We start from the raw sequence: 104,857 nt of genomic DNA on the forward strand, positions 1-104,857 counted from the left end.
GAGGTTTCTAAAAGCCAAAGGTGGAGTTCACTCATTTATTCAACAAATATTGTGTGTCTGCTAAATACCAGTGTTCTAGGTGTTGGCGATATAACAGTGAACCAAACAAAACTCCTTCCACTCCTGAAATTTACATCCTTAGTGGGCTGTGAAATAGCAGGACCCCGTGGGGATCCTCCCTGATACAAATCCTTTCTGTGTGCCCCGTTTCTTGTTTGTTACAAAGTCAACTGGCTTTGGATGTCCCAACCACCTCCGGGAGGGGGCTGGAGCCTGTGTAGTCATTCACACTGAACATTGTACTTTGATTCCAGATGAAGTGCCAGTAGCACAGCATTCCTGCAAGATATGAGAAGTCAGATTCACGTGGAGATGACTCCAGTGCCTACTCTGCTGAAGCCACGTCAAGAGTCTCAAATTGGTTCTCCAATCTGTTTTCCTGGATTCCCCAGAAACTAAGATCTATTTCTCAGGGATATTTCAGTTCCTTCTCTCCCTGTTGTTATGGTTCTAGGAGCCTATTTACTTTTTCGACTTATACTTTGTTATATTCCTCTTCTCTGTAATAGGGCCACTAAGACCCTTGTAAAAACCTCCTAAGAATTGTTATGATCATGTTCGTTCCTTCTATTGGAAGAATCCCCAGGTGATGCCCCAGTTCAGCAGGAAGCAGCCAGAGAAGATCAGCACCCATTTACCTTTTTTCAAAGAAATGGAAGGGATGAACTGACAGTTGGGATTTGAAAGAGTAGAGAACTAACAAGATGGCTAGCTACTGAGTGGTTCAGGCCTGTACTTGTAGCTAAACTGATCTTAGGAGTAACATGCTCTCCTCCCTGTGCACCCTTTTCTTAGGATAACTTATCCTTTTAGCCTAGGAAGGTCATGGACTGAACCTCAAGAAAATGGGCAGACCCTCCTAAGTTCCTCCATAACAACAATAAGTTCTTATCAAGATGAAAGGAATGTAGCCCCTGCTTATACTCTGACTGTTATCACCCTCCTATTCCCATTTTTCTATAAAACCCCAGGACCCTCTCCCCAAGATGGGCTCACAGTCTTTACAGCATTAGCCTGCTGTGACTCCCTTTGCTTGGTAAAGCGATAAAGCTGTTCTTTTCTATCCTCGCAAAACTCTGCCTGCTACTCTCAATTTGGCTATCGGAGTACAGAGGCTGGTTTTTCGGCAACAGCTGGGGTGGGTGGAGGGGTTGATAGACAATAAGCATATAAGTAACAGTAAAAGCAAAGGTGGTGATAAGTGCTATGAAGAAAAAGCAGGAAAAGAGGGATGCAGTGTGTTGGAATGAGGAGCATTATTTTATATAAGATCATCAAGGAAGCCCTCTCAGATTGTTACCCAAAAACTGAGTCACCTCTTAGTGGGTGTCAAACCAAGAGACACAGCCAAGCCAACAGGTGGGAGAAGGAAGGATTTACCACTTGCAGCAAGTAGGGAGAACACCAGGGATCTTTCCCAAAGTAGTGTCTCCTTGAAGAGCAAAACTGGGGAAGTTTCAGGCTAATGGGTACATGCATATTTATGAAGGAGCTTGAGCAGAGGAGAACTCAGCATAGAACTGAGGCAGAGATCCGCAGAGTCCAAGCTTCAGTTGATTGAAGTCAGAAGGGTCAGAAAAAGTCACCATCACCATTTTTTAGGTTCCAACCAGTCTGGAATCTTAGCCTGTAGCTACCACTCTCCACCTGGGAGGGGGCCTTGGTTCTTGCAGAACTCAAAGATACGTATCAGATTGTTAGGTACATCCCTTGAGGAGGAATTAGGACTTTGTTTTATTGCTAAACTATTGTTTCTTGACTGTTTTTCCTTGGTTCCTTCCTTCTTTTGTTCCCTTAAGATCATTATTACTGAGACCTGTTCAAAGATAAGCACTGTGAGCAGGCTTAGCTCACAAAATGGCTTAAGCCTATAATGTCTTCTCTTATGTCAAGAAAGCCATGCCTGGTTCTTTCTCCAGGGACCTCCACCCGATCTGCTTACAAGATTAGCTGACATTTGAGCACAGACCCCCCACCCCCCAAAAAAGTAAAAGAAGCCACATGGGTCTGAGGAATCTGTACCTTGCACAGTGAACAGCAAGTTCAAAGTCCTGAGGTCTGACAATGCCTAGCGTGTTTGAGAAATAGTGAGTGGGGAAGGAGTGAAAAAAATTAAGAAGGAGGGTGGTACAGATCATGCCATCATACACAGTCTTTCGGTTAAGAATTTGACTTTTACTCAGAGCGAAATAATAAGCCATTGAGAGGCTCTGAGCAGAGAAGTAATATGATCCCTTGAGCTACTGTGTAGAGAATAAATTGAGTGAGGACAAAAATGGAAGCGGAGAGTCCATTTAGGAGGCCATTTCATGAAACCAGGTGAGAGATGGTGGCTTAGATTATGGTGGTAGGAAGGAGGGAGGAGTGAATAATGGAACATGAATAATAATGTGTTCCCCTTTGCACAAAGATGGTGGTAACAGATGGACTGTCTGGGTGGAGACTGAAATGGGAGCCCCAAAACAGGCTCTTGTCCTGTTTTGTCAAATGTGAGAGACTGAATTTGGTGGATAATGATTCTCCTCCCTGGATTGGTGGACACTGGTGTGACATCCCATCCAACCTGAATGACAAAGGGGCTCTCAAGTCCTTTCCCTATTTTGCCTTGATTCAAGATGTCTTTTTTCATTTTTTTGAGGGGGAGGTAATTAGTTTTACTTATTTATTTTATTTTTAGAGGAGGGCTGGGGATTGAACCCAGGACCTTGTGTATGTTAAGCATGTGCTCTAATCTACCACTTGACCTATATTGTCCCTCCTGATCCAAGATCTCTTAATTGATGCCCTGGACATAGTGCTCTGGTCCCCCACTAGGAACTAATACTTGATATCAGTCTCTTATGATTGTGGTGTAAATCACCCACCTTTTTGGGGGAAATGAGAACCAGGGAAAAGGTGACCCCCATTAGTTTCTACCCCACTGCATCCCAAGAGGAGCAGCCAGCCTGTTTTATCTTTTGCATTTAGCTCATTCTATTCTATGTCTCCCACCCAGGTGACCAAACTTATGTTACTCCCCTGTTTAAAAGCCTACAATGGGCCATTCCCAACAGTATGGTTTGAATTTTAAGGCCCTTCATTACCTATCACTCTACTCTTCTAGGCCCTTCTTCTGACACTTGTCTCTGATATACCTCAGAGTGGTAACCAAGACAAGAAGACTGGAACTATGCAGGAAGGCACTGAAATGTAGCACAAAAAAATTAAGGCATTGACTTTAAAAGGTTGCATGGCACTCCTTCAGCAGCGTAGTTAACAAACTTCCCACCTACACTGTCTTAATGCACATTGTCGATAACTCGCATCTGTTCTGTTCACCACATTGTGAATTAAAGCTGATTTGAGGAGGAAGTTAGCGTGTCCTTCCCCGAAGCCAAAAATCCTTCATTGTAGCTCTGGAAATAGCCAGTTCTTCAGCCACCCTGAAACTCTCCTTGTTCTCCAGGCAAGACATCCTCTTTTTTTACATGGCTCTTTGATGACCCCGCCAGCAGGAATAACTTTCATTTCACTGTCTACTTGTATAACCTTTTATGGGACAACTCATTGTTACTTCCTCTGCAAGGTTTTTCCTGGGCCCCACCCTGTATTCACCTGGCACAGTGCACTATACAGTGAAGTCTTATCTCTGTACGGGGGTTGCATTTTAACTCCCATGCACTGGACAAAAATTATGATCAGAATTACCTGTGCAGGGGGAGGGTATAGCCTAAGTGGTAGAGTGCATGGCTTAGCATACCCAAGGTCCTGGGTTCAATCCCCAGTACCTCCTCCAAAAATAAGTAAATAAGTAAACCTAATTACCTCCGCCCCCCCAAATAATTTTAAAAAAGAATATTTTAAAAAAAGAATTACCTGTGTAAATAAATTTACACTGTATAGCACAGGGAACTATACTTAATATCTTATAGTAACCTATAATGAAAAAGAACTATGAAAACAAATATATGTAAGTATATGTTTGAGTGAACTATTATGCTGTACACCAAAAAATGACACAACATGGTAAACTGACTATACTTCAATTAAAAAAATTTCTTTTAATTTTTTAAAATAAATAAAACTAACAAAAAATTTACCTGTGGAAATCCCTTAGGAAGATGCCACTTGAGAGACTGCTATATTGTCTCCTGTTGAACAGCACAGCCAGTTTTCCTCCCCATGGCCATAAATCGCTGTTTATTTGCACACCAAATAAAATATTTCATTTAGGTGTCAGTTACAAAGTGTTTCACTGACTGTAATCATATTTATGGTGGCAAAAATGCGCACACAGTATAAGGATTGTGCCATCTGAGACCCACTGAGAGGACCATCTACTACCATCTCCCCAGCAGGCCATCTTTCTCATGGCGGGGGGCAACCATTGAGTGGAATGGCAGGTAGGTGCCTCCTCCCTTCTTCCTTCCCTGCTAACCTAGGATTCAGACAAGGAGAATTCACATAAGTTCAGATGATATGACCCTTGCTGTGTATTACAATTTTTAATAATTCCTTGTTCTGAAATTACCTGTCCAACCTGTGCTCCTGAAGCACTCAGGACAGATTCCCAAGGATTATCATAATGTTTTCTTAGCAAAACAAAAACAAAAGAAACCCACAATACTTTCTTAGCACAGTAAGAATTCGTAAAAGTCCAGTAATATTAACAATGTCCTTTATGGCCAGCCTCACCCTTTCCCACTAAATAATTTAATGCAGGGAGAATTTAGACCACCTTTAGGTCAGAGACCAGCCCACAGACTAGTCTACCTCCCCAGGACAGTCCACAGCACCTCCCTTAATAGCACTTTATTGCTGCTTTTATTGTGTCTAATGCAACCTCTGCAGCACAGAGTTCAAGATCACGTCTGCAACCACTCACCCTTCTTTTCCCACTCCCACGGGTTCCTTTTCTACGTGGCTGCTTCTGGTCTCCAGCCTGCCAAGTGGGCATCACAGTCTCAGACATTTTTAACTACCACCATCCCCTACATGACCCCACCACAGACACAAGTGGAAGCTGGGCCCTGTTGAATAGAGAGCCAGTCCTGGCCAAGTAATTTCAATATAGTTTTCTACCTTTATTGATATACCACTGGACACATGAGGCGGGGAAAAGTGCTTTTCTGGAAAAGATTGGATCCATCACAGTTCAGATGTAGATGTAAACCCTGATGTAGGCAAGGGGCTCTGGCAGTACGAGCAGCTGCAGTAGGGCTCAGAGGAGCAGTCCCTCTTCGTGGCAGGTTTTTGGGAAATGATCATTTCCTCCAGGTCCTTCACTTTGTTTTCCACCGTCTGAAGTTTTTTCAGAATTTTCTCTTGCAGACCCAAGGATAGGAAGGTATTTTTGTCTTGAACTGGGAAACCAGTCCCTTCTGGGTTGACCAGCAAAGCCTGAAAAAATTCTGAGCCCTGCTTGTAAAGTCTGTAGAGTGTGACTGCAAACAACACTATTTTCTAAAATAAAACAACAGAAGTTGAACGTTACTTGTTTATTCATGTGATGTGACGCAGCTTACTGTAGATGCAAAACCAAACCCTAACAGTAACAATAATCCCTCATTCCTATGCCAAGCCTTGTGCTTAACAAAGCATCTTCACACCTATTTTGTCTTTTGATCTTCACCACAAAATGGAGTGGTAGGCAGGTCAGGATTATTTGCATTTAATTAATAAACTATAATAATAGACATCATTTGCTGAAAGTTTGCCACGTGCAAAGCACTGTGCTAGGAATTTCCTTGCTTATGCATGACCTATTTATGTAGGAACAAACAGAACTGGATAACCATTTAGATACCTTCCAGTTTGGACTCTGTCATTGTCCAAGGTCATATACTTGAAAATGGCAGAGCCAGGACTGGAATCCAGGAATTCTGACTTCCATGTATATTCTCTCAGGACACAGCAGTCTGAAAAACTAGGCATGGAAAAAAATGTTTTTAATGTGCTATGAGAGATTCCTGCCAGGATCAGGATAAGAAAAAACTTAAAAGCAATCATCTTTTTCCTTATAATAAGTACTACTATTATGTATTGAGTTTGTACATGCAGTATCTCCTATGCTCGTCACAAAAACCCCGAGGGAGGCACTATTAGCAAACCCATTTTACAGATAAGGAAACTGGGGCTGAGAAGCTAAGTGATGGTGCTCCGGTCACACAGCAAGTGGTGAAACCAGGAAGCCCCAGTAGTGTGACTCCAGAGCCTATTAACCACTCTGTTATACTACCTCTTTTTCTTGGCTGAGATGTCCGGAGGGCTGCGAATTCATCTTTCTGACTGCGTTACATAAACATTAACCAAACAAGAGCAGAGTCCAGAATTATAGCTAAGAGTTTGGTGTTTTGCCTTATACTCTTAGCTAATTGAAATGCATATATGTGAATATGTTGACACACAGATCCGTTAGGGATTTAGTTCAGCTGGACTATATTAAGTGAGATGTTTGGAGAAGAATTTAATTTGGAATCCTAAAAATTAGGTTCCAATCTGTTTTGCTGGCTTTGACAAGCTATGTCAACTTGAGTCGGTGGTAACTGAGCTCCCTCACCTACAAAATGGAGATGATAATCCCTGCCCTGCCTACCATACAGGGTTTTGAAAGGTTAAGCGAATGCAGGTGACTGATTTCTCAACAGTAGTGACATATGAAAATAAGTGAATGCTACAGAATGATCCAGTATTAACTCCCCGCAGCATTTACCAAGTAAGCCAGGCATTCTTTAAGAAAGCCCTCTTCAAATCCTACCTCCTTATATTTAGGCTGAACCTCAGTGTGCCTCAGTTTCCTTGATTATCATATGAAAATAACCTCTACCCATTTCACGGACTTGTTGGGGCTCTCAAAGCATTTTAACCATATGTAAATATAGTGTTATTATTGGTGATTAAACAGAAGTATGTAAAACCCTAAATATTTCTCATAATCCCAGGCAATTATATTCCTATCCCCCCAAACTCCTGTATATTCATGGAGCCCTATTTTGTTAAAGCAAGGAAATAATGAAAACATTACGATGACTAAATAAATATATGTGTCTCCTCATTAGTTACAGAGCAATGGCACAGTAAGAACAGGAAGGCAAAACCCAAGATCCCACTTATATGTGTGGTGCCTGTTCTATAAAAAGTACCCCCCACGGTGTCTGGCACATAGTCAGACACTCAAAGATGAATACATGATCAAATAAATTTAGGGATAAGGCTGCCTTCTCAGGTTATGAACTTCTTTGATCTATTTTATTATAAGACAAGCCAAAGAAAGATCCTTGAGAGAAAGAGCATTTTCATACCAAAATCCTAACTGGTGGAACTTTTTAAGGATAACCTAATTTCAACCAACTTCAGAGACAAGGGTTCACTCTTGCTCATCTGCATGATCTTAAAACTGGGTGGCAGCAATATAGGAGAGAATTAACCAAATTTCAGTTTATAAACTATTTAAATTTTTCCATAACAAAGGAGTATAACCTGAATTGACTGAACACTTCTTTTCCATAAGGCATATATTCCTATTCCCAACAAAATCAAAAAGGAAATCCCTAGGACAACTTGCACAGCCGGAGCAAGATTATCCAGTAGCCCCAGATTTGTTTGCTGAGGCGCACTAGTCTCTCCCAGAAGAATTGCTTGTAGATAATTCCATATCGAGCTCAGAGAGAGAGAATCTATGATGATGTTCCAGATAGAAGATGAAGATAAAGATGACATTTTTAATAAAATAGCAGCTCTGGGAACTACATATGCAGAGGTGTCAGGAAGCCAGATATGAGTTAGGGAGGGTGGTCTGGGAGTGTAGGTGTTCTGGAGCCATTGTGAGCTGTGCTTTGTGACGTCACTGTGCCAAAGGCCAGCTTGCTTCCCACTTACTCACTGACTCTTCTCACTCAAAACCTGCCAGGCCCTGGCCTGGGTTTTCAGTTCCGTCATACTGCTCTCTCTGACCTTTGGCAAGTCCTAGCTTTAGCACAGCCCTGGCCAACAGAACTTTCTGCAATAATGGAAATGTTCTGTATCTGTTCTGTCCAACATGGTAGCCACTTGTCACTTGCAATGTGGCTGAGGAACTGAATTTTACATTTTATTTCATTTTAATTAAACTTAAGTAGCCACATGTGGTGGCTACTGGCTACCCTCTTGGACAGTGTTATAGAACGTTTCCAACAATTCATGGAATGGACAGCAATTACTTTCACACTTCAACGGAGAAAACTGAGGTTAAGTGGAGATATGAGAAGATAGGATTTAAAGAGGGCTTTCCTAAAGAGCGAATAGTTTACTTGGTAAACGTGGAGGGAGGTTATCACTGGATCATTTTGTAGCATTCTCTTTTTCATAACGTCACTATTGTTTAGAAGTTGTGATCTTTGGGAAAGCTTTTGACATATTTGAGCCTCATTTTGCTCATCTGTTTACAGATAGGGATTCCACCTCCTTCACAAGATTTATATGAGGAACAAATGGTATAATTTCCTAAGTGCTTTGTAAACAGTAGCTTGCTGTGCCATTGCCTATGTGACATGTTATCAAACCCATTATTTGCTGACTGGTACCTGCTGACTAGTCAGCAAAGAGATATGAAAATATAAAATGTATGGTCTATTCCCCAAAAAGGTAGTTCACACACAAGAGTATAATATAAATTGTGAGATCAGTTACACAGACAGTAAGAATCCAAAAGAAGGTTTGCACTGAGAGGAGGGGAGGGGCATAGTAAGGAAGGAGATAAAGGGTCAATTATGACAAATAATTTTTAGAAAAATATTATCTAATGCTGTTTTGATTTGTTCATCTGATTGACTGAAAGAAAGAACATGGATAGGGTAGCCTGGTGGAGAAGGAATAACTGTTTTGTTCTTGCAGGAAGGGAAGGTATGGCAGGTGGCTTGAGGTGTCCAGGACACATCCAGAAAATGGAGTCAAGAATGCTGTTGGGGATTTAGTACCATGTCAGGGCGAAATGACCTGCTGATTTAGGAGTGACTACTATTGATGTTAAGTCCATAACTGCTAGTGACTGATCACAACCAGAATCTTTTCTAGAAAGGATGAAAGTTACTCAGGTAAGACTTGGGATTTTACTATAACAAGTTAAACATAGGTCAGAAACCATTAAAGCATGATAGCCGGAAACCTTTTGGAGAAAAATCTGGTTGTGACAACTAAATCATTACCCAAGACTTCCTGCACTAGATTAAATTCGCCTGTTACACGGAGCCTGCTACTTTACTTTCAAAGCACTTCACACAGTTAAGGTTATTTGTGCAATTTTTGGTTTAATATGTCTTTCCTAACTATTGTAAACTCAAGGAAGACAGGGATCATATCCATTTTACTGATGACTGTATCCCTGGTGCTTGGCACGTAGTGGGAACTAGAATATTTTTAAGTAAATAAAATTTCCCTAGAAGGTTTCCAAATACCTTTAAAACCTAAACTGTTCAATCAAGTTCCTACTACCATATTTATGTACTTGTTTCTATAGAAGCTTTACAGAATAGCTGTTAAGAGGATAGGCCTTTGAGAGTCTAATGGATCTGGGTTCAAATTTTGGCGGGACTATTCACTAACTCTGTTACCTTGGGCAAGTTACTTCACTGGTTAAGTGAGAGTCATACCTACCTTGTAGAGCTACTGTAATGAGAATTCAATAATTTATGTACAAGTATAGAAATAAGGACAACTATTATTTATAGTGACGTTTATGACCAAATGCAAAGTATTGTAAATCTCAATAGGATAAGGTCCCTCAAAGAGAATCTAGTCCGAAAGACCCATTTATTGTTTGACTCTACTCTTGGACACCTGAATACCTCCAACAATGAAGAATTTATCACTATAGAAGTTACAGCTCACCTTTAGATAAGTGTCATCCATCCATCCATCCATTCCTTCCTCCCTCCATCCCTTCCTCCCTCCCTCCCTCCTTTTCCACATTATGCCCTATTAGGACTTTTTGATTTACACACACTGCAACTTCTGATTTAAGCAACGCCTGCTTTCAAACCTTTAATAGGTTCTTCATTGTCTTGCAAACAAAATCCAAAATCTGGAACAGGGTAACAAGGCACGACCATACCTGGCTCCTGCTTACCGATCCAATCTTCTCTCCATCCCTTTTCCATTTATTCTCTCAACCCTAGCTTTCCTAGACTTGGCAGGTCACTAACACACCAAGCTGCTGCACCACAATGCCTGAGCGCATAATTGGATTATCCTAACTCCTGTTGTTTCTTCAGGTTTTAAACACTGCTTCCTTAAGGAAGCTTTTCCTGTCCTCTTTTTTGATTCCTTCACAGTAAGGGCTTCTTTTGTAGCACTTTTACGTAACTATTTGTAGTGTTTTGCTTAACATCTATCTTCCTGACAAGACTCTAATCTCCATGATGTAGGAAATTTACCATGTCATGTTCAGCACTCCTCCCCTCTTTGGCAGAAGGTTATGTGTTTAGTAAATATTTGGCTATAGCTTTCCTGTGCCTCTTGTCTTCTCTGTTCCAGGCTAAACCTGCCAAATACAGGTTGGCAGGTTTTTAAATTTCCTGACCATCCTGGTTACCTTCCTCAAAGTGGTTCAGGCCTTCAAATACAGTCGGTCACAGAATATATTTCTGCAAGTGTACATCAAGCAGGCCACAGCAGGGTGGGCCACTCCTTCCAGACTCGGCTTTACCTAACAGGAGGCTGTGCCCCTGCATTAGCAGTATAAAGCCACGAGGCATCAGTCTACCATGGGGGTGAAGAGGGGATTGAGCAACTTTTCTGACTTTTGTTAAGTTTCTTTCAGAAAGCAAGACTGATTTTTTCATAGGTCACATGTTATTCACACGAACAATATGAACCAGTTTCCCACCTCTTTCTCAAATGAGGAAATGTCAACACTGAACGTATGACTGGATTTGGATCTGCATGACCTGGCTTTTACCTACGCTTCAAACTTTATTTCCCACTGTTCACTTTCATGAAAAATACACTCAACTTAATTATAAAACTGTGGTATTTTTGGTACTTTAAATACCACCTGCAACTTTCCATCTTCCTTCCTTCACGTTAAGTTCCCCGCCCTGATATTTTTCCAGTCAGAAGAGACTGGAAACTGGGCCCCATCGCTACCTAGCATTTATCACCTAAGCACGACACTTCTTCCCTCTCTTAAGTTCTTATCTGTCAAATAACAAAACTAACAGTACTGACTTCCTGGTGTTATGAAAATTCAACAAGACAATTTTATGTAAAGTGCTTAAACAAAAGTGTAATTATCCTGAATTCTTGTAGCACTTCTCACTTTGTATTCCAAGAACTTTTCTGTGTCTATGAATCATCTGGAGATCTTACTAAAATGCAGATTTTGGTCCAGAAGGTGGGGAGTGGGGCCTGACATTCTACAACTCTAACAAGCACCTAGGTGATGTCCATGCTGCTGGCCCATGGCGACACCTTAAAATGTTAAAGCCACCTCAGCCATCATATTAAAGCTCCATGATGGCAGATGCCTGAACAATTTGTTGTTATTCTCACCTCCCAGAGCATCTGGGATTATCTTTAAATATGCATGTACTTAAGTATTTGGTTAATGACTGTCTTCCATTAACCATGTCCTTGGCAGTGCAGCTCAGAAGTAGGCAACCTGGGACTGAGAGGATAGGTTGGGGATGAGATCCCCAGGAAGGCTAATCAGAACCTTTCTTCTCCATCATTCCCACCTTCTCTTTCACACATGTGCTCATGAACATGGGGAAACAGGAAGCAAGAGAATTCTGGGTAAAAGGCAAGAATGAAAGTGTCTGGCATTCTTGATTTCTACCTATCACTTTAGGTAAGGCACAAACTCAATGCTTCCAGGTCTGTGTCAGGGTTTGGGGACAAGTCCCAAAGAGACATCAAGTAAAAATCATACTAGAAGCTTTGAAAATAACACCTTGACCTTCTCAAATATCATATAATCACACATGCTGTTTTTAAAATAAAAGCTTGTCTTCAATAGAAAAATGATCATAGGATCATCAAAGCAAACTTTCAATCGGGTTCTGAAAATTAGGGTTTGGTTCCACTGCAAATGAACTCACTTGATCCAGGGGGTAGTTGAATGGATAAAGCTGAGTGTTAAACAAATTAGCAGCTTTCTCTCGGTCTGGTCTAAAAATTGCTACTACGAGGAATTTAAAAAATGAAATCACTGGTTGTTTCTCATGCTTAGATCACAGAAAGGAGTATTTCAAAATGATCACCCACACCTCACTTCGTAAGTGAGGAAACTTAAGCCCACAGAAGTCAGCTCAAAATCCCACGGAGTCAGTAGTCACCTCAGCCTCCACGATGGTCCACTGTTTCTGCCACTTTTTCTTTCAACAGATTCTTATTTGAGAATCCTGTTACCTACTGGGATCTGAGCCCAGTAATGATTTGGGCTTGGTGGGTGCTTTAGACTCTTAAGGTGAGGAGGTGGCAGAATGAAATTCCTGAAGAGCTGTCAAAACAAGGTTTAAAGATCAGAGAAAAGGTCTTAAAATCCTAACCAAAGGCGTAAGAAAGGGATGCTAGGAGTGTTTGAGTCATTTCATTGCTAACTAACAGAAGTGGTTGAAAACTTCACAAGCAACCAAGAACAAAGCCACTGTATTTAAAAAAACACACTGCTTTCCCTGTCATTAGACATGGATGTCCCACAGTTCCCTGAAACTTAACACATCCAAGGACCAACTCACCTTGGCTTTCCACCCTCTTCCCCAAAACCCATTTCTTCCTTTTGAATTCTCATCTGAACTGGTTGCATCACTACTGAACCTTAAGTTTTCCTCATTTTTTTCACTCTCCAATGCCCAATAATCCTCTTAAATTTCTCAATTTCACCTATCTTCCCTCTGCTGCAGTTGTCAGTACAGACTCTCACCAAGTTTGCGTCAGTTACTTCAACAACCTTATTATCTACTGCTTCCATTCTCAGCCCCTCAAATTACACTCATTTCAAGTGATCTGTAGATTATTAATATGAATATTTTGTTTCAAATCCTCCAAAGGCTCTCAACTGCCTACAGGCTCAATCCAAAGTCCTCAGCGTCCCCAGTGCTCCCCGTTTACTGCCAGCCTATCAAATTATTTGTAGTTCCCCTGAATTTGCTATGCCCTTCACATCATGGTTGACATACCCTCTCTCTTCTACCTGGACAACTCCTGGACGTCCTCCTCTGGGAGCTACCTTTATTCTCAGAGCTAATTACTCTATCTCAGAGTTTTCTTTCCACAAAAACTTCAGTCATTCAAAAAGAAGCTTTGATCTGAATGGTTTGCTTAATAAGAAGCAAAAAACAAAACAAAACAAAAAAAAAAAACAAAAACAAAAACTACTGGGGTAAAACATAAGTGCACATTCCAGAAAATACAAGTGCAATTCCAGTTTATGTGTGGCATGAAAACTCATTATGAGTAAACAAGAAATGGGTGAAAAATTGTAATTTATTGAAACTCAACTCAAAAAATATAAGATGCTGTAGTGTACAATATATTACACAAAGCACCCTCAGGTGCACATTCAAGTCAAGTAAGAACTCCATATCCCTTTCCCTAGCCCTCCCACCCTGGGATCTTAGTATTGGTTCCATATACAATCATGCACACGTAATCTGAAAAAGGAAGCCCCAATATATTTTGATGTATTAATTAGCACCAAACAAGAGTACAGTTCCATTTTTTTAATAAACAAAAAAACCCAATCAATAAACCAACTGGAGAGCTAATGGACTCAGCCAATACTGCTGACATAGATATTATACATTCATGTAAATACACAGCCTATTCTACCCTAAACAACAGTGTGGCTGGTTCTCAGCCTTTGTTCGAGTTGGCAATTGTCCCCATGTTGCAGTGTTGGAGCCAGTCTGTTGTTTCTAAAACAAAATTGCTATTTAGGAACTTCCTACACAAAGCTCATCTGTCTTTTTTGTTGGAAACAAGTCTAAAATTGGTGTGGAAAACTTAGATCTTTCAAGGACAACCACTGGCCGAAGATAATGAAGCTGTTTTAAGGCAAGTTCTCCACAGTCTGTTAATGCTTTGTCCAATACGACCCTCAGGTTTTCCAAGGAAGGAACTGTTGCTGTCTCAGCTACTATTAAAGGTGGGATTGCTGTCAGGTTCTCATGAATTGCAGAGTCACTGGAAGAATGAGGTATGTCAACTTCAGGGTCATTGTCATTTACCGTAGTATTTGCCATAACACTCCCTGTTAAGTCATTACTGGGTTGTGAAGAATTACTTAATGTTAAGTGCTCTGAAGGTTCCCAATCATCAAAGTCATCATCTTTCTCTTCACTTTCCTGAATAAATTTCAGAAATGAAGATTCGAATCCCATAGGTTTGTAAGTCTTCAAATCAAATGACCGGGGCTGTGGATGCTTCCTAAAATTTTCTTTTGGGACATGGGTTGAAATTTTTACAGTGTTTTCTTGCCCTGAACTTTGCTGCCCAGTTTCTGGGTCTTTGATCCTTGGTAAAGGCAGCTGGAAACTTGTGAAGTAAGTCCCACTTTCAGTCCCACTGGGATTAGGTATGGAATTTTCTATTTTACAAGGAGGCGGCTGAACTATATTACATTGTTCCAAAGTGGTTTCTGAACTATGGTTGCACTTCAAAGTTCCTCTGTAGAGCAGAGTATTTGCATCAAAAACTGGGTTGCTTTCTGTACATCCTTTCTGACCTCCATCCCTTTCACCCGGATGAAGGGAATCAGCGGTCTGGACAGGTATGTTACTGTCACCTGGGGAATGGCTGTGCTTTGTGAGCTCTGATTCACAGCTTCTATCTTCTTCTTTCTTTATACAGGGCTCTGCTTCAGAAGGGGGCTCCTCCTTAATTTTGGTACCGTACTTAACACAAACGACAAGATTTTCCATCTGTTGTTCTAAGTAGGCACTACTCATCTGATGGGTACGTTTGTAATGCCTCACTATGCTGCTCTCCAACTTCACCACAGATAAGCATCCTTGGACCATGCAGGGGTATTGTGTGTGCTCAGAATGCTCCACACACATATGGAGAGCTTCAGCTCTTGTTTTAAAACTAATTGGAGCTTTCTTTTCTTTAATTAAGCCACACTTCTTAGCCTTAGCATTAAACGATCTCCTGGTAGTCTGATGTTCATGCCCCTGAGCGTGAGCTGTTTGACACACCTTTTCACTCCTTAGTAGCCTTTCATTTGCCACTTTCTGGCTTCTAAACAGATCATCGTAATAGTCCTTATGTCGGTAATATACATGTTGAGAATAATTACTTCGATGGGTGAAAATCTGGCCACAGCCATTAAGATCACAATGAATTTCATAATCTGAATGTATTTCTCCTTCAATATTATGCTGTTCCATCAAGTGGTGCTTCAACTTGCTGAACGTATAAAAAACAGCAGGGCACTGAGGCTGGTTACAGGAAAACCTGGCCACTGATTCAGCTTCAGAAAGCACTTTGGGCTCTTCAATGTGGTCTAAGTTGTGAGAGTCACTACAGTGCTTGGCAAGAGCTTTGGAACACAGGAAGCGTTTGTTACATTCCTTGTATTTGCAAGCAAATATCTTTTTACATTTGACAAGTTCCCTTTTGGTTCTTGCTTTGTCTTTCTCTAAACATAACTGCTCTTTGTTGTACTGATGTACAGTTCTGTAATGGCGAATCAGGCCTTTTAGATTGGTGAAGGAGGAGTTGCAAGTTTTATGGATACAATGGAATGGTTTGTGGTATTTATTCAAAATATAGCAAAGATTTCCTTTAGCAACAGTTCTCCTGCTACCCCTCCCCTCTCTTCCTTCTCCTTCTTCTCTATGGCTACCTACTGGTGATGAAATATCAGATGTTTTACTCTCCGTTTCTTCACAAGATGACTCCAGATCTGTTTCTGAACTGCATTCATCTTTTTTAGAATGACAGTGTGGCTTCTCAGAGTTACTGTTGGGATCACCTCCAAGTTCTGCAGAACAGTCACCTTTCAACCTGTCTACTGAGCATGGGCCTTCGTGATCACATTTTTCATTATCTAACAGTTTTTGAGTTACTCTATCACTGCCAATCTGATGTTTATTTTTATAATGAATCCTAAGGTGTGTTTTTCTTGTAAATGACCTCTGGCAGATATGACACTGGAATGGGGAATATCGATGTTGAAACATGGTTAACTGAAGGACTTTTTCTTTTGAATAGTTATGTTTTTTAAGGTAATGCATTAACAAAGCCTCTCTGGTCACAAATTCATATTTGCATCCTTGAAGCTCACAGAAAAAAGGCTTAGCTGCCAACTGCGCAAGGTACTGACTTGGCATATTTTCATCTTGATTCTGAAAATTAAGGTCTGAGATAGGTGACACCCCTTGAAGAGACTTAGCACCACTGGATGGGTACCCCTGCAATGACCCTGAGAAAGATCCATGTGTTATTGAGTTTTTCAAGCTTAAATGTTTCAAGCGTAACAGAAGTTCCAACATGGTATCCTCTGTACATGGCCTTTTAGAAGCACAAATGGAGGCTTCGGAGGAATAACCTTGATGCTCTCGTTTACATTTAGTATGAATATTGTGATCTAGACCTTCATCTGGGGAGTCACTGTTTGTATCTGAGCTGGGTTTTGGTTCTGCATCAAACTTTTCAGTTGTTTGATTATGTTCATTACCCAAACAGGGAAACAGATCTTTTGTCTTTATCTTTTTGGGTTTGAAATAGTATGGATGAACCTTCCTTAGATGCTTCTGCATCCCTTTTGCGTTTTTGTACGTGGAACCACAGCCATCGAAACCACACGTAAACTTAGTCCCATCAAAACACACTGCCACGTTGGAACATTTTTCTTTTAAACTGGAGGGCACAAAGACTTTCTCATGAGATAATAATATATCTTGCATGGTTTCAGAGTGATCCAGTGTGTCAATTAACTCTTCATTCATGGAAGCTGAAGAGCTATGACTTAACTGATCACTAGAATTACTGTCGCTGTTTTCTTTCAGATTTTCTGCAGTTTCTATTTGAGAACTAGCTGATCCTGAACAGAAAAGAAGATCCTCTGGTAAATGTGATTTATCAGTTTGGTCAAGTAGGTGGGGCTGATCAGCACAATCTTGCTTTTCACCTGCTGCAGGCTCCTCAAGTTTCACTGATTTCTTCACGTCCCCATTTGAACTTGCAACATTATGCATGGAGAGGTGATTCTGGTATTCAATTTTGGAATAGTAGAACTTCTTACAGCCAACAAAGTTGCATGTGTAAGATGCATCCCTAAAGTGTTGTGCTTCATGGTGGTAAAGCTGTCCCAAGTCACTGAAAACAATATTGCAGCCATTTAATTCACATTTGTAACGCAGATCATCATGTTTCTGTTTGTGGTTAAGCAGTTCATTCACTGATCCAAACCTAGCATAGCAATCTATAGAGACACACATATAAGGCTGAGGACCACAATGTACTTGTTCATGCTCTCGCAGGTGAAAAGCGGACATGAAATGTCGTCGACAATAAGTACACTTCTCTCTTCTATTTTTCATATCCAAGTAGTGCTTGGCATTTTCATCATTATTTTGGTGTTCAGCTTTAAGATGCACACTTAAGTATTTAAACTGCTTAAACACACGGGAACAGTCTGTGCCAGGACATGGGTACAAATCTCGGTCTTGCAGGTGGCAGTCTTCTAATTTGCTGAATGTGACATATTCATGAGACTCTCCTTTGGCTTGTTCATTCAATGACTGACTCTGCTCCAGGGTTGCAGAGGGGCTCTTGGGACAAATTCCCTTTTGAGAACCTTTCAACAGCAATTTCTTTCTAGAGCGGTCCCTTCTGCTTGGTGGCATTTTCACATGTTCCATCACATGAGGAACGAATATTTCTTTTCTCTTGAACTTTTTAATACAAACTGGACAAGTGTAAATTCCATCTTCCATATGCATCTTAGAATGGTGAAGAATCCTGGCCTCTATACATTCCCGCTTACATAACAAACAGAAAAATTTATACTGAAGCCACCTCTGGTATCTTTCAGAAGAACCAATGGGTTTTTTGTCTCTTTTCTCCTTATGCTGATCTGTCAGATCTCTTCTTCTATATTGTTTATCTTCTTTACCTTCCTCATAGTCACTGAGAAATGACTCCAAAACATCTGTGTCGTTGATAGACATTTCATAGCCACTTAGATCATCATCAGAATCTGAGGCTTCTTGTCCCAGAAGTTGGTGGCAGTGTCGTTTTAAAGTTTTCCAGTCCCAAAATTCAGGATCAAAAGGCCAGTGGGCTTTTAAAGCTAATAAAAGCTCACATCGGAGAGAATTTGGAACTGGTGCATTTTCTTCATCAAATTTTTGATCTGGTTGTGAATACAGTTCTTCCAACATATTAAATCCATCCAAACTGGGTTCAATTAAGAATTCTGTGAGTTGACAGGCTCGTCTAACTTCTAAATCTTCAGGTAAAAGACAAGCAATTGTTTTACAAACTGATGCCTTCATTTCTTCATCCTCACTTGATCTGAGTTGAAGAGCTCTGACACACAGTAAAATCGACACCCCGAGTCCAGCATCTTGTGCCTGTAAGAAAAATAGGGAAGAAATGTTTTTTCCCCATTATGGAAACATTACATAACTATCACCGTTAAGGTATGCATGCACATGCACGCACACACACACACACAATCTTAAAACATTTAAAGTTCTTAAATTTTATCTTGTATTTTCCTTCCTGCAAGTTACATTTAGAAGATTCTTCTTGTCCCAACATGCAAACGACTGGATTAGATGCCACAACCGTGAACAACAATGTACATCTACAGAGCATCCAATTTTACAGGCACTGCATATTAAAGCAGTCTCTAACCCTCAAGGAATTTACCTATGTGCCAAATGTATAAATAATAAAGGCACAAGAATTCAAAGGAACTCAGGATAAATAAGCTCACTAAAGGATTCAAAAAAGAATTGTCTCAAGCTGGGTAGGAAGGACAGGGCTTAAATAAATAGGTGCAAAAGGACGCCCATGTATAAAAACGAGTCTAATGTTGAATTCAATTTGAAAACCTAATGTGTCATGAACAATTGGGTGTTTTCAAAAGCTCAAGGAAAAAATAAATTATTCTTTCATCCCTCCTAAAAGAATTAATACTTTATATAGTTACAGGTGTACTGAGCTTCCCATGTTCAAACAGAAAAAAAATTTCTCTATAGCAGCAGGTTCTCAGAAACTAGTCAAAAATCAGGAAAAAGATCTAATCATGTGATAAAAGACGAGGGCGTACAAGATGATTCTTCCATGTGAAAGGCTGAGAGGGTGTGTTAAAATAATACGAACAAAGAAAAGCAGGATCATATGGCAGAGTGGCTTAAAATGCAGTACTTAAGAGCACAGAATTTTGAGTAAGACTTTGACTGCCTTGGAATCCCAGCCTTACAACAGTGTCAAGTTCTTATCTCCTCTATTCTCGTCTGTAAAATGATAATAGTAGTGGCAGTACTAGATTTTCCTCCTAATGTTCTAAAAATGAAATAAGGTGACATAAAATGATTACTACAATGTAGTAATCAGTATTCAAACACAATACCATGTAAAATACCTGAGGATAAATTCCACTGTTTAAACCAGTAATCAGTTTGCTAAACAATTATTCTGTTAGGCACCATTATAAATGCTGAGAACACAAAGAAATAACTGCTATCAATTTACAGAACCCTTACTACATCCTAGGCACTATTCTAAATAAACTTTGCATACATTATCTTCATGTTACAGATGAAGACACCAAGGCTCAGAAAGTTAGCTGCCCAATGTCTCCAGCTAGGGAGCAGAGCAGCAAGTATTTAAACTTAAAGTAATCTTTTTCCAGCACCTGAGTCTTAATCACTTTACAGTCTATACTGACTTCAAAGTTTAACTGACTTGGCTATATCCCACGTACCCTTGATACAATATGCCAAGCCACTTCTTCAGTTCCCTGATTTAAAACCTATCAAATTATTCATATCTGTCAGTTTCTTCAAAATTCAGCTCCACATTCCATATCCTAATTCTAATTTATTCACCACTCCTTTAACACGTAACTTCTTGGTATCTGTTTAGAATGTATAATGGTATTTCTAGTGGTTTGGTTTTTTTTTTTTTTTGAAAGTGTTCTTGGTGATTTAACAAATTTTATCATTTCAACCAGATTAGGCTGTTTAAGAAAGAATGAACATTCTCTGCTGTTTATCTCACAGAGTCTTCCAAAAAGGGTTACATAATACATTGTCAAGAACCTATGAATTATTTTAAAACTTACCAGACTTTCTCCAAGTCCTCTGCACTCTGACTTACAAATGATAACCTTGTATCACATTATGCAATCTGTCAAGATACCCATGATCTATATCCTAACACATTTAATTTTCAGCTTCTTTATTACTAAAGAGAAGGGCTTAAACTAGACAAAGAAATGTTTTGCAAAATAGTACTACTGTATGTTCCACCAAAAAGGGCCCTATGGCCAAATAAACTGGATTCAAGATTATTCCTCTTTTCATACCTTCCACTCCACATATACCTACATCTACATTCATTTTGTCACACCATTTTTAAAGTCTTGAGAGAGACCCTGGATTCTCTAGTCATCTCTTCCACTATGACATTCTCAAGTCACAGTATCAAAGTTTAACAAAATGTCAAAATGTACTATTACAAGGCCCTTTCCATTATATACTACTGCCTTCTGTGAGAGACCCAAAGCCCACAAAAGCTTTCCAGCATCTTTAATCTTTTTGATCCCAAGGGCTATGTGACTGGTTGCTGGTTGTGCCAGGATCCTTTCACCTCTTCTTTTACAAAAATAGAACACCTGGTTTCATCTGGTTACAATGTCACCAGAATAATACATCTCCTAGCCTGCTCTGCAGCTAGGTGTGGTGCTGTGTGTGTGTGCATGTGTTTTGAAGGAGTGGAGGAAAAGGTGTGTCATAGTGTGGCTTGCCCCTCACCTCTCTTCTTGCTATCTGGAATGGAGAGTATATCACATTATAGCTGGGATTGGAATAGTTAGGTCTTGGAACATGAGATGGAAGCTATGTGTTAACAGCAAACAAAAGGAACCTAGGTTTCTGATATGTGGAGCCACTAAAGCAACCCTGGCCTGTCTACCTGGATTATCTACCTGTACAAGAGAGGGAGAGATATCTATCTTCTTTATACCACTACCACTGTGGGATCATCTACCATTCACAGCAGAACTAGATCCTAACTGATGTAGGTTAGATCACCTCTCTTTTAAAAAGCTAGAGGTGATATAAGTCTCTCAATTTGAAAGGAATTTCATACGTACTCCCTGTCCACCTATAGCAGTCCTTATCTTTTCTACACTTCAGGACAAATATCATAAATAAGGATTATAGTGGAAAATATCCTAGACTGGGGTTAAGAAGAAATGGGTTCTCGTTATACAGGTGAACAACAAATTTCTTGGTCTGTATCAGAAACCCACCTTCCCTGATCCTCTAGCAGTTCTCCCATTTTCTGTGGTTCCTCGTGGTAAGCAGAATTCTAAGATGAACCACATTTTTGTATAATCTCCTCACCTTGAATATAAGTGGAATCTGTAAATATGATATCATTCCCATGATTATATCATGCTATATGGCAAAAGGGACTTTGAAGATGTAATTAAGCCCCCAAATCTGTTATCTTAAGACAAGTGGATTACCTAGACCTGACCTAATCACTCGAGCCCTTTAAATCTAGTTCTAGAAGTCAGAGATGAAGGAAGTCAGGTTCAAAGAATTCCTTGTGTCTCTGAGGGCTTGAAAATGAAGGCATGGGCGTGAGGGTGGCTTCTAGGAGCTGAAAATACACTGTGGCTGACAGCCAGCAAGAAAATGAGGACTTTAGTCCTACAACTGAAAGGAACTGAATTCTGTCAACAATAACGAGCTCAGAAGTGTTTTCCCCAGAGCCTCCAGATAAGAACTCAGCCTGGCTGACATGTCAATTTCAGTCCCGTGATAGTGAGCAGTGAACCGTGTCACACTGTGCTGAACTTCTGCCCTACAAAACTGTGAGCTAATAAATGATGTTGACTGAAATGCTAAGTTTGTGGTAATTTGTTACACAACAACAGAATACTAATACTTTCCCCTTAAAGATTAAGAAAACCCAAAACCCCAAAATCAAAACTTTATAAAAGAGACGGGAAGTACCAAAGATATAACTGTGCCTTGACATTAGTATAAACAATCTGTGGATGTTATGAAAGAAGTAACCCATAAAGTATAGCCATAAACCAACACAGACATGGGAGTATCACGATCTCAGTCACGGGCAGATAAACCAGAGCATACATTGTAAGACTCACCCCAAGTCTCTAGGCTGGCAGTCTTAGCATACTTTTACAGCGCTGAACTTAAGAAACAAGTTCATGGCACTTCATTTTCTTTTAGGAAACATTTACTCCTTAAAATGATCTAACTTGTTTCTGAATTGCATGGAAGTTTATAATTTATATACAGTCTATTCTGGAACTGCTCTATTACTCCAAAACCTAGAGAATCTATCACTCCATCCCCAAGGAGCTGAAAAATAAAATTATACTTTCTCCATTTAAATTATTATGTTAATTTGCAAATAAACATGCCTGTATAAAACATAGAACACTGTTCCAGGAAAAGAAGATACAGGGTGGTTGAGGTGAAAATCAAGAAACATCACCTCTCCTTCCTCCTGTGGCCTGCCACGTCAAATGACTATTTTCCATGAAGAAAAATTGTGGATTCCTAGGAAGTAAATCTGCAGAAACAGATATGTTCAGTTCCATAATCTTATTAAACCCCATTATTTTTCATTTTCCCTTATCTGAAAGGAATTGCCTGAGAAGTTATCTCTCAACTCATTTCTTCCCTCAAGGACAATCAGCATAAAAAGCATAAATTACTCACTTCAGTTTGTATAACTCTAATCAGGCAAAATAAATGCTGCTGTGTTTTAGCTATGACACCAAACTGGCGACAGCGCTCCAAAAAAGTGTCTACAGAAGGGTCGATTCTTCTTTGCAGTTTACTCCAAAAGAGAGTCAATTCCCTATAAAAAGAAAGAGTACGGTAAAACGTTTAAAGCAACTGGGATTTGCTACTTACTTTCCCACCCCATTTTTTTTGGTTTGTGAAAACACGTTGATAGTAGAGTAAACAAAAACTAGAAGGAAAAACTGTCTATATCCCCTGCTGCTTCCTCCTAAGCTGGTAAAATTGTTAAGAAGGCTCTTTGAATATTACCCCGCTTCTTTTTTCTTTCTGTCTGGAGAAAAATAAAAACAACAAAAGCTTACTTCCTTTACGCTGACATTTTTGAAGACTTATTTAGATCCCATCTTATTCCAAAAGGTTTTACCCTTTACACTGGTAATGAACTGACAGAATTAAACCCTAGCCTAGTGGGCAGGGATCGTCAGACATCACTACACTGCCAACAGAGTGTATACAACTAACAAATGTTCTAACGGTATACTTCTCTACATTAATCCCATGGGCCCTTTCCGTCTCTAAAATGGCTAAAATACAAGAATCCCACAAGTCTTCATTATGGAAACTAAGAAAAGCTTGAAAATAATAAGCTAAATAGAAGTGTTGAATGGGTTAAGAGAAAACTCTCAAGGAAAAGCCCTAGCAACTAAAAAAGTGCCCAGGATAGAAATGCTAATGTGAATATGAAACGTGAATGTCAAGGAAAGTTAGTTAGCAAAATGGAAGAGAATGTTACCACTAAAAAATGTGGCTCTTCTCTATACAACCTCAGTGAATACTGTGTACTTGTTAAATGACTTCCATAAAAAAAAAATTACATTATTTTCTCAAGCCAGTTTTAAAACACTAATATCCTATTTTTGCTATTAACACAGACTATTCTACGAAGCTGGGTACAAATTCAAATCTTAAGAAATGAATATACCTCTTTTTATAATAGATTTGAAAATAAATATATTTAATAGAACTTATTTTCTTATACTTTTAAGGAGGTAACTGGGATTCTCATCTGGTAAAATTCTTATATTAATATAAAACTTGCTTCTAAGATTGAAATGAATATATGTCTCAAAAGACATGATTAAACTTGTAATATTTAATGATGGCAAATTTGAGCTGTAACAAATAAAACTAACTTAAAATGCTGTTAAATATTTGTCTTTGGTTACTAGTGTTGCTTTCCTAACCAGAAGAAGTAAAAATTGAGATAGACCAGCTTTGAAAATAGCTACCAGACAGGCAAGTAATTGGGATGACTGCTCATTTTTAAATTCAGAAAACTGCTGCATTTCACATGCAAGCATCTTACTAATAAAACTTTAGAGAATAATGCAGAATTCTGAATAACAAAGGAAATGGCGAATTACATACGGTCAGAGATAAAAGGGAGGAGTATCTATCAAAATACACATATGTGAAATCTATGCTATTTGAAAAGAACAAAATTATCCAAGCTAGCAAAATCTGATTACGAAGATAAAAGGGTAAAGGATATCCACTATCTAAAACTCATTAACTAGCTGGAAGTGTAAAGTTAGGCAATCTGATAAAGTGATGAAAGGCAGGTTGAGAATTAAGGAGTCTCAAATAATTTAAAAAAAATCACAATGTCTAGGGCTTCACTTATTCCAAATTAAATATTTCAAGCTCTAGTTATGTTAACTCCAAGTAACCATGATCAAACAGGGGCATTTTATCATGTACTGTGTAATCTGTACACATATTTGCAGTTAAAATTCAACAATTTAAAACTACTATTACCTACCCCAACATAAAAACACGCCTGAAACCACGACAACCAGTAGATTACTTGTGAGAATGCCAAGATGTCACTTTAATCATCCATTCAAATCTGCACAACAGAACAATGAAACCACCAACAGCAACTTACAGCCTGCTGGACCATATAAGCACTAGGACAATACTACCGCAATCACTGCAATGATTTTTTTTTTAAATGGACAACCATTAAAGAATATACTGAAAATGATTCCACTGTATGGAGGCTTCCAATGTTCAGATGATTTATTGTACCCTCAAATTAGCCCAATGTCTACCTCAAGACAACAAATTGTATACAAACTCAGAAAAACTGGAAAGGAAATATCTCTATTAATAGCAGGAAACATATTTTGGTGGAGATCTAGCTCACAAGCAAGAAATTTAAACTATACTGTGTTTCTGCAAAGCAAGAGGCCCACAATGTCACACTGTGATCTAGAATTCAGGCATTTTAGAAATGGGACAAAGAGCACTTTTGGGATTTAAGGAATGACCATCCCTTAAAGAAAGTCCATGCAAATATAATTGATTTTCATGACCTCTTTTTCTCTCCCTACAAAATTCAGTTAAACACTGGATCTGGTTTTTGCCAGGTGCTGGGGACTCAACTGTAAATTAGACAACCTGGCAACACTGGTATATCTCACAGTCTAGTTGAGAGAAAACAGACACGAAAATATATCTAAAGAAACACAAATACACAACATACAAGATTTAAACTCAGAGAGATTACAGAAAGCAAAGGTCAACCCATCAAATTACTCATTGAAAGCTTAGTGTGAAGGTTTAAAGTTCAACTGTATAATTTTATTTTTAACATAGCAGCAGTAATTACACATTTGTATGTACACTGTCCCATTCAAAATGGTTATCTTTCTCACTTGCATGGCTACTCTAATTATGTTACCATTGCTAGGCATCTTGAGGGATCTCATTCCTCCAGCACCTCTTTGACTTTTACAAACAGCCCAAAATCTTTAGGGGTCAAGTTTAATGAATAAGCTAAGTGATATGCCTTTTGAGATCAATAATATGATGACTGCTATAAAATAGTAAGATATAGTTTACTGTAATTTGAAAATGTCTCTGAAGGAAATTTCTCTTTTAGGTGATAAGTATGTAGTTTACCTTTCAGATATCTTCAATAGTGACTAAATTCAAGAACGACACTTAATAAATTCCAATATATGTATTTAAAAGTAACTGACAGCTTTTGTTATCATATTGCAACTTTACTGTCATATTTTTATAACTCTCGTATCAAAAATACCACTTAATAAGTTTTTTTCCTTTTCTAGACAAAAAATCCATGTAGCCCACTATACTCAACACAGGAAATCTCCAGTACAACAAAAGAATCTATTGTATTAGAACAGAATTCCTGAGATTCATTTTCCTTAGTAAAGTTCACTGTTTTATGCTATGGCTATTCTATCTCCAATATCTCACTACAAAAAAAAAAAAAAGCCTTTGGGAAATAATAGAAGAGCAAAAAAAAAAAAGAAAAGTTTTCAAATTCTAAAATTTTATACTCTATTTCTCTTTGAATTGCAAGTGTGAAGTGATTAAAGATTTTCTTTCCTTTCCTTTACTCATTATAGCTCCTCAGGAGGCCAACAAGAGGGAAATCCCTGTTAATCCCTTCCTGCTGCAGGGGAACAGCATTAATCCTAGAGCCACTAAAAAAGGGAAGCTGCACCAAGCATATTAAAAGAATTGTGTGACTATAGTTTTAAAAAACACTTTGTAATCTGTAACATCTCATATATGATTTTAGGTATTCTTTGCACTAAAAACCTAGCTATAACTAGCAGATATTTTTTCATTATAGGCAAAGAAAACCGTAAAAAGAAAAAGTGGAATTGTTCCACAAGTATACACATCTGCTTTATTGAAGCTAAAATCTTTACTCTCTAATGCATGAAAAACAAATTCTTTTACTTGATTTAGTGATCAAAAACCTCACTGCTCTGCTAAAACTCTTTTTACTCATATTACCCTTTTTTCCCCCCTAACAAAATGCCCACAATGATTATTACAAAACATATTTAAGTTCCTATCCTACTATCTCCTTTCTCACAGGAGATGTAACTCTAGCACAGAGGACTTGGTGGTAGAAGGCTGCAATTCTGAATTCTGGCCCTATGCCAAGAAAACAACTGTATAGAAGAAAACAGCAATGAATAAGGAGTCAAAAACCCTGGGCTTTACTCTCAGCTCTATCACTCTAGCTTGAGACCTCAGGCAATCAAAAGACTGCTTCAATCTCTCTCATCCTCCACTGCCTCATCTGTATGTACAATGATTATTACAAGGACTGGGTGAGATAACTTATGGAACAAAATAATATTTCTATAAAAATAGTAAATGAAAAGAAATACAGTAACATAAAAATGCAAACTTCACAAATACACACAGATGCTCCAGAGGGAGATCAATAAGGGCTGAAGCATATGAAAGGCTTCACTAGGTTTTCCTATAAGCAAAATGCTCATTTCCAACTTCAAGCCATCCTCAGGTTCTGAAATACTCAAAGGTCCTCTAATCAAGATTATGCAAATCCAACCCATTCTTTGAATTAAAGCTCAAATACTACATCCTCTCTGATATCTTTCTTAGCATTATCCATACCACTAATCTGATACTGACAGTGTCATGCATTTTAGAGGTTTCCTGTGTACCAGGTTTGCGCCTCTGGCCTAAATAGCTTCAATACAGGTAGAATGAAAGAACCATACATTACACTTACTATTTCCTTTTTAGCAACTAAGTACTCTGTGGGCAAACAGGATATAAACTGAATTAAAATCAAATAATGCAATTCTGCTAAACAGTATCAAAGTTGCAAAAAAGATTACTATTCAAGTGGATTTCCTTCTCTACTGGAAGTTTAACCTAGAAACCTAGATAATTAGTGAGTTCCAAACAAGAGGAGGAAAGTGACTATCAGAAGATATAAAAAATGTAAAGGAAAACAAACTAACACCAATTTGGTTCATACTGCCATAATTTTATCTTCAAAGAATACATATATATTAAAGCTAACAGACAACACTCCATGGAATAATCAAGAGGAGCTCAAGCTTTTTGTTCTTTATTTTTGGACTCTTCTAGAAAAGATCAAACCAATAATATTTGAAATTACATAGTTTAGCTTGTAAACAAGATTTAATTCTCATGTCATCCTTTAATTTGCTTAGACTTAAAGTTTTAAACAAACCAGTGTTTTATGTAAATCCTAAATGCTATATAAAATGTACTAACAAATAAAGGGAATAAAAACTAAATATACTTACCAAGAACAATATACACTTGCAGTTTGGAGCTGCTGGGTAAGGTAAGTCGTACAAAGAACAAATGCTGTGTTATCCTGACCCTCGGATTCCAGATTACATATGATGTCTAGTACTTCTTTGCAGTCGACCTTTGCAATCTATCAAAAATAAGATGACTAAGTCAAAAAGTAAATGGTGGCTTTTCTGTAAACTTTGTTATATAACATGAAGCTTCTTTATAACGTTTACTATCCTTGATAGCTGATGAAGCAATAATTAGAGGGATTTAAACTTTCTTCTATTAACTAATATGGCTGAGTCTTCTGGAATGACTATTTCATATAACAAAATATTAAACCCAACACAGATAAAAACATTTTTCTACAGTTAAAAAAAAATTACTCATGAACACTATTACTCTATAAACAAATCAAATGTCACATAACTTCAGGCTATATTCACCTGAGATACTCTCATCTTTTTTCTTTCTTTTTCAATTTTATTCAAGCCACTCTAGTTACAGATAGAAAAATACAAAGCTTACCCTTACTCCCAGTAGGGCTAAAGGCCAGTTGAGAAACTGTTATAAACATAAATGCTATATTAATATATTTTCTCATATAATTAAGGAAAAAACCTTCTGAATAACTGACTTTTTCAAACAACTAAAACACTTTCAGAAATGCATCTTTTCCATCCATACTATTTATAGGAATCAGAGGAAAAAAATCTCTGGGCAAATTAGTAGAAATTTCTGTGGCTCTTTTTGTATACTAGCAAAATAAGACTTCTAAAGACCATTTCTCACTCTCTGTTATCACTTTCCTGTCTTAATAAACAGAATATGAAGAACATAATCTGTTTCATGGGTGTGTCATCATTATAAATGTCAATTACACTAGACACCAAATATACAAAATAATAAGTTAGGTGTGTATTAGGGCAAAGTTTAGCTTATTTCTTCTAGAGTGCTATGCAGTTCCAATAGGTAGTTCTAAGTCTCTAATTTCAGTCATACCCTCAGGTAGGCACAACAAGGCTTCTTTCACAGCTTAGTTCAAGTACCATTTGTTCATGGAATCCTTCCCTAACTTCTAAGACCATGTTAGAATCCCCAGCAAAAACTCTCCTCTCAAATTCCTCCTTTACAGCATTTATCAAAATTGTAATTCAATCAGTCGAACAACTTATGAGCATGTCTTCTCTGCTAGAATATAAAATCCATGAAGTCAGGGGCTACACACATCTTGTTCATAACTCAGCACTTATCACAGTGTCTGGAACACAGAAGACAGTAAATACATGCTGATGAATGGAATCAATGAATCAAGTTTAATCAGGGTAAAAAGTTTATGTTTACAAACGGACTCTTATTTAATTCTGTGTTTTCTAATCTTTACAAAGACAAAGTAATGACATAATAGGCAGTGTAGTGCAGTGGTTAAAAGCAATTTTTCTAGAACCAGACTGTGTATATTCTCTTCAGCTCTACAGCTAGTAGCTGTGTGACCCTGGATAAGCTACATAACTTCTTAGTAATACAGTACCTCCGTCTCCTCATCTGCAAAGCTGGAATAACAGAAGCTCCCTCAGATACTGTAAGACTTTATAATGTTTTTGTACAGCATGATGACTGTAGTTAGTAATACTGAACTGTGTATTTAAAAGTTGCTGAGAGCACATCGTGAAAGTTCTCATCACAAGAAAAAAGATTTCTGGAACTATGTATGGTAACAGATGTTATCTAGACTTACTGTGATGATCATCTGACAATATATACAAATAGCGAATCATGTTGCACACCCGAAACTATTATAACGTTGTATATCAATTATACCTCAACTTTTTAAAATGTGATATGTGTGCCTATTGAAGTTACAGTTAAGTCTTCAAAAAATACATTTTAAAAGGGACTGGCAACAACTTTAAAAGTGCTGTTAAAAATTGTTTTCATTACTGTAAATCAACTATACTTCAATAAAAATAAATAAAATGTTGGACAACAAATATTTTCATGAATTACATAAATTTTCAAAAGAGGAAAAAAGAAAAGAAACTGAACCTTGAGAACACCAGGAAGTATTTCAAAAGATCACTCCCAGATGCAAAATCACTCTTAATGCAAATTTATATCTAACGAGTGTTAGGAGGGAAAGTTAAGTTGTTAAAACCTAAACATAATTAAAGTTAAATTCAGGCTTCAGAAAAAAAATTAAAAAGACCTCATTATACATCATGAAGATGGAGTTTTACTGATGCCCTGAACAACCATGTCCTCATTCAGAGCTAAATGAATCTGAAGGGTCATCCAGAGAGGAAATACCCAACACATAACCACTTAACATTGCACTGACTGAAGGATCAAAGGGAGAATTCCACAGCAAGTAAAAACAGCTGTTCAGAGCAAACACCACCTACCATCCATACCATGTTAAAGCTCTTGCTGAAAACCAAGAATTCTAAAATCTGATTTTGGCAGGAATACAACATCTCCAAACTGAGAAATAGCACAAGAAGCTCTCTCAAGTCAGACATATAAATTAGAGCGGAAATAAACATACAACGTGCATTTCTAGAACATTTTTTATCCTTTTCAAATAACATTATCTCATTTTACCAACATGATAAAATCTGTAAGATTGGTAAGGCAGGCAATATTACTTCTACTTCACAAATGAAAAATGAGCCTAAGAAGAGATTATTTCTTGTCTCAAGTCAACTGTGGTAAACAAAATAAAAAACTAATCTCATGTCATTTTATTCCTACAGGGAAGCCCTTACATTTTAAGACGTACATTTCAGATATACAGGCATTCATCTTTTGAAACCACTGTTAAAAAAGAGACAAAAGTGAAGTAAATTAGAAATATACATTTTAAGAAAAAATTTAATAAAATGATAGGGGAGGAAGAAATGATATGAACAATATGGATTAGTAATCTATAAGGCATATATAATTTTATTATTTCCATTTCCACTCTACAGACGAACACTCACAGTTAGCGAATAACAGGCCTAAATAGTCTCGCCTCCTCTCACCTGCCTAGCCAATCCTTCCAGCCTTCAATACCAACTCTTTTTCTACTATCAAGTATTCATTTATAGACTACTCTGACATCCAATGATCTCTTGCCCTGCTCTGAATTCACAGCATGTTGTCAACATTTTTAACTGGGCAATTTTTTTATTCTACTTTGAGTCAACTACTGAACTAGTGGCTAATATTGATCTTTATCTTTTATTATTTTACCTTTTTGTGTGCTTTTACTTTGGCTCTCCAACTAGACTATAAACTCCCTGAGGACAAGAGCAGTCTTATAAATGATATCCAAAATCCTCTGTGCACAAAATCCCATAGGAAGGAGAACAGCCATGTTAAAATGCATGTGTCTGTCAGTCAAAGCAGTGTTATTTATTAAGTTGCCTCTGTGTACTGTGTTAAATATTGGGGATACAAACCAACCTAATTTTTGTCCTCATGGAACTCATGGTTTAGTCAGGGATAATAAATGAGGAAGCAGGTTTATAATGTATGTCAAATGCTACACTGGGGGAGTATAGAGTATTTTTCAAATACCTCAGGTCAGAAAAATCTAACCCAAACTTGATGGGTTGAAAACAACTAATATGAGAAATAAAGGATGGCCAGGAATAAGCCATGGGAAAGAGTAGAGAGAAATAAGAAAACTGTTCCAGACAGGAAGAAAAGCAAATGCAAGGGCCTAGAAGGGAAGAGTGAGCACAGGACTGAAGGCACAGAAACACTGGAATATAGCCAAGGGCAGCACAGCACTACTGCCGGAACATCAAGTCTAGAGAGTTCCTAGGAGTAGAAGCTTCTGTTATTCCAGTGCATCAGTGCCTTCTGAGTCTACCACAGGGAATTCTGGTAACCAGGCCCCTGCACAGGACTAATCTACCAACTTCTCAAACTTACCTTCAACTTTCTCCAATATTATACATTTTCTAGTAAACCTGAAATACTAACATTCTTCTAGTTCGTGTTTAATACTGCTGTTTACCTGACATTTGGAATACAATTGTATGCTTGATAATGAAGTTTCTGACTGTGAGGTCCATACCATCTAAGCATGGCACCTTACACACATTTTTAATATCTATTAACTTGATTGTTTTACTTACATAAATATGTTTCTACTGAGAAAGTAGGATGATTTTATGGTGGGGTTTTTTGTATAACCTTCTGATTAGGAACTCATTTGACTCACACTTATCTAGACTATTAACACAGGAATATCCTTCTAGACTTATTCAGCACTTTCATTTAACTAAGTAATAAAAAAAAAAAAACCCTGATTGTTTTTACAAATAAAGAAACTGATGCCAGAGACTCTTCAGTCTGTTATCTGTTCTTCCTTATAGACTCATCCCTTAAAAGCTGATACCATACTTTATCTCTTACTTTTATTCCCCGTCACCGCCTGCTTCAGATCATTGTATGACAAATAAGCACTCAGTTAACATTTTTTTAGTTGAAGAGAATCTTAGTATTTTGCCCCAAATACTTGTGTTTTCTTGAATATAGAGGGAAAAGAGATACAATAAATAAAAGTAAATAAACAGAAAAATTCAGGCAAATTAAAATGACATACTTCTAATATCTCATTAATAATACAATATAGTTATACTACTGGATTCAATATATGACTACTGCAATTATGTACCTATTTAAAAGAAAAGTACAATTGTGTTGATTATATATTTGTTCTTTTACCCTAATGTTCTGCTGTGACTCAAGAGTTTTTATCAGCCCATGAGACAGACAAGAGAGGGCAAGTGGACTGTCGTGAAAGAGAGCAATAAGGAGATGAGAAGAAAAAAAAGCAATGGAAAATAATAATGATGATAATATTTCTAACTCTTATACAGCATTACTATATGCCAGGCACCGTTCTACAAATTTACATTAACTAAATTATTTCATCTTCACAACAGCCCTACAATGTAGGTGAATTACTGTTATCCCCATTTGCAGATTATAAAACTCGAAGCACAGAGAAATTAAGCAAGTTGCCAATGGTTATATAAGTAGTAAACATCCCAGGATCTAGTCCAGACAATCTGGCTCCAGGGTCCATACTCTTAGCCATTATGCTATGTTGAGATGCTTTAACAGTAGAAATGACAACACACTATGACTGCCTAGAAAGGAAACTGTATACCCATCTTTGTTCTCTTTGAAGACAAGGAATATGGTGATCGTTTTATTTCTAAAGGTAGTCAATGAACATTTACTAAATTGGAATTAATGGACTGTGAGCAGAACCAGCCAAGAACTTAGAAGCACCTGAAACATTATTCAGGATCATTCATTCCACACCATGCCCTCACCTTAAGCCTCTTCCAAGTCCTAACCAGTCACTTCAGATCTTTCCTTATCAAGATCTACTTCATAACAAAAGTCTGACAAATTTAATGACACAAAAATATAAATCATGCATAAGTACTATCAATGGCGTTAGAATTTAGCAGTATCAAAATTTTTAGGATATAGGCATAAAGTGGCTAATACTGGAAAACACAATTATCAAAAAATGAAAACATACCACCTTGCCCTATGAATTTTGTATATAATGGTTACATACTTTCCTCACAGCCCTGGTGATGAGTAAGGAATAAAAACAAAGACCTGGACTTGATAAGAGTAATGTCTGAAAATTTTCCTGTGACAAAGCATTTAGAAATCCTGGATAAAACAAGAAACATGTTTTATAAATACATAGCTAAACACTCAAGAAAGCAAAAAATATCAAAGGAAAAAGTGTTTAGGTGTGACTGGGCAACTGCCTTAACTTGCTGGATTGCTGATAATTTCACTAAGAGGCTTGGGTTTTACAAGTCGTAGTTAGGAGATGATAAAAGAATGAACTTGAAGATAGGAAGCTGGCACTGAGCCCTTCTGCATAAAGTTGGAACCCCTGAAGAGCTAAAAATCTCAGAGAAAAGCTAGGCTTAATAAATAAATAAATAAATAAATAAATAAATAAATAGAAAAATTAAAAGATAGAGCCAGGAAAACATGTTTGTTTCACCTTGGGCTTTTGTGGGATTAAAAAAACATTTTGAGAATTTGTAACCTGTCCTCCTTCAAACCTGGAGTCTGATATAACACCACTCTGTTGTCTAAAAATCCCAAACTGAGAAAAACAAAATAAAAAGAAGATACTGGCTGGTAACAACTTTGAATCACCTGGCAGAAGCAAACATAAAAATGATTTATAGATATATATGCTAACTACAGACTATGAGAATTCTCAGACATGAAGAATTCCCTACCCCTGACCAAAACTCAATCCCAAACTATAAAAAGCACAAATAAACAAGCCACTCCAGGAAATATCAGAGGCACAATAAACAGCAGACCAGACTCCTGAGAACTTGAGATAACAGAATGCATAGCACAAAGACTGACCCCTAACCATGGACTTTGGTTGTTTAAAAAAAAAATAAGGGCAATATGAGTTTGACAATAACATTAAAATAGAGAGAGACAGAAAGACATGGAGGAATCTTAAATGCATATTGCTAAGTGAAAGAAGCCAATCTGAAAAAACTATGCCCCATATGATTTCAACTACATGATGTTCTGGAAAAGGTAAAACTATGAAGGCAGTAAAAAAGATCAGTGGTTGCCAGGGGCATGGCAGGGGAGAAGGAGGGATGAATGAATAGGCAGAATATGGGAAATTTTTAGGGAAGGGACACCATTCTGCATGATGCTGTGATGGTAGATACATGTCATTATAGGTTTGTCAAAACCTACAGAATGTACACCACCAAGAGCACAGCCTAATGTAAACTACGGATTTTAATAAATAATAATGTACTGGCTCACCTACTGTAACAAATGTAACACACCAATGTCAAGATGTCAATAGATGAAGCTGAGAGTAAGGGGATACATACCAGAACTCTGTACTTTCCAATTTTACTGCTCAAAAAATTTCTAATGATTAAAAAAAATCCTTTCACCATTTAAAAAACTGGATTATTTGTTTTATTATTGATCTTTATTTCTCCATATATTCTGGATTCAAGCCCTTTATATACATATACATACACACTTTGCAAATATTTTCTCCCATTCTGCAGATGAACTCTTTACTCTTTGCCCTTGACTCACAAAGTTGGATGAAGTCCTATTTATTTTTTCTTCTGTTGCCTGTGTTTTTAGTGTCAGATATAAGAAACAATCCATGCCTAATCCAAGGTCTTAAAGGATTTATTCCTGTATCTTCTTCTAAGATGTTATAGTTTTAGCTATTACATTTAAGTCTATGATTCATTTGGAGTTAATTTTTGTATTTGGTATTAAGGATTCAACTCCATTCTTTTGCAAGTAGATATCCACTTGTTAAAGAACCATCCACTGAAAAGACTATTCTTTCCTCCATTGAATTATCTTGGCATCCATGTAGATAATCAATTGGCCATAAGTGTGAGGGCTTATTTCTGGACTCTCAATTCTAGTACACTGATCTTTTTGCCTACCTTTTACCAGTACTATATACTGCCTTGATTACTGAAAACTTTTTAGTAAACTAGCTCTGAAATAAAGAAGTGTGAGTCCTCCAATTTTGTTCTTTTACAAGATTGTTTTGGCCATCCAGGGTCCGCTGAATTCCCACATGTATTTTAAGATCAGCTTGTCAATTTCTGCAAATGAGGAAGGTGGAGTTTTGATTAGAAATAGCACTGAACCTGAAGATCAATTTGGAGAGTACTGCCATCTTAACAATATTAAGTCTTCCGATTCATGAATATGGGATGCTGTTCTATTTTAGAGCTTATTTCAACAAAAATTTTAAAGTCTTCCGTGTACAACTCTTGTGCTTCTTTTTAAAATTTTTTTCCTAAATATTTTATTCTTTTTGATCCTATTGTACATGGAATTGTTTCCTTAATTTTATTTTCGTGTCGTTTATTGTTAGATGTACACAAATAAAAATGATTTTTGTATATTGGATTGTTTACATACAAGATCATGATATATGCAAACAGAAATACTTACACATCTTTCTTTCCAATGCAGACGCCTTTTCTTTTTATTTTCTTGCCTAACTGCTCTAAAACTTCTAGGACAATATCGAATACAAGTGGCAAGAACAGATATTCTTGTGCTGTCCCTGATCTTAGGGGAAAACCACTCAATCTTTCATAATTAAATACAATGTCAACTCTGGGTTTTCACAGATGCTCTGTATCAGGCTGAGGAAGTCTGCCATTCCTAGTTTGCTGAGTGTTTTTAACATGAAAGTGTGTAGGATCTTGTTAAATGCTTTTTCTGTCTCTCTTGTGATAAACATGTAACTTTCGTCCTTTATTCTATTAATATGGCATACATTGATTGATTTAAACCAGACTTGCATTCCTGTGATAAATCCTACACAGTAAAGGTGCAGACAGTCATCTCTAGGTATCAGAGGGGGACTGGTTCCAGGACCTCCTGTGGATACCAAAAATCCATGGATGCTCAAGTTCCGTGTATAAAATGGCATAGTATTTACATATAACCTATGCACAACCTTCTGTATATTTCAAATCATCTCTAGATTATTTATAATACTTAATACAATGTAAATGCTATGTAAATAGTTGTCTGTGGTGGCAAATTCAAGTTTTGCTTTCTGGAAATTTTTTCTATTTCCAATTTACAATTGGTTGAAAAAAATCTGTGGATGCAGAATTCAGGGACACAGAGGGCCAACTGTACTTATATGCTGCTAGATTTGCTGTGCTAGTTTTTCTTGAGGATGTTTGCACGTATATTCTTCAGGGATATTGGTCTGTAGCTTGCTTTCTTGTGATGTTTTAGTCTATTCTGGTTATTAGGATAATGGGCACACTACATGAGTCTGGAAGCAGTCCTTCCTCTTCCATCTTTTAGAAGACTTTGTGAAGGATTGGTATAAATTCTTCTGTATATGTTTTGTACAATTCACTAGTGAAGCCATGTGGGTATGGGCTTTTTTTTGTGGGACGTTTTTAAGCTACCAATTCAATCTCTTTAATAGTCATAGGTATATTCAGATTTTCTATTTCTTTGTGAGTGAGATTTAGTCATTTGTTTCATTCTAAGATTGTCCATTTATGTAAATCTAACTTTTTGGCATATAGTTGTTCATAGTATGTTCTTAAAATCCTTTTTATTTCTGTAACGTCAATACTGATGTCCTCTTTCATTCCTGATTTTAGTAATTTGAGTATTTTTTTGTTCAGTCTAACTAAAAGTTTAATTTTGTTGATCTTTTCAAAAAAATAACTTTTAAAAATTACTTTTCACTATTAATTTTGTATTCTCTATTTATTTACACTCTAATCATTATCATCTCCTTCCTTGCTTGGGGTTTAGCTTGCTCTTCTTTTTCTAGTATTTTAGGGTAGATGATTAAGTTATTAATTTGAGATCCTTCTTCTATTTTAATGTCGGCTCATACATTTTAAGATTGACATTTCATAACTATAAATTTCCCCCTAAGTGTTGCTTTAGCTGCATCCCATAAATTTCATTATGTCATGTTTTTATCATTCATCTCAATGCGTTTTCTAACTTCTTCTGTGTTTTTCCTTTAATCTATTGCTTATTTGAAGTGTTGTTTAATTTCACATATTTATTTTATATATATACACATGTATAGTCAGTTTCCAATGTTGCATAATTTCACACATTTCTGAATTTCCCAAATTTCCTTCTATTACTGATTTCTAGAAATTAGAAATTCCATTGTGGCCAAAGAACATACTTTGTATGGTTTCAGTCCTTTTCAATTTATCAAAGCTTGTTTTGTGGCCCAACAGCTGTCTGTCCTGGAGAATGTTCCATGTACATTTGAGAAGAATGTTTATTCTGCTGCTCTTGGATAGAGTATTCTCCATATGTCTGCTAGGTTTTTATAATGTTGCTCAAGGCTTCCATTTCCTTATTGTCTAGTTGGTTTATCCACTATTGAAAGTGGGGTATTAAAATCTCCAACTATTATATCTGAATGGTCTACTTCTACTTTTAACTCTGTCAGCTCATGTTATTTGGGGGCTCTGTTGTTCCTCAGACTGAATAATCTCAATTGACTTCTTTCTTTCAGGTTTGCTGATTTTTTCTTCTGCTAATTCAAATCTGATGTTGAGTCTCTCTAGTAAATTAATTTTAATTATTGTACTTTTCCACTCCAGAATCTATTCAGTTCTTTTTTCTATTTCTTTACCACTATTGTCTACTTGAGACGTTTTTCTCATACTTTATTTGGTTGCTTTAGTTCTTTGAATATACAAATCTTCATTATTTGAAGATTCTGTACTTAGAACTACCCTGCTCTCTGTATTTTTAACCCCAAAATTCAACACTCACAGTGCTTTTGCAGTCACTCATGAACATGCACATAATGGCAAGGTGTCACTGTCTTTCTGTTTCAATTCTCATACTGTAACAAGCATCTTCTTCATGTTCTATTTAGTACCACTTTTTTTGCATTTTTGCATCTTTCATTGGTGATTTCACTGTTTAAAATAACCCAAGTGTAATGCTGAAGTACTGTCTAACGTTCCTAAGTGCAAGAGGCTGTGATGTGCCTTATGGAGAAAATACATGTGTTAAATAAGCTTCACTGAGGCATGAGTTACAATGCTGCTGGCTATGAGTTCAATGTTACTGAATCAACAATATAAATTAAATAAGTATCTTTAAACAGAAGCATACATAAAACTAGGTTATGTATTGAACAGTTGACAAAAATGATTGACCAGAGGCTTGCAGAAACCTAACCTTGTATTTCCCCTAGGAGCAACAGTTTAAGTATTAGCTAATCCAGCATTTGGGGTGACTGTATAGAATATAACTATCGCAAATGACAAGAATTGAGTGTATTTAATGGAACAGGATAGAAAGCCTAGAAATAAACCCATGCACTTATGGTCAATTAATCTACAACAAAGGAGGCAAGAACACATGACAGAGAAAAGACAGTTTCTTCAATAAGTGGTGCTGGGAAAACTTGATAGCTACATGTAAAAGAATGAAATCAGAACATTCTCTAACACCATATATAAAAATAAATTCAAAATGTATTAAAGACCTAAATGTAAAACCAGATACTATTAAACTCCTAAAGGAAAACAGGCAGAACACTCTTTGACATAAACTGCAGAAATTTTTTTTTGGATCTATTTCCTAGAGTAATGGAAATAAAAACAAAATAAACAAATGGGACCTAATTAAACTTTAAAGCTTTTGCACAGCAAAGGAAACCATAAACAAAACGAAAAGAATGGGAGAAAATATTTGCAAACAATGCGACTGACAGGGGATTAATTTCCAAAATATACAAGCAGCTTACACAGCTCTGTATCAAAAAACAAACAACCCAATCGAAAAATGGGCAGAAATCTAAATAGACATTTCTCCAAAGAAGACATGCAGATGACCAGCAGGCATACAAAAAGATGCTCAACATTACTAATTATTACAGAAATGCAAGTCAAATCTATAATGAGGTACCTCACATGGTCAGAATGGTCATCATCAAAAACTCAACAAATAATAAATGCTAGAGAAGATACGGAGAAAAAGGAACTCTCCTACACTGTTGGTGGGAATGTAAATTGGTCCAGCCACTATGGAGAAGAGTATGAAGGTTCCTTAAAAAACTAAAAACAGAGATACCGTATGATCCAGCAATCCCATCCCTGGGCATATGTCTGGAGAAAACTGTAATCTGAAAAGACACATGCACCCCAATGTTCACAGCAGCACTTAGACCTGGAAGCAACCTAAGTGTGTATCAACAGATGAGTAAAGAAAATGAGGTAGGTAGGTAGATACATACACACACACACACACACACACATCCATAAAAAGGAAATTAAATAATGTCACTTGCAGCAACATGGATGGACCTAAGTGAAGTCAGTCAGACAGAGAAACACAAATATATATAATAGAATTTAAATGTGGAATCTAAAAAAAAGACACAAAAATTTATTTATAAAACAGAAAGAGACTCATAGACATAGAAAACAAATTTATGGTTACCAGGGGGAAAGGAGGGTTTAAATTGGGAGTCTGGGATTGGCTGATACAAACTACTATGTACAGAATAAATAAACAACAAGGTCCTACTGTATAGCACAGGGAACTATATTCAATTGCTTGTAGTACTTGTAATGAAAAAGAACATGAAAAGAATATATATATATAATATATATATAGATAATATATATATAACTGAATCACTATGCTGTACATCAGAAACTAATACATTTTAAATAAAAAATACAGGAATTTTTTAAAAAAGAATTGAGTTATAATAGCTGATTTAAAGTCTCTTTCTTAAACTGATTATACCTCAATAAAAATAATGTAAAAAAATAATAAAGTCTTTTTCTAGTAAGTCAAACATCTGGCCATCCTAAGTTTCTGTTGGCTGCCTTTTTCCCTGTGTATGGACCACCATGTTTCTTTATATGGTAAGTGGATATTTTAAATAATATATAGCGGCAACTTTGGAAACCAGAATTTTCCACCTCTTTAGGGTTTTATTATTTGTTACTATTTGTTTGTTTAGTGACTTTTCTGGAATAATTCTGTAAAAACTGTATTCTCTGTCATATGTAGCCACTATAGTCTGCTTGGTTAACTTTATTCAAGATGCAGAATACGTTGCTTAAACACCTTAAATAAGTTAAGTCTCTCTGCTTCTGCCAAGCAGCTGTGTGTGTGTTGGGGCATGCTTTCCATATTTCAGCAGGCAGTTTACAACTCTGCCTTGCCCTCCATTTCCTACTTGTGTAGAGCCTCAAGGTAAACAAGAGGTGAGGGATTAGGACCTTCTCAGGTCATTCTTCAGCAGACATACAGCACTATATATGTGTGTTACTTTTCAGAGTACTAGGAATATATCAGAGATTTTCAAAGTCCTTTATGGACACCCCATTTCCCAGTTTTTCTTTTTCTTTTTTTTTAACTTGTTTTGTCAGCTTTCTGTTAGCTCAACTGGTCATGTTATCTCAGACAACTATCATGTTAAACAATTACCACTGATTGTTTTTGACAAATGCTCTGGGACAAAGCTTTTGGCAGAGTGAACTCTGAGTCAAATAAAGACAAATCCGGAGAACAGAGCTTTTCACAAAGTTGCCAAATAGTGACAGTTCTGTAAGGATGGGCTTTTGCACAGTTCCAAAATCATACTGCTTCCTCGAGTGGCTGCTAGCCTACTGGTTTTCAAAGTTACTGTGAAGCTGGGGAGAGGGAAGTGAGAAGTAGAGCAAGTTAAAATGCTACTAAGCTCACTGTTCTTAGGTTCAGCTGTTTTTCTTGAATAAAACCTTCTTGGATTGTGGTAAACCTTTAATTTCCAGAGTTCTGAAAAAGTTAAGTCTCTTCCATTCTCTGGTTTCAAATACTGATGACTTGGAACTCAACTCCAGCACAGACCTTTCTTCAAGTCTCACATTGTGTAAATACTGTCTGCTGTTGCTGTCCCTTGTGTCTCGTTCATCTTTTTACCTCTTGTGCCTAGTAGAGTCTCCAATGAATATATATTAAGTCACTGGAGGGCATGCCTGTATTATTTCTTACAATAACATATAAATCTAAAATTATCTGAAAATAAAGTATCTAATACTATTGAAAAAAGAAATTGTACAGTACCATGGCTACTGTAGAAAATGAACTGTGGTGACAAGAACACATGTGATTGTAAGGCTTTCATAATAATCAGCAAATTAAACATCAATGATATGAGAGGTAGCAAACTGGCATAAAAGAACGTAGGCAGAGATGTCATATTTGTCTTACGTTATTTTCATGTTTAGGCTACCAAGGTAAACTAGTTTTCTGGCCAGTGCCATTACTGGAATATTTTATCATTTACCTTTGTCTAGAATAGTGGTTTTCAATCTAGTAAATTTTCCTGATTAGTTCTGGGGTATAATGCAAATAATTTGTTTCTAATAATAGATTTTAAAAACAAGCTGGTAAGTGTTTTTTCTAAAAGCAATCAAAGTGGATTTAAGGTTATTCATATATAAGACTCGTCTCATTTGCATCCCTGAGTAGGAGAAAGGGGCGAGTTACAGTTAACAAGCCTACATTTCAAGTAATCCTGGGTCTACCTTTGGGAGAATCATTCCTGTTAGGTTCATAGATATCACCTGGTAAAAAAAAGCTTTGCTTCTAAAAATCAGGCTTCTTTTAAAACGCAGCAATATCACAATAGTATGCAATAGTATGATAGTGAGTAGTTACTTGTATGTTTCTTAAAGAAATAAATGGTCACTGATACTTCTAATTAAATCCTATGACTGAGAGTATCTGAGAGATGCCTGAAATATCCTACTGAATTCTTGAAAATGATGTGTCTGACTAACTCTCCATAAGGACTCCTCCAGTGTAATCATACATCAACCAAAATACCCACACATAACCCATGAAAGTGAGAATACAAGTGAGATCCAAATACATACTAAGTTCTGGGAAAATGTCTCTTCAATGTAAAAGAACTACTTAAAGAACTCTGCTTTAGAAGATAAAATATTTAAATAGGCAAATCCTCAACTTCTTCATACAGCCTTTCTACCTTTAGTGTATTTTCTGAGTGTACATCTCATTCTCCATATGACCATAAGGATAAATTTTAAATTTAATTATATACTTTATTTTTGTATTGTGCAGGATCCAGCCAGATCTTCTTATTTAAGCTATATATGGAATTTCTGTGCTCTTGTTTACTGTTTTTTCTACTCCCAAATTGAATCCCCAATAGGTCCTGTTTAAATGTATTTGCTCTGTTTATCATTTATATACCTAGTGACTATGTCAATTCCCAACAGCGTCAGACTGGTGAGTAAATCAGATCCTGTTTGTCTTTTCGTTTCCCCATCAAGAGAAGAAACAAGCCTCTGTGACGGTGTCTGTTAACCACATTAGAGACACTAGTTCATTCAGGGATCAAGACTGAAATGAACCTCTACCTTAACTGTGCCAAGAACTCTGCAGACAGATTTCTTGGCTCTTCATAACAATAGAAATGCTTCATGTTTAAAAAACATCATTGTCCACTACATAATACGTGGTAAACTTGACCTCTGCCAAGATTTTCTCTTTCAATAACGAAAAAAATATAGGTACACTTGGGACAACAGACCATGGCTAAACTGTAACGTTCATTAAAGTCCTTTCATATGTAAAATTAATAGCACTGTCATCTCATTCAATTCTAAATGGAGTTATTTACAACCTAGAAACCCTGGATTCCATGGAGTTCTGAATTCTGGCTTTCAAGCTGACCCTGTCAATTAATCTTAATTGTATGTGTCTGGCTAAATCTTCCCCAGCAGAGGTTTCCTATTACACACACCCATTATTGTGATACCCACAGGTGCCAACATACAAGTACTTTTATTCCCAGCTGTCGCTCAAGTTAATTTGACTCTTCTCCTGAACTCAGCTGGAGTAGATGGCAAATGTGTGTATCTGCTGGGGTAGAACATATGTTGATTTTAAAATCCAATTAATGAACATCTAGTGATTCTTTGGTATTCCAAAGCAAATCTTAAAGATCTCTTTAATTCTGTTCTTATTTGCAAAAGAAAGCATCACTGAATAAGAGACTAATTATGATGGTAAGACTGTTGCTTTTAAAACAACTTTATAATGTATACCAAACGTTTTGTGTTGATATATTTAACAAATTAATTCCAATCAGTATAAAAGTGTTTTAAATCACACCTAGATAAAACTATGAATAGAATGATATATTGCCAAGATATTTCCTATTAGAATATGACTCATCAGTGTTTACCAACTAGAAATAAATTGTAAAGTGGAAAGAGGGCTGGCTAGGGAGCCAGGAGATGTGTTCCAGCCTGGGATTGACTTAATAATTAGTTTAATGAAGGTAGGGCCCTGGAAATATTACCATGTTGGCCTCAGTCTCATCACTGGTAAAACATAGAAGGTTCAACTAAATGATATTTAATGGTTATAATACACTGGAAAATCTGAATCTTGTATAGCAAAGGTTGGCAAACATTTGCATCAAATCTAAGTTCTAATGCACTGGAGTTTCCAAGGCTGTCCTTTTTCCTACCCAACAGGTCTTATCTCTCACAAGACCTTACCACCCACTCTCTGCCCCAGGCAAGGTGTTCTCTAGTGGTTCCATACGAAGTACACATTCATTTGTGCCTTTACTGCCACAGTCTGTTATTTCAAAACCATTCTTTCTATCTATCCAAACTTCACCATTATTTCAAGGTCCAACTCAAGGATCAATTTTTATAAAGTCTAATGTACCAGTCTACAAAGATATTTTCTCTTTCTACACTTCTACTGAATTTAGAGGCACTATCATATAGCTTAGTACTTATCTTCCTATTACTGTGTCTGGTAACCAAATTAAGCCATATACGCTCTGATGTATTTGCCAATGCCTGATACAATGCTAAAAATAAAATAGGTTTTAAATAAACAGACTGAGAGATTAAAGGAAAAGTTGTTACATGTTATAGGATGATGAGGAATCAAATCCAAGGTCTAGCATTTTGCTTCTGAATTCTTTTGGTACATATCAAGTGCTGAGAATAACCATTACTACATCTTAGTCTGATTAAGTTTCCCAAACACATAATATTGTGGCTGTTATTAGAGGTAAACAGTCTCCCATCTCTTCGCTCTTCCCAGCACTGCAAATAAATAAATTAGCATATAGGCTTATATTTTAGCCCCTTATGCCTGCCTACTATGTGGCTACATATTCTTTAAGAATGTAGCACTACAACAGTGAACAAACCTATGTCCTTTTCCTTACAAGGTTTTCAATCTAGTGGGAGGAAACAGAGAATAAGCAAATATGATGGCCAGAAGTAGTGACATGAACTATAAAGAAAAAACAGGTAGGTAAGGGAACAGACAGTGATGGAGGCCATTTCAGATGGATCTGTGAATGTTTACAACAATGACAGGCAATAAGAAAAATAGGACAGAGTCGGGGGATAGGGTAGGGAATATGCTTGGCTTGTTCAAAAGACCACCGAAGGAATGCACGTAGGTAGAAAAGCGAGCATACACACAGAGTCCTAAAGTATGACATTCAATCACCAGAGAGATGAGGAGGAAGAACAAGCAGAAATAAGAAAGAGCAACCAGCCAAATAGACAGAAAACTAAGTGTGTGTACCCTAGAAGCCAAGTGGAAAAATCTGTTAAAAGTTTAAAAGACAAAGAATTCAGATGGATAAAGATGAGAATTGAGAAATCATCATTGGATTTATTTTTTCTTCCAGTTTTACTGAGATAATATTGAAATACAGCACTGTATAAGTTTACGATGTAAAGCATAAAGATCTCGCTTATGTACATCATGAAGTGATTATCACAGTTAAGTTTAGTAAATATCCCTCCTCTCATTTAGATCCAAATTTAAGTATTTTTTCTTGTGATGAGAACTCTTAGGTCTTACTCTCTCAACAAGTTTCATATATGACATATAGCAGTGTTGATTATCATACTGTACATTAAACCTCTAGTACTTATTTATCTTATAGCTGGAAGTTTATACTTTCTGACTGCCTTCATCCAATCCCCCACCCCCACCCCCCAACCTCTGGTAACCACAAATCTGATCTCTTTTTCTATGAGTTTATTTTTGAAGTATAATTGGGCTAAAACACTATGTTAGTTCCTGTTACACAACATAGTGATTCACTATTTCTATATATTTCAAGCTGATCATCACAATAAGTCTAATTATGATACATCCTATACAAAGATTTTTTTCTCCCTCAGAGAAAAAGAAAAAAGCTCATCAGCGGACTGAGAGATGGGCGAGAAGGTACTGAACAGTAGGTTTAAAGAGAAAGGAAAAAGTATGAAATAGTAATCTAAGAGAGTGGGAGAGGGACTGGACTAAAGAAATACAGTGTAACTGAATTAAAGTAAAAACATTTGGCAGGTTCTTCTCCAAACAAGTATGGCCCCACTGGTGCAGGTAAAGATATAGAGTAGGTGCAGATGTAGGGATAATGAGGATACAGGTTAGTCAAATAACTACAAGTAAGGAAGAGACCAGCAGAGGGATTGAGGGTCTATGCAAGGGAGTGATAATAATGACTGACTTTGAAAAAGCAGAGTAAGGAGGGACCTGAGTACTTGGGGAGGATGAAGGAAAGGAGAGTGAAAAGCTAGTAAGATCGATAGATTGTTGGTTCTGGTAGAGTCTGTATATTAAAGGGAGTGAAGTGGAAAGATGGAGAGTTTCATTTGGAGAGTAAGAATATTTATAGTTGAAATTGTCTTAAAATTTTAAGAATTACTCCAGCATAGAACCATATCCTGGGAATTCCTAAATCTAAAATACAGAGGTAAAATGAGGATCTGTAAGTAAGAGCTGAATGGCAGGTAAAAGAATTAAAGGTAGATGATGGAACACAGGCTAGGAATTACTCATTTTTCTCTGTATAATTTATCAAAAGCTATTAGAGAAAACTAATTCTAACTTTTCTAAGGAAAACAATGATTGGGTTTATTTTAAAAAGGATGCAATCTGACTAATAAAATAGTTAAAGGTCTTAATCACTTTATTATATTTTCCATAGGATCCTATTTGTCCGTTTAATTGCTGATCAAAATGTATTCCTGAGTTCTAAAGCGCTACATGTCTCTGCTTAGAATTAAATGCATAAAGTAACAAGCTAAAGTTAAGTGCCACTCTCCTTAGTTTATCCCTTGACACCACTATTAACAATTTCTGCATTTTCCAAACAGAGAGAAATCATTACTTTAAGAAAAAATGGCTTTCACATTTAAAGATTTCTAAGCAAACCGTCACCCAAATACATAAACATCCATCTGCATATTCTTTAATTATCTACTTCTCAAATCCACCCACAAGCCATAACCTTATATTCAATCTGTTCAACAGTTCAATATACAATTAAAATGGTACTTTCCAGTAGCCTGGGAAAGAAAAAAAGAGTCTTGGTTTTCATCCTACCATCCAACAATTATTAAAATCTATTAAATTCATAGTGTCAGTGACAACAGCAGTTATGTGCTTTACTCACCTCCTTAATAGCATCTTCATTAGGAAGAATGGAACATAAGCATGTGATATAGGCTTGCTGAAAAGATGACACATTTGAAATTTCTTTAGATTCTGCACATAGTTTTGATAAAGCAGTAGCCTGGGGAATGCAGTTAGATTTCAACAAATGTTTTATTCGCATTTGTAGAAAGAAAGGTCCTTCTTGTGCAATCAACTTATTGACTAGAAAAAAGGAAAAATAAAATACTTTGATAACATAACATGTAAAAGCAGTAAAGATGAAAGTTTGGTATCTTTTGTTGTTGTTTGTTTTTAGTGGATAAAAAGTCAGTTGATTTAACTGGGAAATTCATTCTGATCTCAATACTCATCTAACAGAGCAAAGAACCAAAATAAGTTAATTTTGCTAATCATTCCCACATTACTTAGTAGTTTTATTTTGAACACTAAACCTTCAATAAAGATATAAACATTTCATCAAAATTCATTATTTGATCTTCTCTTCCCTCATTTTCTGATAAGGACAGTAAGGAATACTAAAATGAACTATTAGCATAAGTACAGGGAAAAAGGCAAGTATCCTGTGTAGTATAACAACTACCACGTGACCACTTATGAGACACCAAGCTCTAAGCTGAATGTTTTTATATACCTCTCATTTATTCTTCACACCACCACCAAGGCAAGTATTATTATCCCCAGTAAGGTTAGGAAAATTAATACTCAGAGAAATTAGGTAACTTGCCAAGGATTCCAAAGCCAGTGGTGGTCTTTCCTCTAAACCAGGCATTTCTCAAAGTGTGTTCCACCGACCAAAAGACCTGAGAGATAGCCCTAGAAAAAAAAAGGATTCCTTGGTCAAATCTCTGAACAGTCCTGCAATAAAGAAAACTGTTCACTTTTATTTAACCCTATGTTTCCCAAACTGATTTGACCAGAGAACCCTTTTACACACATCATTAGTACAATGTAAAATCCATGTTCCTGGTTCAGTACACACTTTGGAAAATGCTGCTCTGAGCAGTACTGAATATCAAGCACCTGAGCACTGATGGGTACAGTGTTCTGGACAAGCCCTCAATTTATGACTAGTAAATACTCAACAAGCTTGTGGCATCATTACACAGTAACCACATATAAAGAACAGAGGTGGGAACATACATGTCAAGACAAACGGCAAGTGAACAACTACTTTAGGTGGTTCACCTAAATGTCGTTTCTCAAACTTGAAAGTGCCTTCCAGATCACTTGGGGAATCTTATTAAAATGCAGATTCTAATTCTGTAGGTCTGGGCTGGGACCTGAGACTGTGCTTTGCTAACAAGCCTCTCAGGTGACAGCCATGTTGTTAGGTCTACAGGCCACAAGTGGAATAGAACTCATTATTACTAATAATAAACCATGAGGAGAGGAGCAGAGGCAACCACTGGCCCAATCTTAACTACATATCAGAATCAACTGAAAGAAATTTTTAAATTCTCTTTAAAAAAATAAGTAACACCATATATGCACGTAACACAAAATTCAAAAGACACACAAAAAGGTATACAGGTAAAAGTTGTCTCCCTTTTACCCTGACTCCAGGCTCCTAGTCTCTCTCCCCAAGAAACAATAACCATTTCCAATTTCTTGTTTATCCTTCCAGAACATTCTGAGTACAGAAGACATATTTCTTTTCCCACTTAATATATCACACAGGTCATTCTATCACATCACTATACATTTAGAGCTACTTCAATACTTTTAACAACTGATTTTTATTCCACTGTATGGATGTACTATAATTAACTTAACCAATTCCCTCCCAATACACTTGCAAGTTGTTTCTATTCTCTGGCAATAATCAATAACACTACAATTTATGGCCTTGTACAGAGGCCATTTCACACATGCATGACTGTATCTATAGAAAAAATTCCTAGACGTGAAACTGCTACCAAACTCATCTCCAGAGATTGTATCAATTTATACTCCCAGCACTTACAGGTGAAAGGTGCCTGTTTACTGTGACACTTCAAAAAGGTCAGCATTCCAGAGCTCCAACTCTGCAGATTTTGACTTAGCAGGTGGAGCCTGGACTTTGGAGTGTGTGTGTGCGCATGTGCACGTGTTGGTTTTAAATTCCATAGATACTCTTAACACACAGTCAAGGTCAAAAAGAAAACAGATCACTTGCACTTAGGCTTTTCCATTTTAGTCCCACAAGCACTAAATTCCACCAAATGAACTCACAATCATATTTCCCACTCAAATAGCTACTCCTCATTCTCCACTTCTAATTCAGTAATGGTATTCTCTTAATCAGAAAGAAATGAAATTCTGGCATTATCCTTCCTTGCCAACTCCTTTTTTCCAAGGAAATCAACTTAGTTACTGTGCCCTAGCAATTCTTTTTAAAATTCTCTCCAATTTAATTTCTCTATATTATTTCCTGCCACATGTGTCACCCTACATCCTAGTCAGCCTAACATCAGATTCTGCTGTTTATCTGCTCTACCAGGTTGTATGCATTTCCACAAATCCTGCACTTGAAAAAAAGGCATGTAATCTACACAATCCATTCCCTTCTAAATTCTTCTAAAAGAAGTACTTCTTTTACACACTTAGTTTCTCTTTAAGTACAGTAATAAAGGATTTGAGTGTACAAAGGTTAAGATCTTAGATTCTGGAATCACCAAATCTGAGGTTGAATTATGACTCACATATGCTAGCTGTGAGACCCTGGGACAAATTGACCTTTCTGAGCTTTCAAGTTTCTTCATCTGTGAAAAGTTTAGTAACAGCTACCTCACAGAGATGAAAGAATCATAAATGCAATACTAGTAGTGCAGGTAAGACACTGAGCACAGGGCCAGGCAGTTACTATTTTTTGTCTGCTATCTCCCTTATTACACTGTCAGCAATTTGTGAGCCAATGTCATGTCTTAACTTTCGTATTCCCTACAGTACTAATCACAATGCCTTATATATTAGAGATGTTTAATAAAAACACATATTTAGCAACCAAAAGGTTGCTTTTAATCAATCAAAAACTTTAAAATATCTCATCATCTGGGCTCAAATTCTGCCTCCACAATTTTAACTACGTGGCCTTAGGCATGTGTAATCTCTCACCTGTTTAATGGATTAAATGAGACGGAAAGTACTAATACAGTGTCCAGCATATAACAGGCAGTCTATAAATCATAGCTATTATTTTTATGATAAAACTATTTTACTCAACATATTACAACCACAGTTAAACTACTGTAACAATTTTTAACACATAGATCAGTCTTGCATTTTAAAAAGCATTTTAAGTTAAAATCAGTCTTAACTATACTTTTAAAAAGGAAATCATCCATACACCTCAATATTTAAAATGATACAATAAAGTGTACACTGAGAAGTCTACCAATTGTGATCCTTTATTTACTTTTTAAAACATTTTAATACACAAAAATTTTTTAATCATATATCCTCTCCATCTAGATTCAACAATTGAACTGGTCCACCATATTTGTCTAGCTTTTCTTTTTCTGAGCCATTTAAAAGTAAGTTGCAAACATCATGACAGTTTGCCTCTTGCATATTTCATTGTGAAAAAATGGTAGGTAACATTTAAGGTCCAGCTTTAAAAGTTTGCTTTTTTCCTTTTTAACAGAAAAGACTTTTTGTTTTTACTAAAGGCTCAGATAGCATATGACAGACAATTCATAAAATGGCTACAGAGGTACGTAGTAGAAGGGAAACATAAAATAAATTGGGGTGTGAAAGAAAACCAACCAGGAAGAGGTAAGAGCTGGCTGGTTCCTTCTTAGCTTGATTTAGGGGAGGAAGTTAGTGCCTCTGAACAAATAGGATGATTCCTTCCTTCAACCCTTGGTAGGGGAGAGAGGGGGAAAAAGCAAAAGGTTGTTGCTTTGGCCCTCCAGAGTCTCAAAGAAAGTGTGGAAAAGTCAGTGTTTTAGTGTCATGAATTATGGGAAAGGGAGGAGGAAGGTGCTGGGTAAGGTACAGGTCAGATGGAAAAACTGGCAGATACCAGATGGTAGCTCTGAGTATCCTTTGAATTGGAATCACTCTATTACAATGAAAGGAGGGTCTACAGGGTTTATGGGCCTGAGGTCTCTGGGGCTGTGGGCCACTGCCATTGCCACTGGGGCAGTTTTGTGAGCACTGGGGCTCAGGCCAGGAACCATCAGTGGGTTCTCACCATCCCTGCCTTCTGTGGTGGGCTGATAGGGAGGCCTGGGGTAGAAAGCCCTTTGATACCTGGGTGGGAGGGCTCACTCATTTCCTTGCTGATCATGACAGGCAGAAGTGTCAACAACTGGTACTTATTACATACTTCAGTAACAAACTGCTTTTTATTTGGTGGGGGGGGGTTTACAAAATTCAAGAATTCACAGCAGGAAAAATTAAAAGTCTACCTAATAGACTTTTTTTTAATTCAAAAAACTAAGAGTTACCTGGAGGTTAAAAAATCTGTACTTTTATGCTTCTGATTACTACGTTATTGAAAAAAGGCAAGCAATGAAATGATAGTCACTGCTTTCTAGCATCAAATACACTAACATCTGGGCTGCAGGGCCAGTCGAACTATAAAGGAGGTTTTCTAATCTTTGACCAGAAACTGTTAAGGGCCAACTGAGAAAGGAAGCAGGCCTACCACTTACACTGTAGTTCTCAGAATAATTTCTTACATGTGTTGGTATCCTACACCCCATTCAGAGTTTTATAGATAGTGCTTAATCTTTACTGAATATATAGGATACTATGGGATATTAGGTAAACAGTGCTTCTCCCTATTTTCTGATTTTTCTCTATATGAAAAGAAATTAAGTGCTGTTAACCCCTGAGGTGAAGTGATATATTTGATTAGTGCACTGGGGAAGATAAATTGGGGACATTTAATGTAACTGCATCCTTTTTCCTCTTGGGCTCAGGCCTGTTTACAGGGACCATATGTTCTCTACTCTTGTCAAGCCTTCTCTGGACTAGGATCCGCCTAATTCTGGGATCCTTTTACAACTATTTGGTTCTGTCCTCTAACAACTTTTACTAATAATAAAGATGATATTTTGCCTCCATCTGCCTATGTTTACAAAAGGATGCCATTTTTATTGGGAACCTCAATAGAAAACAATAAATACCAGTCTCTCTTCTCTTTAACAGTTCTTTTCCTTATTCATTTCTTTTCTTGTCAGTATAACTAATACGCAGTAGAATTATCAGAGAAAAAGGATCAAAAGAAAATGAGAATTCTTATTGCCAATCTTCTCACTATACAGAAAAACCCAAACAGCATGTATACAGTAGGCTGTTAAACCTGAAGGAATAAGCTAACTAGGACATTTTAAGACATCAGCATTCAAATGGGCTGTCTGAGACTTGAACTAAAGATATAACAAAAGTGTAAATAAAATCGTTCTGAAACTCATTTTTATTCCAGAAACATACTTAGCAGAATGTGATCCTTTTAAATTTTTCACTAACTTCAAGCAAATGAAATCCTAATTGTTGGTCATGTAAAATGAGATATTTTATGTGTCTAAAGTACAAATGTTAACTCAAATTCATAAATTTGGTTTTAAACTGACAACTTTGCAAACAAAATCTTTCTCTGCATTTCTTTACAAAACACTGAAGTTTCAAAATTTCATAAATTTAAAATAAAAAGCAATTTTTTTCATACTCCTTAGCTATAGTAACCAGGAAACAAAATATAAGCAAACCTCTACTATATATCAAAGACTGGAAGCAGATTATTCATTTCTATCTCAGGAACTCTGTATATTGCTATTCAATGCAACATTTTTAAATAAGTACAAATGGATACTTTTAAAACACTGATTAAAACTAGAACTCAATAAAAAAAAGTTAAAAAAATGATTAAAAATTCAAGAATCCTTAGGCAAAACATTAAATGCTAATGGTGTAACAGTAATACCATTATATATATATATATATATATATATATATAAAATACCACATATATATTTAAATAATACCATATGTAATACCATAATAGTAATAGCAATAGTTTTTTAGTATTCAAAGGAGAACAGAATGACTGGGTATAGATACACAGGTGAAATTCACAAAATTTTAATACATAAATAAATTTTGTTTCTCTTAGAACTAAATCCTCCTTCAATAGTTAGTATAGTTTTAGCTTACCTTCCTCTGTTTCTACTGGCTGTTGAGACAGAATTTTAAGAAGAATAGGGTTTTTCCACACCCCCTCCTTGGTAACATGAACCAATATTTGCAGGTTATTATTCCCAAATTCCAATAATGCATCATGTGACTCCTAAAAAAAAACCAACACACAGCATATCTAGAAAACAGGCTAATAAGCAATATAAAAAGTAGTTTTGCCTTCTCAATATATCTGAAAGTCCACGAAAAGACCTATATCTTGGATTTTCTAAAAATAAATAAATAGGAAAAAACTATCCTCAAAGCTTTGTGAAATTGTTGCTGCTTTTTTAAACTGAAACTAGGGGATTTTCACTAAGTTAAAAAGCACCTGTAAAATGTTTTCCTAAATTCCCCTTAGGTAAAATCACCACAATTCAACTTACATCCTTAAATGACTAAATTATTTTAAGGCCACTGATTGGTACAGCTTTCTTTTAAAGGATTCTGCAGTATTCACACAGGCAACTTATTCCTTCTAATAGAAGTATGACTTAATGACATCTATTGTTATATTTTTAATTATTTAAATTCTTCTATCAAATGGCTTTTTAAATGACAGGTGGCTCTAGATAAACTGTCATGGAAAGTCTAGGTTATTAGCTATCATTCCACCTCCTCAGAAAACAAAATGTAAATGCTAGTTTGTTCTTTAAAATACTTTATAAACACAAAGGGTGGGGAGGAAAGGGGTCAAAAATTTAACTTGACATAAATGGTTAAGTATATGTCTCACTGTCCTCCATTACTAGTGAGGATTATTGGTTGTTCTCATAGTCTAAAATTTTAACTTGTTTTCCCTGATTTTAGGCTGCTAAAATTCTCAAAGAACATAAGCTTTCATTGATAGCAATATTCCTTTGGAAATACAGGTTAAAAATCCTCACAAACCTAAGAATATTATCTTATATTCACTTAAGTGGAATATAAAAACTAACTTTATTTTCCCCCCTTAACTTTCATGTCAGAATGATAGGGTTTTAACACACACACACTCTCTCTCTCAATCCTTTTCCTCCCTCCCAATATGCTGAGTTTTTCTGCTGAGAAAGAGTTTAAAATATATAATTGACACAGAAGTGGTATTTCCAATTAACAGTTAACTAACTGCAATGTTTAAATACTGCAATTTTCCTTTAATGGCTTGAACTGTCCTCAGGCTTCATTTTGCTTTATTTAGGACAACAGGCATTTACATTGCAATGAAGATGAAGATTCCACGTGAAATTTCAGAATTTGCTGTATTTGGTTACCATTATTTGTAATATCTAACAGACCATACCATTACACTTTAGCAGAATACTCTCACCTAACATGATACACAGGAACTAAAATAAAAGACCATAGTTTGTGGTAAAAACAAAAAGTTTTCTAAATTTTTCATCTGTTCAAAATATAGTTTATTCTGAGTAAGAATGATGTGCATAATTCTTTATTACCAATAGATATGCATTTATTATACCAAAATTACTTTTTAAAAGTAGCACTGAATACTCTTTTAGAACTACAATGGAATTTTTAAAATAATTTTAAAACTTAGAATGCTTTATCTTTTAAGGTAAAACTATCCTGAGTCCACATCTTGAAATCTACAATACAGAAATATTAGCACAAGATGTTCACTATTTAAAATAAACAGCAAAGAGATTTGGCCAAATAATTTACGGTGCAACCATGTAACAGAATAACAGGAGTCATCAAGGAAGATCAACATACGCAATCCTAGACAAATGTCCATGACAAAATTAATTTTTTTAAAAGCTGCAAAAAACAGGATCTCATTTTTGTTTATTAAAAAATCCATATCAGAGTATATTTTTATATCCGTAAAGAAAAGGTCTGGAAATATTACACAAGCTGTAAACAGTGGTTGAAAATGTTCCGTCTATAGCCTGCTCTAGTAAAACCATTCTCTTAGCAAAAGTATCCTCAAAACTGTCTGCTGACTTGTCCATTTATCACCTAAAATAAGAAAACTTCAGGGTTTTATCTTTTAGATTTCAACAGGAATCATGTCATATTTATCTGTACCTCTACTGGATTTATTTTATTGAAGACACATTCAAAAATGTATTCTAAATATCTGATAAACACTGGGAAAAGCCACACAGGTGGAAGAAAAAAGGTACATATTTTATTCAGGCATATAATCTAAGAAAAGAATGAAAAAATATGAGAAATACTCTCTCTGCAAAGGATACTAATACAAATAGTACTAAAAGCCCTAATAAGAATTAGTACATTTGACCTACTAGACGGTCTTATGCCAGGACAATACTACTAGCAGGCCTGAAAACACAGACTGACAAAATCAATGTGGTATGTATGAAAGATACTTTTAACAGTTGTATAAATATGTGAAGAATTAGGACCACATTATAGGGATTTAAAAAGGCCAAGAACATGACAAAGAATTCTCCCAAAGAGAAAATGGATTTAGATTAACATTACATCATTTCATTTTGGGTTACATATCCCAAAAGAAAGAAATTTCCAGATAATGAGGTGTGTCTGTTAACATGCAAATCTTTACCCATGCCTACATGAAACAGGTCCAGGCTACGAAGGAGTCTGTGTCCTCAAGAAATCAGTTAAACAAAGCAAGCTCTAGGTATGAGGCTAGGTGTAACTTTGGGCAAACTAACCTCACTATGCCTGTCTCCCCATTTGTAAATGGAGATTCAAACGATCTCTACGTTATAAGGTCTGCAATTTGATTAAAAGATACAAAATGTAAAACTTAATGTAGATCAGTGTTTGGCACATAATTAATGACAATAAATAAATGGTAGCTATTTTACTTATTATGTCTATTTTCTTTAAATAGTCTTTCTATCTCTACCAGTACCAGGCAAATTTGCTTCCTGTTGCTGGCAGTGCACTTGCTTGTCCTCCTACCTCACTCTCTCCTCCCCAACTTGCTACTTTCTGACCTGCTCATCTAAGAACGCTGATAATCAAGCTAACAGGAGAGCCAGCATAGCTCTCCTGTAAATAAAATCGATGAATAGACTCTCTGATGACTATTCTGGTTGTTTAAGAGATTTAGCATTGTAAGTCCCTGAAGGGTTAGGAGGAAATTACCAGATAAGTGTACTATGAATGATCCAAATACCTTATAACCATATACAATTTGATATTTTTAATAGTTTTATTCTAAAACATTGTTTTTGAAGAATGAAAACTTTTTTGTTGATTTCTAACTATGTAAAGGCTAACAAAATCAAATGAAAGAAAAAAAAACATTTTTAACACATTCCCTTCATATGGAAGGCTTCTTTCTCACAAATTAGAACTTCTTTTTGTTCTAATTTCCAATTTTAGTTTGCTGGAAAAAATTAACTAGGTATTTTGGACAACTAAATAGAGAACTTTTTTGAGCCCAAACCAACTCACCTGTAGAGACTGAAGGAAGAGTACCCAGGTTTCACATGGCAGTTCACTTTCAGACACTGAAAGCAGTAATTCAAAACAACTCCTACAATATAAATAAGTCAGTCAGTATGTAAAGGTGGTTATAGTCATAGTCAAGTACAGTATGACAGTAATACTAAATATACATTTTCTGTTTATTTAGACTATTTGAAATTTGCTTTTCACTCTTTAAAATTTTTCTTCAACACTGTTACATTAACTTTTCAACTTTAAAAAAGAAAAGAAAACTGTAAGTCTTTGTAATTATACTGTGGCTTTGGTACACTGCTAAAAATATAAACCTTTTAGAAATCACATTCTAAACAGTTTTTATTTAGTTTATTAGGTTGTAGGGAGGGTACCCATATAGGAACCATTCTGATTCTAGAAGGCGAAAACAAACACTCATGCTATGGTCAATTCAGCTGATAAAGTGATAAATATATGTAACTGTCATCTATATAGATTCTTCTCACTTGCAGAGGAAGCAAGGCCATTTCTTTACCTCTAACAAGTCAAGCAAGAAAAAAAGTTCTTTCTAACCTAATCATTACCCAGAAGAAATAATAAGAAGAATTTTAAAAAGGAAGTGTACAACAACTTGAAAAAACATCGCCTCAAAATGTCAGTCAACCAACACTTTTCTAAAATCTTACAGAATGTTACTTTACCCTTTAGGGATTAGCACAGGTAATACAGAAAGTGGAACTTATGAGGTGAAATAATGGGATTATAAACTTTGAATGTCTGTGTTCCATAAACGTATGATCTTAGAAGTTTTGGGCTTTGGACAATAGAAGAAAACAGGTAAGGCCAGAGAAAAATAAAATGGACCACACAGGCTAAAATTTATCCTACCAAACAATCTGTAAATTGAATCAAGCTGATTCTCCAACTAAAAACTAATATCTGTTGTATTTTTCCAATTAGCAAATAAAATTATAATAAAAGTATAATTTTGTCTGCTTTTAGACGGCCAAATATTAAAACAGCAGCTAAATTATTATGGACTTTTGGGAGGGTGAAAATCTTATACTTATACTATATTTTCTGCTAGTACAATTCTTAGTTCAAATTATATAATTGAACTGCAGAATTTCACAGTGTTTCCCCACCAAAGTGTTCCTCAAAGATCCCTACAGTTTCCAGATGCTCTGTCACTTAAACTGACCTATACCTAAGGACAGAGAGAAAATGCATCATTCTTGAATTCTAAGTGTTGAGTAGGAAAAAAGACTCTAGGGGCAACTAACGATTACACTGCTTGGCTGGAACTTCACTTATACCTTATCTTCTGAAAATGTGAATATGAAGGCTCAGAGCAAAGGAAATTTCATTCGAAATGAATGATGGTGCTTTGAAAAATGTGATGCCATAGTAAAGAGAAGTCAGGCAAACATTACAACTAAAAATACTCAATTTTAAGAATGATTTAAGTTCTTAAACTTACAGTACTAATCTGCCAAGCACTAAGAGGACATCTTCACACTCAGTAGTTAAATACGGGCGAGCACTGGCAAAGCTTTGGATGGCAAGTCGATATACCTCCAGAAGATACACAATATGTTCTGATGCATTCTTGTTGCTTGCATATTGCAATAAGGTCTGAAAAATAAAGATAAAGTTTTAATTATTAAAAAAAATAAAGACAGTGAAGCAAACAGACTTTGTTCTCAAATGCACTACCCCTTCCTTTGTTTCTAACAGATACATACACCTTTTATTTGTCTTTTTAGGCTCTGGTTTGTTTAGAGGATTCTATTTTCATCACTTAATGAATTGTTTCTGATGAGTTACAGAAAAGGCAGAACTGTTCTTTTGACATGAGAATAAATCTAAGAATAGAGCCACAAAATGCCTATAGTTATTCTCACTAGAGGTCTGGAGTTACCATCTCTGAAATTCAACGAGTTTCATTAATACTACATTAAATAGAGCACCAATACTACATGCCAAACACTAGCTATACAAGAATTAGACTATGATCCCTGCCTTGTACAAGAAAAGACTTATTCCTGAGTATGGCCCTCAGCCCTCAGCTCTACAGCTCCATAAAATCCACTTTTTTTCTAGACACATAGAACTGATTGGCTTAATTTACATTTACCAATTTATAAAAGATTGAGGTTATATTTTTATTTTTAATGAAGTTAATTTCAAAAAGTCAACATATATGCCAAATGCCAGTTTGTTTATAATGGGGGATAGTCATAGTACTACCTAGGGTACCCTATTCTCCATACTTTGATATCTAATAGGTTATTCTGTGAGTTCAAAATCTAAAACAAAAGAAAATGGAGCCACAATAAAGCCTTATAAATTACCTGTGTCTAACAGTAAGAATATATTCAAATTATAATGGAAAGTAAGATCATGTTCTCTCTGGACAGTGTGGAAAATCTGCCTCTAACAACTGAATAGGTTTTGCTTTTGCTTAATTGATATATCTTGTTAAGACTTGAATTATGCAAGGTTTTTTTCCCTCTAGAATATACATTCTCACTGGGCTAGAGAGTTAGGGCTACTTCAGAGGGCAACTTTTTCTTCAGTGAATTACATATGATTTGAATTACTTGCCCCTAGAATAGTCTCTTCAAGGATTCTTAACCTCCTGTCTTCTGATTTTTCTGCCTAGCAAACTACAAACAGCTGTGGTGACACTGCAGCATTCCACTGATTTTCTGCAATTTCTACAATAATAGCCCCTCTATCAGCTCTGATAATAAAGAACTGACCGGTCTTGATTACTCAGAAAAAAAATTACAGGGACATCTATGATAAACTATTTTACCATATACAGTAAAAGCTCTCCTAATACATTGGAATATCTGATCTTTACATATTTGAATGATTAAGCCAGTTAAGCTATTTTAGTACACCTATTCAATTAAATATCTTACTGCTTTATCAGTCACTTTAGAGAAGTGGGCTCTTTTCAGAAGTGGGCTGTATTTTCAGAAGAGTGCTGTGTCCTGATTTAACCAAACCCCAAATTTTAATAAAATAAGAAAAAAACTGAGTAACAGAGGATCACAAAACTGACCCCATAACAATCTTTTCCAGCTAAATGACTAGAGAGAAGGAACGCAGACTTGTGTGCTTATTTATTATGTAAATAATATTTCACATAATCTCTCTTAATAAATTTATTAAAATCTATGTCAGAAAGAAATTCGTTTTGGGTAACAAACTAACTATTGTCTGCACTGGTTAATCTGAAAACCAGAGAGCTTTAAAATTTATATTCAGTACCAGATTTTATGCTCCTTGAGGTCAGATATTATCTTATCAATCTTTATAGGCCTAACACTCCTCCACCTGCTTCCACCCCCATAGGATATTCTCAAGTTTCGCTAAATGTTTACTGAATACATTTACCACTTTACTGAATAAATTCACCATTTTATTCATCTGACAAATATTTAATGATAGCCTAAGATGTGGGGAGGGGCAGGGGAAGATATGGGGGCCTATCCTGGTGGATCTTTCAGAATGAGTCAACACAACATGATAGTTGAAACCACACATGCAAATTAACCAACTGCAGACTAAAGCATGAAAAGAGAAGGGAGTGCAAACAGATGAGGTTGTTCTTTCCACAGTCCACCTTCCCACTCAGAAGCTGCTGCCACCAATCTAATATCTTCTGACACAGACATTCCATTAAGACTCCCAACAAGTTACATATTTCAAAGATTCAAAATCCTATTAGGTTTTATGTTTACAGTTTGCCCTATACTGATTTATATATTTTTTTATATTCCTAAATCATCTTCCCCTCGTGCGTTAACTGAATTAAATAGTGAGGTCTCCTTAACATATCCACTATGCACATACTCTGGACATATGAAGAATTACTGGAATAATCATCTTCACTACCACCTTTTTTAAAAATGCAAGAGTAAGCTGAATGAATTATAGCCATCCAAGTAACATTTTAAGTACCTCATGTAATCCATCAGAAACCATAAAGAAAAATGGAGGCCTCTTATTTCTCTTTAGAAATTTAAATTTTAGACACCAGCAAAACAGAACAACAAAGGGGCAATAAATGACATTACCTCAACTTCACTGGCATTCTTCACAGACCAAATTAATGGCCTCTTATTTTTGTTTCCATAAACTCACTTATTCTACAAAGCTTACTATGTGGCAATACTGTGCTGGGTACTGGAGATGGAGACTATTCCTGCCGTTAAAGAACTAGGTATATGGAGAGGTGAAATAAATTAGCCCAATAAGGCATCTTTGATGATTTTATATATTTTTACTGGGGTGCTCTCATACATATCCCAAACCCTCAAGTCCTTTCTACATACTTCAACTTCCTGTTAGATATTTCCATCTGGATGTTCTATTCAAATCTAAAATTCAAGATGTTGAAAACAAACATCTTTCCCAGCAAAAATGCTCTTCCTTCTATGTTCCATCTGCCTCTTTTCAGGAGCCAGAGCTAAAAAAAAACTATCTTTGAAACCACCACACCACAGTTGGATTCAACCTCAGAAATACCTTTGTCTCCTGATCTTATGCTTTACCTCTACAGCCAATGACATTTATCAGGCCCTCAACATCCCTCACCTGGAATATTACAATAGTTTACTTCTCAAGGCTAACTACCCTCCAGTTTTGTATATGTGTTATAATCAGAACTTATTCGTACATAATAAATTAATGCACAGAAAAAAAATGAAGCAACTCAGCTAATATGATTACTAGCACTGGGGCAATAGTAGGATTACAAAGAATTTTTTAATATATTTTTGAACTTCTCTCTAAATTTTTTTTAATAAGTCTTACTACATTTACAATGAAGGAAAGAATACCTCCCCTCACCCCAATTCTATCTGCATTCCTCACTACATAGTTTCAAAGAGGCTAGTAGCAGCCAGACTATTCTCTGAAACTACTGAGAAGGGAGCATTTTCTTCAGGATGGTCATATTTTATGCAGGGACGCATTTCAATTTAAAACTCAAATAGTTCAGCACTAATTTTCCCAGTGGTATAATCACAGTTATTATTTCAGAGCACACAGTATGTGCTAGACATTTTCCTAAGAGCTTTACACGCTACTAAACACTTGACACAGCAACCCTACGAGCTAAGTGATTTATCATCAGCCCATTTAAAAAATGAAGAAACAAAAGCACAACTATTTTAGGTGTGTGTTTAAATTCTGCTTTTCCCCCCTAAGCATTACCTTTCATCTTTTGCAGCAAGTAGTATCATGGTCATCATTTGGCCTTCTTCCTAAGAGTTTACAGCATCTAATCTCCATTTAAAGTGACTGCTTCTGTGGAAAGTTTTCCAGCAATGGTGCTGATTAACACCTCATACTTTAGAATGCTGGTAATTCACAAAGAAATGACAAAAGGTATCTGGTACTTATTGTCAAAGCTGCATGTCCTATAGTAACAGGAAATTATATGACTTAACAGAGGAGGATTTGCATTATTTCAAATCTTGCATATAAAGTGAGAAACTTTATTGATTTTAATTTTTCAACACACGAAATTCCCAGAGTTAAACAGATTTGAGTAAAATGTGATTGCACTATGGCAGACAGATTTCCAGCAGAGGAATTCTGAAGTATGGGTCAAGTTTGAAAATGCAAAAATGAGGGCAACAGGACTCTAAGTAGACAGCAACTTGAACAAAGTCAGAAAAAACTACTAGAACAAAAATAGGGCAAATGATGACAAGACTTAACATCACTCAGTGAGGAAACACAGGAGGTTCCCCTCAAAGAGACTAAGCTAGGTGTGAGATGAAATGGAATGCGAAAAGAAACAGCTGGCTGCTTGGGAAAGTAGCTAAAGTAAAACTTTAAAGTCCTTTATATATGTTGCTATTAGGCCCCACCTCACACTTCCTATATTGGTTACAGTTGGTTTCTTAAACCCAGAACTATGACTTACTTATTATTACTCTATTTACCTATCTATTCATCCATCCTGATTTAATTCCACTGGAATTCAATGGCATATTAAAATGGATTATACAACATGACCAAGTGGGATTTATTCCTTCAATTCAAGGATGGTTTAACAAATGAAAATTGATCAGTGTAATATACCACATTAAGAGAATGAAAAGAAAAACCTCACATGATCATCTCAACTGATTCAGAAAGGGTGTGTGAAAAATTCAACAACTTTTCACAATAAAAAAAAAAAACACTCAACAAACTAGGAACAGAAAAAAACTATATCAACATAATACAGACCAAAAATAGAAAATCCTAACATTATACTAAATGGTGAAAGACCGAAGCTTTTCCTTTAAGATCAGGAACAAGAATGCCAACATTCACCACTTCTATTCAACATAGTACTGGAAGTCCTAGTGAGAGCAATTAGGCAAGAAAAAGAAATAAAAGGCATCCAAATTGGAAAGAAAGGTAAAAGTATCACTGTTTGTAGATGACATGATTTTATATGCAGAAAATGCCAAAGACTCCACACACACAAAAGTATTCAAATAACCAAATTCAGCCAAGTTGTAGGATACAAAATCAACACACAAAAATCAGTTGTGTTTTTATACACCAACAATGAATAATCTGGAAAGAAAGTCAACTATTCCACTTACAACCGCATCGGAAATACACTTAGGAATAAACTTAACCAAGGAAGTAAAAGACTTGCACGCTGAAAACTACAAAAACTTGATGAAAAAAATTAAAGACACAAACAAATGGCAAGACATGACGTGGAAATGTTCATGGATTGAAAGATTTAATACTGTTAAGAGGTCAATATTACACAAAGCAATCCACAGATTCAGTGCAATTTCTATCAAAATTCCAAAGACCCCCCCACACACACACCCTTTTTAAGCCAAAACAGAAAAAACCCATCCTAAGGTCAATACAGAATCTCAAGGGACACTGAATTGCCAAAACAAGCTTGAATAAGCAGCACAAAGTTGTAGACTTCACACTTCCTGACTTCAAAATTTACTACGAAGCTACAGTAATCAAAGCAGTGTGTACTGGTGTAAAGACAGACATACCGAACAACAAAAAAGAACAGAGTTTCAAAATAAACCCTTGCATATATGACCAAATGATTTTCCACAAGGGTGCCAAGACCATTTAATGGAGAAGAGGATCATCTGTTTTCAAAAATGGTGTTGGGAAAACTGGATATCCATATGCAAAAAAAACGAATTAAATCTAAGATCAGTCTCCCAAGGCAAAAGAAATAAGAGAAAAAATAAACAAATAGGACCTATTAAACTTAAACACTTTTGCGCAACAGAGGAAACCATTAACAAAACGAAAAGACAACCTATGGAATGGGAGAAAATATTTGCAAATGATGCAACCAAAAAGGGATTTATATCCAAAACATACAAACAGCTCATATAACTCAGTATTAAAAAACAAACCAATCAAAAAATGTCTAGACATCTCTCAAAAAAAAGATATAAAATGGCCAATAGACATGAAAAGATACTCAACATCACTAATTATTAGAGAAATGCAAATCAAAACCACAATGAGATATCACCTCACACCACTGAGAATGGCCATATCAAAAAGTTTACAAATAATAAATGCTGGAGAGAGTATGGAGAAAAGGGAACCCTCCTACACTGTTGACAGGAATATAAATTGATGCAGTCACTATGGAAAACAGTATGGAGGTTCCTCAAAAAACTAAAAGTAGAGCTATCATATGATCCAGCAATCCCACTCCTGGGCATATACCTGGAAAAGACAAAAAACCCCTCAAATTCAAAAAGATACATGCACTGCAATGTTCATAGCACTATTTATAATACCCAAGACATGAAAATAACCCAACTGCCCATCAAGAGACAACTGGCTTAAGAAGATGTGGTGTACATGTATGTACAAACACACACAGAGGAATATTACTTAGCCATAAAAAAGAATGAAATATTGCCATCTGCAACAACATGAACAGACCTAAAGAATATCATACTAGGCAAAGTCAGTCAGACAAAGAAAGACAAATATATGACATTACTTATATGAGGAATCTAGAAAATAATACCGATGAATCTATATACAAAGCAGAAACAGATCCACAGACATTGAAAACAAACTTATGGTTACCAAAGGGACAATGGGAGGGAGAGGAGGAATAAATCAGGAGTATGGAATTAATAGATACAAACTACTATATATGTAATAGATTGTAGCAACGAAGACTTACTATATAGCACAGGCCATAGTCAATAGCTTGTAATAACCTACAGTGAAATATATAAAAAATTGAATCACTTTGCTATACACCTGAAACTAACATAATATTGTAAATCAACTATACTTCAATTTAAAGAAAAAGAAAGAGCGAAAGAAAGAGCAGACCTAAGCGCTAAAACCCTAAAACTCTTGGAAGAAATGGGGAAAGCTGCAGATTGGACTCTAAAGTGATTTCTTAGACATGATATGAAAAGCACAGGTAACAAAAGTAAAAACAGATAAACTGAACTTTATAAAAATTTAAAACTTTGTACACCAAAGGACACTATCCATATGGTATGGTAAAAAGATAAACCGCAGAACAGGAGAAAATATTTGCAAATCATCTATCTGTTAATGGATTAATATCCATGATATACAAATAAGCCTTAAAACTCAACAACAAAAAAACAAATAACCCAATTAATAATGGGCAAAGGACTTGAACAGCCATCTCTCCAAAGAAAATATACAGTCAACAAACACAGGAAAAGCGGTTTAACATCAGTAAGTAGAAAATACAAACCAAAATTACAATGAGATACCATTTCACACTCATCAGGATGGTTATTATTAAAAACAAACAGAAAATAACAACTGTTGGCAAGGACATAGAGAATTTGGAACCCCTGTGTACTGTTGGTGGCAATGCAAAATGGTGCATCCACTGTGCAAAATGTATGGTGGTTCCTCCAAAAATTAAATAGAATTATCATATGATCCAGTCATTTCACCACTCGATACATACCCAAATGAAAGCAGGGACTTTAAGAGATATTTGTACCCATGTTTATAGTAGCATTATTTACAACAGGTGTAAGCAACCCAAGAATTCATCAAGAGATGAATGGATAAACAGACTGTGGTATATAAACACAGTGGAATATTACTCAGCCTTAAAAAGGAAATTTGACACATGCTACAAAAATGGATGAATCCTGAGGCCACTATGCTATGTGAAATAAGAAAATCACAAAGAGACATATGTTTCCACTTATATGATGGTCATAGTCAAATTCATAGAGACAGAAAGTAGAATGGTCAATACCAGAGCATCTAATGGGTTCAGAGATTCAGTTTGGGAAGACAAAAATGTTCTGAAGATGAACGGTGGTGATGGTTGCATAACAACGGGATATACTTAAGCCACTGAACTGTATACTTAAAATGGTTAATATGGCAAATTTTATATTATACATAAATTACCACAATATAAAAAAATGCAAAAAAAAGTTAACTTTATGTCTCAAGATTTAAGATTAGCAATTTTCAAGAAACAGACGTGGGTGAGCATACAATAGTAAGACTGGGGAAAGAGAGGAGCATAAATTCAATATCTCCCATTTCTGTTTAGTATATCACTATTACTAAAATGACTGATCTACAATACTTCTTACATCTGGAGATTTTAAAATCCAAGATTTATTACACTGGGAAAATGGATTAGAATTCCAAGGCAGTTGTGTAGGACAGTGAAATAACAAGCCTTTTGGCTGTGGATTCAAACCTCTACCCTCATCATTTGCCAACTAATCTCTCTGGGTCTTTTTTTTTTTTTATCACTTAACTGAACTAAGTACTCATTTTGCACCAGACATTGTGCAATACAGCTTAAAAATAAACTGCAGTAAAAACATATTAAAAAATTTACCATCCTAACCATTTTTAAGAATACAGTTCTGTGGCATTAAGTTTATTTATACTGTTATGCTACCATCACCAATATCCACAGAACCCATCTCATCTTGCAAAATGGAAACTGAACCTATTAAACAATGACTCCTCATTCCCTCTTCCCTCCAGCCCCTGGCAAACACAATTCTTCTGCTGGTCTCTATGTGTAATATAGTGTTCATAATATATTTTCTGTTTGAAAAAGCAACACAAGAATGAATAATGGTGAGAAGAGGGTATAGCTCAGTGGTAGAGTGTGTGCTCAGCATGCACAAGGTCCTGGGTTCAATCCCCAGTACCTCCATTAAAAAAAAAAAGTAAATAAATAAAAACCCAATCACTTCCTCCCCTTGCCTTAAAAAGAGGAATAATGGCGTCAGGGTATGCAAATAGATCAATGGAACAGAAGAGAGTCCAGAACTAGACCCACATACATATGGCTAATAGATTTTCAGTAAGGTACAAAGGCAATTTCTTAATTCAATGATGAAGTACTCCTTTCAACAAATGATGCTAGAACATTTAGACACTCATATTTTTGAAAAAAATTCCACCCATCCCTCACACAATACACAAAAATTAACTCCAAATGGATCATAGATCTAAATGTAAAACCTAAAACACTAACATTTCTAGAAGAGAACACAGAAAAAACTTTGTGCTCTTGGGTTAGGTAGATTTCTCAGATATAACATGAAAAACATAACTGACAAAAGAATAAGTTTATAAATTGAACTTACCAAATTAACAACTCGTATTACTCAAAAGTCACTGTTAAGAGAATAAAAAGGCAAACCACAGCCTAGGTGAACACATACCAACAAGCCATGGCTCGGCTGCCTTTGTGCCCATTTAGTAATGTAGGACTTTTCTTTCTTGTTAATGTCTCACCCAGTTTTTCCTTGAAGTTCTTGACGGATCTCACATGAGTTCACCAACAGTTCTGTTCAGAATGTGACAGCCAGCATGTTGTTCTGCCTCAGTTCATCTTTGTTGTGATCTGCGCTCTTTAAGCTGGTGGAGAGCACCTCAGGCTTTCCCCATGCCCACATCACCACAATGGAATGTTTCACAGCCAAAGGTGTTCCCACCAGAGACCCCAAGTGAACCTGAGGCAGAATGTGCATAACTTAAAAGTGATACAAATCACCATTCCCAATCTGTCTACCCTTTGTGGTCTAAGCCACATTTAAAAAAGAAAAAAAAATACATTCAGTAAAGAGCAAGGGTTCAGAAATACACACACACCCCTCTCAAAAGTCAACAATAAGAAAACAAGCTATCTATTTCTTTAAATGTGTAAAAGAGTTGAAAAGATACTTTCCCAAAGAAGATACACGATTGGTAAATAAGCACATGAAAAAATACTCAATATAGTAAGTCATTAGGGAAATGCAAATGAGAATCACAATGAGCTGCCACTAGTTTTAGAATGGCTAAAATTAAAAAGACTGGCCAACTCAGCCATAAAAAAGAATAAAATTATGCCATTTGCTGCAACATGGATGGACCTAGAGATCATCATCCTAAGTAAGCCAGAAAGAGAAAACATGTATGTACCATATATCACTTACATGTGGAATCTTGAAAAAAAAAAAAAGATACAAATAAACTTATTTACAAAACAGAAACAGACTCACAGACATAGAAAACAAACTTATGGTTACCAGGAGGGAAGGGGGGTGCAGTAGATAAATTGGGAGTTTGAGATTTGCAGATACTAACTGCTATATATATAGTAGATAATCAACAAGTTTATACTGTTTAGTACACGGAACTATATTCAATATCTTGTAGTAAGCTATAATGAAAAAGAATATGCAAAAGAATATATGTATGTATACGTATGACTGAAACTTTATGCTGTACATAAGAAATTGATACAACATTGTAAACTGACTTTACTTCCATTAAAAAAAGACTGGTCACACCAAGTGTTGATCAGAAGGTGGAAAATAAGAACTCTCATATATTGTTGATAGGAATGTAAAATGATACAATTACTCTGAAAAACCGGACATGTGACCCACCCATTTCACCTAGATACTTACCCAAGAGAAAGAGAAAGCATTTGTTCACACAAAGACCCATACATGAATGTTCACTGAAGCTTTGTCTGCATAAGACAAAAACTGGAAACAAGCCAACTCTATCAACAGGTGAATGAACAAATTATTACATAACCATACAATGAATAATTATCAATAAAAGGAATTGTTAGTATATATAACAACATAAATGAATTTCAAAATAATTATACTGAGTAAAAGAAACCAAAAAGAGACAGTAGTTTTATTTATGTAGAATCCTAAAAACTGCAATCTAATCTATAGAGATAGAAGGACAGCTGAATGAGGATAGGACGTGTAGGAGGAAATACAATGGGGTAGGAAGAAACTTCTAGGAGTGATGGATATACATCTTGAATATGGTTTCATGGGTATGAATTATTCAAATTATCAAATTATTCATTTCAAATATGAGCAGTTTATTGTATGTCAATTATATCTCAATAAAACTTTTTTAAAGACAAATGGACAAAATCATAAAGAGAACTTTAATAAATTTTATCTTTCAAATGTCAGATTTATTTTTACAGAAAAAAATGTAAAGTTTCTGTGCATAATGATAACATAAAAAGTGAAAGGATAAACTGATGAGACGATAATTCTAAAGTAATGACCAACAAATAATTCATGTCTAGAATACATAATTTCATTAAAACTGTTAAGAAAAAGACAACCCAGTTTTTCCGGTCAAGATGGCAGAGTAGTAGGACCACGAGCTCTCCTTTCCTCACGACCACAACTGATTGCTAAACAACCATCCAAAAAAAAGAGACTGGAAACCTACCAAAAAGGATCTTCAACTGGAAACATAAACAGGGAACCACAGCTGGACAACAGGAGAGGCATGATTGTGATATGATCAGGTCCCATACCCCCAAAGGTGGGGGACCCACAAGCTGAAGAACAATTAAGCCACAGAGGCCTTCCCACAGGAGTGAGAGTTCTAAGCCCCACATCAGGCTCCCCAGCCTGGGGTTCCACTCCAGCACTGGGAGGAGGACGAGACCCCAGGACATCTGGTTTTGAAGACCAGTGGGGCTTAACTCCAGGAGCCCCGTGGGACTGGGAGAAACAGAGACTTCATTCTTTTGGGAAGCCTATACAGAATTTCGCATGCACCAGGTTCAAGGGCAGAGGCAGTGATTTCATAGGAACCTGGGCCAGACTTGGCAGCTGGTTTTGGAGGACCTGGGGACAACTGAGGCTCACCTAGGGGACATAAAAGCTCTGGTGAACATCCTGGGAGTGTTCGTCTACATGAGCTTTCCTGGAGGCTGATACCTTGACTGGATCACTAGCACAAGGACCTAGCCCGACCAAATAGCCTGTAGGCTTAAGGGCTGGGAAGCCTCAAGCCAAACAACAAACTGGGTGGGAACATAGTCCCTTCCATCAGCAGACATCCTAAGCCACACACACCTCTAGACAGGGCCCTACCCACCAGAGATCCAGGACCAAGCTTCACCCAGCAGTGGGCAGGCACCGGATCCTCCTGCCAGGAAACCCGCATAAGTCTCTAGTCCAGTCTCATCCACCAGGGACAGATAACAGAAATAAGAAAACAACAATCCTAAACCTGTGGAAGGAATCCACAAACACAGGCCAGACTCTACTCTGGAACCAGCTGGACCCAGCTCTTGGATGACAAGAGAGGAGTGTACTCCTGGGACGCACAGGATGTCTCCTACAGAGGACCACTTTTTCAAGGTCGAAAACGTAACTAATCTACCTAAAAATACAAATAGAAAGATAGACAATATGAAGTGGCAGAGAAGTATCTTCCAGACAAAACCTCAGAAGAAGAAATAAGTGATGAAGAGATAGGCAACTTATCCAAGAGTTTAAAGTAATGATGGCAAAGATGTTCAGAGAACTCAACAGGAGTATAGATGCACAATGCAAAGTTTTTAGCAAAAAGATGGAAAATGTAAAGAATACCCAGAGTTGAAGAATAAAATCACTGAAATAAGTAACACACTAGAAGGAACCAAGAATAGACTAAATGAGGCTGAAGAACGGATCAGTGAGCTAGAAGACAGATTAGTGGAAATCACTAAGGCAGAAGAGAAGAAAAAAGAATGAAAAGAAATGAGGATAGTTTAAGAGAACTCTGGGACAATATGAAATGCACTAATAGTCACATTACAGGGGTCCCAAAAAGAGAAAGGACCTGAGAAAATTTTTGAAGAGATGATAACCAAAAACTTCCCCAACTTGGGAAAAACAGTTCCCCAGGTCCAGGAAGCAGACTTCCAGACAGGGTCAACCCAAAGAGGAACACCCCAAGGCACAAAGTATTGACAAAAATGAAGGACAAAGAGAAATTATTAAAATTAGCAAGAGAAAGGCAACAAATAACAATACAAGGGAACTCCCATAAGATTATCAGCTAATTTTTTCAGCACAAACTCTACAGGCCAGAAGAGAGTGGCACAATATATTTAAAGTGACAAAAGGGAACAACTTACAACCAAGAATACTCTATCCAGCAAGGCTCTCCTTCAGATTTGAGGGAGAAGTCAAAAGCTTCACAGATAAACAAAAGCTAAAAGAATTCAGCACCACCAAACCAACTTTACAACAAACGTTTAAGGAACTTCTCTAGTCATCAAATCATAAGAAAAGAGAACAAAAATAAGAAAGAGAGAAAGAAGACCTAGAAAAGAATGCTCTGGCAATTCAGGGTCTTTTATGGTTCCATTAATTTTGGAATTGTTTGTTCTAGTTCTGTGAAAATGTCATGATTATTTTGACAGGGGTTGCATTGGATCTGTAACTTGCTTTGGGTAGTACAGCCATTTTGATAATGTTGATTCTTTCAACCCAAGAGCACAAGATAGCTTTCCACTTCTTTGTATTGTCTTCAATTTCCTTCATCAATGTTTTACAGTTTTCAGAGTACAGGTAATCAATCTCCTTGGTTAAGTTTATTTCTAGGTATTTTGTTGTTTTTGATGCAATGGAAATGTTTATGACAGTTACAAAATTCTTCTGGCTTTTGAAATTAAAAAAAAAAGTGAACAAAGGGCCACACATGACAAAATACTCTTTTTTATGGGTGAGTTGTATTCCACTGCACATATATGCTACATCTTCTTTATCCATTCATCTATTGATGTGCACTTAGGATGCCTCTATATCTTGGCAATTTTAATGTTGCTGTTAATAGTGGGGGGTGTGTATCTTTTTGAATTAACATTTTTGTTTTTCTTGGATATTTGCCCAGGATGGAATTGCTGGGCCATATGGTGGTTCTATTTTTAGGTTTCTGAGAAATCTCCATATTGTTTTCCATAGTGGCTGCACCAATTTACATTCCCACCAACAAGGTACAAGGGTTCCCTTTTCTCTACATCCTCACCAATATTTGTTATTTGTGTTCCTTTTGACGATGGCCATTCCGACAGGTGTGAGATGATATCTCATTGTGATTTTGATCTGCATTTCCCTGATATTAGTGACGTTGAGCAACTTTACATGTTCCTGCTGGCCATCCTCTTTTGGAAAAATGTCTGTTCAGTTCTTCTGCCTGTATCTTAAATGGGTTGGATCACTGTTTCCTTTTTGATTAAAGTACAGTTGATTTAAAATGTAGTAGTTTCTGGTGTACAGCATGGATGGACTTGGAGGGCATAATGCTAAGTGAAATAAGTCATACAGGGAAAGACAAATACTGTAAGATATCACTTACATGTGGAATCTAAAAAAAATACAACTAGTGAATATAACAGAAAAGAAACAGACTCACAGATGTAGAGAAGGAACTTACTGTTTACCAGTGGGGAGAGGGAAGGAGGAGGAGCAAGGTGGAGGTGGAGGATTAAGAGGTACAAACTATCGGGTATAAAGTAAGCCACATTTTATAATAACTATAAATGGAGTATAACCTTTAAAACTTGTGAATCACTATATTGTATACCTGTAACATCATATTGTTCAACTATACTTTAATTTAAATAATATGATACTATAAAATAAATATATAAATTTAAAAAAAGACAACCCAAACGAAAAATGAGCAAGAAATAAGAAAAGGCAATTCACAAGAGGATATTTGAATAACAATAAATATAACCAAAAAGATAAACAACTCCTCACAAGGAAACAAAAAAAAATTAAAACCACAATGAGATACCACAGTCTACCCACAAAATGGCTAAAATTAAACTGTCTGACTACATGAGTATTGGGCAAGAATGTGGGGCAATGGTAACTTTAAGACACTGATAAATGGCATTAACTGCTACAAATACTTTGAGAATAATTTGACAGTATTTATTATAGCTGAAGACAGCCCTATATAAGAATCCAGCAATACCACTGTAAGCATATACCCTAAAGAAATCCTTACAACCGTGTATAAAGATATACTGGAAAGCTATCCACCCGGGTAGTTTATATGAATGTCTCTAAATCCATCAATAAAAGAATGGACAGATGTACTCTGATATATTTACATAATGAAATATTATACACCAGTGAAAATGAGTGCATCAAAGCTATACATACCAAAATAGATAAATCTTAGAAAACACTATGTTGAATTCAAAAAGTTTCAGAACAATACATACAGTATACCATTTAAGTTGGAAAACATACAAAATAATACTACACATTATATTAAATACACAAAATACAAAATAGAGAGATGCAGGAGAATGATTAAATACCAAAGTCAGGATGGTGGCAGGAGGTAGACGGTATTTGTGAAAAGGTTCATAGGTAGCTTCAATCATTTTATTTCTTAGGTTGTGTTCATTTTAGTACATTCTTTACAACTTGTATGTTAGAAAAATTTTGATTTTTTTTTTTAAGTAACATACTTCAAAGTTCTGAGCAAAAGTGATTTTCAACCCAGATTACTATACCTAGCCTAACTAACACAATCAAGAGAGACGAGAGCCCTCCTCAGGAAGCTACTAGAGGGTGTTCCCCCACACCCAAAACAGGGCAGTAAAATAAGACAAAAACATGAGGGCCAGGAAACAAGCTCTAACAAAGGAAAGAAGCAAAGACAAGCACTGGAGCATAAGCTGATAAAATGAAAATTAATTTAAAAGGGTAACATGAGTACAACCATACAAAATCACAAGAAACATAAAGTGATAATGTCCCACTTATTCTTCACTGAAATTCAACAAATGATAACACCTTAGTGACTGCCTTTCAAAACTGTTTCTATACATTGTTTTGTAAAATGGGATACTATAGTTTTCTAACTTCTCTTTAAACAACAGAACTTGGATATCCTTTCATATCAATACATATAGCACTATCTTTTTGCTTATTTAAATTTTATTTGAAAAAATACAGAAATACAAAAAAAGTAAAATTCACACATAATTCTACCACTTTAAAATTTTATATGCAATAAAGAAGTGAAAGATCACATCTGTGTTCCATCTAATTCTACTACCAATACCTATTCCCAAATAACCCCGATAAATACAATTTGGTACATATGCCATAAATACATCAACAAAAGCTTTCTAATTCTTTGTAATAATCTCCTATGCTCAAATGTTTTATGGCTCTGAAATGTTCAAGGGATACTTATTTTTTGGCATTTCCAAACCTAAATTATCTTATAAAAGCCCTCATCCAATACAAGATGGATTCCTGGCATTCCTGCTCTCCTTAAATTACTAAGGTCTTCCCTTCTTAATCACACACTTGCTTCAAATTTTTAGCTTGGCAACCAACACCAATGAAGCTAATCATAGGAAAGTTGCATGGAAAATCATTTCTCTGTAATCTATACCAACTGGAAAGAGTATTAATGCTGCTTATTCAAAACCATTTATGTCAGACCTCAAAATTATAATGCAGTAGTCAGACATGGGAATTGTTTTCCTTATGTTCCTGTTAACCAAGGATAAACTAGTTGGAAGGTGAATAAATACACATAATCATCAAACACTGACTAATGCTCTATTTTGTCAATAATAAATGCAATAGGAAAAATTGCTTAATATTTATCTTTTCCACTAGATAATAAACTCACAGAGGGCAAGAACCACATGTTCTTTCATCACTGTTAACCAGAACCTAGCACACTGAGTAGCACACAGGAGGTATCCTCTCATTATTTGCTTTGATTATTTGCACTAATAGATTTGCTGACTTATTTTTGAAGTTTAATTTTTCAGATACATATCTTTGATTAGAGTGAATATACCTGTATATTAAAACAAATTCAACTAACTAGATTTGACTCCAAGTTCTCACTGCTTCATTCAAACCCTGTAAAGAAGGAGAACAGCATAATGTTGACCAAACTGCACTTGTGGGAATTTTGAAAAAGAAATGCCTAGATAGTATTTTTTTTACAAGGGTGTTCACATCAGATTACAATGGTAACACTAGTCTTGAATTTTGTTTGATAGCAAATAGATATGTCAAAGTTCAGCACTTTACTGATATTATAGCTATCATATAATATCCCGTAATATTGGTATTATAATTATTCTGATCCTAGGCTAACATCCTCAACTGTGAGGGAGTTTCCACCCTACACGTTTTAAGCTGGAAAGGGAATGGGCTAGATAACCTTCAAAGTTCTTCCCCCAAACATAAGATTCTACAATTTTATGAAAACATGGCCACCTTTTTCCCAAGGACTCAAATCCAATGTGTTACAAATTCAAATCACTTTTGATAAGCATATCTTAATAAAACATGTAATTTAAATGCCAAACAATAAATCAAGTTAAAGCCAGCATTCAAACTAATTAAAAAAAATTCATATAGAATAAGCTGATAGTTGCAACAGGTGAAATCCATTATACCTACTATAAACCACAAAAGGAATCTATATTGCTTCAATGTAATTTACTGTAAAATACACTTCCAGTCTACAAAGCTCATCACAGACTCTCTGAATCTAAAACTATAATAACAAATGCTTTGTAAGCATTTAGGAAACTTACCTTTTTCTTTCAATGAGCTGTACATTGACAGAAAAATGGAAAGCTTTGCTACATTAAGTATTTTTTAAAAAACAATATTCAAGATAGGAAATAAAGAAACTGGCATACTGGGTACCTATCTGCAGCTACCAAAAATTATGCTAAGTGTTATACTATCCCATTTGATCCTCACAGCCGCCTATGGGGGTAAAGTTTCTATTAACCTCAATTCTATACACAAAAATATAAACCCAAGGCAAGATTTAAGGTCATGAGACTGTTCAAGGTCACAAGAGTAAATGAAGATTTGAAGTGAAACCTCCTAAATTCAAATCTACTTTCTATTGCATATGTCCTCCATTTCTTAGGACAATAAAACATAAGACTGACCAAATATGATGTTTTATCCACATTTAATGTTAGAAATTCATGGTATCGTTTGCTCTAGATTTAACATTTTCATTTACCAAGTCCTTTACACACTGAAATCAAGATTTCACTATGAAGGAAAAAGCCAAGTGAGAATAGTGAGCATAACAACTAATGTAAACAAATAATTTCAGCTAAGTAGACTGGTCTCCACCAGGAAAGGCATTTACCCTAGAAGGGTAAATGATAACTCATCAAGGGGCAGAAATATAATACTGAAGCTTTTATTTACATTAGTTTTCAAAAGTCTCATCTCTTTTATATCTCTGTTTGCTTATAATCTATATATCAGTACTGCATAAATAAAACATTTAATATTCATTTATTTCAATAAGGATGCACAAGGCAAATGTCTGGAGATGACTCAGAAAATAATCCTTAGCATATGTTTCTCAATAGAATTATAAAATTTTTGGAAGAGAATCACATCTTAAAGGTCACCTCACTTAAGCAATAATTTGAGGATCCATGATAAACTGATTTGGCCCAAGGTAATACATCCATTCAGTGACACTTTATTTGAAAACTTACAAAGATAACAACATAAGAAAAAAATAACTGATGGAAAGCACTAGGGTCTTTCCAGTGATTCTGCTATGACTTAGTCTTCCCAAAGATTCCAAAATCTCCCCAAAGTAGCAACAATCAATAAATGTTTGTTGGAAATGAGTACACTGACAAATCTCACACAGCAATAATCAATCACTAAATTGTATCACACATTCCAATGGCTTCAGGTTAGACTGCAACGAACTCTCCACACTACGTTCTGCTTCTGGAGAACCTCAAGCGCATGGAATCAAAGTTACAAAGTCATATTCAATGCTGAGACACAATCAAATTTTTACGACTTTTAACTAGTAATGTTTTAAAATAGAAGTATGTTTAAAAAGCAGACAAACCTCACAGGGAAAGCAGTAAACTAATACACATGAAAAAATACACAATTGCTGTTAAAGTGCAAGTTAATATAATAGTATGATAGAAATTTCTTGCCGCTATCAGACTGGCAGATATTAAGAAGTTCAGTAACACCAGGGTTGGCAAGAATATAGTGAAACAGGGACTTCATAACACTTTTGGTAGAAGTACATATATAATTTTTTGTAGGCCAATATCTATCAAAATTTCAAAAAACATTCTCTTTAATTTGGTAATTTCAATTCCAGGAATTTAAGCTATGGATATAAATAACCAATGTTTAATGTTTAAGGTTAGTCACTGCAACACTGTGATAACAATAAAAAAAGAACACAGATTATTTAATTATGGTAATGTTCAACATGTATTGATAAAGAAAAATTGTCCTCAATATATTAAATTAAAATGGAAATTGCAGAAGAATGTGTATTTGAGTTTCTAAGAATACACAAGACACTATTATTAACTCCTCTGGGGAGTGACTGGAGGGAATAAAGGCAGAAAAGGGCTTTTACTTTTCCCTTGAAACTTCCTATAGCTTTATATATTTTGCCTTGAGCATTGCTTTTATAGTTTAAAAAAATCTTTAAATGAAGAGTGTTGAAGACAGTTTTGTTACTTGCAGAATTTAAAATCAATGCAGTTTTCAATGGAATACTATGCAGTTTTTAAAATACAGTAACTGTGTGTGTATTCCACATGAAAAATATTAAGTGAAAGAAGCAAGTTTTAGTATATAAGCTTGACACTATTCTTCCAAAACCAGTACATATCATATAGAAAAATTCCGTAAGTATACATTCCCAAACCGTTAACCCAGGAAAACGTAGTACTGAAGTACAGGGCATGTGACACAGTTTCCATCTTTTGCTCTCTCTTCTTTTGCACTGTTCTAATTTTTCACAATTAGAATGTATTCATGAGTTGCTTGGGTGATTATATCTTGTCAAGCTTCTAGAATGAGCATGTATCAGTTTGGAGTCACAAACAAACAAAAGTACATATGTACTTTTATTACTTCAAAATATCATATATTTTAAACACACATATGAAAAAGCAAATTAAAGAAAAGGAAATCACAAATTAAAATATGCCTATTTTATACAATCATATATCATAAAAATACAATTCCCAAGCTAGGCCATTCATTCTATTGTATCTGGTAATAATTCTTGTAAGTGTCCATATTAAAAGGCATTATTGTTGTTGGCCAATGTGACAGACTCAGGTTATTTCCTTAGGAGTAAAAACATGAAATCAGACATCAGCACAAAAAACTACTAGATCTCCCAAAAAAGGACAAGGAAGGCCTTCAAAAAAACACATTAGAGAAATCATAAAAGTGAGTAACATAAAAGTGAGGAGAAATAGACAAATACATTAATAGATCCCAAGCTAACTACGTTGCAGAAATAAAGATAAATGTAGATGAACAAACTTGAACCCAAAATATGTCTAAAATATAATTCATTCTCAACTTTCAAAAAATTATAATACATTAAAATATTTTTCATTTGGGACAGTATTTAATTTAAAACCTGCAAAAATTTTGGCGGGAAGATTTTTTAATAAAAAGCTCACAGTCAGGGAGAGTATAGGTCAAGTGGTAGAGTGTATGCTTAGCATGCACAAGGCCCTGGGTTCAATCTCCAGTACCTCTTCCAAAAATAAACAAATAAATAAACCTAACTACCTCCCTCTACCAAAAAAAAAAAAAAAAAAAAACCCCACAAAAGATCACAGTCACATTTAGGCTGAAACCAGAGAATCAAAACTCAGCGGTGTGCAGAAACATAAGGCAATCAACCCTTCATCATAGTGATTAGCTTTACTATAATGAAAAAAAGCATGTGATTTGGACTCTAATATAAGGTTTAGAACATGGCGAAATGTTAAATGTTTCAGACATGCTAAGTTTAGCTAATGCTGCACAACACAGTGTCTCTCTAGGAGATTCCCAATGTGTCTTATATTTTAAAAAGTCACCCCAACATTACTCCAACTTATCTGAACATACAGTCCTTATTTCAAGAACTGCTTACAAGTACATATAGCTCATGGAACAAAACACAGTTTAGGAAATGCTGATATAAGAAAAACAGCATGGGCTCTAGAATCAAAGACTTCACTGCAGCTTACTAGCTGTGTGATCCTAGGAAAGTTCCCTCATTTCCCTGTGCCTCAGTTTTCTATCTTTAAAAGGAAAATTACCACTACCTACCCAAGTGCTTGATACATAAAAGATGCTCAACAAATTTAACAGCCTAATTTTTCACATGGTTTCTACATTGGCTTATGTCAGCAATGAAGGTTTAAGGAATCTATTTTTTTTACACCATCTTGAAATCGATGCTCAGGTTTTACAGTATGGTATCAGTCATATCCAAAATAAACACTTCAATCTGGCTAAGTAAACCTTGTTGAAAAAGTTGTTACTTTAAACATTTATGGAATATAAGGAATCAGGAGACATTCTTAGAAAGCCTAAATAAAATTAAAATGAGGTTCTACTCTTAGTTAATCAACATACAAAGAACAGTAACACCCCACCCCTATTAGGAAGCAGCATAAACTGGTTGACCAAAAAGTCCTTATTTTTTGACAAAGATAGGTAAGACTTGCTTGTTACTCTCAAGAAGTCTAGTCAGGGATTCAGAAAGGAGGAGATAAAAGATCAACAACTACTGACTGAGTAGCCATTTAAGCACGAGGGACTAGTCTAGGCCCTGGGTAAATAAAACAATCAACACCCTAGTGATGCCTATACTCCAGACGGGGATACAGACAGACATACCAGACAGCAGTCAGTAATAAAAAGAAATATAAAGCCGTGGTAAGGAGTTGGAAAAAGATGGGGAAGTGCTGTTTTAGATAAAATAGTCAAGGAAGGCCTCTGGGAGAGGTGACAAGTGTCTAGAACTGAATGAAAACAAAGCACATTTTAGCTTACCAGTGCCTCTGCAGGCTTGAAATAAGTGGTATTTTCTATTTTAATTTTATACGAACACTGTTCAGAAGAGCATGATCCACAGGTAGACACAGAAATCACTAGGGGCCATAGTATGCAACAAGAAACTGGGTGGTACCACAGTAAATGACAGCACCCAAAGTTCCCACTGCTTCACAGGTCACATTTATAATATGTTTTGGTCATATGCACTAAGAAGTTAGCTTTTGCTATTACAATTACCTGCCATCTAGGTTCAATTTAGACATCTCCCAAGATAAGGGAGCACAAGAAGAAAAGGTAATGCATTTAATAAAAACTCTTTAAAAGAAATAAATGAAAGTGGGAACGCTCAAGAGTCTTCATGGCCACCAACCTCAGGGAGTTAGGAAGACTGATCCTCCCTATCTCAACATCTCCAAACTGTTGTCCTATTAGACCACTAACTCTTCCTCAATACTATATAATGCCTCCTATTTTCTCCCTCCAACAACACTACCACACATTCCAATATGTAAAAGTATATCTTATTACATGAATGTAAGCTAAGTTGGTAAGTAATGTCTCTAAGAAATGACCAAAATCTCCCAAACTGTTTCTTTACAGTAATTTCTTATAGTAAAATTGCTTCTTAACATACTAGATTTTACATTAGGTGTTCCTTTTGAAATATTCATCTCTTGGGTGTATCATTCAGTTCCCAAAATACAATTCATTCAACAAATTGGTTTTGTGGGCCAAGCATTGTATTAATTGCTAGGTATCAAGAATATGGAAAGACTAAACAAGCTCTTTTTGGCTAGTCAATACAAGAGACAAACATGGAAATAAACATTCAGGTACCATGCATATGTACAAAGTGCTATTGTACATATTCTAAGTGAAAGAATCATCTCATTCCATCTTCTGGAATCAGAAACTGCTCTAAGAGACTTAATATTAGAGCAAGCTCTTAAAGGACAAAGAAGGAGATGGGGAAGGGAGGACCCTGGGGTTAACCAGGTAGACTGAGAGATGAATAATGGGGTGAAGGTAGATTCCCCCCCTCAAAAAGTGGGAAGTTGGGCATCTCCAGACACAAAAAGGCTTTACATGCCAGATTAATTAGTCTGAATTTTATGGCCTTTGAAGATCATTGAAGAATTTTAGGGAATAAAGGGAATAACAAGATTATAATTTAGAAAGAAGATCAAAATGGATTGTAGTTTAGACCAGTCAGAAGGCAAGAGAGATTAGTGAAGAGCTGCTGCAACAGGACATTATGAAGCCTGAACCAAGACAGCAACAAGAAAAACAGTTAAAACCATAGGTTATGTGCAAGGTGTCAAAAGAACACAAACAACTAAGAGGTAATCTACCCAGTAAAATCGAAAAAAGCTTCACAGACAAGGTGACATTTGCCCTGGACTCTAAAGAAGGAAAATCTGCCATACAGAAAATGAGAGAAAAGGACAGAACGGCACAATGAAAGGGAAAAACATAGATCTTGTTAAAGCAGTAATTCTATCCTTTTGGAGATCAGTCACTTGGGAAATATTTACTGAAAGCCTAACATGTGCTTGAATCTTGAAGAATCAAATGAAAATTAAGATCATCTTTCCCAAAATAATGCACCTGGAAATTCACAGGCAAAATTTTAATCACAAGAGTAAGTGATGTCACACTTTGTTCCATGGACTCCAAGTAAAGTATTCCTGGATAAGTAAGAGGAGGAGGAGTGGGGTGATGGGATTGGCTAGGTAAGAGCTGAAAAGCAACCTGGGGGCAAGGCTGTGAAGACTTGTTATTCCAAGAAATCTGGATAACTCAGACAGTTCTGGGGGCTTTGTTTTTTAGAGATTGTTTTATTTAGTCCACACAACAATGTATTTACATAGAGAACAGTAAGTACTATTATTATTACATTTGCAAATGGAAAACTAACGTTTAAAGAAAGTAACAAGCTCATCAAGGTCAGATAGTTGGTTTAAATGGTGAAATCAGTAGGCCTATCTGACTTAACCCTTTGTACTCACAATCACTAATCTAGTGAGAACTGATATACATGCAGTATTTACCTACTTTAACATTTAAAAATGTACAAAGTCACTGTCAGTCCAGAACTAAAAGTGTTTCATAAACAAGGTTTATTCATAAAACTACTTTCCCTGGTATTCCCAAAGTATAATCATTCACCCAATAATTTCAAATTTGTTAATAAAGTCTACTTAAAAAGTCTTCAAAATTTGTGTTACAAATGGAACCACCAGTTGGAAAACTTCAGAAATCTTGGTTCCCAAAATACAGCAAGAACTTGAGAGGATATCATCAATTTTTCAGTAAAACAAAGAAAGACTGTTTTCTGGAGTTAATCTTATCCACACTGTCTGGCAGACAATGTTTTTAGAAAAGGAACTGAGGGAGAGGAAAAAAAAAAACCAAAAAACGAAACCCATATCCCATAGTCAATGAATACAAATCTTTCCTGAATACAATTTGATCTAAATATCATTTTCTTGGTAACTGTTACTTATGAAGTTTCATTTTGATCATCTTCACAAACTTCCGAAAATTGAAAACATGCCCAGAACGAAACAAGCTTCTCTATCCTTTCATATGTTAGTTTATTTCTTGATTTGGTGCAATTCCAAAGGCAGATCCATTTCTTTTAAGTGCTACAAGAGATGGAGAGAATATGGTCCCAGCCTGCTGCAGGATCTAGTTGGCACAATGTAAGTCTCTAAGACAATAGCTCTACAATAAACACATGATGAAAATACTTTTGTGGCAGTTAAGCATCCCAGAGAGCACAGGTCAGGCCTTTATGACAATATAATACCACTATCTCTTTTTACACATTCATTAGGTGCTCCTAGAGGGCAGGTTCCCATCTCCGCCACTCATTGCAATGTCAAGCACAGACACAAATCAGTAGATGAATAACTTATTCTGCCTTGCAAATGTGAAACCAAAAGCTGTTCAATCAAATTTGGATGGTGAAATACCCATACCTCATCACAAAATTTATACATTTTTTCCTGTGTCTGGTGTATCTGGGCTACAAGAAAAATATGACAAAAATATTGTGAAAAATATTGTGAAGAGGTGAATATAAACTTTCGGTTCTACTGTTCACATAAAGCCTTACAAGATAAAGGTCAGAAAACAAAATATAATCTCACGGTCACAGTTTGCCCAAGGTTATCAGCTAATAAGTTGTAGAGTCACAATTAAGAACCAACTAACTCCCAATCCAATGTGCTTTCTATCACAACATACTGTCACAAGTACTCATTTTATTTCATTTATTAGTGCAAAAAATGTTTTGGGAAATTTTTAGGCCAAAAAAACTTCATAAAGTAGACAAATTACAAATGTACTTTCTTTTTAAAGTATTTCAGTGCTCTCAAATCTACAGGTGTCACTAAGACTAAGACATTAAAATAAAATTGCAGCTGCAAGCACTAAGCATAAAGCAGGATATATATAAGGTATCCTCTGACAAGCTTCAAGTTGTCTGGTTAAAACCATTCTTTTCATCCTTCTTAGGAAGACAACTCAGGCTTAAAAGGCTTACCCAAAACCCATGGTTCTGTTCTCCTCCCTCACTAATCCTGGTCCAATCAGCTCCCTCTTTTCCCAAAGCACTGTTTTCCTTTTCGTCTCTACCTTGGGCACTAGAATGCCCCCTCCCTCCCCGAAATTTCCGACTCATTTTTAACCCTTCAGCCTTCAGCAGCAGGGCCTTCCCAGACCACCCAATCTAAAGTGCCCTCTCCCAGTTACTTCTAAGTATATATTACAACCTATAGTTAACCTTTAAATTTATTTTTACTAGTTAACAGTGGTTCCCATTAGGCGTCCCCTCACCAGTGTCTCTACAACGTCCCCTTTCCCATCATTATCAAAACTGCATTGGCAATCCTGTTATTTCTACTATCCCCTTCCAACTGTATGCTCATCAAGGGTAGGTGCCATCTTATTCATGTTTCCTCAGCACTTGATATTGTCTGGCACCATCCTATGAAGTCAGTAAAAGTTTGTAGAATAAATATATGTAGCAAATGTTCACTGCTAGTGAAGACGCAAAGAACACCTTAGTACTTCATAGGGCAGGGAAAGGTTGCAGGTTGTAGACATAAAAAAAACTGGAGTGATACAATGTTATGGAAAAGATCAGCAAGGACAAAATTCATTCAAAGAGATTGCTTCTGGCTCAGCAGAGAAGAGGGAGAAGAGCAATCAATCAAGTCAATTTTTGATTCTCCTCCGGACCAATACAACAAATTGTCCCCCAAAATTGTAACTTTGGAACACCGCAATTTATTCAGAACACTCAACTACTCATTAAGAGCTCAAGTGCCAACACACTACGATTGTTTTGCACTAAGGTGCACCAGGTGAGAAGCAAAGGGGTGGCTCCAACACCTGATTAGAACAAACAAGCAAACGTAGAAATAATAATAGCACATCTTTAAATTTATAAAGAAAAATCTCGGAGTGATCAGGGAAACTAAACATACCAAGAAATATGTAATCATAGGTTAGGACCCACTATGGCACAGAAATGGTCACAGAACTGCCAAAAGAGACCACACTCCACGTCTTTCCCAATCCTCTTCTACTCAAAGACCCTAATAACCACCACAAGGATCATAAGACTTATTTCTGGCAGCACAATTCTCAAAGGAATATAGAAGAGGCGAAAGAACAGCTTAAATGTCTGGGGGGTGAGGGGGAGGCAGCAACAACCAACCAACCAGCTTCACAATTCTTAAACAGAAAGCCCTAGACGCCTTTCAAAGCCAACTGTCACATCTTCTAGAGGCCCAGAAGACGTTGACTCCGAAGATAAGTCTCTGGCCCCATCATATATCTCCGAATTATTCAGGAAAACACAAGCTCTCCCATTTAGAGATCTGCATTCTACTCAAAAAAGGATCATCTGGCAGGAACGAGCAATAAATCCCTCAGGAGGCAATGGCGCTCCTACCACCCGGCCGGGGGGACAGGCAACGACGAAAGGGCACGGCCCCTCCAGGGAGCCGCCGGCGCCCTGCGAGCTTTCAGTCTGACCCAGCGCAACCTGCTCTGGCGGTGGCCAAAGTCGGGCAGTGGCGAAGGGGGGCCAGCGGTCGAGCTTCCGAGCTGGGCCTTCCCGGCCCGGGGGCGCGGCGAGACACAGAGGTGGCGCCTTTCAGTCCGGCCCCGGCTGCAGCAACGGATCCGGGGCCTCTTCCCTGACTTCCCCGCCCCGCCGCCCTCAGCCAGCCAGTCCGCCCCTCACCTGGCAGAAGCTCCGGCAGTAGTTCAAAGATGAGACCTCCGACACCTCCTGCTCCCTCAGCTCTGTCTCCAGCTGCCACAGACACGGTCGCAGTCCCGAGGCTCCCGGCGCCGGAGATGAGGGGCTGTGACCCCGAGCCATGGACTCAGTCTCGGGTCCGTCTGCGGCTCCGGCGGGAGCCGGAGCCTCAGCCCCAGCCCCGGCGGCGGCGGCGGCGTCTCCCTTTCCGTCCGCCATCTTCCCACGGCCCAGCAGCGCGTAGGCAACCAAGCCACGTGACTCAGCCCTGGCCCCGCCCCCGGCCGACCGCGCGTGGTGACGCACAACTGGGCGACGCTGGCGCCCGCCGGAATCCGTCACTGGGACTCGGGATGCTCCTCCCCTCCACGGCCTCCCGGGCGGCCGCCCTGGCAACAACCTGGCAACAGCTGGCCAGGGTTTCCTTCCCAGTGCAGTCCTTACAGACCTTTTAAAGTCGTGAGGGTCACCCAGCCGAACATACCTGCGGACACAATCTGAATATGAGGGAATAACATTTGAGCTGCGATATGAAGAACGAGAGAAATGTAGCCCTGAGAAGAGCCATCCCCAATAGAAGGAAAATAAGCAAGTGTTCTGAGGTCGAAATGAAGACTAGCTCCATGGGAACGTGGTTTATAACAGAGAGGGCATTACAAGTCAGTAGGAGAAGGATGGACTCTTCAGTAAATGGCGCAGGAACATTTTTTTTTTCCTTGTGGATTGGATTTTTACTTCAAACCTTATCCAAAAATAAATGCTGGATGGATTAAGGAAAATATAAAATGTCTTTACGATATCAGAATAAAGAATTTCTTAAATAAGATCCAAAAAGCACAAACAATAAGGCAAAATTTAGGTAAAGCAGATTTACTGCATTAAAATTTAATTCTCCGATAACAAGTTTTTTTTTTTAATTTAAGTACAGTCAGTTACAATGTGTCAATTTCTGATGTACAGCATAATATCCCAGTCATGCATATACATACATATATTTGTTTTCATATTCTTTTTCATTAAAGATTACAAGCTGTTGAATATAGTTCCCCATGCTATACAGAAGAAATTTGTTTTTTATCAATTTTTATATTTAGTGGTTAACATCTGCAAATCTCAGACTCCCAGATTTATCCCTTCCCACCCCTTTCCCCTGGTAACCATAGGATTATTTAGTATGTCTGCAAATCTGTTCCTGTTTTGTAGATGAGTCCATTAGTGTCATTTTGTAATATCTATTCCACATATGAGTGACATCATATGATATTTTTCTTTCTCTTTCTTGCTCACTTCACTTAGTATGGTCCATCCATGTCTAATAGCAGAAGTTTTAAAAGATGGAACACAAAGACAAGATGAAGACCAGGCAATATTCACCATATGTAACCATCAAGGAATTAATATCTCCCAAAGTTCCCAAAGTCAAAAGGAAAAAAGCAAACACTCTAATAGGAAAGTAGAGAAAGGATATAAAGAGGTAGCTCACCAAAAAAGAAACTGGAACGACCAAAAAGCCCATGACAAGATATTTAACTTCACTGTAACTATCAAAGTACAAATTAAAATAACAATGAGATCTAATTTCATATAATTTCATACCCATCAGATTGGCAGAAATTTTAAATTAGTACCATGTGTTGGGATTTAGAAAACTGGAATTTATATATTGTTAGTGGAAGTATCAACTGCTACATCACTTAGGAGAAGAATGTGTAATATATAATAAAGTTAAAGATGTACTTGTCCTGTAACTCAGCAATTCCTAATAATAATGATAGTAATCATCATCATCATGTGCTAGGTACTTCTCTAAATTCTTTATGTATATTAATTCATTTAATCCTACTAAACAATACTATGAAAAGATACTATTATTATCCTCATTTTACAATTCAGGAAACAGAGGCACAGAGAATTTGAGTAACTTGCCTAAAGTGACAGAGTTAGTAAGTGATGTGCCCAGAATTCAGTCCCAGGTAGTTGGCTCCAGAATCTGAACTTTTTTAATTTAGTTTTTTAAGTATAGTTGATTTACAATGTTGTGTTAGTTTCTGGTGTACAGCAGAGTGATTCAGTTATACATACATATATTATTTTTTATATAGTAAATTTTATTTAGATTTATGCATATATTTCCACTTTATTTGCCCTTATTTTCTTCTTGCAGTTCAAACTTTCTACCTGGGATAATTTTTCTCTATATGACTTATTTTTTTAATTGAAGGACAGTCAGTTACAATGTGTTAATTTCTGGTATACAACGCAACGCAATGGTTCCAGTTATGACAATGTATGTTCTTTTTTATCGGAATCTGAACTCTTAGCCACTATGTTGCTGATATTCATTGCAACATTTTATAATGATAAAATATTGGAAACAACCTAAATGTTCAACAGTAGAGGGATGAATAAACAAGTTATAGTTTAATCACAGACTGAAATATTGTACAGCTAGTGAGTGAGTGAATTAAAACTGCATATATTAACATAAGTATAGAAAACATAAAGCATGATAAAAGAAAATTGCAAAGGATATATATTATTCCATACTAAGAGTTTTAAAAACACAGAAAACAAATGCTGAAGTAGTAAAAATATTAAAATAAGGGACTGCAGAAGAATGGCACATATCACCTTTAGAATAGCAGTTCCCTGGGGAATGAAGGAGTAAGGGAGGTGTAAGAAGCATTCACTGTATTTGTAATTTTTTTAACCCAAAGCAGATATTCAGTCAATCAATCATATCAGTTGCATTGAGCACCTATTATCTGCTTAGTACTTTCCCAGATAACAGAGATTCAGAGGAGAACATGTAGTTTACATTTGAATGGACAAATGTAGCTAAATATTAATGTATTAGAGCTGGGTAATGCACACATAGTTGTAATATTATTCTCTGTGCTTTTAAAAAAATCTTTACAATACAAATAATTAGGTTTTAAAAAATTAAAGAGGGTCAGTGTGTCTGGAACACGGTGCAAGAGAGGGAAAGCGGTGGAGATGAGGCTGGAGAAGGAGAAAAGGGCCAGATAAGTTAAGCAGTGGAGATTTAAAGTGTGAAAGGTGACCACTGGAAAGCATTAAGTGGTGGTATGACATCATCTGATTTACATGCTTGGCTGCAGTATGCAGAGTAAGTGGTGGAAGGCAGGAATGAAAACAGAGAAGCTATTGCAGCAGTTCAGATGATAAAAGTGAACAGATTTAGGATACATTTTGGAAGTACAACCAACAGGCTGATGGGTTGGTTGTGAGAAGTGAGGGAAAGGGAGGAACCTGGAATGGCTACATGGCTATTGGTTTAAATGACTGGCGATGAAGCTTACTGAGGAAAAAAAAAAAAGTTTAGAAAAGAACAGATTGGGGAAAGAGGGGCAGGCAAACAAAGAGTTCTGTTTGGGACAGGTAAAGTTTGATTCTCCTAAAAGAGAATCACAGGTGGGAATGTAAACTGGTATAGTCATTGTGGAAAATCATATGGAGGTTCCTCAAAAAACTAAAAATATCACCTAGCAATTCCAGTCCTGGGCATATATCCAAAGACAACGAAAGCACTAATTTGAAAAGATACATGCACCCCAGTGTTCATAGCAGCATTATGCAACAGCCAAGATCTGGAAGCAACCTTAGTGTTCATCAACAGATGAACAGATAATTAAGATGTGGTATATATGTACAATGGAATACTACTCAGCCACAAGAAAGAATGAAACTGTGTCATTTGCAACAACATGGATGGATCTGGAGGGTATCATGCTCAGTGAAATAAGAGAAAGGCAAATACTGTATGCTATCACTTACATTTGGAATCTAAAAAATAAAACAGAGGGATGAATATAAAAAAAGGAAACAGAGTCACAGATCTAGAGAACGAGCTAGTGGTTACCAGTGGGGAGAGGGAAGAAGAGGCAAAATAGGGGTAATGGATTAAGAGGTAAAAACTACTGTGTATAAAATAAATAAGCTATAAGGATATATTATATGGCACAGGGAATATAGCCAATATTTTATAAGTATAAACAGAGTATAATCTGTAAAAATTTGAATCACTATGTTGTACCCCTGAAACTAATATAATATTATAAATCAACTATACCTCATTTTTAAAAAAAAAAAAGTTTGATTCTCCTGTGAGACATCCAAATGGAGATACCAGGTAAGCACTTGGATATATGATTGTGCAGCTTCAGAGAGGGTGGGCTGAAGATGCAGAACCATCAGTTGTTACGTCCCCTGTTATTAGACCAAAATTCTTTCTTTGACTTCACCACATCCTCTTCTAGTTTCCGTCCCACTTCTTTGCTCTCTTTTATAGAAAAACTCCTCTAAAGAGCTGACCAAACCCTCTGTTTTCACTTATTCTCTTCTCATTCTCTTTTGAACCCTTTTCTGCCAGGCTTTCATTCCCCACTCCTCACTGAAACTGCTCTTTTTAACGTCACCAGTAATGACTACTTTTGCTGTGTTACCTAGTGAATTCAGTCCTCATTTATCCAGTCTCTTAGCGGTATTTGGCATGGTTGATCATTCCCCAATATTTGATTTCACTTGCTTTCCAAGTCTCCACATTCTCCTGGTGTTTTTTCTGGGTTTCTTTTCTCGTTTTTACTTCTCTTTCTGATTTCTAAATCTGCAGGCACAGTTGTTCAGTCCTTTCTTTTTTGATCTATACTCATTAATATATTCATCCAGCCTAATACCATTCATATATCATTTACATAGTATGACCTCAGTACCACTCTCAGCCCAGAAAAGAAAGACCCTGCCCTGGCACAAATTTCATTCTCTCTCTCTCTCTCACACACCATATAACCATATTAAAGAACACATAGGTGCTTCTATCATTCGAGAGCCAGTGTTCACCACAAAGTATGACTCTAAATATTTGTTTTTATAACTAACACCATTCAGGCCCCAGGAAACCTCTCCTCCACATCTCCTGTTGTGTCCTCAAAACTAAATACACCAAGTGAATTGAAAGTAGGGACTTAAATAGATATTTGTATACTCATTCACAGCAGTATTGTTCATACATGGAAACAACCAAATGTTCACTACAGATGAAGGGATAAACAAAATATGGTACATACAATGGAACATTATCAGCCTTATCAAGGAAGGAAATTCTGACACATGCTTCACCATATTTGAACCTTGAAGACATTATGCTAAGTGAAATAAATAAGTCACAAAGAGGCAAATACTGTATGATTCCACCATATGAGTTACCTAGAGTAGTCAAAATCATAGAGATGGAAAGTAGAAGGGTGGGTGCCAGCGACTGAAGGGAGAGGAGAATTGGGAGTTAATATTCAATAGTTTCAATTTGGGAAGATAAAAGTTCTAGAGATGGATGGTGGTGATGGCTGCACAACAGTATGAATGTCCTTAATGCCACTGAACTATATACATAAAAATGGCAAACTTTAGCACAGTATTTGAAAAATGAATGGTAATTGCATCGTGATGCCTTTAAGGTTTTGTGTCATGCCACGTAAGAGAAACAGGCACTGCTTTGAAGTGCCAAGAGAATTTGAACAGCAGAAGCACTTAGGTGAGAGAAAACACAAACTGACTTGTCATTTTGACCCTTTTGTGACTTGCTTCCATGACTGGAGGTTTGTACCTTTTGGCCACCTCTGTTCATTTCATCCACTTCCTGACCCCCTGCCTCTGGCAGCCACTGGTCTCTTCTCTGTATCTATGAGTTCTTTTTGATTCCACATATAAGTGAGGTCATACAGCTTAAAAAAAAATGACCCTTCCTCTCAGATAGCACCAACGCAATATATTCTTGCACAACCAAGGATTGTTTCCTAATGGTAGTGAATGTTCCTTTTTTTAATTGCCTCTCTTCATGTTCCAATGCATGGTTCCAATTCATGTGCTGATGAATTAGCACAATGTCTCATGGTGGCTGAGGAAAGTTTTGCAATATTGAACAATTCCCTCAAATTATATATATATAGACATATATGTGTGTGTCTAGATGTGATGTGAGTGGGAAAAAAAGACTGATCCTTTATATTGCCAATAGATGAACAATGAATGTTAGCCTTGGGAATAATTTGATTTATATAAAAATATTTAATGATATTTCAATTTTTAAAAACTAAATTTCTGTTTCCAGTATTATTTATATAATTTTGAAAATTTTGTATTTTGTTTTTTTGCATTTTAATTTTGATGGAGATGTGAATGTTTTAAGAGAAAAATAACTTTTTTGAAAACACATGAAAACAATTTTTTGACATTTGACATTTTTCACTCTTTATCAAAATATATTTAAATTTTATACATTTTGAATGCAATTGCATGTTATTTCTAATCCTTTTTAGTTCATTATTACCATAGACACAAGTTTGAAAAAATTTTTATAACAATATAATTAATGATTTTGCTAAGGCAAGAAAAAATAATTATAGGGACTAAGTATGTAGTAATAAGTTAATATGCATGTATTTTATAATTTATCTAAAAATCCCTGACCCACCAATAGAACACCCAGAAATGTACTATAATAATTAAATTCAGTCATCTTTGATATTTTGCCAACCAATATTCAGGCACCAAAAAAAAAATCACAGTTTTATAATGTATCTTTTATATTTTAAGGTTGTAAGGGTATATTTATTAAGGCGGAAGGATAGAACAGGTTTTATCTAACTGTGTGTTGTTAGCTTGGTTATAACTTCTAGATAGTTAGACATATGGTATGTGGGCCTCGATTTATGCTCATGCTCCCAGGTCCTACAAGTAATAAGAGTGAACCTCGCAGCACCACTGCCCTGAAATCCAGGCTCTGCCTCTAAGTCCTTTGGAGACCTAGTTGGCATCTCACAACAGAACTGATCCTCTCCAGTAAGTGACCCCTCTATTCATTTAGGTGTTTAAGCCAAAGATGTTGGATTCGTGCTCAACTCCATTCATTTTCTCACACTCTGTATCTAATCTCTGCTCTAGATTGAAAATATAGTCTCAAATCTGCCCCTTTCACACCTCCTCAAGATCCACCACCCTAGACCCCTTCACTAACACCTCCCATCTAAATTAAGTAATAACCCTTTTAGTGAACTAGCTACTTCTATTCTTGTTCGCCTGCACTCAGTTCTCCACAGGACAGCCATATTAATCCTTTTGAGACATAATTCAGATCGCATCACTCCAGCCTGCTCAAAACATTCCAGTGCCTCCCCATCACCCTCACCAGAGCCTACAAAGTCCTATCTGTATTTGCTCTGTTACCTCTCCACATGCACTTCTCACCGCTTCATTTCACTCACTGGGCTCCAGCCACACTGACTTTGCCAATCTTAAACAAAACAGACAAGCTCCAGACTTTTGCACCTACCATTCTTTCTGTCTGGGAGATCCTTCCTTTTTTCATTTCATTCGGATTCAAGTACCACCACATAGTGGCTAATGACCTTGTCTAAAATAACCTTCTCTATCCCTTTGCTTTCTCTTTTTTTTCCATATTAATTGGCTTTACATTATCACTATTTTGTGTGTGTCACCTGCTAGAAGCTAAGTTCTTTGAAAGTAGAATGGTTCATTTTACTCAGTGCTGTAACTCTAGTGTCTGGTACGGTAGTTTCTGGCATATTGTGGGCACTCAATATTTGTTAAACAAAAGAAGAAAACGTAAAAGTTCATGGTATTTAAATGGGACTATATGAGATCACCTGGAAAAAGTGTAAATCAGGAGTCATAAACTCATAATCTTACATGACTAAGGCAGGTGACCTAAGTGAGTAAAGCAGCTTGGATATCAGATGTTCGGAAGTAGGGAACTGATTAAGAAATGACCCAGGCAGAAGGTACTCAGCTCCAGCAAATTATAGCAATGTGAGAATGCAAACACCATTTTGCTAGAAATTGGAAATCTGGGCATTGGTTTTTTGTTTTGTTTTGTTTTTTGTTGTTTGATTTTTTAATGGAGGTACTGGGGATTGAACTCAGGACCTCATGTATGCTAAGCATGCACTCTACCACTGAGCTATACCCCTCCCCCTGTTTGTTTGGTTTTTTTTTAACATAATTCCCCATTTAAAAAACTGCAGGACATAAATAATACCCACCTGTGAGTTCGGTTTGAGTAATGAGCTGATAGTTGGTGACCTCAAACAGAAAAAAAGGAGAGTCCTGAATCTCGCCAACATGGATGTGTCAAAAGAGTAGGCTCCAGCCAGCAAAGAATATTGAGAAGGAGCCACCAAAGAGGTGAGGGAGAACCAGGAGAATGTGATATTTCTGAGGACAAAAGAAGAAAGTGGCTGGAAAAGAATAGCAGCGTAGACTGCTAACAAGGGTTTGGGTTGGGGGGAGGATATAGCTCAAGCCCTAGAGCACATGCTTAGCATGCACGAGGCCCTGGATTCAATATCCAGTACTTCCTCTAAAAATAAGTAAGTAAACCTCATTACCTACCTGCCCCCCCACCCCCGGCAAATTAAATAAGTAGTTTTTTTGTTTTAAGGAGTTTGGGTAAGATGAGGACAGAAAGTGGGTAAGTATCTCATATGACATCATGAGTACTGTTGATAACCTTGACCACAGAAGTTTCTGTGGCTGTCTAGTATGGGACCCTGACTGGAGAGGGTTGAAGAATTAATTCAAGATGAGGAATTGAAAAGAAAAGAGGTCAGGTAAGGGGAATAAATCCCTTTGAGAAGCTTTTTTGGGAAAAAGGGGCATAAAAATGGGACTGATATAAGGGGATGTGAGGTTTTAGAAGGAATTCTTTTTTGGGGTGGTGGGAGATAATTAGGTTTATTTATTTATTTATTTATTTATTTATTTATTTATTTATTTGGATGGAGGTACTGAGAATTGAACTCAGGACCTTGTGCATGCTAAGCATGCAGTCTACCACTAAGCTACACATGTACAAGTGATGACTTAAGGTAGTTTCATTTTGCAGATTCACCTATTCAGATTCAAAAAGCATTGGGGATGCCTACTATCATAGTAATTAGGACTTCTTAAACATAAGAAAATTCTAGAGTATGGTTGTATGCATATGGAAATGATACAGCAAAAATTATGGTGCAGAAAAGGGAGGAGGAAAGCTGCAAGAAAAAAGTCCTTGAGAAAGCAAGGGGAGATGTCATCCAGAATACAAGAAAAAGGTGACCTAGGATAGAAATTACAAACTTTTTTTTAAACAGGATGGAAGAGAGGCAATGTTGAACTTTTGAAGAGAGAGAAAAGCTTTGTTAGAGTGATTTCAGAGTGGATAGGAAAGAATACTTACTAGATATGTGGGAGAAGATTGTAGGGCAGGGTTGAGTGGCATTCATTCAATCATTTAACAAATAGGCATTGACAGACTACTATGTTTCAGGTATGTCCTATGGGGTGCAGAAATACATCATGAATAAAATAAGTCCCTGGATATTGTATTCTTCCCCCCCTCCAGAAGTTACAATATAGTTAATTTATTTGCAACTTTCTTTATTCATATTTCAGTTTCATGGATACACCCAGTTCCCCTTGATTGAAGCTGAGTGTTCCTGGATACACCATCAGTCACACATTTACAAGTGATGACTTAAGGCAGTTTCATTCTGCAGATTCACCTATTCAGATTCAAATAACATTGTGGATGCCTACTATCATAGTGATAATTTCACTGCAATCTTGGTAAAAAGCGGAGGGTTCTGGGGTCAAGTTTGCTGGGTTTGAATCTTGTTTCCATTGCTTGTTAGTTGTGTACCTTTAGATCATTTAATTTCTTTGAATCTCGGGTTCTTCATTTTAAGATGGGCATAATAATAGCCTGTCATAAGAATGTCATGAAGTCTAATAAGATGTATCTAAAGTACACCTTAGGATAGATACATAGAAAGCACTCAGTAGACTTGCAGACATAGTAAATAATCTTATGGCTAACAGGGAGAGGGAGTGGGAAGGGATAAATATGAGAGTTTTAGATTTAAAAATTTTAGCCACTATATATAAAACTAGATTTTAAAAAGTTTATTCTGGATAGCATAGGGAACTATGTTCAGTATCTTGTAATTATCTTTAATGAGAAAGAATATGAAAACAAATATATGTATATATATGCATGACTGGGACACTGTGCTGTACACCAGAAACTGACACATTGTAATTGACTGTACTTCAATTAAAAAATTACTTTTAACACAACATTGTCAATCAACTACACTTCAATAAAAAAAAATTACTGGTATGGTTTAAAAAAATAAAGAAAGCACTCAGTAAATACTATTACTTCTCTGAGGTTCTGTCTCAGAGAATAACTTTAGACATACACCCCACTACTGACTGTAGAAATGGTTTATTTTCATGATTGTCCTGTGAGTGACAAAATGATCCGACCCATATTGTGGATTATTTTAGGAGCTGTCGGCTAGAATTTGTGACTACAAGTTCAAGAACTTGATTCTATCATTTCACTGAGGTGGTAATTAAGTCAAAAGAGCCCAATTTACTAATTTATTCTGAGAAATATAATGGCATCCCTATAGAAAATTTGGCTTGGGAAACAAAATTAGTATCAGAAGGTTGCTTAGGGAGAATCTTTGTAAAGTTAACTAGAACTTAAATCGCCCCTATTCCAACACCCAGGCTTCTCTCATAATTATTTTCTATTCTCTCTCTTTCCTTTCCTCAAAATCTAATCGGATTAGATGCCAAATGCTGTCAATTTGTCCTTAGGAAATTTCTTCCATCCATCTTTTCTCTGACTTAGGCGTTTGTTCGTGCCCAAGGAATGAGAACATAACCTCTAAAGGTCTGAAAGACCTTTAGAACTTGGAGCTTTTAGCTTTAGAGTTAAAGAGCTTGGAGAGTGAGAGAAAATGCCAGGTGAGGGAGCAGCCTTTATACTCTAGAACCTCCTTTTGAATGATCATCCCTGTGACTGTCACCACTCCCTCCCATACACTCTACCTTGGACTTGCTGTTGTCAGCTCACTGGAACCCTGGGAGCTTAGATGTTTCTTTCTGGGAGGCTTTGTTGCTGTGTTTTGATGAAGGGTCAGGGCCTTCAAAAGCAAAGAATCCCCCAAAGGAAGGGAAAACTCTGAACCCCACCCCCACCCCCACCAGCGCTGTTTCAGCCTTTTCCCTCCTGCCAGAGATTCCCCCGGAGAATTCATCTTTGCTCTCCCTTTTGGGGGATTTTACATTTGTTGTATACAAGGAAGCAGTGATTCCTTCATTGTACTACTACCCTTAGGCAAGTCTTACTTTTCCCTTGCTTGGGTTGTTGAAAGACCATCCCAACGGGTATCACTGCAGGTCATCCCACTTACCCCTGATTCATCTTCCTAAATTTACCTCCATTGCTTAAAAATGTTCAGCCCCTTCTTGCTGCAAATAGAATAAAAATCTTCAGCCTGGCTTTGAAGTCCAACCAACTCCCTAGAGCACAGAGTTGCTAGCTCCCCAAACCTGTCACCACTCCACCCTACATAGTAGTTTTCCCACCTTTGTGCCTTTGCTCAATCTGTCACCTCTTCCTGGAACTCCCTCCCACTTGTACTAAGTGGAATTGAGAGATAGTATCATCCAGTCATGGTCGAGTTACCCCAGCTCCACTTGCCTTCCTTCAGCCCCTCAAACCCTCATTTTTTTCTTACCTCAGGGCCTTTGTACTTGCTGTTCTCTCTGTGGAACATTCTTTACATGTCCAGGGCCTTCTCAATCTTCAGGGTTCTTCTCTGAAAGTAGCATCCTTTCTCTTCTGTCTTCTAGCAACATGTTTTTTTCCCCTTCATAGCACTTGCCACAATCTGTAATCATACATTTAAGTGTTCATTTATCTGTTTATCCCTCCCTGACATGAAATTGTAAACTCACAGTGTTCATGTCTGTTGGTTCCCCACTCCATTTCAGTGCCTAAGACAGTGCCAGGCCATTGTAAGCATGAATATTTCCTGAATGCATGAGTGAGTGAATGGATTACTATGCATGGAACCTGTGATCAATCATCAGCAAAAATGTCTACAACATCAATTTCTTCTCTGCTTTAACTTAGACCTGGTTCTCCCCAAAGAACATTTGTCTTCCCAAGCTCTGTCTTTTCTGTTTCGTTCACTTTCTAGATTTGAACCTGGCACAGAGTAGTTGCTCCATATATATTCATTTAATTATTTCTTACTTTCTCTTTTCCCCTTTAGTCTAACGAATGGTCAGGAAAGATAACCCAACCGAGTCATTGTTCGGAAGTCAGACAAACTGAAATTGAATCCTATTCTGCTGCTGACCAGCTGGTGATCTTGACCAAGATTTTTAACTTCTCCAAGTCTCAAAGTTATCTTTTATTTGTAAATCGAATTTTAACCTGGGCAGAGCTACCAGGTCAGGTTGGCCCAAGGAGTTAATCTACCCTGCCCCCTAGAGGACCTTTGTTTCTGAGATAAAGGACTTGGAATCCCAGAACTGTTGGAGAATCTTGGTGAGTTCCTCTGACCCCCTGGAGAGGAGGGCTCCAACACAGCCCTGTGGGAGTTGGCTCCAGCCTAGACCACGGGCCATAGGTGAAACATTCACTGGTCAAGGAGAAGGCAGCACAGACTTTGACAAAATCAACAATCCCTGAGCAGCAGAGTGGTAGTTATGGTTATTTCTGAGAACTAGGGAGGGGACCTGGTTCAAAGACTGGATTTACTGCTACTTAAGTATGTGGTGGGTTGTTTAGAGCTTGGTGATTGGGGTGTTTGCTAAATGTGTGATACATTTGTGTTAACCAAACTTAGGTGAGGTCAGGAGTACTTCTGAGCCATGGATAAAGTGAAGATATAATAATGAATACCCAGCTGTCAGGGTAGTTGTGAGGATCAAATGAGAAAATGAATTCATGTAAAGTGTAAACATGGTGCCTGGCACATATTAGATGCTTAATAAATGGCAACTGCTCTTGAAAATAAGACAGCCTTTCTACCTTTCTTTCTTATGCTACATGAAAATTTACTCTCTAATAAAGAATCAGAAAAAAATGGGTTGAAACAAGAACATGGTCAAACTATGCATTTTTTTGGAGGCCATCTTTTACTTTTTGGTTTAATAATAAAATACAGATTTTCTGTTAATAAATTGTGTGTTGTTAAATACATCTGAAATCCATTAAGAGATGGTAATGTGATTATGAAGTGGTTGCTAGTGGCCAAGGGTGAGAGATAGAAATGGATGAAGAAGGGACACCCAGAACTTTTTGGGGTAACAGAAATTTTCTGTCTTGATGGTAGATGACCACAGTTCATGTGTATATACACTTGTCAAAATTCATCAAACCCACTTAAATGGGTGTTTTATTGTTTGTATACTATACCTCAGTGGAGCAAATTTTTTAAAAATTCCAATGTTTTTATAGGCTTTATTATTTTAATAGTTATTTCATTTAAAATTAACATGTAATAATTGAATTGGAAATTTATTATTTTTATTCATTAATTTTATGCTTCACATTAAATAATTAAATACATTTTAATTTACCTTAAATAATATCAGTAATAACAATGGAAGTGAATCAGTGGAGGGAAATGCTGTTTTTGTATATCTCTAAAGAGCCAAAACTATGACTCCGACCTGGACACAGTGCTGGGCTCCTGGAGTACAGATTGAAGTAGACGTGCTCCCTGACCTCAGGTAGTAGCCTACTGTCTAATGAGGGGCACAGCCACATAAGCAGATAATTTCTCCTTTAAAAAATTACATTTTTGAGTAATTAAAATATGCAATGTTAAAATACTGTTTTTTAAAAATCTGTACAAAAGAATAGATAATAAAAATAAGTCTCCTTACCATCTGTGTCTCTCAGTCCCATAGTTTCCCTCCTGAAAAATAGTACAATTTTATCCTTTCAGAAATATTCTATTCATATCACAAGCATGTTTGTATATGGTAGGTATATACATATGTACATATATATGGTAGCTTTGTATAAAGTAGCTTTACTCTCTCTTAATTCTAGTTCTTCTCCTTGCTTTTTTTTAACTGAACATTCTACTCTGGAAATAATTCCACAGCAAAACATATCAAATAGATAGTTTTCAATATAAGAAGTGACAACGAATTGAAATTATAATGGGGTAATCACAGTTCAGGCATACAAAAATGGAGTCGGCATCTGGTCTCAGACACTTTTCTGTACCACTGAAAACCTGACTTTTCTTTGAACCAGACCCAAGGACATATGGAAAATCGCTGTACCTTCCCTCCATTTTGCTGTGAACTTAAAATTGGTCTAAAAATTAAATTCCACTAAATTTTTAAAAAATAAAATAAAGTTCCCCGTGTGGCTCACATGTTATTTCTACTGGACAATGCTGCCTTGTAGGGTAACAATCTGTGATTGTCTGCTCAAGTCACAACCGCAGCTCTAAGCTAGCCTTCTCATAATTTGGCTTATTCAAGAAATAATATTTCCAAATGTTTATAAAGACACATTAATAATTTACTTCTACATTGCCATTATATTTTAACCTTACTTCATGTTAATATTTCTTTTTTTCCATATTCTCCTGGATTCAAAGCATTTTTATGGATTCAATGTGTTTCACCTGATTATAGTCACTGATTTTCAATATTCAGCTTGTTGAGCTTCACTGTCCCTGGATGTGAAAAACTCCCTTCTCAAACTGGCCTCTCTGCCTCCTCCGACACTATAATTCCTGAAAGAATTGCCGCTTCCCATCAGTAACAAGATGTACCAGAATTTCCTCTGCCTGGAGATGCGGTACTGGCTGCCCTCCTGGAAGCCCTGGTTCCTTTTAGTGAAGGTTAAGTGTGAACGATTGAGGCACCAGGGCTGCATTTGTATCATTCTCAGTGACTGTTTGGTGTCAGCTGGCCCAGAACAAAGCAAACGTTAACCATTTCACTGGCTGAGTGGAAGCCTTGCAGAGTCATGAGTTCAATCCAACTCTAACCTTGTAATTTTTATCTTCGTCTAATACAAATAATAATTCTCAATAAAAAATTTAAATCTACGTAAAAATTCTAATCATTTAACAGTGCGGTTCCCTCTCTCCCACATTCCTGATCCCTCTTATCCTGTTCTAGTTTTACCAAGGTTTTTGTATTTTCCAACATACCTCTCTCAGTTGTCATTTATTTTCTTATCTAAATTTAACATTTTTAATACGTGATATATTCATATCATACACATTCTTAACATCATGGGAAAGAGAAATGCAGCCCCTGACTGCTTGCTGGCATTGTCCTGGCACTCACATCTGGGCCTTAGCTTAGCTAGGTGCTAACCTGGTACTCACGGCTCTGCTGTGGTGTTCCTTTTTTAATACCCATTTTTTAAAATTGAAGTATAGTTGATGTACAATGTTGTACTAGTTTCTGGTGTACAACACAGTGATTCAGTTATACATATATACATATTCTTTTTCATTATAGATTACTACAGGCCGTTGACTACAGTTCTCTGCGCTATACAGTAGGACCTAGTTATTGCCATGATGTTTTCCTGTTGAACATAAAACATTTTACAGGTCACAAACATCAGATAAGGCCACTCTGAATGTGACAGAGGCAGACAAAACAAGACCACTGCATAATCATGGCTGAGCAGACAAAACCAACAATGTTGTCTAAACCACAAAAACATATGGTCTTTACCTGGATAATATGAGTGACTAATGCTTCTTTACCAAGTACAGCTTTAACGCCGTGTTAGTCCTCCTGCTTTTCAGATAAAAACCTCAAGAAAGAAAATGTAATTTATATAAATTAGAATTTATGATATGGCTTTGCTCTGAAGAGTCAAAACAATAGAAGTATTAAGTTGTTGATTTCAACTTTTGGAATTCAGTTATGAACGAAGCACAGCAGACTGGATGTAAATATTTCCCATCTTGAGCCTTTAAAGGTAAAAATACAGATGACAGCAGCTGGAGCAGGGTGAATGTGGGGAAGATGCTGTGGGGTAGAGGTTCGTGACCAGGGTCAGAGGGAAGGAGGGTTTTGTTCCAGGAGATATTTGACATTATCTGGAGACATTGTTGGTCGTCTCACCAGCAGGGTGCTACTGGCATCTAGTGGGGAGAAGCCCAGGAGGCTGCACAGCATCTTACAATGCACAGGACAGCCCTCCAAAACAAAGAAATATCCAGCCTAAAATGTCGCTAGTTCTGAGATCGAGTTGCCTTGATCCGAGTAAAAAGCAAGGTCCTTACCGAGGCCGATAAAGCTCTACCTGATGTGGTGCTGGCTGCCTCTGTTGTTAGCTTGCTCTTCTCTCCTTCGGTCACAGTGGCCTATTCCTCTTTCTCAAACTTACCAGGCACACTTCTGCCTGGGAGGCTTTGCAGGTTTTAGTCCCTTTGATGAAGATCCTGTTCCCCCAATAATCACATGGCTAAATCCCCCTACCTTTTACAAATGTCTTTGAACAAATGTCCCTTTTCAACGAGACCTCCCTTGACCAACCTATTTGAAATTATAACACCCCAACAGGCACTAGCAATTCTTGCCTGGCTCTATTTTTTTCTTAATTCCATTTTACTTGCTGCCTTCTGACATATTATTTACGTTGCTTATTTACTGTATTTATTGCTATTGTCAGTCTTTCCTATGATAAGCACTCAATGATCTTTGTGCAGTTTGCTCATTGACCCCCCAAGTGCCTGGAACAGTGCCTGGCATAAAGTGGCTGTCAATAAGTGTTAATTGCATGAATTAAATGAATGGACTCAATACTTTCCAAAGCCTTTAAAAGCATATAGGTATTCTCTACTGACTACTAATTTCAAACTTCTGAAAGACTCTCCAAAATCAAGAATTTTTAAAATTACATAATACAGATTATACCTAACAATATACTCACACCTGCAGTCAGACTTCTATGAAAGTCCATGGATTATTCTCTGTGTGGGTCTCTGGGAGGTAAATTGCACAGCCAGTTAAACTCTGACTGGGTTCCCAGAATCTCATTGCTTCCATATTGAGGATTCAAGATAAAATTGCATTCTGGTAAAGCACTGGACCAACCTGCTTATTCCAGCTCTGTCCATTGCATTTTGATACATGCATTGCATTTAGAAATGAACAAAATTAATTAATCTCTATTCATTTTTTACTTTACCCCTAAATTTTCCAAATAATTTCAGGTACAGAAAACACTCCCCCCCATATAAACATATATGCACATGCACACAAATTATAGGGAAATGTTATCATAAAAGCAGTAGCATATTTCTGTTCATAAAATTTGGAAAACTCCCAAATTATTTCCATGAGTCAGACAGCTCTTACTTGGCAGTTAACAACTCCACCACAGAGAGTCAAATAATTTAACCCATAATAATTTAAAAATTGGTCAGGAAGACAGTGCTTACATTAATTACCCAGTTGGACATTTGTATTGTCTTGAACTGAACTTTAAGAGTATTCCATTTTCAATATCTGAACATGGAGCTGTAGCCTACAACTTTTACTTTAAGTTCTTAGATGTGGTACTGTTTTCTTTGCTCTCTTCTTGGTGTTCTTTAAAAAAAAATGAAATGGGAAAGCATCCAATTAAGTTCTACTGATAAATCTGACACCACAGAAGCACAGAATCTTGGAGCTGAAAGAATTAAACAATAACTTAGTCCATCACATCCCACTCCCAGTTTTATAAGTGGAAAAACTGGTAAGAGATGTCTGGCTCTTCCTCTTGGTCTCTTTGTACCACATCCACCTCTCATAAGTGGAAAAGGAGTTTACCAACAATGTATGACTTATTAAATAGATTTCTTTGGTTCAAACTCATACAAAATAAAAACCTTTGAAGCAACTTAAAGCAAGAACGTATGCAATAATCTAGAAATTGATAAGAAGCACCATATTCTTTGAGAAAACCAGTCACCCAGGTTTGGGGGCAAAGTCTTGTGGTCCCTGGACATCTTTTTTTTTTTTTTGGTTATTTAATGTATTCTTTCAAAAAATTGGGGGGGGGCGCAATTAGGTTTATTTACTTATTTTTTTAATAGAGATACTGTGGATTGAACCTAGGACCTTGTGCATGCTAGACATGCCCTCTATCACTGAGCCATACCCTCCCTAAGTCCTTGGATATCTTCACCTGATATAGCTTCCTTCGTTTGTTTGTTTGTTTCTCTTTTAACAGTATGTTTTACAATTGCCTTTGGAGTATGGAGAATGGTCACAAATATGTTCTCAGAATTTATCTTCTCTTGGTGTTTTGCTACATATTGGGGAAGGAATAGACTTATTACAAAGGTATCTGGCATTCTTGGGGGGGGGTCCTTTGAGGGCTTTACTAAAGCCAGTGGAAAGGTGCTATATGTTGCAACATTCCAAGATGCCACAAGAAGATAAGGGACCAAGAACCCAGCTCTTAATCTGAGCCTAATAGCTTCCTCTTTCTATTTCTTCTGGTCAAAAATCTCCTCCATCCACAACCGCTTATATGCTACTAGTATATAGGACTTGATTGAGATGGATGAGAATGGGGCTGGACTTGGAGGGAATGGTTTAGCATGTGCCAGCTTAGACCACATAAAAGCCTTTGTAAATTAATTAGATAATCTCCTTAAACCTCCGTGAACTAATAGAAAAAAATATATACTTTTCTCTGCCCCTGTCACTGGCACAGAGCTCCTAAAACCTTTGTAATTTCTCAAGTGATAAAAGCACTAGAAGCATCTTTTGTTCTAATGTTTGGTCTTTGACCCTGGTTCCTAACACAGAGATCCTAAATCTCTTGTAATTCTGTGGGCAATAGGACTGTTATTCGTTCTTATGAGGCAACTCTTGTTCAGCTCCTGGATGAGGCTGGTGACCAGAAAGACCAAGCCATCATTGGATGTTTGGAACTTTCAGCCCCACCCACCCCCATCCTCTGGGAAGGAGAATGGAGCTGGAGACTGAGTTAAGATCAATCATGCCTACACAATGAAACCTCCATAAAACCCCCAAATGTATGGGGTTTGGAGAGCTTCTGGATTAGTGAACACATTTACATGTCAGAAGTGTGTCACACCCCTTCTCCATGGACCTGACCCTACATATCTTTTCATCTCACTGTTCATTCATATCCTTTATTATAACTTTTACAATAAACCTTTATAATAAACCAGTAAACAGTGTTTCCCTGAGTTCTGTAAGCCATTCTAGCAAATTATTGAACCCAAGGAGGGGGTCATGGGAACCCGCATTTACAGCCAGTGGGTACAATGAAGTGACAACCTGAGATTTGTGATTAGCCTCCGAAGGGGGCAGGCAGTCTTGTGAGACTGAGCTCTTGACTTGTGGGATCTGACAAGACAGTGTCAGAATTGAGTTAAGTTGTAGGACATCCAGCTGGTGCCACAGAATTGCTGGACATGTGGAAAACTCACACATCGGGTGTCAGAAGCAAAGTGTCCTAGTAGTGTGAGAGTAAAGGAGAAAGACACAGGAGGAGTGTAGATTTTCCTTTATGATCTTTAACAAAGTTCATGACTCACAGTAAGTATGCAATAAATGTTAATGATGTCGACCTTAGAAATAAAATAGTTATTTTACCAGAAAACAGGTTTATTCGGGAATAGCGAGAGAATGGCAATTGGGACAAACAACTTATAGCAAAAGTCATCGGCAAGCCCAATAACCAAAGGAGAGGAATGTTATTTTATAGAAAAAAAAGGGGGAAGCTGGAAAGGGTTGTTTTGAAATGAAAGTCCATT

General features: G+C 36.6%; 2 protein-coding genes across 2 annotated transcripts; both read right to left on the reverse strand.

Moving 5' to 3' along the window:
- Window positions 1-5,099: 5,099 nt before the first annotated feature.
- Window positions 5,100-7,840, reverse strand: TMCO2 (transmembrane and coiled-coil domains 2). The gene is made up of 2 exons (XM_006215861.3): window positions 7,519-7,840; window positions 5,100-5,502 (listed from the first exon to the last, which is right to left on the reverse strand). Exons 1-2 carry the CDS (start codon window positions 7,756-7,758, stop codon window positions 5,188-5,190), a joined length of 555 nt encoding a protein of 184 aa, XP_006215923.2. The 5' UTR covers window positions 7,759-7,840; the 3' UTR covers window positions 5,100-5,187.
- A 5,881-nt stretch (window positions 7,841-13,721) lies between these two features.
- RLF (RLF zinc finger) lies at window positions 13,722-85,446 on the reverse strand. The gene is made up of 8 exons (XM_072974689.1): window positions 85,185-85,446; window positions 58,204-58,358; window positions 56,736-56,817; window positions 53,319-53,451; window positions 47,176-47,378; window positions 28,118-28,254; window positions 22,956-23,097; window positions 13,722-18,596 (listed from the first exon to the last, which is right to left on the reverse strand). The coding sequence occupies exons 1-8, from the start codon at window positions 85,419-85,421 to the stop codon at window positions 13,950-13,952; spliced, it is 5,736 nt and encodes a 1,911-aa protein (XP_072830790.1). The 5' UTR covers window positions 85,422-85,446; the 3' UTR covers window positions 13,722-13,949.
- Between the last annotated feature and the right edge of the window lie 19,411 nt (window positions 85,447-104,857).

Source organism: Vicugna pacos, chromosome 13 (assembly GCF_048564905.1).
Source record: "Vicugna pacos chromosome 13, VicPac4, whole genome shotgun sequence".
NCBI lineage: Eukaryota > Metazoa > Chordata > Mammalia > Artiodactyla > Camelidae > Vicugna > Vicugna pacos.

Excerpts from the sequence above, each read along its gene's own strand:
- TMCO2 (XM_006215861.3), bottom strand. The coding sequence starts at position 7,758 with ATGTCATCTTTATCTTCATCTTCTATCTGGAACATCATCATAGATTCT. Across the intron at positions 5,503-7,518 it reads GAAGTGTTCAGTCAATTCAG|AAAATAGTGTTGTTTGCAGT; the intron begins GTTATACTCCTT and ends GTTTTATTTTAG.
- RLF (XM_072974689.1), bottom strand. The coding sequence starts at position 85,421 with ATGGCGGACGGAAAGGGAGACGCCGCCGCCGCCGCCGGGGCTGGGGCT. Across the intron at positions 58,359-85,184 it reads ACTGCCGGAGCTTCTGCCAG|ACCTTATTGCAATATGCAAG; the intron begins GTGAGGGGCGGA and ends TTTATTTTTCAG. Across the intron at positions 56,818-58,203 it reads GTGCTTGGCAGATTAGTACT|GAGTTGTTTTGAATTACTGC; the intron begins GTAAGTTTAAGA and ends TTTATATTGTAG.